Genomic DNA, 144,179 nt, shown 5'->3' with positions numbered 1-144,179 from the left:
CAGAAAGAGGCAAAAGACTCAGTTGAGGATATGTGACATAAGTTTGTTCTGGACCTAGGCAGAACTGTTATGTGATTTTCTTCACCTTTGTTCATCAGTGAATGTAGGAGAGAAGGGGATGGATAGTGAAAATGGTGTGAGGCTGGGAATAATGGGAGATATGATAAGGGGGCTATGTATTCAAGAAAAAGATGCCAGGCCATATTATGGGTAAAAAGAGAGGGGTGAAGGAATCTCCCTCTCAGTTTAGTTTTTAGCAAATACTCTTTGGGTGAGCACTGTATGTTCTTAGTTATCTGAACACAATGAGAAAGAATACACAGGGAAGAGAAAGTAGGGCTGGCCATAGTCTGCCAGTTTTAAAAATGAAGACTGTCTGACTATGTTGCCAATTAAATGAAGCTATTCCTGCCCAGGTGATGTGGGAACACAGAGAAGCAGGGTGTTTTCATGTTAAGTTATCAGAACACGTACAAAGCAAATTCCCATTACACAAACCATTCACAAATATGTTAACTAGCACAGGGCCAAGCACAGATTCCTCTGCTACTACAGTAGAGAACTTCTTCCATGTTGACATTGAGCTGTTAAGAATTACTCTGATTCTGGTCAGAGACAGTCCCACTCTCTCAGCGTTGGAAGCCTGGGTCCAGTGGCATGAAAAGTCGTTACACCTGGAGACTTCCTCAGCTGCATTGGATGGCCGTGTTGTCTTTTGTGCTCCAACACGCCCTGAGCACTCCACAGTGCTTTGCTGCGTCACCATCTCAGCCATGCATCGACTTTTCCACTTAAATCTCCTTCACGCACAAGTATCTTTGTGCACACTCATCTATCATAGATGAAAGTGCACAAAGACAATCGTCATCCTCCTTTACCGAGAGACTATTATACTATATACTACTATTCTGGTCAGTTTGGAATCCATCAAATTGTGGTCTATGATGATGATGGAATATTATTGTGCTATAAGGAATGATGAATAGGATGATTTCAAAAAGAACTGGAAAGACCTACATGAACTGATGCAGAATGAAATAGCAGAATTGGGAGAACATTGTTCAATCACTGAAATATTGTGGGATGATCAAATGTAATAGACTTTGCTACTAACAGCAATGCAATTATCCAGGACAATTCTAAGGGACTTATGGAAAAGAATGTTATCCACATCTAGAGAAATAAGTGTTGGAATAGAAATGCAGAAGAAAACATATCATTTATCACTTGTTTATTTGGGTATATGATTTGGGGTTTTGGTTTTAAAAGATTACTCTATTACAAAAGTGAATAATATGGAAACAGGTTTAGAGTGTTAATACCTGTATAACCCAATGGAATTACTTGTCAACTCTAGAAGCAAGGAGAAAAGAGGGAGGGAGACAACATGAATCATGTAACCATGGAAAACTTATGTGTAAATCTGTTACTGGAATAAAAGAAAGAAAATTTTTTTAAAAAGTTCTTGAATAAGGAATAAGGTTCTTTTAAACTTTGTGCATTATGGACCCCTTTCATAGTCTGGTGAAACCATGAACTCCTTGGAATAATGTATTTAAATTCACAAATTAAAATAATATTGAAATAGCTATTAATATATTTAAGATACCCACCCCACCATAAACCCCATGTCAAGAATCCTGGTTCTAGAATTTTTTCCAGGATTCAAAATCAAGCTTATTTGTTTATAATTTAAAGATTCTTTTTTGAAAACCACGATAACCATTTACCTTTTCAGTTCTATTTCTCGTTTCTTAAATATTTTCAAAGATCACTAATAGTGATATAGCACTCACATCTACCACCTTTTTTTGAGGCTGAGTTGAATTCATTGGATATATTTAAGTGTTCTCTTACCATCTCCAATAATTCCTTATTTATATTTACTTATACTAACTTATACTTAAGGTAAGATCCTTTGGTCTAGGGAGATTTTGCCCAGCTCTAGCTGAGGACAAAATAACTTTGATCCAAAAGAAGAAAAAGAGATTTGAACCACTAATATCATCTTTATCTTCATGTAGTTAATATAGCACATTAATTTCTAGTCCAGTTTAAAAAATATTACAATTCTCTGGTACAAATATATTCTTGAAATTGATAGTAACAAAATTTTACTTACTCTGCTTTTCGTATGTTTCAAATTTATCTTTCATTCAATTAATCAGCAAGCATTTGTCAAGTGCCTACTCTGTGCTAAATAGAGCAGTGGATAGAACACCAAACTTGGAGTTCAAATCTGACTTGAGACACTTCCTAGCTATGTGACTCTGGACAAGTCACGTTACCCTGTTCGCTTGAGTTTCTTCAACTGTAAAATTAGTTGGAGAGGAAATGGCACACCATTCTAGTCTCTTTGGGAAGAAAACCCCAAATGGGGTCACAAAGAGTTGGACACAACTGAAACAACTGAACCATGACAACAACAAATGGGCCACATTTTATGCAAGGCTCTGAGGATACAAATAAAATGAATGAACCAATCCCATTCACTAACAATTTACATTCTAATAGCTCTGTTCTACAGACTCTATTTGATTTAGCTCCAGATTTCCTTTTATTAGTTTTTTTAATCTGTACTGCAAGAAGATAACTTCTAGATGAGAAACAATACACCATCTCTGGGCAAACTCCCTCCCCCACTGAATCTGGAGACAGAAGATTTTGGATTCAGAATTCTGCTGTTTAACGGGTCGACTAACATTGGGCACATTCTTTACCTTCCTTGAGCTTTGGTTTTGGGATCTTAAAAATGGGGTTAATAATACATGTATTATTTATATTATATAGTTGTGTTTAGCCCTTTGTCATTGACCCGCTGGAAGACTTTGAACAAAAAGTTTTGTCATTTGGCTTATCTGGGTCTGTCTCAATTTAATCTGTAAAATAAAGAATTTGTTCCGTTTGATTTCTGAAGTCTCTTCTGAGAAGCAAGCAATTTTAAATACTTTGTAAACTTAAAGCACTATATGATAAAAAACATGTTTAACACTGAAATAAACCCATATATTACATATATGAAAAGACACTTTATTTTTTAGACACCCTTACTTTACATTTTAGAATCAATACTGTATATTGGTTCCAAGGCAGAAGAGTAATAAAAGCTAGGTAGTGGGACTTAAGTGGCTCACCCAGCTAGAAAGTATGTGAGGTCAAATTTGAACTCAGGACCTATTGTCTCTAGGCCTGGTTTTCATTTCATTGAGCTACTTTGCTGCTCTGGACACTTTTAACTGCAATAGTTTCACCAATTTAATATATAATTTAAATAATAATTAAATACTCCTAGCAAGTAGGCATACAAAAGATGAAGGCATCTTCTCCCATATTGGAAAGTGGGAAGAGCCTGTAAAAGAAATTGAACTCCATGCTTTTTGTTTACAACTTGCAGAATTATTCTTAGCTAACACATTTCTGAGTCTAAGAACACAACTGCTACAGGCTAATCATTTTTCAAAAAGAAAGTACATAAATTATTTGGTACAAGTATGACTTCAGGGATGGTTTCAGGGTAGGGAAAGAGGGACGGTCATAACTGCATACACAATATTGCATGAAAACAACAGTAAAAATATTTTGATTTCAGAATATAAAGAAGGAGATTTTAATAAAAGTAGTAAACATTCCAGTGTCTCCAGTGAATAACAAATAAAAAAGGCCTAAAGAGCAAGCATTTGAGGGTTATTGGAAAGATGTAATTGGAAAGACCCAAACACCCTGGTTTCTAGGATATGAATTTGTTTACTTCAAGATTTAATTGCCAGCTGAGGCCCTGTTCTAGCTGCTCCTTTTAAAATTCTGATAACTAAATTTAGTTTAAAATGACATCAGAAACAGCATGGGCTCCCTGTCTTCCCTTTTCTAGGACAAGAAATCTTATCCAAGTTCTACTGACTCAAAATATGCCACATTAGTAATTCATCAGATTTAAAAATTTAGCATTGTCAGAATTCTCAAAAGAGATTCTTATGTGAAGAAATCTCATTTTTTATTTAGAGACTTTGTCTTTTATTAGGAAAAATGAGTTTCCTTGTGAAGCTCAAATTATTTGGATTAATTTCAAACAAATGTTTTCTAGGAGCTGAATTCTTAAATTGGAAGCAGAGTATAACCCTGCAAAATGATGCTTCAACAAATTTTATTCTGGTCAAGAAAATATAAATCACAACTGAGCCCAGCTAGCATTTGGTCCAGGACCAAATTTAAAGAGCAAAATCCTCATGTGCTATACAAATATTATAGTGCAAATATAGTTTAATTTTATTCTCACAATAGCCTTGAGAAGTGGTACATATTATTATCACCATTTAATAAGAGAAAAAGGAGGCAAACAGGGATTAAGTGCTGTTGCCCAGGGATACACAGTTGTAAGTGTCTGAGGCTAGATTTGAACCTAGGAAGGACCTCCTGTCTCCAGGCCTGGATGACATCCTTTACATCACTTCTCGTACACAACTCTTGGTTTGTCATGTGCTCTACCTTGCTCATGTACAATGTATACCTCTTTATTTCCTGTTGTATGTGACTCTTGGCTTTTAATTCTGCTTTAATTCTTTGGAGACTGATATTTCATGCTCTATCATGGGAAGCATATTTCTTAAAGATGAATTTGTGTTTTGGATGAATATGTATTTTTCATGTATATTTACATATGCTTGAAACAAGCCTATTTAAATACACATGAAAATATGAATAAAAGTCTACTAAAACAATATATGGAAGTAAATGCTATGTCAAATGAATGGCAAAAGAATTAGTGATATAGGAGTTCAGATTAAGGAACATATTAACTCTAGGTGGGGTAGTCAGAGATGGCTTCATAAAGGAGGAGAGATTTGACTTGGAGCTTGATAGAAATCTGTGTAAATGTTTAACATCCAGTCCCCCCTGCCCCCCCCAAAAAAAAGTATGCATGCCATTCTTTTAAGTTTAATCTGTAATGTAAATTTTTTGCCATTACTTTCTTAAGTTTAGACAATCAACTGTGAGGATTGGATTTAGCTATCTCCTCATTATAACAATGAAGATACTTAGCTCTTCTCTTATTATGAAGATTAAATTGTAATCCCCTGATTGTAACAATGAAGGTACTTAGCTCTTCCTTTATTGGGAAGATTGAATTGTAATCCACAATCTATTTTTAGATTTTAATCCCCAAAAAGTGATAACTCAGTATTTTAAGTAGATCTACCCATTTTAACTACAAAAAGGTGTTAAGTAACTACAAAAGGTGAACTAACCCAAAAAGTTGTTAAGTAACCCAAAAAGATATAATCTAACCAAAGAAGGTGTGAACTAAAGAATGAGCAGTCCTGACTTCCGGTCAAGATGGCGGCTTAGAGAAAGCTAAAGTTCAGTTCTCCAGAAACCCTTCCCTACCTAACTCAAACTATATGCTCCTAAGGCACCGAAATTCAAAACAAACAACAGCATAGACCAAATATTTTATTTGATCATTTCCAAGCATTATTCATTAAAGACAAAGATCATTTTCTTTTCCTCATCCCCTCACCCCCATAGCCGACGCGTGATTCCACTGGGTATCACATGTGTTCTTGATTCGAACCCATTGTCATGTTGTTAGTATTTGCATTAGAGTGTTCTTTTAGAGTCTCTCCTCTGTCATGTCCCCTCAACCACTGTAGTCAGGCCGTTGCTTTTCCTCGGTGTTTCTACTCCCACAGTTTGTCCTCTGCTTATGAATAGTGTTTTTTCTCTTAGATCCCTGAAGATTGTTCAGGGACATTACACCGCTACTAATGGAGAAGTCCATTACGTTCGATTATACCACAGTGTATTAGTCTCTGTGTACAATGTTCTCCTGGTTCTGCTCCTCTCGCTCTGCATCACTTCCTGGAGGTTGTTCCAGTCTCCATGGAACTCCTCCACTTTATTATTCCTTTTTGCACAATAGTATTCCATCACCAACATATACCACAATTTGTTCAGCCATTCCCCAATTGATGGGCATCCCCTCGTTTTCCAATTTTTGGCCACCACAAAGAGCGCAGCTATGAATATTCTTGTACATGTCTTTTTCTCCATTATCTCTTTGGGGTACAGACCCAGCAGTGCTATGGCTGGATCAAAGGGTAGACATTCTTTTATCGCCCTTAGGGCATAGTTCCAAATTGCCCTCCAGAATGGTTGGATCAGTTCACAACTCCACCAGCAATGAATTAATGTCCCGACTTTGCCACATCCCCTCCAGCATTCATTACTTTCCTTTGCTATCATGTTAGCCAATCTGCTTGGTGTGAGTTGATACCTCAGAGATGTTTAGATTTGCATCTCTCTGATTATAAGAGATTTAGAACACTTCTTCATGTGCTTATTAATAGTTTTGATTTCTTTAACTGAAAACTGCCTATCCATGTCCCATGCCCATTTATCAATTGGAGAATGGCTTGGTTTTTTGTACAATAGATTTAGCTCTTTATAAATTTGAGTAATTAAACCTTTGTCAGAGGTTTTTATGAAGATTTTTCCCCAATTTGTTGTTTCCCTTCTGATTTTAGTTACATTGGTTTTGTTTATACAAAAGCTTTTTAATTTGATGTAGTCGAAATTATTTATTTTACATTTTGTGACTCTTTCTATGTCTTGCTTGGTTTTAAAGTCTTTCCCCTCCGAACTATTCTGTGTTTACCCAATTTACTTATGGTTTTCTTCTTTATGTTTAAGTCATTTACCCATTTTGAATTTATCTTGGTATAGGGTGTGAGGTGTTGATCTATTCCTAATCTCTCCCACACTGTCTTATAATATTCCCAGCAGTTTTTATCGAATAGTGGATTTTTGTCCCAAAAGCTGGGATCTTTGGGTTTATCGTATACTGTCTTGCTGAGGTCACTTGCCCCAAGTCTATTCCACTGATCCTCCTTTCTGTCTCTTAGCCAGTACCAAATTGTTTTGATGACTGCTGCTTTGTAATATAGTTTAAGGTCAGGGACTGCAAGGCCCCCATCATATCTGTTTTTTTCGTTATTTCCCTGGATATCCTTGATCTTTTGTTGTTCCAAATGAATTTTGTTATGGTTTTTTCTAAATCAGTGAAGAAGTATTTTGGTAGTTCAATGGGTATGGCACTAAATAGATAAATAAGTTTGGGTAGGATGGTCATTTTTATTATATTGGCTCGTCCTATCCATGAGCAGTTAATGTTTTTCCAATTGCTCAAGTCTAGTTTTAGTTGTGTGGAGAGTGTTTTGTAGTTGTGTTCATATAGTTCCTGTGGTTGTCTCGGGAGATAGATTCCTAGGTATTTTATTTTGTCTAAGGTGATTTTGAATGGGATTTCTCTTTCTAGTTTTTGCTGCTGAGCTGTGTTGGAGATATATAGAAATGCTGATGACTTATGTGGGTTTATTTTGTATCCTGCAACTTTGCTAAAGTTGTTGATTATTTCAATTAGCTTTTTGGTTGAATCTCTAGGATTCTTTAAGTAGACCATCATGTCATCTGCAAAGAGTGATAACTTGGTCTCCCCCTTGCCTATTCTGATGCCTTCAATTTCTTTTTCTTCTCTAATTGCTACTGCTAGTGTTTCTAGTACAATGTCAAATAGTAGAGGTGATAATGGGCATCCTTGTTTCACTCCTGATCTTATTGGGAATGCATCTAGTTTATCCCCATTGCAGATGATATTAGCTGATGGTTTTAGATATATACTGTTTATTATTTTTAGGAACGACCCTTCTATTCCTATGCTTTTTAGTGTTTTTAATAGGAATGGGTATTGTATTTTATCAAAAGCTTTTTCTGCATCTATTGAGATAATCATGTGGTTCTTGTTGGTTTGCTTGTCTGCTTGTTGATGTGGTCAATTATGTGGATGGTTTTCCTAATATTGAACCAGCCCTGCATCCCTGGTATAAATCCTACTTGATCATGGTGGATGACCCTTCTGATCACTTGCTGGAGTCTTTTTGCTAGTATCCTATTTAAGATTTTTACATCTATATTCATTAGGAAGATTGGTCTATACTTTTCTTTCTCTGTTTTTGACCTGCCTGGTTTTGGAATCAGTACCATGTTTGTGTCATAAAAGGAGTTTGGTAGACCTCCTTCTTTGCTTATTATGTCAAAAAGTTTGTATAGTATTGGGGTTAACTGTTCTCTGAATGTTTCATAGAATTCACTGGTGAATCCATCGGGCCCTGGGGATTTTTTCTTAGGAAGTTCTTCGATGGCTTGTTGGATTTCATTTTCTGATATGGGATTATTTAAAAATTCTATTTCTTCTTCTGTTAGTCTAGGCCATTTGTATTTTTGCATATATTCATCCATATCACCTAAATTGGTGAATTTATTGCCATATAATTGGGCAAAGTAATTTTTAATGATTGCCTTAATTTCCTCTTCATTGGAGGTGATGTCCCCGTTTTCATCTTTGATGCTGTTAATTTGCTTTTCTTCTTTCCTTTTTTAATTAAATTGACCAGTACTTTGTCGATTTTGTTTGTTTTTTCAAAGTACCAGCTTCTTGTCTTATTTATTAAATCAATAGTTCTATCACTTTCGATTTTATTAATTTCTCCCTTAATTTTTAGGATTTCTAGTTTGGTTTTCTGCTGGAGGTTTTTAATTTGATCGCTTTTGAGTTTTTTTATTTGCATTTCCAATTGATTGATCTCTGCTCTCCCTAGTTTGTTAATATATGCACTCAGGGATATGAATTTACCTCTGATTACCGCTTTGGCTGCATCCCAAAAGGTTTGAAAGGATTTCTTGCCATTGTCATTTTCCTCGGTGAAATTATTAATTGTTTCTATGATTTCTTCTCTAACTAAACGATTTTGGAGTATCATATTGTTTAATTTCCAATTAGTTTTTGATTTGGTTTTCCATGTACCATTACTGATCATTATTTTTATTGCCTTGTGATCTGAAAAGGCTGCATTTATTATTTCTGCTTTTCTGCATTTGTGTGCCATGTTTCTGTGACCTAATGTATGGTCAATTTTTGTGAATGTGCCATGTGGTGCTGAGAAGAAGGTGTATTCCTTTTTATCCCTATTTATTTTTCTCCATATGTTTATTATTTCTAATTTTTCTAAGATTTCATTCACTTCTTTTACCTCTTTCTTATTTATTTTTTGATTTGATTTATCTAAATTTGATAATGGTTGGTTTAAGTCTCCCACTAATATGGTTTTACTGTCTATTTCTTCCTTCAATTCTCCTAGTTTCTCCATTAAAAATTTGGGTGCTATATTATTTGGTGCATACATGTTGATTAGTGATATTTCCTCATTATCTAAAGTCCCTTTTAACAAAATAATCAGGTCTATTTTTGCTTTGGCTTTATCAGATATCATGATTGCCACTCCTGCCTTCTTTCTGTCAGTTGAGGCCCAGAAGGTTTACTCCATCCTTTAATTCTGACCTTGTGGGTGTCAACCCACCTCATGTGTGTTTCTTGAAGACAACATATGGTAGGGTTTTGGATTCTAATCCATTCTGCTATTCGTCTACGTTTTATGGGTGAGTTCATCCCATTCACGTTCAAAGTTATGACTGTCACTTGTGGACTCCCTGGCATTTTGATATCCTTCCCTAATTCTAACCTTTCTTCTTCAGCTCTACCTTTTAGTCCAGTGATTTACTTTAAATCAGTCCCCCTTGTCCCCTCCCTTGATATGTTTCCCTTTCTGGTCCCTCCCTTTTTATTTCCTCCCCCTCCCCACATTCAATTTTATTCTTGAATATCAGATGAAAATAAATTTTATCCTATAGATAATGAGAACTACTGAAAGATTTTGAGTAGGTGAATGGCATGATGAAAGCAGTGTTTTACAAATTCAACAAAAACATATATAAAGTGTCTACTTTGTTCAAGTCATTGTTGAAGGACTAGGGGTTCAAAAGTGAAAAACACCATAGTCCCTTTCTTCAGGGAGTTTATTATCTACCAGAGGAAGTTGATATGCACATAAACAAATATCATTCATCATAGAATTGATAGGGGCAAAGGAAAGATCCAGATCGTAAGTATGCCATAAGAAAAATAAAAGAGGATGATATAGAGGATTATTGAAGCTTAATGAGCTTATATGGGCCATCTCGGGTAGCATGTACCCTGAGGTCCTCTGGAAACTTCTGTGGATTCTAAGGACAAAATAACTCACTCATTGTTGAAGAACTTTCTGGTTGCAGCCAATTTAAAGGCTCAAACCTGAATAGATTTTTTGATGCTTTAGAATGATTTGGTAACTTTTTTTTTTTTAACTCTTACATTCTGTCTTAGAATCAATACCATATATTGGTTCTAAGACAGAAAAACAGTAAGGGCTGGGCAATGGGGCTTAAATGACTTGCCCAGGGTCACACAGCTAGGAAGTATCTGAGGTCAGATTTGTACCTGTGACCTCTTTTCTCCAGGCCTGGATCTCTATCCACTGAGTCACCTAGATGCCCCCAACTTGGTACCTCTTTAAGTGTTTCCTTCTTCATTTCCCATTGTGCTGCTCTTGAACAGTATTGAGAGGGCCAGGTGCTGGGTCTGATAAAAGAAGCCATTTCTGTCTGGCACTCCAGATAAGACAAACTTTCCAAGTAATAACATATGGTTCCAGTGAGGGCTGAGGAAGGTTGTCTCTTTTCTACTCCAACATATTTGTGTGGGATGCTGAAACCTACCAGGTGGACAGTGGACTCAACTAGCTTGACTTGTACTACATCTGCCACCCCATCTGCTTAACAACATGCCTCACACTGGGATACTTCTTAGTTTCTGCTTCTTGTTCAGTTTTCCTTTCTCCTTTTGCGTGTTGTTTCCCATTTTAGGTTGTAAACTCTAAATCTAAAATCTAGACTTTAGATTGAGAGCAGGGACTGTCTTTATTAATTATGTCCCTACCCCTTAGCACAGTCTGCACTTCATGGACACTTAAATGTTTATACAATTAAATTGGATTAGAAGATTCTTTGGTGATGTTGAACAAGTCACTTAGCTTATATCAGACTCTGTTTCCTTAACTATAAAATGATGCTAATGATAGTAGTCACAGGGTTGTCTAGAGAATCAAATCAGATAACACACATAAAGTGCTTTTCAAACTTTAAAGTGCTATCTAAATGCTAGCTATTAATGTTTTATATCCTTCCCTTTAGGAAGTGACCCTGTGAGCAGTGAAAGGTCTCAGAAGGCCTATGAGTGCTTGAGACAAGAAAAATGTCTACTGGAACAAATGAAGCTACTGAAGCACAAGCAGCATTAGATTTGCAGCAAGGAAAGAATCTCCACTGAAGAGACACCTCTGGAGTGTGGGTCACTGGAATGGTTGACTTGATGATGCTCAGTACAGAGGTGAAAAGTGATATAGCTATTTAGTAGCTTTACAAAAATTGTTTCTTCTCTCGTTGAAACCTAACTTTATTAGTAGTAATAAGCTTTTTGGTTGTCGTTATTGTTAGTTGTGTCCAATTTTTCATTGCCCAATTTGGGAATTTCTTGACAATGATACTGGAGTGGTTTAGCATTTCTTTCTCTAGCTCCCTTTACAGATGAGGAAACAGAGGCAAACAGGGTTAAATGACTTGCCCAGGATCATTCAGCTATTGAGTGTCTGAGGCCAGATTTGAAATCAGGTTTTCTTGACTTCATGTCTTTTCACAGTTAACCCAGGAACAAGTTCCTGAATCCTATTCTAATCATTTTATGTGTTGTCTTTGGTTTAAAGATAAATTATCTGTTCCATATCTAATTCATATAGTGTATTGGATATTATTATTTTTTACTTCCCTTTGTTCTAGAAAATCTCTTGTACTTTTAAGTCATAACTTTAAAAAAGTTAAAAATTTAAAATAAAATTTTAAAATAAAAATTAAAAAATTTTAAAAGAATATTTATTGATATCCTCTTTTTTTACATCATCACAGTTATCTTAAGTATCCTTCCTCCACCCTTGTCCAGAGAACAATCCCATATAGCAAAACTAGCAACTTTCCCTGGGTAGCCTTGGGGAGGGGGGTAATGAGATATTAAATGTGAGAATGAGAAACCCAAACCCCCAAAAGAGAGGTAAAATTTCTGTGAGCATCGAATTCAGCATAGGTAACTATACAGGTCAGGAAGTAGCAAGCTCCTGTATGCAAAAGACATAGGGATTAACTTTTTCTCATTGGGCAAATCCAATTGAGGGAACTCCTGGCCCTTGACTCCCAGATGCTCTGCCCTAGTTAAGACTCACTCCTTGAAGAGATCATTTTTAGCTGAGGAAATCCATGAAAAAGATTAATTTTGCAAGAGTACACTGGCTGGATTGGACCTTAGAAACCAGTTAAGGAAACCAGTTAAGAGGCTATTAAAGTTGTACAAATGTGAGTTGACAGAGGGCTGGATTTGAGTGATGGTGGTTGGAATTAAAATGAAAGAATAAATATAAGCGATATTTCTCTAAAGAAGAATCGACAGGACTTTTTGACAGTTTCGTTTATGTACGTCTATAGTGGCGGTAGGGGGAGATATCAGTAAGGAAGAGAGAAGAATTAGGATCCTATCCTGTCCTACAGTATTGACCCTGCCTATCTTGGTCATTTTCAAGTCCTAATTAAAAATCGATAGGGTAGAAAAGGGGCACAGTGGATAGTGTTGGGACTGGAGTCAGAGAGACTCATCTTCATGAGTTCAAATCTAGTCTTAGACACTTACTAGCTGGGTGACTGGGGGAAAGTCACTTAACCCTGTTTATTTTAGTTTCTTCATTTATAAAATGAGCTAGAGAAGGAAATGACAAAATACTCCAGTATCTTTACCAAGAAAATCCCAAATGGTGTCACAAAGAACTGAATAAAACTGAAACAAATGAAAAAAGAACATGAGACCACTGTCTCTTTAACACTAGATAGAAGGCTCATAGATACAGTACTCAGAGGTTGGGACCTGAACAAACTAATGACACTAAAGGGAAAATTAACATAGTATAGCAATTTCTCTGAGGTAATATAATAATAATATCTAATGATTTAAGGTTTGTTTTAAGGGGTATATAGTTTATTCAAAGAAGACCAGTACCTCTGGAATAAGGGCTTGCTAAACCTTTTTTAAAAATCCTTTCCTTATGTCTTAGAATCATTAGTATCAATTTTAAGGCAGAAGAGTGGTAAGGGTGGGGCAACTGAGTTGCACAGCTAGTAAATGCCTGAGTCAGGATTCAAACCCAGGTCTTTTTGACTCTAGGTCCAGCACTCTATCCACAACCCAGCTTATCTTCCTAGGCTATTTTAAGTATAAACATAAAAGATAGTTTTGAAGCATTATTTTAGTTATTGTGTGAGCCATGATTTCAAAGTTCATTTTTCAACTCTGCTACTCTTTTATACTGGGACTTAGGCAGAGGTCATGAAATCTCCCAAATACTACTTTTATGCATAAAAATAGGATATAAAAATCAGATAATACTTGCCTGTTCCATGAGGAAGTTGTGGAAAATGTTTGAAGATATTTTTTAAAATTAATTTATTTAGTCAATTTAGAACATTATTCCTCGGTTACAGGAATCACATTACTTCTCTCCCTCCTCTTCCCCCACCCTTCCCATAGCTGACGCGCAATTTCATTGGGTATTACATGTGTCCTTAATTAGAACCTATTTCCATGTTGTTTGTGTTTGCATTAGGACGTTCATTTAGAGTCTAAATCCCCAGCCATATCCCCTCCACCCATGTATTCAAGCAGTTGTTTTTCTTCTGTGTTTCTACTTCCACAGTTTTTTCTCAGAATGTGGATTGTGTTCTTTCTCGTAGATCCCTCCAAGTTGTTCAGGATCACTGCATTGCCACTAATGGAGAAGTCCATTACTTTTGATTGTACCACGATGTATCAGTCTCTGTGTACAATGTTCTCCTGGTTCTGCTCCTTTCGCTCTGCATCACTTCCTGGAGGTCGTTCCAGTTCCCATGGAATCCCTCCAGTTCATTGTTTCTTTGAGCACAATAGTATTCCATCACCATTAGACACCACAATTTATTCAGCCATTTCCCAATTGAAGGGCATCCCCTCATTTTCCCTTTTTTTTTTGCCACCACAAAGAGTACAGCTATGAATATTCTTGTACAAGTCTTTTTCCTTATTATCTCTTTGGGGTACAAACCCAGCAGTGCTATGGCTGGATCAAAGGACAGACATTCTTTTATCACCCTTTGGGCATAGTTCCAAATTGCCCTCCAGAATGGTTGGATCAATTCACATCTCCACCAGCAATGCATTACTGTCCCGACTTTGCCATATCCTCTAGGGTGATTTTAAATGGAATTTCTCTCTCTAATTTTTGCTGCTGAGATGTGTTGGAAATATATAAAAATGCCGATGACTTAGGTGGATTTATTTTGTATCCTGCAACTTTGCTAGTTTTGCCAGTTTCTTTGTTTCCAAATGGAAGTGATAATACCTGTAGTGCATACTTTGAAAAGCTATGGACAGATAGGAAGGAAGAGGCCACATTGTGAAGAACTTCAAATGCCAGGAGATTTTATATGCTGGAGGTATTAAGGAATCATTAATTTGTGTGAGTGTGTGTGTGCCTGTATGTGTATGTGTGTGTGTGTGTGTCTGTGTTGTGTGTGTAGGATTGGTGGGAGTGGCATGATCAGACATGCACTTTAAAATAAACACTTTGACAGCTATTTGGAGAATGGATTGAAGTAGGAAGACCCTGGAGGCAGGGAGACCAATTGGAACTGGTATAATAAACAAACAAATAAATAAAGGGTTAGTGGGGTCAAACTCAAATAGGAATCGGGTCACTAAACCACACATAAGGATCCTTGTGGAACACATATTAACCTAAAAAAAACCACATATCAATTCATTTATATTTGGCTGTATTTTGTTGTTGTTTTAAAATATTCCCAATAAAATATTTTTCATTTTAATCTAGCTCTGGCAACATTCCAGAATAGTTTCCTAATATTATAGCTCATGAATATTACATTCCTAATATTATTCTTAATATTACAGCTCATCTGCTGTACTTAAAAGGTGATATAAATTAGTTGGATAGAATTTATTAGCTTTTAGAAATTAATTTTTTACTAAGATGGCATAATATGAACAGTTGATATAAATCCCCTTTATCCAAAGTCATTTTTTCAAAATACTTTAAAAGTTCAAGGGAAGTGAGCTCAAATTTAGGTCTTATTTGGCTCCTAAAAGTCCATTTGCTAGAAATAATTTATTTCCATTTCTAAGTCCTTCATGAAATTCCCCTTGGGCATGGAGTAGCTTTTTGTTGAGCTCTTTGAAGAATCTTTCTTTTCCTTCTTAAACTTTATCTTCTATCTTAGAATTGATATAAAGAACTGATACAGTTCTGCAGAAGAGAAGTAATGGCTAGGCAATTGGGATTAAGTGACTTTCCCAGCTAGGAAGTATCTGAGACTACATTTGAATACAGGACCTTCCATCTCCAAGCCTGGCTATCTATCCATGGAACCATCTAGCTCTCTTCTTTGTTGATTCTTAATGCTGTCTTTCCTCGGTGTGTTTAGTTTGTCCTTGGGTCCTGGTAAGGACATTGCAGCTAGCTGCTGTCATCATAGGGTCATCATAGGGTCTTTGTTAGGATGGCAAGGAAAGGTCTAAATCTTTTGACTTCCAAAGTCTTTACAAAGTCTTCCTTTGATCCAGGCTGGAATGGGAAACATATGGACATGTTTCAAATTGTTTTTCTAATTAATACTTATAGTATACTACTTTGAGATTTGTTATCGATGCTGAGTATCTCATTGCATAGAGCACTGGGCCGTCAGAAAGACATGAGTTCAAATCTGGCCTCAGACACTTACTAGCTGTGTAACCCTGGGAAAATCACTTAACGTATGCTTGACTTAATTCAGTGGAGAAAGAAATGGCAAACCATTGGAGTATCTTCACCAAAAAAACTTCATGGATGGTATTGGCCTGGTTAATAAGAGAAAGAAGATTTAGACATGACTAAACATCAGCAATCTTCTCATTATTTCTCTTGAGATTCTTAACCTTTTGTTCTGTATGTTTGATTTTGTTATTTTTTTCTTGCTCTAAAAGTAAACCTTTTAATAGTTTGATTTTTATGGCAGCGAATAAGTAATTTCGGTGTTGTTCAGTTGTTTCAGTCATGTCTGACTCTTTGTGACCCTATTTGGGGTTTTCTTGACAAAGAAACTATAGTGATTTGCCACTTCCTTGTCTCAGACATGAGTCTGAAGCTATATTTGAACTCAGGAAGAAGACAATTTAGGCAGTATTATAATTTCATTTTCTTATGTTTGTATTGCCCAAACATAAGTAATATAATATTTTTGCAATTCTTTTAAGTCTGTCTCATTCATGTAATGAGGGGACACTATATTTCTGAATTCTAAGCGAGGTGTCTTGGTCTGTGCTTTCCTCCCGAGAGATAGAAGATAGTGCTGTAGTAAATCAAGGTGCCATTCCTTAATGATGACCACTATATTGAATGAATGAGATTCAACTTCCTACCACATGAAAGGAGATTTCAATTTAAAGAAATTTCCTTACCAAATCCTATCAATCATTCAATCAATAAATATTTATGAAGTGCTACTTATGTACCTGTTAAAGTGTTAGGAGAAAATCCCTGCCTTCAAAGATGTTGTGTTCTAATCACTGCTACCAAGTGGTTTTCAGTGAAGGGGATATTTTGTTTTAGGGGAAAAAATGAGCAGATAGAGATTCAGGATGAAAGCATTATCCTGAAATTTATTTATAAGACATAGAGCTCCTGTAAATAAAGATTTGAATAAGCATCTCAGATGCTGAATGAATATATGAATAAAAAAGCATTTATTAAGTGTTTGTTAATTTCAAAGTAGATACATTTCTTCTGTGGAAAAAGCAACTTTCTGACTAAATACTAATATATCTTTAAGTGTTAGATAGAGATAATTCTCAACTACTTGCCTCAAAAGACCCAATTGAGGCTATCTTGGTTCATACAGCACATGTGAGCGTAAATGAGGTGAAATACTGATCTGTCAATGTGGATGGATCTTTGCTGCCACCTGCACTTGGGCCTTAGGTTTATGCTATGCTTCCATGACAACAGCATGAAACATCCCCCAATGAGGGCAGCTGTGTAACCAAATCTGATAGTCAAATTCAAGATAGAGGTGCTTACAGCCGGAGATGAGTCATTTATAACCTTTAAGTGCCACTGGGCTATAGATAGCTTAGAAGACCTATGATATAGGGATGGGTAATCACAATCTTCATCTCATCTTTGATTCAAGAACTTTATTTAGGATAGTCCTGTCAACAATAAAGAAAGGTCAACTAGACCAAATTTGATGAGTGGACAGAGTTGACCATTCCAGCTTTGGGTGCTCTTGTTTTTTCTGTCTGATTTACATAAGATGTGGAAGTAATTGTCATCTTCTAAAGTACATACATAAATACAAGGTCATTCCTATTGCAATCAATAGAAAATTTAACTCTTAAGTAAAATTGAACTATTTCCTATGCCTTATGTAATGCTAATTCCAATGTAACAATTCATAACAATTATATATATATATATTAACTTATATCTAAATAAAATCTGATTTATTCTGTCCCTATGTTACCTCTCTAATTACAACATTCCCTTTTCTACCCTAAACTACTCTGTCTCTGTCTGTTAATGGTTAGTATGTTAATTCTTTCCTTTCTATCTATATTAGTAGATTAGATCATTATTATGCTACAGATGTACATATCTGTTATATGTACACATTTACATATGTCACATTTTATTTATATATACATATATACATACATACATATATATACAGATATATATATATATATATGCATCCTCTGATAGTAGAGATCTATTTACATATATACAATTTATGGGCTGTCCTTATTTACGGCATAGCCCCTAATGTCAGTGTGAAATTTGTTCATGTGCTAGATATGTTGTGGTGGATGTATACTTATTCCTCTTCAGGAAAGCCACTTCTCATGTTGCCTGAAGATCTACAATTCATTCTTCCTGTGTAGATTCTAATGTGAATGTAGATGCAATAAATTTGGGGGACTCTGGACCTGGGCCACTGATTCTTCCTCCAGTAACTTTTCCTCTCTTGATGCTAGGTAGCTGGAATTTCATATTATGACCTTTATGTTCTGGTAAGAATGACTCACCATCAGCTGGGCTATGTGGGACCATAATTATTCCCAATTTTCTATAAGCAATGGAGAGGCTCTCAAAAGCAGGACCATATGCCAGGAACGGTATGCATATGATTCCTCCTTACCCTTGAACTTTTAGTCCCAGATGGCTACCTTCTCAGTCACTTCTGCACCATTTAGTATAATTTATTCATTCTGTTCTCTTTTTACTTTTCATTTCCTTCTTACAAAGAAGGTCTCCATATCAATTTGCTCTTTCTGACATTTGTGGCAAAAGCTGGGTGGACAGATTTCCCAGATGTGCCTGTTGCATCCATATTGCTTTGTTCTCAACTATCAGCCCTTCAGTTTCCTCATCTGTAAAATGGTATAATGCCATTTAAAAACACTCAAATTAAAATTTTTTTGTTACTCAGACTTTAGTAAAAGCAGCACTGTGTTGAGAATATTGCAGATAACTATAAAGCAACACAGTCGATCTTATAGCTGAAGATGGTGCATACGGCAGTGGTTATTAGTCATAATGAACTCAGGGGAGATGATGTCCTGGGAAAAGCTGGCAAAGAACAGCTAGAACAGAACTGAGTAAATTTCCTCTATTAATCACTGTACAAAAAGAACAGTCAGCTCTTCTACCTTCTTAATCAAAACAATACACCCACATTATGAAGCAGTTAGAGACCTAAAATATACACTCATCACTTCAGGTTGTTGACAGTCATACCTTCCAGAATCAATATATTACAAATGAATGTGTCAACCTCCCACCCCCTTTGGTACCTTCTACCTTAGAATCAATACTATGTATTGGTTCTAAGGCAGAAGAGTGGTAAGAGCTAGGTAATGGGGGTTAAGTGACTCACCCAGGGTCACACAGCTAGGAAGTATCCGAGGTCAAATTTGTGAATCTTAAAATTTCTCAGACTCTACTTTGGAACATTATCTTAATGTTATGGTTAAGGTTATCCCCCATTTAAAAGGGAACTTTAAAATTACTCCACCCATACTTAGGTATACCTGAGGGGAAGATAAAGTTGTAAAACTCCTTACTGAACAATGAAAAGTATTTAACCCATACTTATATTAGATCTAATACAAAAGGGTGCTAAGTACCTATGAAGGTCAAATTAATCACTAAAAGGGCAAGCTTAGCAAAAAGATGTGAAATACTCAGAAGTTTTAGCCTACCCAAAGAAGGTGATAACAAGATATGAATTAAGAAGATGATAACACTATTGTGCTAAAAGGAATAATAAAGTGGAGGAATTCCATGGAGACTGGAACAACCTCCAGGAAGCGATGCAGAGTGAGAGGAGCAGAACCAGGAGAACATTGTACACAGAGACTGACACATTGTGGTACAGGAGAATGTAATGGTCTTCTCCAGTAATGGCTTTACAATGTCCCTGAACAACTGGCAGCGATCTATGAGAAAAAAAACAAAACAAAACTATCCTCAAGCAGAGGACAAACTGAGGGAGTAAAAACACCGAGGAAAAGCAACTGCCTGACTACAGAGGTTGAAGGGACATGATTGAGGAGAGACGCTAAATGAGCACCCTAATGCAAATACCAACAACAAGGAAATGGGTTCAGAGCAAGGACACATGTGATACCCAGTGGAATCGCATGTTGGCTAGGGAAGGGGTGGGGGAGAGGTTTGAGGGAGAGGAAAAGAAAATGATCTGTTTCCAATGAACAATGTATGAAAATGACTAAATAAAATAATGTTAACAAAAAAGAAGGTGATAACAAAATGTGAATTAAGAATGATCAGTCCTTTGGAAAACGTCTACTGTGATTGGTAGAAGTGAAAATTTAGGGGAGGTGACATAGGAGAAAATTCTCTTTAAAAGGAACTGTCTGAACCAGTTCAAAGGAGTTTGGATCAATTGAGCTCAGGAACTGAACTGGAGGGTCTCTCTGAACACTAGAATTTTGCCTGAGACAAAATCTTGTGGTGAGTGATTAAGGACTGACTAGTCTCTCTTAAAGCTTTCCTACTATTTCCTCTGCCTCTCTCTCTCTCTCTCTCTTTCTTTAATTCCTTCATTCGTATTAATTAAAATCTCCATAAAACCCAGCTGACTTGGGTATTTCATATTTGGGAATTTTCCCCATGGTGATCACTTATTTTTTATTTAAATCAAGACACTAAAAGTTATCTTTTTTTTTGCAATTCAAAGTCTTGAACCCATAATTTTGCGGTCACAGTTTATGGCAACCACTCTTTTGTCTGTAACAAATTTGAACCTAGGACTTCCCATTTCTAGCCTTGGCTCTCAATCCCTGAGTTACTCCAATGTGCCTCCAAGCACATTTTCTTAATTTTTTTTAATTTTATTTTTCCCAATTACATGTAAAAACAATTTTATTATTTTTTCCTTTTTTATTTAGAAAAAAATTTTCATGGTTACATGATTCATGAACACTCTCCTGCATTTCTTCCCCCCCTCCCAAAGATGACAAGCAGTTACACTGGGCTATACATGTATCATTGTTTTCAAAACCCATTTCCATGTTATTCATATTTGCAGTAGAGTGATCCTTGAACACCAAAACCCCAATCATATCCCTATTGAACTACATGATATATTTTTCTTCTGCATTTCTGTTTCCACAGTTCTTCCTCTAGATGTAGACAGCGTAAAACCAATTTTAAACATTTTAAAAATTATTCTTGCATTTCAAATTCCCTTCCTTTCTCACTTCCTTTGAGAAGGTAAATACTTTGATATAGATTATACATGTGCATTTATGCAAAACATATTTCCATATTAGCCATGTTGAAAAAGAGAACACAGAACCCAAAAGGAGAAGGAAAAAAACAAGAAAAATAAAGTTTAAAAAGTATGCTTCAATCTGCATTCAGATTCTATCAGTTCTTTCTCTAGAGGTAGATAGCATTTTTCATCATAAGTGCTTTGGAATTGTTCAAATACATTTTGTTTATGGATGGAACAACATAAAAATCTTAATAAAGATACAGGATCCTATATAGGACCTTACATTAAGACTTCAGAGCCTTCAGTTTACCTCCTCTTTCTGACACTTTGGTTAAAGATCTATTTTTTTTAGAAGCACTTATGCAACATTGCATAAATTCTCTGGAAATTATAACTTTATAAATAATTATATGAATATATTAAAAATTATACATAATTATTCATAAAATTATGTGCGGTATATAAAGTTTATGATTATATAAATATAATGTTTTAAAATTATAAAATTATTTTATCAGTATTGAATAGCAAAAAGTGGGCCAGAGAAAAAGAGAGAAAAGCAGGAGCCAGTTCAGACCTTGGCTCTCTTGAGTCCCGATTCCAGGAAAAAGGGATATTTCCTAACCTCTCTTGTCAGTTTATGTTCTTTGTGATGTCTCTTTCCAGGGCTTTTCTGATTCAGGAACTCAAATTTCAATCAGGACAAGAGGCAGGTCCAAAATCAGCCTTGTGGCAATCTAGAATGGCTGAGCAGCACATGCATACTTACCCCCACATGGCTCCAGCTTGGCAGCTAGAGCCAGCTGATCTCAGTATATAAGAGAGTTCTTGTTTATGGACAAAGAGCAGGTCTCCACCTTGCCAGTCCTTACCAAAGAAGAAAGATGTAGACAAAACAAAGGAGATGCCCACCCACTGCCTTAGTCTGGAGAGGGGTGGGGGGATAAGAGAAACCATTTCATAACTTCAATTTAAAATCAAACTGTCTGAGCTTTAAAATCCAAAGAATGTTGGAGGGGTGGGGATAAAAAGAGGTATGAATTAATATGCACTTTCCACAGCTTGGAAGATAAATCTGAGGTAAATGAGATAAATCTCATGGTTATTGTGATGATCAAATGAGATAGTATATATAAAGACCTTTGTAAACCTTAAAGAGTGATAGCAATATTACTTATTGTATAATTATTATATAATATCATATTTTTATTATTATTTTAATTGTGGCAAGCCCAATAAGGAAAATATGTTTTTGGACACATTTTGAAGATGTTATGGATTCAATTGCAATTAAAATTCATGTTAGGATAATGAAGATATGATTAAAGTTTCAGTATATTGTCCCATTTCATTGTAAATGTCTATTATTTATAAATTACTTATTATATAATGAACTAGTATTCATAGTTTAGTTATTTATTATTCCTACATAGGGGTGTATGAGGTGCTCAGGGAGGAGTAATATATTTGGTATGGAGGGCTTGTCGTGCCCTTCTAGGGCAGCTCTCCAGCCTCGGACCCCCACCTGACACCCAGCTCTCACTTGTGGCTCCCAGTAGCTGCTAGCATGCGGCAGCGGCTACACCCCGGGCAAGGGCTTCGACAGGCCGGCTAAACCTTGTGAGGGTAGCCATCGGGTCATTGTCATTGACCCCTGGTAAACTAGGGCTTTGCTCACCCAGCATGTGAAGACTGCTTCAGCGGAACAGACAGAAGAAACCAATAAGAAGGTTCAACGGCTGAGAGGGCGACGCAGCAAAGCACTGTGGAGTGCTCAGGGCGTGTTGGAACACAAAAGACAACACGGCCATCCAATGCAGCTGAGGAAGTCTCCAGGTGTAACGACTTTTCGTGCCACTGGACCCAGGCTTCCAACACCGAGAGAATGGGACTGTCTCTGTGCAACGACTTTTCCACTTAAATCTTCATGCACAGGTGTCTTTGTGTACAAAAACGCACAAAGACAATCCTCATCCTCGGTTACCAAGAGACTACTACTATTCCTACATATTTCGGCCCTACTTTAAGAGAAATGGTAAATATATAGAGTACCATGAAATCATAGTATACGAAGTGTAAGCTCAGGCTGGTCTTGGCATGCCCAATAAACCCAACATAGGGATGACCAGGGAGGCCTTTGGAGCATGTCCAGATGATTTAACATGAAGGTCTGTATTCTTATAATGTAGACAGAGGGAGTCTCCCTTGACTGGCTTCCTGATGACCTGGTACAGAAGATCACAGTTTACTTACAGCATGGTTACCATGAACTGAACCTCTGAAAAGGCAATGACTTCTGCTCCCTCTTTTCCCTCAGTTCCAAGAAATGGATGTGGGATGTTTTGTTACTGTTCTGTTTTATTTGTCCTCAGTTTTTAGGTGCCAGAAGTGATCTCCACTGGATACAGGGAATTTAAGCCATGAACCTTGGAGCAAGGACTGCAGGTGCAATGGAGATGCCAGGGTGCCTGGGGCTCAAGGTGAATTGTATGCATTTTGGACTTGGAACTGGGATTGGACTCAATGGGAACCAAGCCAAATTATGAACCTAATCCTGTCCTTCCTTGGAGATTAAGGTAGTACAAGGAACAAAGGTGGGGGGTTATCTCTCCCAAAGATTGGAGTTTGAGTACTTATTATTATATACCTCTTGAAGAAAATTGTTCTATGTAAAAATTAATCTGATTGATAGGGGTTTGTAGAAAGTGGATTCTCCATACAACTGAGGAAACAACAGAGTTCTTTTCAGAGAGTCTAGACACTCCCACAGCCTCTTAAGAGTCCCAGAGTATCCTGGGAGTATGTGTGTAAAAATCTAACTTACCTGGTCTCTAAGGTATTTGGGGCTAGAATAACTGGCATTACACACAGGATAATAGATTTAGAAGTGGAAGGAATTTTTAGGGGAATTTTAGGAGAATCTGTTACAACACTCTGCATTCTCATCTTTAATTTGAGGAATCTGAGATCAAGCGAGGATAGGTGACTGAACACAATCAATTTTGCTACCCTAGAGCTGCCCTTTCTCCTACCAATATACTCTCCTAATTGAGAATAAAGAAAACCAGAACCCTCTTACAAACATGCACATATAGTCAAGCAAAAACAAATTTCTGCATTTTCCATATCTAAAAGAGGAAGATATTATATTTATGTATACTGTAATAAAGGATAAAAAGGTTTGCAATTTGCAATTGTGCAAAAACTGAAAAATTGCAAATCTAGAAAGGATTGACAGTGGCATGTGACCAAGGGTTACAAATTGCAAACCTTTTCATCCTTTATCACAATACACACACTATACAGACATATAAATATATCTCTGTGTATCTGTATATAGGTGTGTATATATGTATAGGTGTATAGATGTTTCATTCTGAAGTCTAGATCCATCACCTCTCCATTAGGAAGTGGGTAGCATATTTCATCTGTAGTTTGATGGAATTGTGGTTGGACACTGTACTATTTAGAGTTTCTATACTAGTGTTACTGTATAAAGTGTTATCATTCTGTAACTGCATCAGTTCATACAAATTTTTAAGGGTTTCTCTGAAACCATCTTCTTCATTTCTTATTGCACAATGGTAATCCATCACATTTATGCACCATAACTTATTCAACCATCCCCCAACCTTACCACATTCCAATTCTTTGTCACCTCATAAAGAACTATAAATATTTTGCCCATCCTTACAGTTTGTTTTGCTTAGCACTAATGCTTCTTGTAATCTACGCTCTCTCTAATTTCTCTTTTACTATTCTCTCTTTTTCCTCCTATTTCCTTAAGTGAAATTTATTTTTGAACCTAACTTGTATGTGTGTGTGTGTATGCATGTGTGTGTGTTCTCTTCTTTTACCTGGTTAAATGAGAGTGAGATTCATGTATCAGTTGCTCTCTCCATTCCTTCTTCCTTTTTGTTTAGACTTCTATTTGTACGCTTTAATTATGTGAGATAATTTCCCTAATCTTCCATTTTTCCTATCATCCCAGCATATGCCCCTTTCTCTCCTTTTCCATCCTTCTTTTAAGATTATTAAGCTATATTAAAACCACTTCTTTCTAATTAGACACCCTTTATCATTCCTGATGACAAAAAGATCAGTAGGGGCACATGTATCATCTTCTGATATTTGAATGTAAGCAGTTTATCCTTGCTTAGTCTTTCATTATTCCATCCACGTTTTCCTTTTTCATGTTTCTCTTTACCTCTGTTTTTGAACTTTGAAGTATCTATGCATCTCTCATATTTTCATAAAAAATGCTTGGAAATCAAGGGCATCTAGGTAAGCCAGGTCCATAGACAGGAGATCTAGATTCAATTGTGGCCTCATACACTTCCTAACTGTGTTACCCTGGGCAAATCACTTCACATTCACTGCCTAGCCAGTACTTCTGCCTTAGAACCAATACTTGAATCTAAGCCTATCCTTTGCCTTCTGTGATAATGTGATGACTTTTAACTTGTGTGTGATTCTGACTCTGGCACCTTAGTACTTATTAATTATTTTTTTATTTTTCTGCTCCTTGTAGTAATTTTTCTTTGATCTCAAAGTTCTGCATTTTGGCTACAATGTTCCTGGGAGTTTTTATTTTGGGGTTTCTAGCAGGTGATAAGCAAATGATTCTTTTTATTTTCACATTGTCTTATAGCTCTAAGAGATCTGGGCAGTTCTCTTTTTAAGATTTATTGAAATATGATGTCTAGGAGTGTAGTTTATGGTTTCAGATCCAGGTCTGGAGATGGGAGGTCTTGGGCTCAAATTTAGCTGTGTGACCCTGGGCAATGACCTAGCTCTCACTGTTCTTTTTTGTTTCTTAATCTACCAGACTACTTTCTGACTTTGGGCTTTATGTTAAGATTAAGCTCTATGTACTTCTGGAGGGAAGGGTTTTTTTGGGATATTAATTGTTGCATTATTTCAGGATCTCAGGAATAACTCAGACTGGGGACTTTCAAGTTTTCAGTTCTCCCAAAGTGGTATGATACAGAGCAAACTTGAGTTTTGGTCTGAACAACAGTAAATTGGCACTGAACTCAGCAACAGTCAGCCAGCCAGAAAGCTCTGCAGACCTTTCTTCAGATATTTCTGCATATCTTTGAATGTTTTTGATAGTTCAAAGGCTGGAACTGAGACCCTGCTCAGCTCTTGAGGTCAAAGCCACACTGTTGCTGCTTGTTTCTGAACTTCTTCCTTGCTGGATATACATGAGAAGGCCTGTGACCACATACTACCTCTGACTACAGACAGGTCTTGTCTTTAGATAGCCCTGAATCTTGTCCTTCAGATGGAACCAGGTAGTGGGCAACAAAGCTGCCAGTTGCCACCTTTTTACTCATCCTGCACATCCAATCTTTTTGTCTATAGTCCTCTCCTCTGCCTATCTCCCTATGTTGAGCCGTGCCAGACAAATGATTTATTGTGATTTTTTTCTTGGATTTATCAATCAAAGTTTCATCTGGTTTATCTTTTACATCTGTTTGGAAGAGGGTTCTTATTTTTGGAGGTACTTCTTCCTACTACTTGACTATCTTGGCTCCACCCTAAAAGTCTTACTGAGAGAGAGAGAGAGAGAGAGAGTTATATTTTGATGCTATTTATCACTGGGGATGCTTATTATTTAATTATTTCAGTTGTCTCTGACTATTTGTGACCTCATTTAGGGTTTTTTTTTTTTTGGCAGAGATACTAGACTAGTTTGCCATTTTCTTCTCTAGATCACTTTATAGATAAGGAAACTGAGGCAAACAGGGTTAAGTGCTTGCTTAGGGAAACACAACCAATAAGGGCCTGAGGCTAGATTTGTACTTAAATAGATGAGTCCTCTGGATTCCAGACCCAGGTCTCTATCCATTGCACCACATAGCTGCCCCATCATTGGTGATAGAGATTCTTTTATATGGTTTCTCATTCACTTAAGAATTTGCCAAACACTGATAAGGATACTATTATTATCCTATTATTACTTAATCCTATTTTAAGGCGAGGAAAGGAATTCAGAGAAGTTAAATGATTTTCCCAGGGTCAGATCATTGAGAAGTAGAATAGGCATTGATTAGAATCCAGCTGTCTCCTGCTTCCAAGTTTAGGTCTCTTTGCACCACAACATTTTTTCTCTGAAAATGAACTGTCCAAAGCTAAAATATGTTTCTAATTATTCTATATATTTTTTCTAAGTTAGGATAAGAATAAAGAGAGAAACAAAAACTAAAGGTCAATGAAAAAAGTTAGACTATGTTTATATTTTATTCATTTTTGGTCTGGATCTATGATTTCATTGTTCATTAAATACTTAAAAAAAGAAACAATTCATGAGAATTCATGAGAATGAAAGCAAAAATACACATGGAGAAAACTGAACATGAAAGCCTCTGTAGCTCCGAGGAAGAAGCAATCTGTATCCTGTAAACCTGGGTCATTATGAGTGAACTGATTTTCTCTCTATCATCCCAGTAACTGTTTCATATTGCTGACTTAAAAAGCAATGTCAGTTCTCAATAGCTGTTTCCCTTGAAGCTGTTCTATAAGCTATATGTATAGGCTTTCATTTTTTATAAGGAAGTGTAACTTGTGTAAAATTATACTTCCACATAAAAAATGAGTCTTAGATTTTCTTAGTGCTGATACTATCTGAAAAACAAAACAAAACAAAACAACAACCACAGTCCCAACTTAGAAATTATTTCCCATTGTACCACTCTGATCATTCATTGTCATAGAACATCAACTTGTCTTTCCCTCTTGAACCACTCATTCAAGAGTTTCTAATCATTTACCAAAAGATAAAAAAGTAACAACTCATAATGCAGAAAAGATTTCCCCCAAACAATAAAACAATATAGGACTCAGTCTCCAGAAGTACTTGAAAACATGAAACTTATCTATTTTAGATGCATAAAATCAGAGAGGTGGAAGACATTTTTACCTTAAGGGTAGGAATTAATCTGTAATTATAGCCACTCTTTTTGTTTCTCCCAGGATTTGCCAATCTTCTGTGCAAATATAGTGTGCACATAATGGTTTTTGTTGTTTGTCCTTCATATTCAAAGATCAATGGTATCATAAGAGATTTCTTGACTTGTGCATGAATTGGATTTATGTGAAGTAGAGTCCTACAAAGTCTTCAGCCTCACTCTCTTGCAGTCATTGAAGTCCAGTGGCATGACAAAAATCAGGATGACTGATGATGGCCCAGGATGCATTGGATGACCATGGCATTTTCAATATCTGAACCAATTCTAAGGATTCTACAGCACCTGCTTAAGTCACCTTCATGGCTCATGGAGAAAATTGTTCTCATCTGCCTATTCCACCAAGGGAAATCTTTTCATGGTTGGGGTAGGCATCCCCTTAACTTTTCAGACAGATTTGAGACCTGTTGTTCACCCTTATCTTGGTTTAGCCCATCTGCCAAGTTGATCTTACTGAAAGGTGGCTACTGTATATGCTTAGAGCACCCAGAATTAATAGGGAAGTTCAGAAGAGGAAAGGATTTTGGGGTAAATGATACTGAGTTCAGTATGGGATATATTGAGTTTTATAGGGCATCCAATTCAAATTTTTCCTAAAGGTAAAGTAAGATGAAGACTGAGACATTGAATTATCTATGATTAATCTTTGGGTCTAATCCTTCAATCATTTCATAATCAAATTGTACTATCTTCTAGGTCACATTTCTTTACTTTTAACAAAATAATAGCATGAAAGATTATCAAATGCTTTGCTACAATCCAGGTAAACTATATCTACATTATTTTCTTGACCTACTTGTTTAGTAACACTTTAGAAAGGAAAATAAGGTTAATCTGGCATGACAGGTTCCTACTGAAGCCATGTGGGCTGTGTGTGATCATTGCTTCCTTTTGCTATTCTCTTTAATAATACATTTTAATGTTTGGACAGAAATCATAGCTAAGCTCATTGAGCACACTTAACTCTCCTCCCCTCCCTCTCCCTCTCTACCTCCCTCTTTCTCTTTCTCTCTTCCTCTCCCTCCTCCTTCCTTTCTGTCCTCTGTCTCTCTTCCTTTCTTTTTGTCTTCCATCTCTCTCTCTCTCTCTCTCTCTCTCTCTCTCTCTCTCTCTCTCTCTCTCTCTCTCTCTCTCTCTCTCTCTCTCTCTCCAACCCCACCTAACCCCCCTTTTCAACTAGGATATTTACCTTTCTCTGATCCTGCATTTCCTTCCTGTTCTTTTGGTACTCTAGAATGTATAATAGTTCATCTGGATTTGGTAAATTTAAGACATTAAGGGAAGCTAAGCATTCTAATGCTAACTCTTTACTTATCTTGGACATGTAGTGTCTGAATTTTAACCAATAAAAAAATAAGAGGACATTTCCCCGAGAATAACATTGTCTATTAACAGATGCATGCATCTGCTAACAAAGAATGGACATTTTGCCTGCCTTTTCTGCTAAAAGACCTCAGTATTGTCTTTCCCTTAAATAAGAAGCATCATCCTCTTTCTGATTGGCCTTACAGTTCAACCTTTGGACCTTCCCCTGACTGTCTCCATTGGTGGATATTTCAAAGAGATGGACTTAGAGACCCCAACTCCTCTATTGTTACTTCATCACAAGGGAGGCAGGTCTTTGTCCAAACAAGGAAGAGGCTGGTACAATTTCTTCCTGTAATATACCAGGCATCAAAGTATGGTTGAAGTATTATACTTGATCAAATCAGTTAATGATCAATGTATAGGCAGTTCTAAGGGCAAGAGAATTACTGGGCCTAAGCCACAAAGGCTTAGCCCTCACCTTGTCAAACCTCATTCCTCTGAAAAGTGCATGTCAGGTGAATCCTCACCTACTCTGATCTTGTCATTGTCTGTGCAACCAATGTTAAGACCTACGTGATATGTTATGCATTCATTGACCACCTCTCAATCCACAATAAAGGCTGGGGTTCAGGGCACTGGTCTTCCTCTTGATTTCCTGCAACCTTGGAGCTCTTTCTTCTATCTCTCTTTATCTTTCCTACAGCCACTCTTGGCCACATGCTTTCTATCTTGGAATTCTTACTTCCACATATTCTGTTATTTCTCATATTTTCCTTTAATTATTTTTCTAAGCAAAATATTATCAGGGGCCATCGCCGCTCCCCATTTCAATTAACTTGTCTGTGTCTCTTGATTTATCACCCATTTTCTCCGACTCCTTTCTCCTTCTCAAGCCCAAACCCACTAAGGAAATACTTTATGTAGTCCGACTGTTGTACTTCCCTTCCAGGGGACTGAGTTAACTTACTTTTCAAAATGGGACAAAGTTCACTATGGCTTTAATCCTTTTAAGATCTTTACAAAAGACTAAGAATCCCTTCTCAGTTTAATACTCTAGGAGGAAGAGGGGTGTGACAGGTGACTCCTAGCTTGGGAGCAGGCTATCTCACCCTGGCCTGGGAGGCCAAGGGGAAAATGATGTCACATAGAAACTATTAATAATACAATTCAATATTAACTTTCCTCAGATATCTTTCCTTTCCTTTATTATCCTTGTCAGTGAAAAGAGAAATAAAATAAGAACATAGTCTTACTAGGTCCTATGTCTGTATTTTACTTAATTTCCATTGTGATCCTTAGAAAACAGTGGAATGCTGATACTTCATCATTTAGCCCTATTCCAATTGCTTAAGTATAAATGGAACCACAGTACCTCTATCTTCTCTCTAGATTTTTTGCTGTTATTTAAATCTATTTCCTCCTGTGTTTCCCTGATTGAATAAATTCCTTTGTGAACTTAAAATATTTACTAACTCTCATTTTTCCTCCCCTTTGCATGCCCTTATCTTCAGTGATAAAAGCTGATGTTGAAGGAAACACATTCTCTTGCTATTCCTGTTTTAAGTCAGAGGCACACTAAGAAAGATTGTTGACAGGAATCAGGTCACAACTTAATGGACATTTCTCCAAATACCATCTAAAAGCATTGAAAGCAACTTTGCTCTTATGTTGGTATTGCTTTCTTGGGATGACAGAGTAAGTTTTAGATGGGGTGCTCAATCAAGAAAAAATCAGAAACAGTTATCTTCTTTTTAAATAATATAACTGAGACCTCTGGTAAGGAGGGCTCCTCTCTTCTCATCTACAAGGAATGCAGTATCTGCTTAGGCAGAATTAGTTAACTTATGCACAGCATTGAGATAAGTTTCAATGACCTTTGGACTTTTTCCCTATGAACTCAAGAAAATAGGAATAAGTTGATACATATTCAGAAATCTGATCACAAAGGGACCAGATGAAAGCCACTGTCAGCATTCCACAGTTTAGGGTTAGCTCTTTCTTAGGTGGAAACTGAAAGATCATTTATTGGTACAGTTGTGAAGGAAGGGGTTCAGGCACAGGTTGAACTAGATGTCTTCTGAGACCCCAACACCAAAATTCTATTAGTTGTTGTTGCCATTGTCATAGTCATCGTCACCATAGTGCTGACATTTATATAAAAGCTTTAAGATTTGCAGAGTTCTTTGCAAACATTATCTATTTTGATCCTTATAACAAATATGTGAGGGAAGTGTTATTATTATCATTATTATTTTTAAGCCCTTACCTTCTATCTTAGAATCAATAATAGATATTGGTCCCAAGACAGAAAAGTGGTAAGGCCTAGGCAATAGGGCAATAGTTAAATAACTTGCCCAGGGTCACACATCTAGGATGACTGAGGTCAGATTTGAATTCAAGATCTCCTGTCTCTAGGCTATCAATACACTGGGCCACCTAGCTGAGGTAGGTGTTATTATTCCCCTTTTATGGATGAGGACACTGAGGCTCAGAGTATTTAAGACTTGCCTACAGTGCCACAGCTAGCAGGTATTATAAGGTAGAATTTAAATCCATTTCCCTTTCAATGTTCTTTCCAATATAGCATACTGCCTTTCATTAATTGATTCATTTTTTCTCATTGATGAAGATTTCATTGCTTTATTCAAACAACAGATGGCATATGAAATTATGACTTGGGCAACAATACAGCTGCTCAAGGATTATATTTCAGTGTTTGTGTGGGTTATGTTCAAAATACAGTTTGTAAAAGCTTAATATAAATTCTTGGAACTCTGATAATACCTCTGTGGCTATTAAAAGAAGCGAGAGCTTTGGAGTTTACAGTGAGGTTGCCTAGCAACAATAAATGAGGCAAGTCTCCTGAACACAGAGCACATATTTTTCTGTTAGGCTGATTGTCACAATAAAAACATTTTCACTCGTAAAAAAAGCCCGCAAAGTTAAATATAAAGAAACCTATCTCGTAATGAGGCAATCCAGCATCATTTGCTTATTTCCTGTCTTTTAGGAAAATTAATAATGATCAGAACTCTGTACTGCATGACGATATGTTTGTGGAACAATTGAGAATGCCTCATCCTGTTGTTAATGTTTCTTCTATGGTTATAAAAGAACTTGGCTGAAGCTGGGTGGTATTTTTGACATATAAAAGCAGGCACAAGTGTTCCTACGAGCAAAGAAATGAAAAGAGGTTAGGGAAATTGGAAGAAGAATTATTCATAGTTTAGGTAATTTCAAGTGTGGAAACTTCTTCCATTGGTTTAGTAATTTTGCACTCTATCTGTCTCTCTTCCTTTTCCTACTCCATACTTGAAAGGTGTTCTCTCCATACCACCATGGCATGGAATTCTTACTTTCTTTCTAAATTGTTCAAATTCCACTTCTTATGTGAATTTGGAAAAATTATTTCATCCTAAGGAGGCCTGACTTCAAAGGAACACTGGTCAGAATTTTATCTATCTCTCTGGCCCATCGACCTAATTCCAGAGTAGTTCTGAGGAAATATCTAAAGTAAAGTTTAAGTATGGCTCATATCCAAGGTATTTCCCCAAAATGTGTAATGATATCTCTTCTGGAAAAGCATTCAATGTACAGTTAAATTTTTGTTTTATTTTTTCAATTAGCAAAAATCTCTATTTTTCTCCCCCCCCCCCCCACATCCTCCACCTAGAGAAGGGATACATGTATTATCTCTGAATATTGGATCATATTTTGGGGTATTTTTGTTTAGTTAATTATCATTGTTTATTTATGTTAACCATTTATGTTTTTTTTACTTCTATGTTTGAACTTCAGAATTTCTACATAACTCTTGTATTTTCATCAGGAATGCTTGGAAGTCCATTTTTTCATCAAAGATTCATTTTTACCCCTGCAGCATTATACTCAGTTTTGTAAAGAAAGTTTTTTTTTTTGAATGTAGCCTATATCTTATTGCCTTCTGGGATATTATATTCCAAATTTTCTGCTCCTTTATAGTGGTAGCTGCTAAACTGTATTTTTTCCTTCCTGGGTATGGTTCCTTGGTACCTGAATTCTTTCTGCCTGATTATAATATTTTTTCTTTGCTCTGTAAGCTCTGGATTTTGGCTGTGAAACTCCTGGGAATCTTCATTTTGGGGTTTCTTTCAGGTGGTGATCAATAGATTATTTCTTTTTCTGCTTCATGTACATATTATAAGTTGTATATGTTTTATATATGTATTTATAATATAAAGCTAAACCTTCCACATCACAGTGGGGAGGGGCACAGTATCCCTAAGATCTGAAAAATCCAATTAAATTTTTTGGACCCCCTCTTTGTACCAGAGAAATCTGATTTTTTTTTTCTTTTTCTTTTATGAGATATTTACATTACCTTATAAAAATTAGATTAAATATTTGGTCATAGGCCAAATGTAGGTCAATGGTAATATTTCTAGTCTTTGTGTGTTGTCTGCTGTCTTTCCCATTCTTTTTGCAAACTTTAACTTTTTACTTTTATTAATTAAAAAAAGAAATAGATATTTATTGTATTAAAAGATAAATGATGTTGATATTACATAAGACTATATATATATATATATATATATATATATATATATATATATATATATAATTCATTTCTGAGTTTCCAAGCTTTTTCTGTATCATGTGTTGGCCTTTGCATGCTTTCTGTGACTTCTGAAAAACTCCCAAATTCCCATTTAATTTCTTATGCCAACCTGTGGATATATGAAAACCGTGATGGGAAAAGTTGAGATATGGAAGGGATATCTGTTCATATATGTGTGTGTGTGTGTGTGTGTTTGTTTATCCATACATGTATGTATATAACTATAAACACACACACACATATATACATATACCCAAAAATATAAGGGAGAGATGGACGGCATTAATAATATTTCAGGAAATAAAGAAAGACTTCCTATAGAAGGTGTTTCTTGGGCTGCACCTTGAAGGAAGTGAGAGATTCTATAATGTGGAGATGAAGAGAGAATGTATTATAGTCATGGAGGGATGCTAAGGGCTAGGCAGTTGGGGTTAAGTGACTTTTCCAGAGTCACAGCTAGGAAGTATCTGAGGCCATATTTGAACCCAAGTCCTCCCAACCCCAGACCTGACTTTCTATCCACTGAACCACTTAGCTGCTTCCTGCCTCAATATATTTTTCAGGATATCTTCTATGCCTGGAACATATTCTCTTCACATGTCCATCTTTTCAAATACTCCTCTTCTGTCAAGGGCCAATTCAAATGCCACCACTTCCATGAAGCCTTCTTCAATGTCACCCACTGGAAGTGATTATCTCTCTTTTGTTCAAAAACTTCTAGTCTTCTTGTTATCAGTCTTCTCTAAAATGTCATCTTCCGTTAGTACATAGTAATGCTCCTTTCTTTGCATTATTGCACACCAGTCGTAGATAACAGTCTTTAGTCATTAGAAAGTGGTCACATTCTCTTACCACTAGAATTAGAGAGTGAGGAACAATCCTTATAATTCTCTTTTAGTCACAGAATGCATTGTCAAATTTCATATCCTTGGACTTAAACTGGGATCCTTATTATCTTCCTCACCTAATCTCCCCCTCTCTTGTACAACCAGTTTAATCCCTTCATCACTGTTATTGGTATAAGGAACAGCACAAGCAAGATCTGGAGGCAATGAAGCATTAAATATATATGGGCAATGGACAGAGAGTAGTCTAGGCTGGTTAGAATTAACAATATGTGGAGAGGAGCTTAAATGAAGCTAAAAAAAGTAAGTTAGCAGCAGATGGTGAAGAGCCTTCATTTCCAGGTTCAGTGCTTAACAAATGCTTTTTTCATTCATGCATTTATTCATTCACTCATTCATTCATTGGAGACTGAACTTAGAAGTCAATGGGAAATCAATGAATGCACTTAAAGGAAATCTATGCATTTTATTCAATTCAACTTAAATAATTATTTCCACTATGCACATAAGACTGTCTTAAGTGAAAATTTACATGGTTGAAATCCCCAAGGAATTTATAGGAATACATAAGGAAACCCCCAAGGAATATATAAAGCAGGTATGTCATTCACAAGTAAATATGATACCATATAGAAAGAGATAAGAGCTAAATATGGTTCTCTAAGGAGATTGGAGGAGAGAAAGTCCCTTACAATTGGAGAAGTCAAGAATGGCCTCATTGAAGTGATGGCATGCTTGTTGACTCTGGAAGGAAGAGGAGGAATGTGTTTCAGGCATAGGGATATCTTGCATAAACACACAGAGGCAGGAGTGTGAAGGATATATGAGAAAGAGCAACTAGTACAGTTTTCCTGAAACATGAAGTATATAAAGGGTGTAGTGTAAAATAAGGTAAAAAAAAGTAGGTCAGTATCAGAGTGTGGATTATTTTATTCAATGGAAAATGGGAAGTAACCAAAGATTTTTGAGAATGGAAGTGGCACAGAACTATCCATTTAAGAATATCATTCAAAAATGTATTTGAGAGAAGAGAGACATGTTGGGAGGTTATTAGAGTAGTGTAAATGATGGGCTCCTAACCTAAAATGGGGACTGAGTGGGGGGATACAGGGAAAGATGCAGGATATAAAGTAGAAATAAAATTGACAGTATTGGGCATGTGCTTGAATGTAGGGAAGGTGAAAGGACTGAGAGAAAGAGTAGAGTTAAAGATGGACCTCCAATTTTTAGCCTGGGTTCTTAGGAGTTTAGTAATTCATATTGGGAGGAGAGGCCAATTTCATTGGGAAGATAAATTTAATTTGATCATATTGGGACCTCTAGCAAGCTGGTTGAGAAATTCAGGACTGAAGCTAAAAGGAGAGAAGGGAACTGGACATTTAGTCTGAGGAACATTTGCAGGGTAGTGATAACTGAAGCTAAAGGGATGAGTGATTTATTGTTTAAGTTGGGAACAAAGTGAGAGGGGGGAAAAGGGTTAAGGATCAAGCATTGGAGCATAGTTAGGAAGTTAAAGTATGAAGAAGAACTAGTAAGAGATTGAGAAGGATGAATTTTAGCAATGGAAGAACCAAGAGATAGCAGGGTCATGTGAATCACAGGAGTAAAGAATGTTAAGAAGGGGGAATACCCAAAGTATCAAATGCTACAGAAAGGTCAACAGTGATGAAGACTGAGAAAAGATCATTGAAATTAATAATTAAGAGCTCAGTGATGACCTTGCATTGGAGACATTTTAGTAGACTACAGAAATTAGACCAGAAAAGGGTCATAGGGATAAGTGAATGTTGAGAAAGCAAAAGTATTAATTCCTGTTTTTTTTTAAAACTCTTCTGTCTTAGTAACAATTCTAAGACAAAAGAACAGCAAAGACTAGGCGATCTTGGTTAAATGACTTGCCCAGGTCACACAGGTAGGAAATGTCAGAGTCTAATTCTGAATCCAGGCCTGACACTCTATTTATCATGCTATCTTACCTCCCCATATACATTCTTTTTTTCTATAAGCTTAAGAGCAAAAAGGAGAAGCATAGTGTAATAGCTTAAGGGTTTCCTGAGGTAAAGAAACTTTTTTTTGTTAATTTTTTTTTAATGATAGAGAAGACCTAAATATGTTTGAAAGCACTAGGGAAAGTCAGTAAAGAGGAAGAAACTAAAAATGAGGAGAAAAGGCATGTCCAAGGAAGTAAGATCTTGAAGGAGGCAGGAGGGGATGAGAAGAAAGATACAACTGAAGGGGGTTCACTTTCACAATAAGGAGAGCCACTTCCTCTTCTGAGACTAGAGGGGAGGAAAAAAAAAGGATAGGTGAGGACAAAGGTTTGGAGGAAGTAACAGATGAGGGAACCTATTACTTCAACATCCTTGATTTGACACAAAACAAATTATCTCTTGAGATGGGGGCAGACAAGGCATAGAGTTGAGGAATTTGAGAAGTAAGGGAGTATGTTAAGGAGTCAATCAGACGTGAATAAAAATGACTGGTGCAGTCCTGAGGATCCAGTAAAGAGTATGTAACATGAATTGGCAGCTGCCTAAGGCAGCAAAATTTAGTGACTTGCAGGTGGGAGCAGAGAAAGGTCATTCATGGTTAGAGATTAATGTGGCAAGCTCAATGGAAGGACAAAGGGAAAGAACACTTAAAAACAAGAAAGTTCCTTATGGAAATGACTGACTACAAAGAAGGTCATGACTAAAAACAAAGAAGTGAAGGTAGAACTGAGATGAAGACTAGAAGAAGACCCAGGTTATCAGAGCAGGTTCAACAGAGTGAGTCAGAGGAGAAGCAGGACAAGAGATTGTGCCCAGGGCTGGATTGAAGATAATTGTAAGGGATTGGAATGGAGAGGAAGATTGTAAAGCTCAAGTCTTAGGAAGGGGAGTTTGTATGCTATCAAAAGCTAGGATGATGATTAATAATAATGAATAAATAACCTTTATGTAACATTTTAACGTGTGTAATGCACTTCTATTATGTCATTTGTTCTTCACAATAACCCTGTGAGGTACATGCCATTATTATGTCCATTTTAAAAATGAGGTAAAAAAAAATCAGAGGTTAAGTGACTTAGTCAGAGTCACACAACTAGAAAGTGTCTGAGGTAGGATTTGAAGAAGGATTCTCCACAAATTCTTAAGTAGAGTAGGTAGATAGATTTCATGGTGTCTATGGACTTGAATGGGAGGAAAATCACATCTTTCTTTTCACTGACTTCTAACTGAAATTTCACAATTCTTTCCATTGTGCATGTAGACAGCAACTCTTTTTTCTGAGAATGGGTCCATAGACTTTGGCAGACTTCCAATGACAAAATAAAGTTAAGAAGCCCTCACCTAGTAGTTGGGCACCATTATAATTGCATTCCCAATATTATAAGACTCCTGAGAGCATCAAATGAACTGATAGACATAAAATAAATTTTTAGTCTTGAAACTAGTCTTGAAACTACAATATGTAGAACAGTCAGCTATATATATATATATTTTTAATATATATTTTTTTTACTTTGCTCTGCTATATACATATGACTGAGTGGAATAGCAGGTATGGAGGACAGGGCAGAGATAAAGGAAAGAGTAGCAACTGGATCAATGAAGAAGCAGAGTTAAGGCTGGTATGGATTCAATATTCTCTAAATCCCAGTGCAAGTGTCAAATTCATATCAAAGAGTGAGAGGGTAGTGCAGGGGGAAAAGGGAGACAGGGAGGAAAGCACATAGAAAACAGATGGTGCCTTGGTTATTTGCAATGTTGCATGCTAACCCCACCCAAACATTCCCATTCCAGATGTATAATGATAGCAATAATACCGAGGGTTTCTATAGTGCCTTTCCCTCAGAGGGGACTCAACATATTTTCAAGTATATTATCTCATCTATCTTCAAAGACATTATTAATATCATTAATAAAATAGTTTTGTAGAGATATTAGCTGTTTGCAGAGAGATAAGAGCAACTTCTCTATCTAGTATAGAAGGGGTAGTTGTGATTCTTTATGCTTTATGGGATTGAAATGTTAAATGAATCATAGAGATAAAGGAGCTTACCTTGGGGCACATAGGCAGTGATGGGACATCTGGTCATGAGAAAATTTAGTAAAACATAATTTGAAATAAATTTGTTCAATGCTAAAATATAACTAATGTGGTCAATTTCAACACAATAGGTTTTTTAAAAAAGTGCTTATTTCAAGCTTTGGAATAATTCAGCCCAATAAAATCTATTGGAGTTAAATGAAGTTCTTAAAAATTATGGATACTTATTTGCAATGCTGTCATTTCCTGATAATCACCCCTTTCAGCAAAGCTCCCTTTTATCAGAAAAGTTTAAAACAAAACAAAGCAAAACAAATGAACACACTGGCCACTTCTGAAAAGTATATGTCTCATTTGGTGCCTGTAGTTATCACTGGTCACTCCATTGGATGAAGTTCTCAAGTCTTTCCAGTACTGTTTTCCTTTCGTTGATTTTGATCCTCACGTAAATTGTTCTCCTGGTTCTGTTCACTTATCTTTGCATATGAGTCTTAGCATATTTCTTTGAATTCTTTGAATTTATCATTCTTATTCCATGGTATTCCAATACATTCCCAATTCCACAGTTTGGTCAGCCATTCCCTAATCAAAAAGCATCAATTTCCCTTAAAAAATTTTAAAATTCTTATTGTCATGCAAAATACACTTCTATATTAGTCATTGTTGTAAAAGCAAACTCGTACACAATCCAAATCCCAAAATAACACCATAAATACACTGATGTGAAAGATAACTCCAATAGTTCTTTCTCTGGTGGTGGATAGCATTCCCCAACATAAGTCCATCAGGATTGTCCCAGATAATTGAATTGTTGAGAGTAGTCAAGTTTTCATAGATAATCATCAACCAATATTGCTGTTATTGTATGCAATGTTCTCCCAGTTCTGCTTATTTCACTCTGCATCAGTTTCTGCAGATCTTTCCAGCTTTTTCTGAAATGATCTTGCTTATCATTTCTTATAAGAATATTGATTAATAATAATATAGTATTCTATCAACAACATGTATCACAATTTGTTCAGCCATTCCCCAATTGATGTACATACCTTCAATTTCCAATTCTTTGCCACCATAAAAAGAGCAACTATAAATATTTTTGTACAAAAAATCCTTTCCCTTTTTAATTATCTCTTTGGGATACAGATCCAGTACTGGTATTATTAGATCAAAGGTTTTATAGCCCTTTGGGCTTAATTCCAAATTGCCCTCCAGAATGGTTGGATTAATACATTAGTGTCCCAGCTTCACAACAAAGCATTAGTGTCCCAATTTTGCCACATCCCCTCCAACATTTATCACTTTCCTTTACTTACCATATTTGTTCATCTGATAGGTGTGAGGTGGTACCTTAGAGTTGTTTTAATTTGTATTTCTCTAATCAAAAGTGATTTAGAACATTTTTTCATAGGATTATTGATGGCTGTGATTTCTTCATCTGAAAATTGCTTGTTCATATCCTTCTACCATTTGTCAATTGGGGAATGGCTTGTATTCTTATAAATTTGACTTAGTTCTCCATAAGTTTGAGACAAATTTCCTTTTTTATGAAATAACATTATTTTTACTGATATCTATTTTTACGTAACCTTCTTTTCCAAATATGCCCCACCCTTTTTTCTATCAGTGAACAAATATTTTTAAAGGAACAAAAGGTAAAAAAAAATTTGACAAAACCAACCAATACATAGTAACCCAAAGGGATAATATACCTTAATATATCTTCTGAATTTTAAGGAATTATATGTTTAACTCTAGGATCTCTATTGAGGAAGTACCTGAGAGAGTCAATGGAGGAAGAAAAGAAATAATTCTGTCTCTGAATTATAGTGCAGACTGCTTGGGCAGAAAGAGGAAATACATGAGGAATTTGGGAAATGTCACAAACAGGCATATTAGAGTAGTGATGGGTAACTTTGAATTACTCAGACATTTGCTAGACCTCTCTTTCTGCCAATGGTAGAAAACCTAATAATTTCTTGCTTGCCTGGAACCAACAAGGAAAAAGTCTATTCTGAACCTGATTTTCAACAGCAAAGAATAGCTGGTTGCTGGGTTTGAAATGATAGGAATCTTTGGGGGAAGTGAATACTTCCTCCTATCCTTCATGATAGAGAAGAGGAAATGTAGGCACAGTTTGACATATATCTTAGATTTGGGGAAAAGTTTTTATAAGAGTCCAGAGGGAAGAAAGGTAGAATGTTATGGAATGCATAGATAGAATTCTAAAATTCTATAGGGAAAAATCAGCCCAGGAGGGATGCGAGATGCTCAGGAATTAAATTCTCAAGGCAGAAAGGGAAGCAATTCCATTGAACAGGGGAAAATAGGATATGTCTAAAGAGATCATTATGGATACACAGACAATTTACCAAACAAATTACTTTTTTGTAATCACTTATTTTTTATTATATATAACATAATATGTAACAATAACATGATAGTAAGATTTGTTATAAAAATATAATAAATTATAATAAATATACTTGTCCAAGAGAAACAAATTCTCACATTAGTTATGTCCAAAAATTTATGCCTTATTCTTTTTTTTCCTCTTCCTTCCCACCCCTACCCAAGAAGGCAGGTAATATTATATAGGGTACATATATATTTTCGTATAACAGACTTTTCCTGTTCATCATGTTATAAAACAGGACACCTATTGCTTACACAAGAGAAAAATTCATGGAGGAAATAAAGTGAAGATTGGTATGTTTCAATCTGCATTCAGACTTTTTTCCTTCTATGAAGGTGAATATCCTTTTTTGTCATGTGTCCCTTGGAGTTGTCCTGGATCCTTGACTTTGTTGATGATAGTTAAGTCATTCACAGTTGGTCATCATACATTATTGTTGTTATTGTGTACAGTGTTCTCCTGGTTCTGCTCACTTCCATTTGCATTAATCATAAGTCTTTCCAGAAGTTTTTGTGATCATCTTGTTTGCCATTTATTCAGCTATTCTTCAATTAATGGACATCCATTCATTTTCCACTTGTTTGCCACCAGAAAAAGAGCTGCTATAAATATTTTAGAACATGTTGTTTCTTTTTCTTTTTCCTTGATCACCTTAGGAAATAAACTTCATAGTGGTATTATTGAGCCAAAAGGTATACACAGTTTTATAACCCTTTACATTTTTAAAAGGAATATTCATAAGATGGAAGCAAGGCCAAGTAACAGAGAATGAAATGACTATGGCATAGTCTATAGTAAAAATAGTATTGGGAGTCCTAAAACTAAAAATGAACTGAGACTGATAAGAACTAAGGGGGAAATTATTTTTTAAAAATTAAATTGAGAAAAAAAGAAAGGATAGGTGCCTTTGGTTGACATAGCTACAGGAGTATACTAGAGTAAAAACTGTTAGAATTTTCAGTGTGAGCATTTATACCTTTGAAATTGGCAATTACTTGAAATCAGGGCTTGCTTTACTATTTTGTTGATTATCTAGACTTAAGAAAGTGATAGTGAAAATATTGATGATGCAGATTAAACTTAAAAGTATGTTTTGAGGGGAGAAACTAGATGGCTCAGTGTATAGAGATCCAACCCTAGAGATGTGAGGCCCTGAGTTCAAATATGGCCTCAGACATTTCCTAGCTATGTGAACCTGGACAAATTAACTCCAATTGCTCAGTCCTTATAGCTCTTTTGCTTTGTATTGTATTTTTACATTGTATTGATTTTAAGATGGAAGGTAAGAGTTAAAAAAAAAGTATATTGTGAGTATATCCCCCACTCATCCCCACCTGCCCAAGCTGGTTGTTAAACATTTAACATCATACCCCTGAATAGAAGGGATGATAGTAACTGACAACAGAGAGAAAGCAGAGCTTATTTTGCTTGTGTAATTTCTGTCAAAGAGAATGACCTTTGCATTAGAAATAGAACAAAAAATGACTTGAGTATCAAGTGGTTGACTGGAGAGATTATGGAAAATGGCAGAACTGCCACAATTGTGGAAAAGGGTAAATATTTTCCCTATTTTCAAAAAGAGGGAGAAAGAAGAATATGAAAACTATGGACCAGTGATTTGGAAAGTTCTACAACAAATCATTAAGGAAATGGTTGATGAATATCTAGAAAGGGCAGCAGATTACAAAGAGTCATTGTGTCTTCATCAAGAAAACATCATTTCAGAATAACCTCATTTCATTTTGTGACAAGATTGGTCAATTAGTAGAGTGGAAGAATATTATGGACATAGTTAACCTGGATTTTTGAAAACTCGTAATAAATTATCCTATAGTATTCTTTTGGAGAAGATGGAGAGATGTTAAGTAAAGGAAAATACAACTGGATGATTTCAGAACTCCTTGGAAGTTTGGACTCAAAAAGTAGTTGTTAAAAAGCTGACAAGATCAGTCAGTCATAAGCATTTATTAAGTCCCTGAGAAGGTTGAGCTACTGTGCTAAGTGATGAGATATAAAGAAAGGTGAAAAACAGTTACCACCTTCAAAGAGGATATTGTAATGGGGAAGACTGTGTTTAGAAATAGGTACATACAAGATATATTGAGAATAAATAGGGAATAATTTGAGAGATGAAGATACTGGCAACTGGATGGGAGAAAATAATTTGACCAACAGCTGGACTCTGAAGATAGGCTAGTGGTCTTCAAGTACTCAAAAGCCTGACATATTGAGAAGGAATTAGACTTATTTGGTTTGCCTTTAGAGAACAGAACCACAAGTAGTCAGTAGGTAGATTGCAAAGGGGCAAGTTTAGACTTGAATTCAGGGGGAAAACCCCTTTCCCAATAATTAAGAGCTATTCAAAAAGAGAATGAACTGCCTTAAAAAAGGTAGTAGGTGGGTTTCCCCATCTTGGTTATCTTTAAGCAGAGGATAGATGGTCTACTTCTGACTATGTTAGAATGGAGAATTCCTTTCTTCAATGGGTTGAACTAAAAGGTTGCTGACATAGTTTTAAATGCTCAGAGTCTGTGATTTATGTCTCATAGTGCAGACAAAATCCCATACCCACAATTGTTCATTTCTGCAAAGAAGGAAGCAAGAGAGTACCTATTCTCTTCCATTTCTTTCCTATTAAAAATGGTTACTATACATTGAGAGTCCTCTAATGGCAGTGACTCATTTGGTCATCCAAAAAATCATTTATTAAATGCCTTCTAGGTACAAATCAAGTGAGATAATATTTGTTGAAAGTGCTTACTACAGTTCCTGGCACATAGAAGACCCAGTATAAATGTTTATCCCTTTCAACTATAGGAAATGTGCCAAAAAAAAAAAGAGACAAAAATCTCCCTTCTCCAAAGAAGCTCATTTAAAGGGGGTGGGGAACATTATTTGGCATGCTGTGAACCACTTCTCTCTCTGGAGTTAGGGAGTATGTGTGAGTTTATGTCATATACAAAATCTACATGGGGGCAGAGGAGACTCCAGCAATTCGAGGGATCAGTGCTGGCTGTGTATAGAAGGAAGTGCTTGAACGGAGTTTGAAAACAACCAGATGTACACTGCAATACACATTTTGTAAACGCAGGTCAGCAACCTATATAGCTACACATTCCTGTACCTAAGAAAGCATTCTCAGAGCTGAAAAAGGCACAGTTCATTTATAAACAAAAGAAAATGTCGAGTGATATTTGACAGCTCTGAAGCAACAGACCTAGAAGGGGTATGTAAGATTGTATAATGTTAATGTTATGACACAGTAGCAAGCTTTCCATCCCTTAAGTGGTGATATATAATTCAGAAGGACTTTACCAAATATTAATTGCCTGCTGTGTGCAGACCCCTATGAGAGGTGCTGGGGGAAAGATCTTCAGTTTAGGTAAGACACAGTCCTTGCCCTCACTGAACTGACAGTCAAATTGGGGGATATGGCACATATGCAAATAATTTAACTATGACATAAAGAATAAGCATTGATTAAGCACCTACTATGTAATGGGGGAAGGGTTAAAAACCAAAACAGAGCATACAAGTATGGTGCTCTCCAATAATGGGCTTCCAACAGTTAACTGTAACAGAAACACTGAAGAGACCAAAGGACAATATATTTATATCCATTGATTTTTCTCTGTTATAATCCATAATGCAAAATGTTTTTCTTGCATAGTATTCAAAGGCCATTTTCTTTTTCTAAATTTAGTATATGAATCTAAGTAGCAACCTTCTATTTGATTGATTCTTAGATATATGAAGGAAAAAAAGAAATAAGAACATGCATTATCAAGGAGGGAAGGAGACAAGCATTTATTAAATACCTAATATGTGCCAGACACTGGGCTAAGCATTTTACAGCTATCTCATTTGACCCTCTCAACAACTCTGTGAAGTAAAAATTATTGTCTCCGTTTTACAACCAAGGAAACAGAGATAGACAGATTTAGTGACTTCACCAAATGGATATGTCACCTAGCTGAATTTGAACTCCTCTCCCAGACTCCAGTCCTAATGCTTCATCCACTGTACTGCCCAGATGCTTCAGTGTCAACTATTGTAAAAATTAAAATTAATGTGCAATAATAAAATTGTTATATTTTAAGGGATTTATTAATGATCATTAGAAATCAAGGAATAAAGAGGATACAAAATAAAGACCACATGCCCATGGCTGATTAGCCACTTCAAAATCCCCACTCACCACTGTCACCATGCTTGCTACTTGCCCCCCCCACCCCAAGAAAAAAGCAGGACCACCCACCCAATATTTATCCCCTGTCTACAGGAAGTACATAATGACAGGAAGTCAGTGGGATCCTGGGAAATGTAGTTCTTCTTTTAGAGTAACATGACTAGAAAGACATAATACCGGATGGCACTTTCCTTTTTATGATGGGTCCTTCGGACTAGGTGAGGCTACCTCAGATTCAAGGTAGTAATTATTCAAAATCATAAACCATATAGCTCATGAATTCCATCAATATGCCTGCATTTATTAGTCAGTTATTGGACCCAATTACTTCAAAGCAAAGGCACTTAATGAAATTAGAATAATAATAAAAGTAGCAATGAAACTTTTCTCATATAAACTGAAATGCATACACAAATATATGCATCATGAGTGGGAAGAGTGGGTAGATGTAGGGGACACAGGGAGAAGCATACGCAGCGGATGTATATATATATATATGTAAAAGCTCTCACAATATGTTGGCAAGGTGACTGCCGAGAACATACATGTGGAGCAGAAACTTCTGCTGATCATGTAGGGCCCCTGACATTTTCTGGGTATGCCATCCTACTGTTGTGATCATGCTCATTTGCTCTGCTGTATCTATGCTGTTCATATGGTTTCTGCTGGCTTCTTTCAGTCATGGCCACACTATTTATGTAGTTGAGGAACTCTCTTTCCTTCCACCTTTTGGGTTTAGTCTGAGTATTATTTTTTCCTTATAAAAAGGGTAGACTCTGTCATGGCCTTTCATTTTAAAGCCCCAAGACTTTCTCTGTCTCTTTTAGAAAAGAGATAGACCCAGGCAGTATCAGCAAAAGTTCTCTCTGGGTGTGTATGGGGTGGAAGAGGGCAGGCAGGAGAGTAAGCAAGCTATCTTTCCCCTTTTCTTAGGGAAGAGTTTTTGTGGTTCATTCATGAGTCTTGGATGGAAGGCTCTTCAACTTCAGGAAGATCTTTGTCCCAGGAGCCAAGTTCAGAAGAATACAAAACAAGATCATTCCTAGCTCAACACCTAGTGCCTCACCAAAGCTCAAATTTATTTTTTGAACTGAATTTCTTGGCCATTGGACTTGCATCCTTATAGGTGATCTCAACTCACTCTAGCTTCAGGTAGAAATTCCACAAATCTTTTTAACTAACAACTCCACCAGTCCTGGGGGACTGGGATCTCCTAGTTTCTCAATTATAGTATCTCATAGAGATCAATGGGAGTAAAAGGAATAGGAAAGGTACTGAGAGAAAGTTAAGACCAAGAGGCAGGCAACATCTTTGACTCTCCCTATGGGCTTTCAGTTCAGTTATTTTTCAGTCATGTCTGACTTCATAATCCCATTTGGGGTTTTCTTGGAAAAGATACTGGAATGCTTTATCATTTCTTCTTCAGCTTATTTAAAAAATTAGGAAACTGAAGCAACTGAGGGTTAAGTGGTTTTTCAAAGATCAGTCAGCAAGTGTCTGTGGCCAGATTAGAATTAAGGAAAATGAGTCTTCCTGGCTCCAGGTTTGGCATTGTATTCACTGAGCCACCTAATTGCCTGTCCCTATGTGCTTAGCCACATTCATACACACACACATATGCATACACACACATACACACATATGTGGCAATAAAGTTTTTCAGGCTTTAGGCCTATCCTTACAGTAAAAAAAAACAAAACAAAAATCCTTTATTTTTCCTTATAATTCATCCCACTTATGTTTGCTGTCTGCTTTTTCCTTAAGAAGGCTTCCTCAGGACTTCTTTCCTGATAATAAATGAAATCATCATTCTTTCTCCTTGTCTAAAGTAAAAAACGTAATTCACATTGGGAGACAAGTTATTCTCAAAAAATACCATTGCTCTTTTATCCTTTTCAAGGATAAACATCTAATTCTGAATCATGACCCATCATATTAATTTAATTTAATTTTGATTACTGTCAATTCAAGGGTTCTTTCCTTTAGCCTATGTTTGTTTGTTTGTTTTTTTCCATTTAGGAGCTCCAGTGATCATCGAATTGAAATTCATCAATATTTTTGCCCACCAAAGCTGAAGGTCTGAATTGGCTCTGGGGTGGGGAGTGAGCAAGGGGGAAATATTTAATACTAAGTCATATTTTTATTCTACTTTTCTTTTTTCAACTGCCAGACCCTATTAATGCTTTAGGAAGCGTTAAGACAGGTGACTAATAACCATATGATTTGTTTTCCTGAACTAAAGACAAGCATGATGACTAAAAAAACAAAACAAAACACAATAACATAAAGCAACATAAAACTAAGACTTTGGAATTAAAGATAACTGCCTTTCTTTTCTTCCTTCCTTCCTTCCTTCCTTCCTTCCTTCCTTCCTTCCTTCCTTCCTTCCTTCCTTCCTTCCTTCCTTCCTTCCTTCCTTCCTTCCTTCTTTTCTTTTCTTTCTTTCTTCCTTTTTCTTTCTTTTCTTTTCTTTCTTCCTTCCTTCCTTTCTTTCTTTCTTTCCTTCTTTCTTTCTTCTTCCTTCCTTCCTTCCTTCCTTCCTTCCTTCCTTCCTTCCTTCCTTCCTTCCTTCCTTCCTTCCTTCCTTCCTTCCTTCCTTCCTTTCTTTCTTTCTTTCTTTCTTTCTTTCTTTCTTTCTTTCTTTCTTTCTTCTTTCTTTCTTTCTTTCTTTCTTTCTTTCTTTCTTTCTTTCTTTCTTTCTTTCTTTCTTTCTTTCTTTCTTTCTTTCTTTCTTTCTTTCTTTCTTTCTTTCTTTCTTTCTTTCTTTCTTTTCTTCCTTTCTTCCTTTTTCTTCCTTTCTTTCTTCCTTTCCTTCCTTTCCTTCCTCTGACTTCTGGCTTAGTATCAATTCTAAGACAGAGCTGCAGGTTCTTCTAGGTTCTACTAGGCAAATAAGGTTAAACAACTTTTTTGGGGTCACACAGATAGGTCATGTCTGAGGCCAGATTTAAACCTAGATTCTCTTTACTCTGGGCATGGCCTCTATCCATTGTGCTACCTAGCTTTTTCAAAATTAATTTTTCTTTCTTAAATCTGCCAGCTAGTCTAACTGATTCTTATTTTTTTGATTTCTTCACTTGAACCTAACAATGTTTTAAAGGCATCCATTTATATACATTGTTTAGGTATCATATATTGAGTAGGTTTTCCCCTTTCATCTAAATTTTACTTTCTTTTTTAATTAAATTTTAAAATTTAAATTATTTTCCTTGATTTTTGTAATAACCTGTTTATAGTTCTTGGAAGACAGTTCTTGGAAGTTCTTGGACGACAGTGTGTTTGAGCCAGAAGTGTCATAAAAATAAAATAAAGTGTTCTTTTAAAATAGTGACATTTGTTAGTTTAGTACACAGATTAACATTACAAGATTTAAAGTTGGATATTTATATTGTAAATTAAATACAATTTTATTCAACAAATATTTATTAAATGTCTACTATGCTATGTTAGGTCTTGGGATTGAAAGACAAAGAGGAAATGGTTCATATCCTCAAGGAGCATGCACTCCACCTTGGACAACAGCATGAATTCATGTTTATTACTGTATATTTACAAAAGAAATATAGAATAACTTATAGATGCTATGATCTGTAAAATAAGGGAATTGGACTAAATAATTACTGATATTTCTCCCAGAGGCAGCTAGGTGGTGCAGAGGACAGAGTGTTGAACCTAGAGCTGGGAAGCCTGGATTTCAAATCCAGCCTTAGATCCTAATTAGCTGTATGACCCAAGTGGAGTCACTTAACCTTTTTCTGTCTCTATTTTCTCAACTGTATAATCAGGATAATAACAACATTTAACCTCATAGAATTTTTATGAAGATCAAATGAAATAATCATTATAAAGTGCTTAGCACAGTGTTTGGAACACAGTAGGTGCTTAATAAAAACTTCTTTCCTCTCCTTTCTTCCAGTCCTACGTTTATGAAATGATGAGACTTTGAATTGTTGGTACTTTAACTTGAAGTGACTCTAGTGGTTAAAAATTTGTTCAGAAGGGCAGCCTGATAGGGGAGCATTTGGAGAAGAGCAGGGCATTTTGGCACCTCTCCATTCCTCCTGAGTATATTACTCTGTGTAAGGCCAGCCCTGGGTGCAGGTTGTTGTTTCTGGAGCATTTGCTCCAATATATGACAATGAGCACTCGTGAGTTTGTGTGTGTGTGTGTGTGTGTGTGAGTGTGTGTGTGTGTGTGTGTGTGTGTGTGTGTGTGTGTGTGTGTGTGTGTGCTCCAGGAGTGGAGCAGGGTGGTGGAGAGAGGGAGGGGAAGAGGCACAGGGTGAGGGATAGAAGTTTAGGCATCTGGTATCTCATCCTGGCACTAAGTACGTGTTTGGAGAGGTACAGAGTGTTGATGTCACTTCTATAGTTGGCTTCTCTGGGTTCTCATGAGAGAATCCAAACACATCTAAGAAAACATTAAAGTCTTCAAATCCTTTGCCCTGATGCTGTTCTTAAGTGCAGAGGAATATCTTTCATCACAGGAATGTGTTTTAAAAGAGTACTTTATAAAAATGAATCCTTCTAGATCAAATCTCATTTTCAATTGGCACTTGAGTCAAATAGAGTAATGAGGCAAAAACTAGAATGAATCATACAAATCAGATAAGTTCCCAAATAGAGGGAGCTAAAATATTACTTTTTAATTTAACTGACAAACTTCTGTTTGTCAGTTTGTCAGTTTGTTTGTCAGTTTGTCAGCTAAAAGTTTCCCCATCCCCTTCCAAAAAAGATGTTAGGTCAAGGAAGACTTGAATAAGTATGTTTTGGGAATAACCATTTGGACACTTGCTAGAATGCAGAATACATGGATTCCATAAGATGAGTTTAGATCCAATCTCAGATATTTGCTAGCTATTTTTGGGTGAGTCACTTAACCTGTCTGCCTCAGTTATGCCATTGGTAGAAAGGAGATAACAAGATAACAAGAACACCTACCTCTCATGATTGCTCTGAGGATCAAATGAAATGTTCATAAAGTGCTTTGTAAACCTTAAAGCACTACATAAACATAACTATGGTTTCAAAAAATCAATTAAACCAGCTCTCCACTAAAGTCCTCCTCTGACATCTCGTATCATTCTGAATTCCAAAAGTCTTTGCCAGTAAGGTGCAAGCTTGTGCATTTTCCCAAGCCGGAAAAGTTTTTAGTGGGAATGCATCAATGGACTATGGGTCTGTGCTTGAGGACTAGCCTGGCTAAATTTGGTCAGGGCCATCATGTGCTTGGCCAAAGAGGGATGAAGCTTAAGAACATAGTCACTTACAAAGATCATTTACTCAAGCTATTGAAAGACCATGATTTGCAATTAGCAGAGGGAGTGTTCTAAAACTACAGTAAGATTTTTGGGTTGTCCTGTAAAAAACTACAACAAAATGAGACAAAAAATATTTCCTGAAACAAACAATTTCATTCCATTCAAATGCTCATGTGTAATTGTTCTTCCTCCCTCCCTCCCTCCCTGTCTGTCTGTCTGTCTGTCTCTCTTTTTTCCTTTATTTCTTAAAAACTGTGTTCCAAGGCAGAAGAGTGATAAGGGCTAGGCAATGGGGGTCAAGTGACTTGCCCAGGGTTACACAGCTGGGAAGTGTCTGAGGCCAGATTTGAACCTAGAACCTCCCATCTCTAGGCCTGGTTCTCAATCCACTAAGCTACCCAGTTGCCCCCTGTAACTCCTTCTTTAAAGGAAGCAACTACTTAATTCTTCTGTAGAGTGAGTCATCCTACCCTAATTTTTCTGTTTTATAGAGCAAGAAATTTGTTTGCAAAATTTTCTAAGAGTATCCTAACACTATTTTTTCCCCAAAACCCTTACCTTCCATCTTAGAATCAATACTAGGTATTGGTTCCAAGGCAGAAGAGTGGTAAGGGCTAGGCAATAGGGGTCAAGTGACTTGCCTAGGGTCACATAGCTAGGAAATGTCCGAGGCCAGATTTGAATGCAGGACCTCCTGTCTCTAGGTCTGGCTATCCTAACACTTTTGCTCTTATTATAACACAATGGTATAACCTGTTATTGTTCAGTCATTTTGGAGGTGATATCTAACTCTTCACGACTCATTCAGGGTTTTCTTGGCAAAAATTCTGGAGTGATTTGCCATTTCCTTCTCCAGGTCATTTTACAGATGAGGAAACACCTAGAAAAGTCAATGACTTGTCCAAGATCTCAAAGGCAGCCTAGAGTTTTAACTCTGATTCTTTGTCTCCATAGCCAATATTCATCCCACTCTTCCAGGAATACTTAACTCTGGAAGGATCTGTAGATTGATTTTAATGAGTGAGAAAACTGGGATGGTAAATTAAAAAAAAAATGTCATTAACCTCTAAATGAAATTGAGCATTTCCTTAAATTATGAATGTAGATAACCAACATTATTCTGAGAAGGGCTAGTATTGATTCCAGCATATTGCCAAAGGAGTTTGTGAAACAAAAAAGGTTGCAATGGGGCAGGTAGCACAGAGGATAGAGCGCCAGAATTGGAGTCAGGGGGACTTGAGTTTAAATCTGGCCTCAGACACTTCCTAACTGTGCGACCTTGGACGAGTCACTTAACCTCGTTTGCATAGCCATTACCCTTCTGTCTTAGAGTTGTTACTCAGCAGAAAGTAAGGGTTAAAAAAAAAAAAGACCTCTCAGATACTATGCTGCATTTGGAATATTTCATCTCTTTTATCAGTAACATTTTCCAAGACCTCTGGGGACCCTTTCTATTTTCTTCAGTGCTTTGGGATCCCATTAATATTGGGCACGTACTCCAACCTGCCGAAAGAGCCAGGTCTGGAAACTTTCTATTTCTCACACTTGGAAATGCCCCCTTCAGACGGCCTGAAAAGATACAGCATCAGCTGTGAGAAAGAGGAGGCCGGGGAATTTAACAGCCAAAGGTGTTTTCTTAGACACCTACTAGCTGACATTGGAGCCCCGATTTTGGCGTGGCCAAGCCTTTCAGAGGGAATGGAGTTACGGGTTGTGTCAAACTCTATATTTAGGAAGAACAACTGTAAGCAATGACAGGAATTCTCTTTTAACACTTTAGTTCCAAACGGAGTTCTACTCCAGCCCGGAGTGGCTCTCAGTGCTGGCTGGGACACAAAGCTTTTGAGTTATTTCAGCCACACGAAGAGAACCAGAAAGAGGATCACCGCTTACTGAACATACTCTCTCCTTCCCAACCTCCTGGAAGCATTGCGCTCGCTCACCTGACTGCGCGGATTTTTTTTTTCTCTTAGGCACTAAATAAATAAATAAACCAGGTAAGCTAAAGGAGTTTGCTGTGGAAACTGGGTTTTCTTCTGGGGGAATTCCTTCATAAGTGACTTTGAAGTAGTTACTCCTTTCACAGTTTTGTCTGCTTGTTGGAAGGAAGTAGAGGTAGCTATTGTATGTAAATTGACTGTAAGCTTTTTTTTTTTTTAATTTAAGTTTGTTTGGCTCTAAAGAGATGCTGAGCTGAAAGCTCTTCTCTGACCCGGTAAAACAAACAGCGCCCCCCAAAAGTATCGGAATAAGATGAGTGCCCTGCAAACCTGCTGTTAATTTGAGACGCATTAAAGTTGGCAGGCTGCTGCAAACAGATTTCCGTCTCATTCCTAGGAGGCTATGATGCTTAATCGGGAGTGTGGTGATTTGAGAAAAGTGGACAGTAGTGTTGCTTTTGTTCGACTACAATGCCAAGTAGCGGCCATGGGGTTGTTACACATTTTCAAGTTCAGAAGGGTTTTGAATGTTTTGCCTCCTCTGCTGAATGCCAGGCTCTGTCCTGTCCCAATCTGCCACATACAAATCGGGGCTCTAAAAGCATCTGTTTGTGACCCGGTTGTTGGAACACTGGGCATCTATATGCAGTAGAGGTCAGAGGGGTAGCCTTTACTGCCTGTTCTCCTGTTTTTTCCTTTTTCTGTTGGCATCAAATTATGAAACATGGAGAGAGGACAAGAGTATCTTTTCTCCCTCCCTCCTTCCTTCCCTCAGCGTATTTAAGGCAAATTGGAGTCAGTTAGTCCAGACAGCTGCACATCTTTCTACACCCTGCTTGGAATTATATTTAGCTGCCAGGCAGAAGATAATTCCCTGAGGGTTTTAGATTTGCCTCTATATTTGACCTTTTAATAAAAATCTCTCCCAACATTGGCTCATTTCCTTTAATATAATTAGCAAGAATTCACCTGAATGATACAATTTTACTAGGAAGGAAAAAAGTTTGATTTAAAGGTGGACTGTTAAATACCTCCCACTTGAAACACAGGGCTCACACTATTTTCAGTTTATATGACTAAGCATAAAATCCATAAAAGGTTAATACTAATGTGGGGAGTAGCCAACAGACAAACTTTATCTTTTTTTCATCCTAAATTGGGAAAGGTATCCAATTCCATAAGTTGTTTTTGAAAGTCATAATCAATAGATACCCTTTTGGTTTTACAGTTCCCAGATCTTGGCAGTGTTCCTAAGTGTTCCTAAGTGCGAGGTGGGGGGGGGGGGGTGGTACAGCAGATTATGCCTCAAAGAAAAGGGACCCAACTTGAGCTAGAGAACATCATAAGAGCCTGGGACATGGCAAGAGCAAATCTGTCTATGGTGTAGCTTTGGAAAATGCGATGGAAAGATGAAGCAGCATTCAGTACAATAATGGAAGTGAACTGAGGGACAGGGAAGCAGCCAGGAAATATTGTCTATTTTTACTCCTTGGTCTGCTTTTGCCCTGATTTTTCTGAAAGTAAATGAGGACAGCAGGAACAGCCACCTAAGAGATTTCCACAAATGTGTCATTCGTATACCTTTTCTCTTAGGAGCTAGAGTTGGGATCTGACCAACTTCCTGTAGACATTCAGTACGTCTCAAGGTATGTGTCATAGAGAGATCTGTATGTTGATCTGAACTGTGTATTAGGTGTGACCCTTCCCACCATAGGCATCGTCATGCTCTAGAGATACACAGAAATAGAAGTTAAACATTGGCAGAGAGGAGAAATTTAGGAGATGCTTATATAAACCAAAATGAGGTGTTAGTTTAGACCATAAAATGAAAAAAAATTGTAAAAAACAATTCCATGGTTTTCTAGAAGCTGAAACTTTTCACTTTTGAAAGGAGTTGTTATAGGGTCAAGTGAAACCATACTGTTTGCTAAAATTGAAAGCAGGCTTAGGGATCATCTCATGCAAGTAAATGCCTTCATTTCAGAGATGAGGAAATTGGGGACCAGGGAATTGCAGTAACTCCTGCAAGGCAGAACTGTAAATTAAATCCAGCTGATCTGATCCCAGTATAGGGGTCTTTCTTTTCTTGCATGCTTACTCTCATCTAGACATAAATGTATTGCCTAACCATGTACAGATCTATTGTCTACTCTTTCTATCTCCGTTTCTCTCTCTCTGTCTCTTTGTCTCTTTCTGGTTCTGTCTCTCCCCCTCACTCCTCATATGGTGCAGGTCTGTGATTGAATCTCTGTGAAGAACTTCCTAGATGGAAATACCTGCTATTGATGCAGACAAATGACTCGTCCATAACCACTCTGGGTTACAGAGCAGTAAAATGGCTTGTTTATGTCCATATGGCTAGCTTACCAGAGTCAGAACTTGAGCTTAGTTCTTTTTTATTTCATATTCAGGCCATGTAATCTGAGACCATCACTAGTTTGTGCAGCTAAGTGGTGGAGTAGATAGAGTTCTGAGACTGGAATCAGGAAAACTCATCTTCCTGAGTTTAAATCTGGCCTCAGACATTTACTAGCCAGGTGACCTTGGGTAAATCTTTAGCTCTATTTGCCTCAGCTTCTTCATCTGTAAAATACTCTAATGTCTTTGCCAAATGGAATCATAGAGAGTTGGTCATAATTGAAAATGACTGAACAAAGGCATATCACCAACTTGGCCATGGGTGACCAAACTTTTAGACACAATCATTTTTACAAAGGTTATCTGTTACACCATGCTGCCTCAGAACTTTATTCAATTATTAGTAATTCAACTATTAGTAATATAATAATAATAATAAACCTGGGGTTTACATAGTGCTTTAAGGTTTACAAAGCCCTTTACAAATATTGTCTCTTTTGAGCCTCACCACAACCCTGGAAGGTAGCTATTATTTCTATTTTACAGATTGAGGTAGGTAGTCGTTAATTAACTTTCACAGAATCACATAGCTGTTAAGTATCTAAGGTGGGATTGTAACTAGTGTTCTGGTTCTTTATTCATTGGGCCACTTAGTTGCCTTTAATATTTAGTTTCATGTTCTAATTTATCCTAAGATAATATATAGTTCTTTCAAAGATGTTTTTGGAGTATGGTCTTTTTAAAAAAAATGTTTAATTTCTAATTTCCACCAGAAAGACAGTACCTTATTCTGAATACATTTATTTAGGTTCCATTAGGGGATTGTGGATCTGTAGGACTTTAAATAGCTTTTGAATATAAAGTATTAAAACATTACAGCACTATACTTTTCTTTTGAGAATTCCATTGCGTGTCCTAGATTCAATAATCAGCAGCATCAAAGATGTAGATTCCCTTTAGTTCCTAGTATCCTCCTACCAACCCCCCAATTTTATATCTGTATTTTGCATCTGTCTATCAGTCTCTCTGACTGTCTATCTAAATTTATTTCTCTGTGTATGTTTCCCTGATGTAAAGGAATTCCTTGGAAGCAGGGGCAATTTTGTTTTGTATGTTCAGCACCATGCTGAACATGGTAAACACACTTAAGGAGTATTTGATTTAAATTCAAATGAAAAATTCAAGAGTAGTCGTAATCAGCCAAGCTACATACAACGTAGCAAACGCTCTCAAATCTTTTTTTAATCATTATTTTAAAAATTAAGAATGGACCAATAGGAAAAAAAGGCATAAAGGCAATGTACTCCTAAAGAAGCTTGTATCTATTCCATGCCAAGTTATCCAGTGGAAAAGGGAAAAAGCTCAATTAATCACCTGTTTTGTAGTTTTTAGGGGAAAACGATTAACAACATTTTCTCTTTTGATTGTTTTGTTTCATGTAGACACATGACAATATAAACCTGTTTCACAGATCCCTTTGTGCTTAATCTTACCTCCTACAGTGTTCACAGGTGTCATATCAATCTCGATAAGCTTATTTTATTACTAGCTACAGATAAGATAGAAAAAAATCACTTAGTGTTTGCATTTATAAATACTTTTAATGTTATTAATATAGTGTGAGCTTTCACAGTGAGATACTAAAACTGAACTTACTAGGGTTCCCTCACTGAAATTTATCCCAGGGCACTGATATTTTGACATGGGGAAAACTTGAACACACGAACTCCCTTTGAGGCAGCATAGCAACTATACATAGTTACTAATTGTTTAGCACCTAGTTAGCAAAAATAATTACTTTAAATTGGAATCTACTAGATCACATTATTAATAACACTTACCAGTCACCATTTACATTATTTTCCCCTTCAACTCAATTGAATTTGTCTAACTCCTTTAAAATAGATTATTGATATTTTTGGTTATTAGGTTTTTCCCTTGTATTGCTCCCTCCCCATCCCCACCAGTCTTGTAACAAAGTTTTTTTTTTTTTTTAAAGAAAATGAGAATAGAAAAAATACAATTAAAATGATCAATAAATTTAAAAAATTCATCCACAAACTTTAGAGGCAATGTTCTTCCCTACTGCTTTAACCCTACTCCCGTCTCTGTAAAGGACCAAGGTAAGCTGTTTTCTAGCTCTTATTCTTTACAACGTTGCAACATTTATTTTTAACTGTTTTACAGTTCCTTCCATTGTTGCAGTCAATATGTATATTGTTTTCCTGAATCTGCTTACTCCACTTTGGATCAGTATATGTGTCTTTCATACTTTTCTGTATTCTTCATGTTTATTTTTTTCTTTTGGCAGGGTAGTTTTCCATTACATTTACATGCAACAATTTGTTGAATCATTTACCTAATCAGTGGGCATTTTCTTCGTTTCTAGTTCTTTTCCATAATAAAATATGCTATTGTAAATATTTTGGCATATATGAGGCTGTTCTTTCTGTCAATGAGCTTGGATATGGACCTTTTATTTGCATAATTCCAAATTACTTTTCAGAATGGTCATATTAAATCATAACTCCCCCAACAGTACATTAGTATATTGTCTTTCTACAATCCCTCCACCATTTATTTTTTGGCAATCATATTAATTACTCCTTGTACTATTTTTATCCCATGATCTTCATCAAAGTTGATTTGAGGACCCTTACAAAGAGTTCAGAATTATGAATTAGTTTTTACCGGAATGATCTATTGTTTCAAAAAATTCTATCTTTAAAAAGTTTAATTTTAGGTAATTCCAAATATTGTTTTGATGTTGTGCAGAAAAAGGAAATCAATGAATAGAATACTAACCTTTTAACTGCTTCTGTTGACAACAAAAAGAAAAAACAATTACTATAGGCTAGTAGATTCCAATGAACTATTTGGGTCAGGAGACGAGTTTTTCCTTCTGTCCCTTAGATTGAGAAAAACAAAGGACAAACTTCTCATTGATACAATACAATAGAAAAAGATTTCTTGACCATGAGGCCCTCAAACTCAGATTTCCTAAATTGGGATAATGACTTGCATCTCTTTATTAATTTTTTAAAATTAATTTTTAAAAGATTTACTGATGACCTTTATTTGTTATGCTACAATCCCCTCCAATGATCCTTCCCTTTTACATTCTTCTCCTGTAATTAAGAAAAATAGCTAAGCAGATACAACTTAGATAGAAACCACATATTTTTATATGTGACATGAATGAATTTTTTTTTAAACCCTTACCTTCCATCTTGGAGTCAATACTGTGTATTGGTTCCAAGGCAGAAGAGTGGTAAGGGCTAGGCACTGGGGGTTAAGTGACTTGCTCAGGGGTCACACAGCTGGGAAGTGTCTGAGGCCAGATTTGAACCTAGGACCATTCCATCTCTATGCCTGGCTCTCAACCCACTGAGCTACCCAGCTGCCCCCATGAATAATTTTTTTTTTAGTCATTCCTCTTATCTCCACTGAGAGAAGAGTGTGTTTCATTTTCTGTCCTCTGGGACCAAGACTAATCATTGCATGCAGTCCAAGTTCAGAGTCCTCTTAGTGTTGTTTTCATTTATAGCAGTGTAGTCTTCGTATAAACATTGTCTTCCTAATTCTGCTTTCTTCTTTCTGTATTAGTTCATACAAATCCTTCTAAATTTCTTTGAATTCCTCATACCAGCCATTTCTCAAAGTTCAATACTATTTCATTACATGTAGATGTCAGCGTTTGTTCAGTCAGTTCCCAATATATTGGTAGTGTAGCATCCACTTTGACAAAAAGTACTGGTGTGACTATTTTGGTAAATATGACTTTTTTTTCTCTGTCCTTGACTTCTTTGGGGCATATGCCCAGTAGTGGGATTACAGACTCAACGATTATTAACTATTTAGTGATTTCTCACATGATTACAAATTGTTTTTCAGAACAGTTGGACCAAATTAGAATAGTTTATATTTATACTCACTGCTTGGGTTCAGGGGAGGGGGAAGAGGAGGTAAGACACTCACAAAGGGCTCAAACTCTGAACTCCAGCAGACTCAGATTCAGTTTGGTTTATCTCCACTGCAGAAACTCAAGGAAAAGCTCTTAAATAGAACTTCATAGTCAAGATTTTCCCTTAAGGGGATTAACAGGGTCTCTTCTAAAGAGGTATTCACTCACTTTATAAAGTAAAGAACAGGTATTGAACAACCATTTTTTTCCACCACAAAAGAAATACTTAAAACACAACATCATAAACATCATTAACAACCACTTAAACTATAACTTATTGCCTTTATCATACTCTCATGAAGAAGGAAAGGCTCCCAGGAGACTTGTGGGACTGCTTGCAGATTTAGTCTGCACTATTTGAAAAAAAAAAACCAATCCAAAATCTAGTTCTTTTGGCTAGCAGAGCATGGCTCATCCCCCTTGCAGTGGTCATCTTTTCCTCCAAGAAAGTTATATATATTCAGGTTTCTCTTCCCACTGGACAACTGGCATCTAGTTCAAGCCTCTGGATCTCTTATAATCATGAGGCTTCACTGAGGTAGGAAATAGCTCTCAGGATTGTTGTGGGGTGACTTTTCCATAGGGAAAGAAACATTAAGCAGGAGAAGCAGCCAAGAATGTGAGATCCAGTCTTGGGCTAATTTAGGCAAGAACATGTTCTCACTGGTCAATGAATGGCCACCATTGCTTCTGCTGAAGAGGGGGAGGAAAGAAAAATCCCCTTCCCACATCCTCCCTTCTGGAAGTCAAAAGGAAAGTTTTCAGAGCCTCAAGGAACAGACCTGAAGCTGAACAAGAGAGAAAGAGGCAGAGCTTGTCCTCTCCTCTTAAAACCTCTGGAGTGGGTGGATTTTCCTAGATCAGTCAAGAACTGGTTTTGGTCCTTTGTGTCAAGAGTACTAGGAGATTAACTAGGAATCTTTGGCCATAAGGATCCTTTATCAAAGGACCAGGACACATGACATTCACCAAAGGGACCAGGGTTCAGGCTTACTCATATATATGCTCCAAGAGATAGCTCCCAATAGACATAAAATAAATTCAGAAAACATTTGTAAACCCCCTACTATTAGCAAGGCTACAAAGATTTCGAGGGATCTAGGGATTTAAAATGAAAATCCAAATCTCATCTCTGTTTTGTATTGTCTATACAACTTTGAACAAGTCACTTCTACCTGGGTTTGAGATTCCTCATCCATTAAATGGAGAGACTGGATGAGATGGCCTCTGATATCCCTTCCAGTCCTAGAGCTATATAGTCACCTTATGATCCTATGATGTCAAAAAGAATTTGTTAACAACATACTATGAGTAAGACCCTGTACTAACCCTGAGATTACAAAGATTAGAAGAGAGCCTTTAACCTCAAAGTGCTTACAATTTAAGGAAGGAGAAATAAACATGGACATAAACCAGTTGAACATAAATTAGAAGGTGACCAATGGGACAAGGAATATTAGAAAGAGCACAGGCTGTGAAATAAGAAAATCTATGTATAAAAATAATCTCTGCCCTTTACAAACTGTGTGACCTTGAGCATCTCTAAGGGTCTACAAATGAGATAGTTGAACTAGATGATTTGAAGGGCTCTTTCCAGGCCTCTCTGTGTAGGAAAAGTTCACCAAAGATGAGAAAAGAATCAGAGGAGGGACTTGGGGTGTTGGGGAAGATTTCCTGCAGAAAGTAGCACTTGAGCTGGGATTTAAAGGAGGATTTCAACAAATGGAGATATTGAGATTAATTCACTTGGTTTCAAAGCAATTCTTTGAGGGAGATGGGACCAGCATTATTAACTTCATTTTATAGATCAGGAAACAGAGTCCAAAAGGAAGATGACTTTCTCAAAAAAAACCACAATTTTTTAAAATTTATTTTAGAAAAAAGCATATATTCAACTGTCATGGCAAGGAAACTAGTTATAAAACATTTGCCTCCAAACCCTAGAGTATGCTTTCTCACAAATACATGCACAATCTCTGGGGGGAAAGTTAACATAGACAAAGTACAGTGAGATTAAGGCACCACATAGTGAGAATGCATGTAGCATAAGCAATTTACAGCTCTTGATGAGTTGAGTCTTGATGTCCTCCTCTTCTCCAGAGGAATCTCATGAATTTTACAAGACGGGGTATCAATGATGCTCGATTGTCCATCTGGGCTGATTTTTGTTTTTAAATGTTATTTTATTTTAATAACAAATTTCCACATAACTTTTCCAAGGTTACATGATTCATGTTGTCTTTCTCCCTTCTTCTCTCCCCCCCTCAGGGTTGATAAGCAGTTCAATCTGGATTATATATGTATTATCATGTAAACCACATTTCTATATTATTCATTTTAAAATAAATAATCTTGTAAAATCAAAATCCCAATCATCTATTCAAATAAATAAGTGATAAATCATATGTCTTCATTTGCATTCCAACAGTTCTTTCTCTGGAGGTGAATAGCATTCTTTTTCATAAGTTCCTCATTAATCATCCTGGATCATTGTATTGCTGTTAGTAGCAGAGTCTATTACATTTTATCATCACACAATATTTCAGTTACTGTGTACAGTGTTCTTCTGGTTCTGCCTATTTCACTGTGCATCAATTCACATAGGTCTTTCCAGTTCTTTCTGAAATCAAACAGTTCATCATTCCTGATAGCACAATAGTATTCTACCACCATCATATGCCACAGTTTGTTCAGTCATTCCTCAATTGAGGAACATCCCTCTAGTTTCTAATTCGTTGCTGGGCTGACTTCTTACAGGGCATAGCATTTCTGTTGTATGGGCAGCTCAGTTCTTATAGGGGAGGCTGGACGGCCAATCTCTGTTCCAAGTAGGTCACTTGGCTGCTGAGCTTGTTTCTCAAGCCTTGGCTATTGCTTCTCTGAAACTGGTGGGTTCCTCTGATATTAGGTTCTTCTCAGAGGATGTGCTGGATAGGTCAATCAACTGGATCCCATAAGTTCGCTCTATGATGGATTATTGCAATCTTCATCTCTTCTAGGCTCTAGGTTGATTAGGGGTTTCAGTGCTCTTTTTAGCTTGGGTATCAGAAGCCTCTTTCCAAAACCTTCTAAGCAGAAGATAGGAAAGGAAAGGGGTAACCGCTCCTGTTTGATATTTCTTCTTGATTCAGAGGTACTGTGAAATGAGGGATTGTGCCTTTACCTATTTTTAAATTATTTTTTTCCAATTAGCAAGCATTTATTATTATTTTTTCCTCTTTCCCTGCCCAACCCCTCTCCAAATAAAATAATTATAAGACATAAGTAGACTCTGAACCTATCTCACTGCAAACTCAGTGCTCTTTCCTGACACCCTGTGGACTAGAATGAAAAAAAAAAGTCCTGAAGAAAGGAAGAACTCAGAAATCTGAACAAATAATGTAACAACATTCAATTAAATTGAGATGCTACATGGTAGCAAGGTAGAAAGGTCTGAGTTTAGCAATTTGGCATTGGGCAATTACTAACTGTATGACTATAAACAAGTCACAATTTTTAAATCTCTATTTTATAATTTTTAAAATGGAGATGATCATACTTGCACTACCTACATCATAGGATTGCAAGGGTAATGCTTTATGACCTTGAATGATATACAAATATGAGATTAATAACATGTTCTTTAAGATTATGATTTCTTGTTAGGAGAGAAACAATGCTTGTCAAAGTCCCAAATGAATTAACCAACATTTGTGAGGTTCTCAGTTTCTTTATCTGTAAAATTAAGGGTTTAGACTGGATGATCTCTAGGATATCTTTTGGTACTAAAGCCCACGAGTTCCTGTGTATAATGAATGAGGTAATGTATTAAATACTTTGTTAAATGCAAAGAAATAAATAAGATATAGGCTTTAGTCCTCAAGGAGCTGTCAATCCAATAGAAGAAAGACACTCACAAAATGCAGAAAATACATAATACATTTCTTTTCTTTTTTTTTTAAACCCTAACCTTCCATCTTAGAATGTATTGGTTTTAAGGCCAAAGAGTGATAAGAGCTAGGTAATGGGAACTAAAGTGACTTGCCCCAGGGCACACAGCTAGGAGGTATCTGAGGCTAGACTTGAAACCAAGGATCTCCCATCTCTAAGAATGATTTTCTATATACTCAGCTTCCTAGCTGCCCCCACATAAACATTTTCTTAAGTGGGCAAGACACTTAGTCTCCCTGATCTCAGATTCTTCATCTATAAAATCAGGGGGTCAGACTAGATGGCTTTTGAGATCCCTTCCAATTCTAGATCTATAATGCCTTTTATGATCTTATGATCCAGAATAAGCATTTATTGAGCTCCTATTATGTGCAAGGTATTGTGTTATACACGGGGGATACAAAGATAAGATGGCAAAACCCTCAAAGAACTCATAATCTAATGGGTAGGTGGGCAAGCATATAAGTCAAAATTGATAATCCAGGGCCACAAAAGAGCATCAGAGATGCTTTAGACAGAAAGTACTAAAGAAGTTGAGAGAAGTGTTTCCTTAAGCCACCTCCCTCATCTACAAAGTCTAGCTTTAAGTGGAAAGCATGCCACAGTGATGGATAATAATGGAGACTCAATGTCCACAATGGTTTTTCTTTAATCTCCTCATATGGGTGGGATGGGAGAAGGAGATGATAGCACCTTCTGAGTTTCTGATTGCCTCTCATTAACATTAGGTGCAAGGGATATCATCATTTCTTCCTATGAATGATTTATCAGGAAAGCTCAGGTGTTCCCTCTCTCTTAGGTATTTGAAAGGAGAATAGCTAAGTAACGTTGAAAACTGAGACTGAAAGGATATATGGCTAGTGAAACGGATGACTGTTCCAGTTGAATCATGAGTTAAATTCTAATTTATCAAGGGGGAGAATCTGAATGCTTCAGGCTCTAACATTTTCTTACTTGTTTTTCAGGAATAAGACTTCCTGAATATGTCGAAACAGCCAGCATCCAACGTCAGGGCCATTCAGGTAAGCAAGAATATTTCTAGTTTTTGTAATAGCTATGGATCTGTAGCTTGTTTGCTTGATAAAGCATTTTTCTTTTTGGTTAGTTTTGTTCATTGCAGTGGGCCTAGTTGATCATTAACTCCAAAAAGAGAAGTTCTCTTGGGGTTATATGCAAGAGTAAAGAATAAGAAGCTATTTTTATTTAACTCTTCTAAATAAGAAAACAAAAACATGGATTTATGAACAAGAATTTAAATTTCTTCTTCCTCTAAATGATTATAAAAATAAAAGTCTATCAGATGAAAGTGAATGATACATCCAATTTCATGTTTCTATGTGGTCAAGCTTATTGGTTGATCCGGGCTACAAGTACTATTTTCTCAAAGGAAAGTGTTCTTGGGAATTTTGTGTTCTATAATATTTGCCTGTCTCATTGATTTAAGCTTTCCTTTCTTTTCATTTCCTCTGATTTAGTCTTCATTTGGCCATACTGTTCTAGCTTGCCCTTAGTAGGAGGGCATATATATTTTGAAATAAAGTAAAAGAAAAGTTTTAAATTTTGCTTGAACACCTAATCAATTTGATTTTCTAATTCTCTTAAAGACCCTGAGGGACTCTGACTTTCCATTCCTTCTATTAGGCTCATTATCAGACAACATCCTGACTCCATCTTGGGTCCTTATTGATATCTGCTGACAAAAATGATGGTAATCCCCTTCACTGTAGGGGACATTTTCAGTTTTATTTTATTTTGTGGACTGCCTTGAATACAGTAATGCTTTAAAGAGTTCCATTTTAATTTTAGCTCTGACACTTAATCATGTCAGAAGTAGAGTGGGAAGCCATTGAGGCTGCTTCTGAGTCATATAGGTAAAAGGAGATTGCCAGGGAGCCATTGAGCTGTGGAGAAATCCTATCACAGGGCATGATGGGAATTGGGGAGGGTCACAACACTTTATCAGTCATGCCTAATGCATATTCTTGAATTAATGGAGCTCTTAATTAATGGAGCAAAATGTACAATATACATTGGATACACAATGGTAAACAAAGACCTAGGATGGATCTAATTGATTAGTAAGAGTGTCACTTTGCATGGCCTTTTGGGGGCAATTAGATGAATAGGGCATATCCCAATTTCCTGCATATTCAGCCTAAATGACTATGTATTTGGTCTGATTAGTTTGAATATTTTCTCTTCTTCATTCAGTGATTGACATTTATTTCATGTACCTTCATGTGGTGGATAGAATATTAGACTTGGAATCAATAAGACTTGAATTTCAATCCTTTCTCTTCTATGGCCATGGAAAAATGAGGATGGGGAGAAGAATTAGATTAGGTGGGATGATGTGCTATACTAATGCTATACATCCTAACAACCAAGAGGATTTGGGTTTAATTCTAGCCCCTCATACTTACTAGTTGTGTGACCATGAAACAATTCTATGACCTTTCAGAAGTCTTAATCTCCTTTCTTCTCATATATAAAATAATACAATCTACTTCACAAGGGCTTTGTGATGCTCAACAGATTATGTATATAAAGTATGTTTGAAATTCAAAGATGTCTCTATACAACTATCACTATCTAATGACATCCCATCACTCATACTATTTCATAGCACAGACAATTATGCTAAAATTAATTTTCCTGTTTCCTATTACATGCCATAAAGACATGGACAATTTATGAGGATATCTATTTTTCTTCTTTGACCTGATCTACTCCCTTATTTTTCCTTTGGGTGAGTAGGACTTCTTCCACTAAACTTTGTGCTCTCTAAATGGATTGATTTAATAATCCAAAGCATTTGTTCCAATTCTAACTGAAGTCCTAGGAACTACATGTCAAGGATCCAGCTGAAATAACTTGCTCCATACTCTTCATTTTTTCTCTTTTCTGTCAGCATCTCATTTGTCTTATCTGAATCAAATCACTTTGTCTAATCCATGCTGAACCATGTGTTCAGGTGATAGAGGAATAGGATTTCTGTGTCTCTTGTGGGTAGATGAAACGGAGCCAGAAGCCATCACAGTAATGTCCAACATGGTCTCACTTTCTTTCCAACTGGTTTCATCCAGTCAGTCAAACTGTATGGTGCTCATGAGCTTGATGATTCTCTGCCCTCCTCTAGAAGAGGTGAGTCATGGTATGCTACTTATCCATCCCATCAGCTTCCATCAAGGGGAAAACATTAAGCCTCATAACAAAGTTCCTTATAGTCTGTATGAATAAAATACCAGTAAATTCACTAGAACAGATCAGAAGATTCAATTGTAGGACATTTATTCTGTTGAATTCCGGGTTGAGCTGGTGCTATTTCCTAGGACATGATGTCCTAGTATTAGCTCTTCCAATATTGACATAAAAGAAGAGGAAATCAAGAAGATATCAGGGTGTACTGGATCTGATATCCGCAATTAAAGAATTTGACATGACAGATTGTGATGGAAGCTAGAACTGCTGTGACATCTAATCCTATCAACAATCTGCATGGTAACAGCTCCCTAATGAGACTAAATGACATACATATCATTGGCACCATCTACCATGCTTTTTGCTCTTCAGAAAGCAGTCCTCATTTTGGGAACCATGATAGTCATATACCTTTTTTAAGCTCAGCCTTTAAAAAAAATCTTCACCCAAGCTGAATTGAGAGTGACTTCTCTCTTCTGGTTGAAGTGACAATCAAAGTTTTCTTTGTCTGTTCCTAAATTGAGCTTAAGAGATTCTTGAGAGTAACTCTAAGGCTCTATTCAATTTGAATTTTCCATTTATGGAACATTCCTCACTCTGGGTTGAAAGGGCATGGATTAAAAAATGGCTCTGGATAGTTTACAGGAAGACAGAAAGAACTAGATGCCAATGCACAGATATACACAACTATGTTATTTGGGGGATTGTTGTTTTTTTTTTTTTGTGTGTGCTAAACAATGTGATAGGTCTGGAGAGCTTCCATATATGTTACACATTTTATCTTTAGATTCTCTGGGAAGAAAGGCAACTAGATTTTGTCTCACAGGAGGAGAAAAAAAGAAATATAGAGGGATTAGTTCTAAATCACATGAAGAACCATAGCATTGCAAAAAGAAATACCAGGTCCTTTGAATTTCATTTTAATACTTCATTGACTAAATCATTATGTTGAGATAAAACAAAGTTTATCTCCCTTTGAAGCAATGAAAAAATGAAGGTGAAAAAAGTCCTTAGTCATCAACTTGTGGTATCATGAATTTAAGAAAGATTTTTCATTGGTAACTTTACAGGGTGATATTAGCCAGTACCCTGGGTAAAATGGTGATGAAAACAAACTTTTCTCTCTCTCCTTATCTTAATCTCTCTCTCTCTCTCTCTCTCTCTCTCTCTCTCTCTCTCTCTCTCTCTCTCTCTCTCTCTCTCTCTCTCTCTCTCTCTCTCCCCCCCCCCTTTGTTTTCTCTCTATATATCTTAATGTTCTCATGGGCTCATTGGGTAAAAAAGCAAATTATTCACACTAAGATTTTAGCCACTTAATGACCTCCCAGGAGTAGTTCTATTTAAATACATTACAAATTGTCACAGAGAGGACAATCTTTGATAGAAAATAACACTTTGTGCCCTTACCTGTAAATTGAGGGTTTTGAAAGGAAGATATTGAATATTCCTGTGTCTTTGTCTGTGGTTTTCTGAATTTCTGTTAGTCAACTTCAGGCAATGTTGAGGAAAATCACTGAAGGAGAGAGAGATTAAAACAAAAAACACCTTCACTCAGACCATTTACTTACATATGAATATGTGGAATAAAAATAATATTTTAGGTCTTCAAAGTGCTTCACACATTATCTCATTTGTTCTGCATAATAACCCTGTGATGCAGGTGCTAACATTATTCCCGCTTTACAGATGAGAAAACTGAAATTTATGAGTTTGAGTGACTTATCCAGAACTTTGCAGCTAGTAAATGTTTAAGGCCAGATCTAAACTTAGTTCTTCCTGACTCCAAATCTGACATTTTTTTTCTTGTACCACTTACCTGTGTGGTAAAACCCTGTCTGTCTAACAGTAGTAGAACTGTATATTTTTTGTAGCAAACTTCTAGCAAAGTAGGAAGTAATTTTAAAAGAATGGGTATTAATAGGTATCTGAAGATCTGAGTTCTAATTTAGACTTTGACTTAGTTAGTACCCATGTGCTCTTGAATACATAGCCTTTCCTTCTTGATTCTGTTTCCTTATTCCCTGTAAAATAGAATAGCATTGTCCTTGTGTACCTCACAGCACAGGTGTTATGGGATGAATATTTTAATAACTAAAAGTACCTACCTTATAGAGACCTTATGAGACTCCAATGAGATCATGTATGGAGACTTTAAAATACGATTTAAATTTTAGCTATTATTATTAATGAAAATTATTTAAATAAGGTTGCATAATTTAGATGAATATAAACATAAATTAGAAACCATTTGATTAGTTGATATCCTTTATTTTGTAATTCCTTGATATGAGCATCATTTAAACTTTGATGTGGTTTTTCTCTAAATTTCAATGTGGTTAATAACGTTAATAACGTTTCATCTCCCAGTTTAAATGGACAGAGATATGACTACACTAAGAAAGTTGCTATGTGACACTTTCAGAGTCTCAGCTGTGTTGACTTCCCTGCTTCAACTAAGGGTCTCTACCACTTGGCCCCTCATTTGTTATGTGAGACAAAACATCACATACTGGCTAAAAGAACATTGTCTCCTTGATGGTAATATATATAAACTCTTCAGAAATGAAATTTGCCCTCTAACAAATGTTACTATTATGCTAATGACTGGGCTGCATGTTCTTGAAACCTACTTTGCCCTGGATGATAAGACTAAGGTTGAGTCATTTAGGGTATTACTGAACAGAACAGACTGTTTAGAACAGAGAGGGAAGAAAATCTTTTGGGATCAAACATGTTGGATATGGAACAGTAGGTGAGGGGGAGTTTAAAAAATTATATTGAGGGGGAAATTTTATTGCTTTGAATTCTTTCCAAGTTTCAGGAATCCCCTAAAGTCAAACCAATTAGGTACTCTAGTAATAGGTATTCTTTGCTTGTCTCTTAATTTATTTTTTGCAGTGGGGAGAGGTAGTATGTCTTTTTTTCTTCCCTTCCCTACTTTCTTTCTCTTTTCATACCTTTTCCTTCATTCTTCCCCTTTCTTCATTTTTTTGTTCCTTCCTTCCTTCCTTCCTTCCTTCCTTCCTTCCTTCCTTCCTTCCTTCCTTCCTTCCTTCCTTCCAAAGCTTTAGTGTATATTCCTAAATATATATGTATATATTTATTTTCAATTTACAAAGATTTATTAAGGATGTATCTCATTTTTAAGCAACCTACCAAGAAAATACATCTTTCCAGAAGTTCATTAAAGGAAGCTCCCATTATCTTAGCAACAAATTACAAGACATCATTGATCATGAATAAAATGAATAAATTGGAAAGAGACCACCATTTCCCAAAATGCAGCAAAGTAACATTACCCCCACTCCAAAAGTTGTTCTACTACAGCCAGTTAGCAAAGACTATGGAGAAGGAATACTAATCTTTGTAGGGATTTCTGGGAGGGGTTTAATGACTTTTATAAACTAAAAAAGATATCAATGGAAAATAATCTAAAAACAAGTGCACATTGGGCAAAACCTTGAAGGTGGTAAGTGTTGGCCAGATCCTGAAGGTGGAGGAGAGGAAAAGTAAGAGTGGGGAGGGAAGGGAGTGAGAGTGAGAGAAAGGTGGGTTTTGGTAAGCAACAGCAGATAAGAACCCCACAATGTTCAATAACAACTTTCCAAATCCAACAGAGTTGTGAAAAAAACCCATATTCTGTCAAATGCAATGGTGACAGACTGTGTAGACAGTTAATGTTTCTGGGTTCCTTAGTATCTAAAAGATGTGGCCAAATAGGAGGCCATGCAGAGAGCAATACAAATAATTAAGAGAGTGGAGGAATTGGCTTACAAGGAATTCGTTTTTACTCCTGTCCATCTGTTGAGATCGATTGTAGGATCAATTTCACATCAGATAGGTCGCCTATCTGGGAACTCAACCCAGTTCTGGCAGAGGACTAGCTTAGAGATCTACTTGATCTTTTCCACCTCCAGCTTCTAGGATGTAACAAGCAATGTCTAGCTTGGAAAAGTAATGAGCAATGCCAGGTGAGGCAGGAGAGAGCTCTTTCAAAATATCTAGCAGATGTGGCTACAGAAGAGGAAAAGGAAAAAGTGGAACATAATCAGAATGTTTTCAATTGCATTAAGAAAAGAGGAATATTAGAGTCTGGTTTTCTTTGTGACTGCAGTTATAATAAAGTCTGTAAGCTATAGAGGAGCTCTCTGCTCAATTTCATAACTATTTCTATTCATTGACCTCAGTTGATTGTGTATTATTGGGTGTTTTGTTTTGCATTTGGAAATCAGTGGCTCATTATTCTGTATGCCCCATTGAAAGAGATAAAATGCTTTGTGTTCAATTTACATTGGAAAAAATGAAGTTACCAAAAGACCTTTATTTGCTTGTAGTTACTGAGCAAGTTAATGGCTATATACTCACATGTATAGGGTAGGTAGGTGGTACAGTGGAATTAGAGCCAAGCAGACCTGAATTCAAAGACAGTTTCAGATACCAACTGTGTGACTCTGGACAAGTAAATTAATCCTGTTTGCCTCAGTTTCCTTATCTGGCAAATGAGTTGGAGAAGGAAATGGCAAAGCACTTCAGTAACTTTGCAAAGAAAACCCTGCATAGAGTCATGAAGAGTTGGATATGACTGAACACCAAAAACAAAATCCTTAGCATAGAGATGATAACTAAATGTATAGTAGCTGATGGGATTTACAACTGAGAGGATGAGGGGAATGTAGGGAATTTAGGATGGAGTCTTCGGGGATCCCTGCATCTGGGGAGTGTGAGATGAATGATAAATTAGCCAAGGAGACTGAGAAGCAAGAGTCAGACAAGGAGGAGAACCAAAAGAGAGCAAGAGCATGAAAACTTGGCGTGTAGAGAATATCCATCTGAAGCAGAAAAAAGGGAACAAGCATTTATGAAGCAGTTATGGATGCATTGTGCAAAGTGCTTTACAAATATCATCTCAGCTTATTCTCACAACAACCCTGAGAGGTAGGTGATACTATTAGTTTCCATTTTTATAGTTTAAAAAATGAAGGCAAATCGGGGTCAAGTAACCAGCCTAAGGTCACCTCTGAGGCTGTCTTGGAATTCAGGTCTTCCTGTCTCCAGATCTGATGTTTTATATACCATGTCACTTAGATAGGTTGAAAAGGATGAGGGCCAAAAAAAGCACATACAATTTGGTAAGTTAGAGATCAATTTACAACTTTTGGGAGCAGTTTCAGCTAAATCATGAGCCTCAGAGCCAGACTGTGAGGGGCTGAAAAATGAGTAAGAAGAGAAGAAATGGAGGAAGGGGTCTTCTCAGTGGAGAGAAGGACCCCTTCCAGGATTGCCCTGCATCTAAGAAGTAAAGAAAATAATTCCCTGACTCGTCAGAAGGTCTAGACCTTGCCAGCCTTCCAGGATAATTACTATGAGTTTCATAAACAGCACAGGTTATGAGGGGAATGAGAAGAATTTTTTCAGATGTCTTTACCTTTTCAGGGAGGTGGGGAGTGGGGTAAAGCGATGGAAGGGCTAGGGGGATGCCATGGAAAAACTTGAATGTTTTATATTTATGTTGTTCCATATCCCTGAGTCATTTTCACAGTGTATTTTCTGTGGTGGATTTTCTTTTTAACTGTCCTATACCTGATACACTGACCTTTGTGGGAAGACATGCCTTAAACCAAATTTTTACAGTTTTGCAGAGACAGCTGTTCTTTTTTTCCTCCAGGAATTTAGCTGAGAAAGTTAGCAGGGATAAAGGATAATAGCTTGAGGGGATAGTAGGGCCTAGTTATCTGAAAACTTATGGTTTGTAACTTCTTTACTGTCTAACATGTTATCTAAATAGCTGAATTCTGAACATTATAATTTAGTGCCTGTTATCACTCAGAATTCTCTAGATAGTATTTCTGTTAAAATATCTTGTGTGAAAATATTAAATAGTTAAAATAAAAATATAAAAACAAAAGCATTAAAATATTTTGTGTTAAAAAAGAACAAAATAGACTTTTGAACATTTGTTGTCCAAGCTGTTGGACATTTTGGAGAATTTGTTTTTCTTGGATAAGCATATTTATCATATTTTTTGCATACTGATAAGTCATATGTATTATATTATTATCACGTTACATATTATGTTCTATGACATATATAAAAATAAAAACAAATGATAACTGAAAAAAGGAGAGGTCAATTTGCAATAAAATATTCTGGGGTAGTTTCTTTAGGTATTAAGCTCCCTGCAAAAGAAGCTATTCATATAATCATCTCAACTTTTTTTCAGAATAGTCTTTACTTATTTTCTGCCTTTGGCAAGTGGAGTTTTATGCATTTCTTTTGAAGACCCTTCTCAAAATATAGATCTATATAATAAAGTTTGGATCTGGAAGGGGTCTTCAAAGTCATCTAATATATAATTCCCTAGTTTTACCAATAAGAAAACTGAGCCAGAGGTGAGGTAATGTGCCCATAGTAAGTTATTGGCTGAGATGGAACTCTTGTACAGATCTTCTGAGTTCATATTTCCACTATCTCAAACTGCCCCTCACATGAGATGAGATAGAAGTGTGAGCAGTCAATTTACATGCAGGGATACTTATCTTACCCCCATCCCTGCCCCATCAGTCTCAGGGCATGAGAATTTAGTCACATGAAATCCTACGGAAATGCGTCTATACGGTTTCATTGAATATGTTGTGCTGGTGACCACTTTCATTTATCTGTTCCTTAGAGACTGCAGGAAGTTCTGGGATCACATGGACTCTGACTTAACCTGGGGCCCTAACACCAAAAAGGGGTTGTTTCTTTTTGGTTGTGTCCCTAACCTGGATTAAAACAGAGAAATCTCTAAAATAAAGAATGGGTGTGGATCATATCCACAGGAAATTAGTCAATAAACATTTATTAAGCATCTGCTTTTATGAATTATTTATTAAGTCCCAGGCTGCTGTATGTGCTGGGGACACAAAAGTGAAAAAAAAAATAAAAGAGATGGTCCTTGCCATCAAGGAGCTTATAGTCTATTGGAGAAAGAGAACGCATAAAAGAAAGCTGAAAAGTGGGAGGCTCTCCTAAAATTTGGATAATAGGGTTCCTTCCCACAAAGGTAATCAGTATATCAGGTATAGGACAGTTAAAAAAAAATCCACCCCAGAAAATACAAGGTGAAAATGACCCAGGGATAAGAACGTAAGAAACATAAAACACTCAAAATTTTCTGAGGAAACACTCTCATTCCTCCACCTGCTTACCTCCCACCGTCTGTCACACACTTTTTATGTGACAGCTGAACAGATTCTTCTCATTCCCCTCATACCCTTGCTGTTTATGAAACTCATAGTAATTATCATGGAAGGCTGGCAAGGTCTAGATCTCCTAACCAGCCAGGGCATTATTTTCTTTAGTTCTTCAGATGCAGGGCAATCCTGGTAGTGGTCCTTTTTTCCACTGAAAAGTGTTCTGTTATAGAAAATTTTCTTCCTCTGGTAAATTGACACCTGAATACTAACTTAGGAACTCTCATCCCTACAAGATCACTGTCAAGGCTGGAATAAATTTCATTTCTCTTATTTGCTATTTGCTGACCTAGACTCTGAAAAGGAAATGGATGACAGGAAAAGCATCTAGGAATTGAATGTTCAAGAAACTCCAATCTTGGCTTCATCTGCCCAAGCACATATCTCCTATTGACTGTGTTTCTGCTGTTCATCACCATTATTTTCCCTGTTTGTTGTAGCAAAGGAGGAAGAGAGATCCTCTCCCTATTGCACTGCTGGAAGTCCAAGAGTTAGAAATTTAGAAAAGAAAGGAAAAATAAAGGAAAGTAAAGGAAAAATAAAATAAAGGAAAAAAAGAGGGACACATGGAGTAATTTCCTCTAGCTCATATAGATTGAGGTTCAGAGAGGTTTCTTTAGTAAGTCTAAGTCCCAGACTCAGTTGTCCTTGATGTAGCCTTTATCCCTAGGGACCAAACAGAGGAGTTCACTGTTTCTTCCGAACAACACTGTTGAGCCTGTCAATATTCTATCATCTCAACAAGTGTATTGGGGTACTCATGAAATAGATTAGGGGTTTTCCTGATCACTATGCCATACTCCAAGTGTTCAACAAATATACTTCATTAGACTTTATTAATTATGAAAAAATTCAAATTTGTTAGCTTCCCATATCTCTTTGGAAACCTTGCATATATCAGAAATTAATGAATATGTTGCAAAAGGGATGACCTCACCTCAGTTTAACCTCTGAACCATATAATGTTTTTCCAGTTTAGTTCCAATTGGGAACTTCTCTACCCACTTGAATCCAATCTAGGTGGTACAATAAATAGAATGCTGTGTCTGGAGTCCAAAAAACCCGAGTTCAAATCCAGACTCAGAAACGTATTAGCTATGGGACCCTGGGCAAGTCACTTAACCAGTGTCTGCCTGAGTTTCCTCAACTGTAAATTGGGGATAATATTAACACCAAATCTCATGGTTGTTTTAGGATCAAATGAAATATTTGTAAAAGACTTAACACAGTGGCTCATACATAGCAGGTACCTAATAAATTTTTGTCTCCTTCTATCCTTCCAAATATGATTGGTATATGATAAACACATCTGAAGTTCTTGAGGACGGCCCAGAGCCCTAGATTTCTCAGTATCTTCCCTCTTGACTTGAGGATTTCTGTGTTCTATTTACAAATATTTAATTTCATAGGCCCTCCTCTTACAAAGGAGCTGTATTCTGTGGAAACAGTTGAGTATTCTTTCCAACCACGGATGTAAGAACAATCCAGGATTGCTAAAATTCAAAAGAAATAAAAAATAAAAATCAGTTTTCAAAAGCATAAATGTGAGAATTTGCAAGTGCTATAGAATCCCAGATTTTTAAGGTAAAAGAGACCTTAGAAATAATTTTGTCAAACCTCACCTCCCATTCTGATTCCCATTTTATTGGAGAGGAATACAATATCCAGCAATTTCTTCTTTTAGTTACTCTTACCTGTGTTTACAAAATTAGAGCTTTCGATGTCAAGTATTTCCTACCACTATTTATAGTGTTCACAACAATGAATTTTGTATTCATAAGGAAATCAGCTGCTTTCAAGAAGCTTACAAATATAAATATCTAACAATTTCAAATAATTGCTACAAAACCTACAAGCCATTCTTGTCTGTTCAGTGAGGAAAATCTCCAACTAGGTAAGACTTTACAAGCAGAATATGACTAAAATATACTTGAATGTAATAAAATTGCAATTCTTTCAGAAGTTTACAAAAATGCATAGTTTTGCATATAATTGCCTTTTCTGAAAACATTACATTTAATTTTTGGCCATATGTGTCCTAATTCTGTTCATATGAAAAATTCAACTTTTACTTTTTCTTCCTGATGTATTCATATTCACATTTAATTTTATCCTATTGAAGAATATGCCATAGAATTAGATCACAGATTTTTTTTTTTAAAACCCTTACCTTCCGTCTTGGAGCCAATATTGGCTCCAAGGCAGAAGAGTGGTAAGGGCTAGGCAATGGGAGTCAAGTGACTTGCCCAGGGTCACACAGCTGGGAAGTGTCTGAGGCCAGATTTGAACTTAGGACCTCCAGTCTCAATCCACTGAGCTACCCAGCTGCCCCCTAGATCACAGAATTTTAAATTTAAATGGAGCTTTATTGATGACTAATTCTAACTGATGAGTAAAATGGAGCCTAGGGGGTAAAATTGTTTCCTTAATGATCTATATCAAACCCAGGACAAAATCCCAGGTCTCCTAGCTCTAGTATGTTTTTCTACTTCCTTATGCTTCTATGTTAGTGGTCTCTTTCATATGGTCACTCTCTCAATCCATTTACATCTTATCATTTTTTTTTGTAATTCCTGCCCATATTCTTTCAGAAATATTCTGTAGGGAGGGCATTTCCAACAAGCTAGTGGCATTCCTCTAGGTATTTTGATATTTCACAGGTCCCATTGAAATACTTATCTTGCTTATGTATTATTCCTTTATTTCCTGTAAGGATTGACCCATCTTCTTTTCTAATCACCCATGCCTTTGATGATGTTTTTTATGGTCCTTTCTTTCTTTTTTAAATTTAGAATGTTTTTCCATGGTTACATGATTCATGATTCCCCCTCCCCTCCTTTTTCCTTCCTCCTTCCTGGAGCTGATAGGCAATTCCACTGGGTTATATATGTTTCATTATTCAAAACCTATTTCCTCTGGTCCTTTCTTGCATACAAATCGTCATTAGTGATGTTCTATCCACCTACTTATACCTGCCATATATCTTTCCATCACCCTGTAGGTTACTTACAATTTTGATTATTCTGAGATCATATTATTCCACGATTCACATCTATACAGAGTCAGTAAGAGAATATTCCTGTTAATTAAAGCAACATTAGCCAAAATAAGAAGTCTGGAATTATTGAAAATGGCGTACAATTTCCCCAGTACGGTTTACTCCACTCCACTTATCCAATGCTGATTGCATCTCATTTTCTATCCTGAATGTCTATAACCAAGATTTATGTGTGCTGTCAAGGGACTGCCCATCCAACTATATGTCATAACTTGGATAGTTTACAGCAAGGTAACACAGTAGATCTTGGGCTAGAGTCAGGAATATCTGAATTTTTATCTGGTCTCAGACACTTATTAGCTGTGATCCTGGGCAAATCACTTAACTTCTGTCTGCCTCAGTTTCCTTATACACAAAATGAGGATAATACCAGAAATTTCTGAGAGATGATGTCAGAATAAAATGAGAATATTTATAAAGTGCTTTGCAAATCATATAATGCTATGTTAACCCTAGTTATTATATGCATTCTTCATTCTCTTAGTTTATCTGACTTATCTGTTTTTGAGTAGCTGTGGGTCTCATTGAGTTTTGTAATGTTCCTGGACTTGATGCAAGCAATCTGTATTAATACTGACAGTAATATCTGGAGAATATTGTCTTCCAAAGGGAATTCTATTTTGACTCAATCTAGGATATTCTCCAAGACCCTGGGAATCAGTTTTTGTTTTATGCCTTGATTGATCCTCTATGGAGGGGCTAAAAGAGGACAATAGACAGAAATGAGAAAGGTTCAGTGAGCAGAGATGGGTTAAAATTTATACCATTGGACAGTGTACTTTGTATTGTCAGAAACAGACATCAGTTGAAGAACTGAAATATTGACTTATCAGGTCATTCATAGTTTGAGAAAGAGGTAAAACTCTCAAAAATTTGTTTCCAAAGGTATCACTAGCTGATTCTGTATAGATGTGAATCATAGACTAATATGATCTCAGAATAATCAAAATTCTTATAAGTTACATTCTGGATCTTATAATGACTTCCCTTCATTGATCTTTCAAATATATAATCTTTAATTTCTCATCTAATGAATTTTGCACCATTAAAACCCAAAAACTCTTTTTCTTTCTCCCTAATGTAGTTAAATACTTTTTTTTGGGGGGGGGAGGGAAGGGTATATATACTCCATTAAATTAAACTATGTATTCTAATATAGTCATCCAATATCTACCATAAATGTTAGGAAATTGTCTTTACTATCTCTGTTCAGGAAATTATCTTTATCATACTATTGAAGTGAAACCATAAGTCAACCAAAACAGTGACCACATATTATAAGGTTTTGTTTTCTGATACATATTATGAATATAAAATTACCTTTATACTTTAAAAGTTTTTTTAAGTGCTGTGCTTCCTCCACTGTCCTCCCCTATCTTATTTTAAGGCTAAGAGGGTCAGACTTGATAAGCTGCAAGTTCTCTCTTAGCTCTAAATCCCATGATATATAAAGACCTTTTTACTTAACTTTCCAAATATTTCAATTTACTTGAGAGGGAGGAAATGGCATAGTGCTTAGACTGTTGTATCTGGAGTCACAGAATCATAGATTTGAAGCTGAAAGAGTCCTTGGAGGCCATGAAGTCCAAAGGTCTCACTTTACAGATGGGAAACTGAGGCACCAAGAGGTTTGAAGAACTGAGTTTAAATATTTTTTCTGACTGTGTTGAATAGCAAATAAATTATAACCTCCCTGAACCTCAGTTTCTCATCTCTAAAATGGGGATAATAGTATTTACTTAAAAGAACTGGTATGAGGCTCAAGTGAAATGATATATGTAAAAGAATTCAAATGAAAAAATTTCAAATCTTTTCCTTCAAATCCAAATGATTGGTTCTCAAGTGGAGGACCACTTGGTCTTATAATCTGCCCTGCCACTAGGTCCTTAAGGTTCTTTGGGACTCTACCTTCTACCATCCCTTTTTCCATTATAATTTCTAGACCCTGACATACTGTCCTATGATCTTTTGATGCACTCTCAGGATCTCTGAGCTTTGCCTTCTGCCCTCTACAGATTCTTTAGACTTTTTGGGCCTTTCCATCCATCCTGCAACTGATTCCCTTATCTCTGTCATCTTTCTAATTAGATTGAGAACATCTGGAGAACATGGTCTGCCTCACTTTTTTCTTCTTTATATTTCAAGTGCTTAGGCCAGTGCTTGGCATATTGCCAGCCTTTTATAAATGCTTTATCACTCATTCATTCATTCATTCATTCATTCATTCATTCATTCATTCATTCATTCATGAATAGCTCTATAAAACTCAGTGTTTTAACATTTTTCCTAAGGATTTTAAAATTTTAGAGTGCTTAAGTTTAATGTTACAATTCTGCATGCTTTTGGTTAGAATAATTACGACATTAAATTATCTGAAGAGCATATGGGAGCCTTGAGTCTCCAGTCTGCTGCCCTTCTCAGTCACTACCACAAATGACTACATAATGGGGAGTAAAGACTCATTCATATGCTGGAAATGTCTGTGAACTTTTATCGAATGAGGACATGGAGAGAGAACGTCTAGCCTAGCTAAATCTCCCTTCCATTGTGGTTCAAAATCTCGAGTGAATGTGGAAGGATGGAAAAGATTTGAATAAGGCTCAAGAGGATGCTTGCCCCTCCGCACTTAGGGAATATATATTCCCATCATGGACAGAAGGGAGCAGAACAGGAAAGCTATGTAAACCAGGAGACGAACAGCCATTATTGTCTTCAGCTCATACTATCTAATCCTGAAGTAGAGAACCACTGGGTGATAATGAGGTTGGCTATAAATAGCTTTGGATTGACACGCTGGGGATTCTGTTACAACAAACACATGAAGGTGCCATCTTTCCTCTGAAAATTCAATGTGTGTGTGCATTCTCCTTCTCCCCCTTCTCTCTCTCTCGAGAGGTTAGCTGTAGCAATATGCCTTCCCAGGAACTCACTATTTTCCTGCAGCCAATTTCTCATTGTTTTTCTCTTACAGGCGAACATCAACATCCCAATGGGAGCCTTTCGGCCAGGAGCAGGACAACCTCCCAAAAGAAAAGAATTTACCCCTGAAACAGATGAGGTAAGGAAAGGCGAAGAAATCCACGGGCTGAGATGCTTTTGTTGGCTCCATCTCTTCCCACTAGAGGGGAGCAGAGGCCAGGAGCTTGGCTCTTTCTGGGTCTGGGAGAGAATGAATGTCTGAGAGAGCCATGGAGTCTGGACCCAGCGTCTCCATCTATCTCCTCAGTATATTCAGTGGATCCCCTTCCCCCCATCCAGATTAATTAGTTTGGAGTCCATTTTCCTGGGCAATTGTATTTCAATGCTTAGTCCAAAGCTTTGTATGGCAAAAGAGTTCCCTAAACATTTACTGGTTCATTTGTGGAGTATTCAAAGAGAAATGTGTGGGGGAATGAGGAGAGAGAGCCTGGAAGGGCATTTACAAATTATTATATCCAATCCATTTGCTGTTTTTGCTGCAGCTTAGAGATTGGTATCTGGATGAGTGTGATGAATTTAGGGCAGTGTTTGAGGTGCACTGGAGATAAGTGGGTGGGCATGATGTAAAGCAAACAAAATTGTGTAGAAGCATTAAATAAATGCAAGAAGAATGTATTGAGTCAAAAATGTCCTTTCAAAACAATCACAATAACAACACTTTTGCAATGAGCTGTCCCAGAAAATCTTCTCTGTGGCTCTCCCCCCCTTCTCTTCTTTACCAAGAAATTGTTCAGCTAAAATGGAGGTCAGATCATAAAAGCTAATAATGAAGCCAAGATGAAGGTTTCTTGTTTCCTTTTAAATGTTTATTTCTTCCCCTCTGAGTAACTTCTCTGATAAAATTGAGATTGTTTGTCTTTAAAGAAATAATATTTTAAAAGTTTTAGGAGTATTTGCTACAATAAGGCAAAGGAAATGGAATGAAATAGGACTCAGAGGGCAAAGCAGATAGGCATTAAAACAAGTTTTAAAGGTTGTTTTAACTCCTGGACCAAGTGGTTTTGATGTTGAACCCCAAAGAACACCAAATACCAAATCTGTGGTTTCTAATAAAACTTTATTCCTTTGTGTTCAATCTTTTCCCCATAAACATTCTTGAAGTGGTTTTAAGTTTTTAAGTCAAAGAGAAATATGCAATTTATAGAGGAGACAGTTGGAGGATTTTATTCCCAGGGCTGGAGGCCTACTCCCTTTCTATCTCCTCTATTTCCAGGTCCAGAGTTCCCAAGGCAAATTAGACATTTTGAACTAGGGTAGATAGATAGAAAGACAAATAGATAGATAAATGAATGGATAGCTGGATGGATGGGTGGATGGATAGCTGGATGGATGGATGGATAGATAGATGGATGGATGGATGGATAGATGGATGGATGGATGGATGGATGGATGGATGGATAGATGGATGGATGGGTGGATGGATAGATGGATGGATGGATGGATGGATAGATGGATGGATGGATGGATGGATGGGTGGATGGATGGATGGATGGATGGATAGATGGATGGATAGTTAGGTAGGTTATTTATTAAATACTTAGAATTTGTTATGTAGTGCTAGGGATATAAAAACAAGGTGGTCTACATTCTCAAAGAGCCAATATGGGGGAAGGCAAAACCTAAAGGAGACCTGGAAAGAGTGAAGGGGAGGAGTGTCCCCATGTCAGGACAAACATAGACTATCTCAGTCTAATCTACTTTTGTGACTATATCTGCCTTTTAGACTGCTGTGACTGTCATTATTATGGTGCTTCTGGCCTCAGGTCATAAGAACAGGCTACTGAAGCCTCCTCATTACTCACATGTGTGATCACCCTAGTTGCCTAGTGTAGTGTGAAGCTTGAAGTCTCCCACTAGCTGACCAGAGAATCAAGACAACAAAGTTTTCAGGGGCAAGTGGAATAGATTTGCCCCTTTCAGGAATTCCTTTGCCCTGGTAGAAGAGAGGAAGATTAGTTTCCAATGGCAAATTCCATTTGCATTTAATCCCTCCATAGAAAAATTATTTTTGCCATTGTGTGTGAAATGAACTAGGGCAACTTTTTCCCTGGAGTAGGCTGGTAACTCATCTAATCTGACTTTGAAGATGAGAGGCTGATTCATAAAAAGGTAGTGACTTGTAAGGATAAGAAGAAACTAGCCTGAGGTGAAGATTAGAATGAAAAGAATGAATATTGGAGCATCACTTTAAAAGATAGCTCAGTTGGGTATGGCAGACTCGGGTTTCCTAGTATTTTTTCACTCACCCTCTTGGCTAAAGATTCTGATAATAACAAGAAGGGAATACTTTGACCTCAGCTGAAAGTGTTCCCTGTTCAAATCCTACCCATGATACTACCTGTGTCACCTTAGAAAAATCATTTGTCCATCTACAGTCATATCATCTTTATTTGTAACATTATAGGGTTGTATTAGGTCAAGGTTCTTAACCTTGGGTAAAAGAGTTTGTTTAAAATATTTTCATTATAATTGGTTTTCTTTCTAATCCTATGTATTTCATTTTATGCATTAAAAAACCCATTAACTCCTGTCAGTATTAATTCTAAGACAGAAGAGCAAGAAGGACTAGGCAAACAGGGGTAAGTGACAGCCAGGAAGCATCTAAGACCAGATTTGACCTCAAATCCTTCTGATTCTACATTTTATACATTTAAAAACATTATTCTGAGAACGGATACATGGACCATATCAGTTTATCAAGGGTATCAATGACACACAAAACAGTTGAGAACCTTGGACTAATTAGATGGTTCTGTCTAACATTATGATAATTTTATATAGTCTGTTACTGAATTATTTCGCCTTTATGATGCTAAGTAGTTTTTAAAAATTAATTTTGTCAAGGGATGGGTTTTATCACTAAATTTATTGAAATGATTACAAATCAGATTTTGTTTTTGTTTACCAGTTTTCCCCAGAAATTCTGTCACTTGGTTCTTGTTGAAACAATTAATATCTTCCCCCTAACAACTGATTTATTAGATGTTTGGGGAAGTTTCTTTTTTTTTTAAAAACCCTTACCTTCTGTCTTGGAGTCAATATTGACTCCAAGGTGACTCCAAGGCAGAAGAGTGGTAGGCAATGGGGATCAAGTGACTTGCCCAGGGTCATACAGCTGGGTTTCTGAGGTCAGATTTGAACCTAGGACCTCCTGTCTCTAGGCCTGGCTCTCAATCCACTGAGCTACCCAGCTGCCCCCTTGGGAAAGTATTTTGCTATTAATGACTAGGATTTTACCCTCATTTTATCTTTCTTGGAATGGTTTTGGCACATCCTGAAAGGGAAAAGTTCATTTCCCAGTCTCAAAAATAAACAAACAAACAAACAAATGGCTATGTGGACCTGTGTAGTTGCTTTATATATCTGGGCTTCAGTTTCTTCATGTGCAAAATAGAGGAGGTAACTTTGAGTGAGAGACAGCTATTATTATTATTATTTTTTTTTTGGAAAGAACATTGGACTTGGAGTCAGGAGACCTAGATTTGAATTCTGCTCAAAACCTTATCCCCTATTTATGTTGATGGGCAAGTTACCTAATAGTTCTATGTCTCAGTTTCCTCATCTATAAAATAGGATTAATGATAATTGTCCTATCTGCTTCACAGAGTTGTGATGAAGGATTAATGATAATTGTCCTATCTGCTTCACAGAGTTGTGATGAAGGATTAATGATAATTGTCCTATCTGCTTCACAGAGTTGTGATGAATGTGCTTTATAAGCTTTAACACATGATCTAAACGTGTTAGGTTTGTTCTAGAATGAGCCCAAGTGCTCTTCACATAGGCACTATGAATTTATTGAATTGCATTGGATTTTAAGGACCTTACCAGTTCTGAAAGTGTGCGATTATGCAAATGATTTTTGATGAAAGACTATATTATGTCATGCTATGGACAGGGCTATCCCCAAAGTTCTAAAGAGCATAAAGTACTCTTTCTGCCACAGTGCTCCTTTTTGGCTAAAATTCCAATGATTCCAGCAACTTTGAGGAGGGAGTGCAATGTCCCCCCTGAGGCTGCATTCCATTCTCTTTGGTTATTGGCAACTCCCATGGCTAGACCAGCTGCTACAGCTGCAATAAGGTGGGATAGGGTGGAAGGGAGAGATGGTTCTAGTGTCCCAAGTTCCAAAGTGGTTTTGGAGCACATTTCCCTTTAGAAGTAACATATATATATATATATATATATATATATATATATATATATATATATATATATATATATATAAATGGCTATGTCTTGGTGGAATCATGGCTTTGGCCTTTGAATGGGAACCTAATTTCCATTTATAACTTGGTATTTATGGTAAAAATGTACAATAAATATCTCCAAATGGCTATAAACTGTCTATCTGTCAGAGGTGCCGGTACAGTTGAGTGTTCAAACCTATAATTCTTGTATTAAGCTGATCATTTCAGTATAAAAAGAGTGCAGGGTATTGTCTCTCATCACTGGGTGCTTTATAGTGTTGATGGAAGAAATCATTTGCACTATCTACTGTAAAACTTGAGCTACTCAGGAGCTGAGTGAATAGGCTTGTTGCTACTTACAACCTTAACCTTTTAGACCTAATATTTCTGTTTTGACTTTTTTTCCAACTTTATTTTCTGTTTAACTGCAGAAAACTTCTGTTGTAGGACACAAATTTAATTGTTGTATTATAACAGTATTACATGTCAACAATGTGGTTACGACCTTTATATAAAAACCAAATATGTATCCGATTTATAGTGTTTTAATTTAATCTTTGTACACCTTCCATTTTTAAGTGCTTAAATGAGTACTATATTGCAAGAAAAATGTAGTCATATAAGTAACCAGCCATTAAAATTTTACTTCTACAAAAATAAAAATTAGGGCATTTGTAATCTACTCAGCAGGGCTTCTATCTGGAAAAGGAAGGTACTTTTGCACTGAATGCAAAAGGGATGGTTTTTACAATGGAATTTTCTCAAGTCTCCACAAATATTTTAGGCACTATCCAAGGAGCAGAGGGAGACCCTCCAGGGTCTTCACCAGCCCTGCTTTGGTTGCTTAATTACTGCTCTGCTTGGGATCCTTCAATTGGTTCTCCATCTGATTTGTATAGATTTGGTTTGACATTGTTTTCAAATGAGCTATGAAAAAAAGCTCTTGGATATTCACAAACTGTCCATCAATCTTCCAGTCAGTCAAAAAGCACAGACGTGGTAGAGTGCATGGTCTTCTCCATTAGACTGTGGTCTTCTTGAGGGCAGGGACTTTCTTGCTTCTCTATGACACTCTCAGCACGGTGCCTGTACATAAGGCTGGAAATGAATGCTGGCTCGCTGGCTTACGGTGTACCAGATGCTACTTTGAATCCTGTGATATAAAGAAAGGCAAAATACAGTGCTTGTCTTCAAGGAACTCACATCCTAATGTGGGGAGACAATATGTAAACAAGATATGTATTCAAGACAGATAAATAAAAATTCAAGATAAGTAAGAGGTCAGAGAGGTGACTCAGTGGATAGAGATGGGAAATATAGGTTCAAATCTGGTCTCAGACACTTCTTAGTGTGACCCTGGGCAAGTTACTTAACCCCCATTGTCTAGACCTTACTACTCTTTTTCCTTTAAAGATAGAAGGTAAGATTAAAAAAAAAAGATAGAAAATGAAGGTAATTCTGGAGGAAAGGCACAATCAGGGTTGCTTCTTCATAGAGAGGCTGAAAAGTCACACAGTGGAATTAGAAAGGTATAAACAAGCCTTCCTCACTCTTAAAACCTCTCTTCCCAATATCACTCCCTTCCATTCCCTAATTGTTCCATCAATTATCATTATGAATGAAGACTCCTTGGCTTTATTAAATTAAAATTCCTTTCCCTGGATGCGCTCAATGCACTGAGTCTGAGTTAAAAAATTGTATCAACCAAATAAAATACTCCAGGGAGTAACAACGCAATACAGGAAGATTAGCTGTAGAGACAACCAGTAATTCACAGGGGACAAAATTCAAGAAAGGAGCCAACAATAAAACCCACAACCTATATCTATAAGTATGCGCTCAATGTATGGGTAACAGGTAAGATGAATTAGAGATCTCTAATATAAAGAGACAAGTTTGTTCTTAAAGGTCTCACTAAAACTTGAGTGAGATGGGACAAACAGTATTCTGGAGCCAGCTCTGACCATGCTGAAAGAATTGATTGGATCTCTGTTCACCCTGTTGCTTGGTCCCGTTATTTACTGACTTATTCCCATAATAGCATAGAACATAAGTACAAAACATTTCCCCCCAACATCTGGGGCTATATCAACTCTGTCCTTAGAGAGAATGTGCTTAAACTTGGCATAGTTTCTACATAACTTGGGACAGGGTCCCAAGAGCCATTCTTTGAGGCACTGATAATGACTATCTGTCTCTCTAAACACAGAATGGAATCCATCCACAGATCTCCTGGTGGCTTAGTCTCCTGACCTTGAGAAACTTCCAAGGAAATAGCCATTTGGAATCTTCTTCATTTAAAAGCAAGAAAGATTAGATATAACAAAGACAGAAGCAATATAGCAAAGTTATGCATTCTCAATTTCATGCTTGCTGCTTGTGAGAGAAAGCCTGAAGCCCTTCCTCACTCAAAGCCTCTCAACAGTTCATCTTCTTTCTCCAGTGTTAGGAAGTCTAGAAAAGCCCCCAGCAAGAGAATTGCCCTGACTGCTGAGGGCCTTTTAAAGTACCCTTTAAATTTATATTGTCCATATAGCCAATCTAAAAGGCTTTCATCATTTCTAGGAGACCAAAACCACAAAATATCTGCATGTTTCAAAATCCATGTGGGGATTGCATCAGGGAAACATATTTGTAAAGATTGGACTCAGTGGCCAGTTCCATATTACAACTTTATGACACTTTCATTCTTCAAAAGGTAGAAGAAACAACAAGGGGGGGCTTCTGTTCTAAATTTGATTTTGACTAATAAAGAGGAAACGGTTGTAAAAATAAAAGTGATGGAAACATTGGAGAAAAGTGCCTGTTTTATGTAAGAATTTGTACTGAGCTTGAGGAAAGCTGGAAATAATCTGATAGCCACCACAGATTTTGGGAGAGCAGATTTCAAAAACTAAAAAGAGGATCTTTCTCTCTCTCCCTCTTATATATATATACATATTATGTATGTATATATATATGTACATATGTATTAGTATGTATATATTCTCATATATATATATATATATATGTATATATATACTCTTGCCATTTGTCTTAGAATTAATATTGTGTATTAGTTCTAAGGGAAAAGAGTGGTAAAGACTAGGCAATTAAGGTTAAGTGACTTGCCTAGGGTTACACAACTAGGAAATGTCTGAGGTCATATTTGAATCCAGGACCTCCCATCTCTAGGCCTGGTTCTCAATCCACTGAACCACCTACCTGCCCCTGAGGTTATATTTCATAATTGAAGCCAACTCAAGAAGAATGGAAGCTCTCAAGAATGGATTAGTTTTTACAGAAAACATTTTTATTCTGAACTTCATGGACAACAACATTGTGCCAGGAATCTCTATTATGTATTATTTGCTTTTCTTTTTAAGGATATAATAAATCCAACATGTAACTTTCAAAGATGTCCTGCTTGTCTGTGTTTCCTTTTAGCTCGCTCTCTGGTATCTTTTACACATTTAAAAATGCTTCAATAGCCCTCTGGTATTCCTTTTCTTTCCTTTCCTTTTCTTATGGCAAAGACTAGGAAATGGGGTTCAAGTGACTTGCCCAGGGTCACACAACTGGGAAGTTTCTGAGGCCAGATTTGAACCTAGGACCTCCTGTTTCTAGGTTTGGCTCTCAATCCACTGGGCCACCCAGCTGCCCCCTCCCTTTTTCTTTTTGACAGTTCTATAGTTGGTTCTCTTCTCTTTCCAGCCTTTCAATGGAAAAAAACCCAAAAATGTTCTGTAACAAATATGAATAATTATGCACAACAACACACATTGTCTGTGTCCACAAAAAAAAAAAATATATATATATATATATATATCCCAATCTTCAGCCTGAATCCATACTTTGCTTGCCAAGAAAGAGGTAACATGTTTCATTGCTGGTTCTCTGGAATCATCATGGGTTATTTCATTAACCAGAGTTTAAGGAATCTTTATCTTAAGGGTACAAAGAGAAATAATTCCATTGAGGGAGAAAAGGAGAGACTGATAGGACTGAATACCAAGGAACTCATTGATCATTTTGGAAATCAAAGTCAAACACTGGGGGTAGAAACAAGGGCAGGAAATAGAAAATGAATATAAAAGAATGTCATGGTCCAGCAAGGAGAAAAAGAGCTTCCCACTGTATTTTAATTTAAAATCCAGGAATTGTTGATTTTTTGTTTGAGATTGTATTTTACATAAAATTCAAGATTTTGATTTTTGTTCAAGAAAAGATCTTCAAGGAAGAGGCTTGAAAATCCTATATCCAGAGAATGAATTGTTGCAGAAAGATGCCAGAAAATCCAGACTACATCAAGAAGATGAAGAATGAACTTTGGATATGGTTGATTGAACTGAACTTTGATTGAACATTTATTGTAAATGTACACATTTATGCCAAAAGGGACTGCCCCTAATTTGGCTTTCTGTCAACGCGCCTAGCAAAACATTGGTTTTGCTTTCTTTTCTTTTCTCTTTTCTTTTCTTTTCTTTTCTTTTCTTTTCTTTTCTTTTCTTTTCTTTTCTTTTCTTTTCTTTTCTTTTCTTTTCTTTCTTTTCTTTTCTTTTCTTTTCCTTTCTTTTCTTTTCTCTTCTCTTCTTTTCATTTCTTTTCTTTTCTATTTCCTCCCTCATTGTTCTAATTTCTATTAGAAAATTGAATATTGTATATATCTATAATTAGAAGTGCATTTAGAACTACAAAATGATTATGTTAAATGATGAATGGGGAGACTAGTCTCCCAATGATCACCAGGGGTGATTGTGAATCTTGAAATTTCTCAGACTTGTGAATGTTAAAAAATTTCCCAATGGGGGATTTTTTTATTGGGACAATTCCCTATTGGGACTATTCCCCATTTTAAACAGTGAAGCTACTTAGATCTAAAATGTGAGAACTCTACTTAGATAAAAAATGGGAAGACCTCTACTCCACCCGTACTTAAGACTGCTTTAGGGGAGAAAACTCCTTGCTGAACAATGAAAAATGCTTAAACCCATACTTAAGCCATGCCTATTTTTAGAATTAATACAAAGGGGTGCTAAGTACCTATAAAGGTCAGGCAACTTGTGAACTTACAAGGAGCAAGGAGGAAAAAACTCACTCAGAGATTCTAGCCTACTCAGGTATGGATTACTAAAAGGATTAGTCTACTCAGGTGTGAATTCAGAATGGGCTGTCCTTTGGAAAACGTCTACTGTGATTGGTCGATGGAAGAACTTAGGGGGAGGTGACATAGGAGAAAACCCCCTATATAAGAAAAGGACAGGCTGTTAGAAAGAGATCTCTGAAGCTCTCAAAAGACAGTCTCTAAGGAGGTTGTTGAGAGAAGGACAATCTCTAAGGAGGTCTCTCAAAGGAGGCTGACTCTGGCTGGAACTCCCTCTGGGGAGACTCTGTCCCCCTGAATCCTCACTTGAACAGATCTTATGGTGAGTGATTAAGGACTGACTGATCTTTTCTTTTAGGGGCTTAGGCCTGGGTTGTCCAGGCCTGGGCCGGCCTATTCTTTTCTCATTTATTTCCTTTTTTTCTCTCTCTCTTTCTTTGATTCCTTATTGTATTATTAATTAAATTCTCTATAAAACCCAGTTGACTTGGGTATATTTATAATTGGGAATATTTCCCTGGCGACCACCTTAAATATTGATTTAAAACAAGACACTGTAGTGAAAACATATTTCCTGCGGTCACAATTTACTCACCCACTCTTATATCTACTACAATTTAAGTCTTCCACTATTTTAATCACTACAGTTTATGACTTCAACCATTTTAACTCTTACAGTTTATGGCTTCCACTCTTTTAAATGTTACACCACCCCCTACCTCCTATACTGGAGAACGGAATAGGATCAAAGAGATAAACTACTGTTTAGGTGGATAGGATGATAACAGATGGCAGAAAGACTAGAGAGCTACTTAATATTGTTTTGCTTGTTTTATTTCTTAAGGAGAATAATTATTAGATAAGAAAAGACAGAATAAAATAGCTAATAGACTATTTGAGTCCAAGATAAATAAGCACATAAGAGAATACCTAGCTTTTCTCAGTTAATTCAAACCATTAGGCTCAGATTATCTATATCCCAGAGTACTAAACCAGCAAATGTGATAGCTAAGATGCTATCAGTAATCTTTGAAAGATCCTGGAGAATGAGAGAGGTAACATTTTGGAGAGAGAAAATGGCCCAGCTTTCAAGAAAAGGAAGGCAGTGGGGTTTACAAACTATAGGTTAATCAACCAGTCAATAAACATTTTTTAAGAACCCAGTATAGGCCAGGCATTGTGTTGTGCTGTGTCAATGAGCCTGAACTAATTGAAGCTAACTTCAATTCCCGCAAATATTATAGGATGTGTTATTAAAGGGGAAGTTTATGAACAGGGGGAAATAGTCCTTGAGAAATTTAAGAACAGGTTATATTAGACCAGCTTAAATGTGTGTGTGTGTGTGTTTAAGGGTTATTATGCTGATAGATCAGGGGGATACTGTAGATATTATTTACTTTGACTTTTAGCAAAGCATTCAATAGATAAAGGTGGATGTAGAACTGATTAAATGGTACCCAAAGAATCACCACTAATAGGTTCACATTGATGGAGATATCTTTTTGAGTGTATAAGGTATTTTCCCTTGACTTTATACTCTTCAACCTTTTTTGTTTTTCAGTATCATGGATGTGGTTTCACATAGCATGCATATGAAATATGCAGATGACATTAAGCTGGAAGGTATAGAAAGACCTAGGGATCTAAGTGGAATCCTTCCAACAAGTTCAGAAAAGTAAAGCCAGGATTTGAGAGGACTCCAAGGCCATGACACAAGACAAGACAAATGACTAAAGGAACTGTAGAGTGTTAGCTAGGAGAAGAAAAAACTTTGACTACTTGAAAAGTTGTCATGTAGAAGAGAGGTTATACTTGTTCTACTTGGCCCTAAAAGGAAGAACTAAGAGCAATAGATGGAAGTTGAAGAGTGTTATAAGGAAGAGAAAATTTGAGCACATGAAGTGTGCAGAGGGCAGAAGCATGGGTTAGCAGAGTGAAGAATTCTGAAATTCTACTGGAGAGAGACAATTGACCTTGGGCTGGTTCATTCTCTCTCTCTTTCTCTCTCTCTCTCTCTCTCTCTCTCTCTCTCTCTCTCTCTCTCTCTCTCTCTCTCTCTCTCTCTCTCTCTCTCTCTCTCTCCCTTTCTCTCTCAAATAAAGGCTTGTTTAATTATTAACAAGGGAAAGGTAAGAAGGGATTTGGATAACTTAAGCTAATGCTATCTATCTAAGCCCCACAAGATGTAAATGTCACCAGGAGTCTTCTTGGTTTAAACTATACTGAACTCATCTTCTATCTAGAGACGAGACTCTAATATAAATATCCTACACTAACCCAAACCAACCCCCTCCCTCTTTTGGTGGTAATGGAGATAGTTAGGCAGTTAGGCAGGACAGGGCCCAAAAAAAGGTTTTGGATCCAAAGGACCCAAACCAAATTCTCACAGACAGCTGGCTCAGATGTACAGGATCACACAAGAAGCTCAGTAGATGTTTTATTCAGGCAACAGGGAAGCAGGTAGGATGGAGAAGTCCAGGTATAACACAGCCAGCAAAGGAAAAGCCAATCCCCCTCCAGGTAAAAACAGAGAGACAATGAACCAGCCCAAGGCCAACTGTCTCTCTCCACTAGAATTTCAGAATTTTGCCCTTTGCACACTTCATGTGCTCAAATCCTCTCCTTCTTATAACAAGAGACTGCTGTAAAGAAAACAACATAAAGAAAAGTTTCCTAATTATTAGAATTATCCCAAAGTGTAGCTGAGGGTCTTGGGAGGCAATGGCTTCCCACCTCACTAAAGGGCTTCATTTGAAGCCTGGATGACTACTTCATGATTATCTTTGCAAGGAATATTATAGATGAGATTCTTTGGCAGCAATGCTTGGATGAGATTGCCTCTGAGGTCCTTATAATGTTGAACTTCTATATTACCCAGTCAATGAAAAGTGACCATTTGCTGATTTCCTTCCCAAATTCAAAACAAAATTCTTAAGATAAATCAAAGAAGAAATTAACACATAACTTTTTTTTTTTAAGATGAAGTCTTGTTAAGTGAGTGAGGTTTCCACATTTGCAGCACACTATTTGGATATCTAATTTTTAAAACAACATTATTTTCCTTCTTATGTGTCTTTATCATTTGAAAACAAAACTCTTTATCTTATCAAAGAAGAATAAATGCTCTAAGGTATAAAGTTTACAAATATATCAGGCAGGGATGTTACAAAGATACAGAATGTGATTTTACCCAAGAGCTTAACAAGTAGAATTGGAAGCATTTTTCTTCTTTTTTTTTCCATTTCCTTTCTAAATTTTACCTCTTTTGAAACTGTTAAACCATTTTCAAGGGAGGAAGCATCATTTATGTCACTACTATACATATTAAAAAAACCATTTTTACAGCCTGATAGACATTTCTTTCAAAGGAAGTCCCAAAAGAATTTTCTAGAATGCCAGTTTCAGCAAATGGTCTTTAAGCTTCTTCTCCATTCTTGTTTCTAAATGTTTATACAAGAGGAGGAAGTATAGCCCTGTGGTTCTTAGTTTAATATACTTATGAAAAAGCAATTATTTCTAGATGTGTGCTGTAGGTATAAATGGTATTTGTGCTGTTTTGCTATTGTGTAAGGGTAATGAATTTACTAACTTGAGTAGCACCTTGAGAATCAAAGGCAACAAGTAAAAGAAAATGTCATTAGCCCTTAAGTATGTTTTATTTTTTTCACTTAGCCTGTGAATTAGCTCCATTAAAGGAAACCAATTCACTCTACTTTTTATTCAAATTACATTAGAGTTGCTTCACCTCCCTGGGGTGGTAAATAGTAGGATATAGATTATACCACTGCTGTTTTGCAATACGTATTTCCATATTCCTCATGGTATGAGAGAAGACATATATCACACATGCAAGAAAAAACTCATGACAGAAATAAAGTAAAAAATGCAATGTTTTGTCAGTCAGCCTCTTAACAGTTTCCTCTTTGGCTGTAGATAACATTTTCTATCATGAATCCCTTCTTAAAACCTTGCATTGCTAATAATCATTTAGTCTTTCAATAGTTGGTCATCATACAATATATCTGTTACTGTATATAGTGTTCTTCTGGTTCTGCTCACTTCACTTTGCATCAGTTCATATAAGTCTTTCCAGTTTTTTAAAACTCATTTTGTTCATCATTTCTTATGGTGCATTAGTATTCCAAAACTATCATATACCCACAAATTTTTCATTCTTTCCCCAATTAATGAATATCCCCTCAGTTTCCAATTTTTTGCCACTACAAAAAGAACTGTTATAAATATTTCAGTAGGTCTTTTCCCTCTATCTTTAATCTCTTGGACTACACAGTAATGGAATCACTAGGTCAAAGGGAATCCACAGTCTTATGGTCCTTTGGTCATAGTTTCAGGTTCACTGTGGCAATTTTTAATGATTTCATTTATGTGAATTCTAGACATTTTCAAAGAGAATCTCTTATCCATTTCACATTCAACATTTGATGTCAAAGGATCTCCAAACAAATGATTATGTAATAAATCAAAGTTCATTCAGGGAGTGGAAAAGGAGAAAACCCATGCCCAAGATTCAGATGTCCAAATGAGATTTATTAAAGAATATTCTGTATAGCTAGCAGAGACCACAGTCTGGAGATAAGGAGGCTGCAAATCTCTGGGTTTATGTCCAGACTGAGGTGGTAACTGTGACAGTTCCAACAGAAGAGATGAGATGGGACTGCTCTTTTAAACTTATGAAAAATTTATTTCTAGTATATTGAATTATTTCTATTTCTAGGTTTTGAATTGAGGCTCTCATTTGTCCTTCAAACTTCTTTTCTCATTTCTTAGTTCCTGGCAAGGGGTGTTTCTTACATCTCCCACCCTAGAATATCTCCAGTTGTATGATGATTGAACAGTGAGATTATGGGTTCTGTCTTGCCCAGTAAATAAAAACCCTGTTAGGCCAGGTGTGTCCAAGTACAGAAGAAGAAAGTCCTTGAGTCTCCTTTGGAGTGAATGGAGAACGTCCCTCTTTATTAATTAATTAATTAACTAATTTTTAAAATTTTATTTAGTCAATTTAGAATATTTTTCCTTGGTTACAAGTCATGTTCTTTCCCTCCCCTCCCCCAAATCCTCCCATAACTGACATGCAATTCCACTGGGTTTTACATATGTCCTTGATCAAAACCTATTTAGAGTCTACATCCCCAGTAATATCTCCAACAGTTTTTCCTCTGAATGTGGATAGTGTTCTTTCTCATGAATCCCTCTGAATTGTTCTGGATCATTGCATTGCTACTACTAGAGAAATCTATTACATTCGATTGTACCACAGTGTTTCAGTCTCTGTGTACAGTGCTCCCCTGGTTCTGCTCCTTTCACTCTGCATCAGTTCCTGGAGGTCATTCCAGGTCACATGGAATTCCTCCAGTTCATTATTCCTTTGAGCACAATAGTATTCTATCACCAACAGATACCACAATTTCTTCAGCCATTCCCCAATTGAAAAGCATCCCCCATTTTCCAATTTTTTTTTTTGCCACCACAAAGAGCGCAGCTATGAATATTCTTGTACAGGTTTTTTTCCTTATTATCTCTTTGGGGTACAAACCCAGCAGTGCTATGGCTGGATCAAAGGGCAGACAGTTTTTTTTATCGCCCTTTGGACACAGTTCCAAATTACCCTCCAGAATGGCTGGATCAATTCATAGCTCCACCAGCAATGCATTAATGTCCCGACTTTGCCACATCCCCTCCAGCATTCATTACTTTCCTTAGCTATCATATTAGCCAATCTACTGCATGTGAGGTTGTACCTGAGAGCTGTTTTGATTTGCATTTCTCTGATTATAGGAGATTTAGAACACTTTTTCATGTGCTTATAAATAGTTTTGATTTCTTTATCTGAAAATTGCCTATTCATGTCCCTTGTCCATTTATCAATTGGGGAATGGTTTGATTTTTTGTATAATTGATTTAGCTCTTTATAAATTTGAGTAATTAGACCTTTGTCAGAGGTTTTTGTTATGAAGATTTCCCCCAATTTGTTGCTTCCCTTTTAATTTTGATTGCATTGGTTTTGTTTGTACAAAACCTTTTTAATTTAATGTAATCAAAATTATTTATTTTACATTTTATAATTTTTTCTCCCTTGCTTGTTCTTAAACTCTTTCTCCAGAGATCTGACAAGTATACTATTCTGCGTTCACCTAATTTACTTATAGTTTCCTTCTTTATATTCAAGTCATTCACTCATTCTGAGTTTATCTTGGTATAGAGTGTGAGATGTTGATCTAAACACAATCTCCCCCATACTGTTTTCCAATTTTCCCAGCAGTTTTTATCAAATTATGAATTTTTATCCCCAAAGTTGGGATCTTTGGGTTTATCATAGACTGTCTTGCTGAGGTCATTTACCCCAAGTCTATTCCACTGATCCTCCTTTCTGTCTCTTAGACAATACCATATTGTTTTGATGACCTCTGCTTTATAGTATAGTTTGAGATCTGGTACTGCTAGGCCCCCATCTTTCACATTTTTACCCATTATTTCCCTGGATATCCTTTATATTTTGTTCTTCCAAATGAACTTTGTTATGGTTTTTTCTAATTCAGTAAAAAAAAAATTGGTAGTTCAATGGATATGGCACTAAATAAGTAAATAAATAAGTTTGAGTAGGATTGTAATTTTTATTATGTTAGCTCATCCTACCCACAAGCAGTTAATGTTTTTCCAATTGTTAAAATCTAGTTTTAATTGTATGGAAAGTATTTTGTAGTTGTGTTCATATAGTTCCTATGTTTGTCTCGGCAGATAGATTCCCAAGTATTTTATATTGTCTAGGGTGATTTTAAATGGAATTTTTCTTTCTAATTCTTGCTGCTGAGATGTGTTGGAGATATATAGAAGTGCAACTAACTTATGTAAACTTGTTTTGTATCCTGCAACTTTGCTAAAGTTGTTGATTGTTTCCACTAGCTTTTTAGTTGATTCTCTAGAATTCTTTAAGTAGACCATCATATCATCTGCAAAGAGTGGTAGCTTGGTCTCCTCATTGCCTATTTTAATACCTTCAATTTCTTTTTCTTCTCTAATTGCTACTGCTAGAGTTTCTAGTACAATGTTAAATAATAGAGGTGATAATGGGCATCCTTGTTTCACTCCTGATTTTATTGGGAATGCATTCAATTTATCCTCATTGCAGATGATGTTTGCTGATGGTTTTAGATATATACTGTTTATTATTTTTAGGAAAGGCCTTTCTAATCCTATACTTTCTAGTGTTTTCAATAGGAATGAGTGTTGAATTTTGTCAAAGGCTTTCTCTTCATCTATTGAGATAAATCAGGTGAATTTTGTTGGTTTGTTTGTTGATATGGCCAATTATGTGGATGGTTTCCCTAATATTGAACCATCCTTGAATTCTTGGTATAAGTCCCTCCTGGTGATAATGAATAACCCTTGTGATCACTTGCTGGAGTCTTTTTACTAGTAATCTATTTAAGACTTTTGCATCTATGTTAATTAAGGAGATTGGTCTATAGTTTTCTTTCTCTGTTTTTGACCTGCCTGGTTTTGGAATCAGTACCATATTTGTGTCATAAAAGGAATTTGGTGGAACTCGTTCTTTGCTTATTATGTAAAATAGTTTGTATAGTGTTGGGATTAATTGATCTTTGAATGTTTGATAGAATTCACTTGTGAATCCATTAGTCCCTGGGGATTTTTTCTTAGGGAGTTCTTTGATGACTTGTTCAATTTCTTTTTCTGATATGGGGTTATTTAAGAATTCTATTTCTTCTTCTGTTAATCTAGGCAATTTATGTTTTTGTAAGTATTCATCAATATCACCTAGATTGCCATTTTTGTTGCCATATAACTTGGCAAAATAGTTTTAATGATTGCTTTAATTTCCTCTTCATTAGAGGTGAGGCCTCCCTTTTCATGCATGATACGGTTAATTTGATTTTCTTCTTTCCTTTTATAAATTAGATTGACGAGTACTTTGTCAATTTTGTTTGTTTTTTCAAAATCCAGCTTCTAGTCTTATTTATTAATTTAATAGTTCCTTCACTTTTGATTTTATTACTTTCTCCCTTAACTTTTAGAATCTCTAATTTAGTTTTCATCTGATGATTTTTAATTTGTTCACTTTCAGGTTTTTTGATTTACATGTCCAATTCATTGACCTCTGCCCTCCCTAATTTGTTAATATCTGAACTCAAGGATATAAATTTCCCCCTGAGTACTGCTTTGGCTGCATCCCATAAATTTTGAAAGGATGTCTCATCATTGTCATTTTCTTCAATGAAATTATTAATTGTTTCTATGATTTGTTCTTTAACTGATTTTGGAGAATCATATTATTTAATTTCCAATTAATTTTTGAATTGGCTCTCCATATGCCCTTACTAATTATTATTTTTATTACATTATGATCTGAAAAGGTTGCATTTATTATTTCTGCTTTTCTGCATTTGTTTGCTATGTTTTTATGCCCTAGTACATGGTCAATCTTTGTGAATTTACCTTGTGTTGCTGAAAAGGTCTATTCCTTTTTGTCCCTATTTTCCCCCTACATATATCTATTAATTCTAATTTTTCTAAGATTTCATTAACATCTCTTACCTCTTTCTTATTTATTTTTTGATTTGATTTATCTAGATTTGATAGTGGTAAGTTCAGGTCTCCCACTAGTATAGTTTTACTATCTATTTACTCCTTCAATTCCACTAGTTTCTCCTTTAGAAATTTGGATGCTGTGCCATTTGGTACTTACATGTTGATTACTGATATTTCCTCATCATCTATACTGCCTTTTATCAGGATGTAATTCCCTTTCCTATCTCTTTTAATTAGATCTATTTTTACTTTGGCTTTGTCAGATATCATGATTGCAACTTCTTTCTCTCAATTGAGGACCAATAGATTTTGTTTTAACCTTTAATTCTAACCCCATGAGTTAGAATTAAAGGTTAGAACAAAGGTTAGAACCTGCGTCATTTGTGTTTCTTGTAGACAACATATGGTAGGTTTTTTGTTTCTAATCCACTCTGCCATTTGTTTTTGTCTTATGGGCGAATTCATCCCATTCATGTTCAATGTTATGATTGCCCCTTGTGTATTCCTCAACATTTTGATATCTTCTCCTAGTTCTGTCCTTTCTTCTTTTGCTATATCCTTTTAAACCAATGGTTTGCTTTTAATCAGTCCCCCTAATCCCCACCCTTAATATGTTTCCCTTTCTGCTCCCTCTCTTTTTGTTCCCTTTTTATTTTTTTAGGGTCTGTCAAGTTCTCCCCCCCTCTCTTTTCCTCCCTTTTTGTACTCCCCTCCCCACTCCTCCCTTAGTTTTCCCTTTTCACTTTCCCTGTAGGGTAAGATAGAATTTGATTCCCAAATGGATCTAGATGTTCTTCCTTCTCAGAATTTATTTTACTGAGAGTAAGTTCCTCTCCTTCTTATAATATTATTCTTCCCCTCCCCTTCCCATGTGTCTCTTTGTATGATATAGATTATCCTGTTTATCTTATTTCTTCAAGTTTCTCTTGGTGCCATCTTCTATTCTCCCTTCCCTTTTTCTTTTTTTGCATATCATCTTATACCACTTATTACTCCATTCTCTTCCTGTGGATGATTCTTCTAATTATTTTAATAGTGAATATAATTTTTGAGAGTTTCAAATAACATTTTCCCATATATTGATAGAAACAATTTGATCTTATTGAAGCCTTTAGAGAAGAAAGTTTAAATAAAAAAATTTCCTCCCTTTTCCCTCTCTTTTTTATTTACCTTTTCATGTTTCTCTTGATTTTTATGTTTGGATATCAAACTTTACACTTAGTTCTGGTCTTTTCTTTACAAATACTTGGAAATCTTCTCTTTTGTTGAATTCCCATACTGTCTCCTGGAAGTTTATAGTCAGTTTTGTTGGGTAAGTGATCCTTGGTTGAAGAACCCATTCTCTTGCTTTTCTGAATATCATATTCCAAGCCTTGCGGTCCTTTAGTGTGGAAGCTGCCAGATCTTGTGTAATCCTGATTGGTGCTCCTTGATATCTGAATTGTCTCCTTTTTGGCTTCTTGTAAAATTTTTCCTTAGCTTAGAAGCTCTTGAATTTGGCAGTTACATTCCTGGGGGTTGTCTTTTGAGAATTTAGTGTAGAGGATATTCTTTGAACTCTTTCAATGTCTTTTTTTCCCCTTGTTCAAGAATATCAGGGCAGTTTTCTTGGATAATTTCTTTTAGTATGATGTCAAGATTTCTGTTTATTTCTGTTTTTTTTCAGGTAGACAAATGATTCTCAAATTGTCTTTTAGTGATCTGTTTTCCTGATCTGTCATCTTGTCAGTGAGATGTTTTAGGTTTTCTTGTATTTTGTCAGCCTTTTGACTTTGTTTTATTAATTCTTGCTGTTTTGCAAGATCATTGGCTTCCAATTGACCAATTCCAGTCTTTAAGGACTGGTTTTCCACCATATATATATATTTTTTAATTTTACTTTTCGGTTTGGTCTATCCTGCTTTTCATGGCTTACAGCTATTTCTCCAATTGGACATTCTTGTTCTTTAAACTGTTATTTTCTTTTTGAAGTAATTCACACTTTTCTTGCCAGAAGGCTTCCATTTTTTGATAAGCTCTGATTTAAAGTCTTCAAGAGTTTGTGGCCAATTTCCATTTTTCTGGAAGGTTTTGGTGCATTTATTTGTATGTTCTCTTCTGCTATTTCCTCTGTAGTCTGGATTTTTCCTTCATAAAAATTATCCAGGGCCAACACCTTCTTCTTGTTTTTCTTGGTGTTTGGAAGTTGTTGTTTCTTGGCACTGTTTACCATCACTATGGTGGTTTTCCCTCCCTTTTTAGTCAGAAATCTGAGTGAGGAGAGCAGGCTTTCTACATATGGAGCTAGGATTTTGCCTGAGGCAACCTTTTGAGTCTCTACAGTTCTATTGTTTGCTGCCCTTCTCTGTGCTATCTCCCTGCAGGTGCCCAAGGTCTGCACTCTTCAGCCTGCTGGAATTTCAGGTCTAGCTGCTCTTAGGGGTAGGTTTTTGGTGGTCTTAGACAGCTGCCAAGGACCTAGAAGTGCCCTTCACTTTCTCTAGATGTGTCTCACTCACTCACTGATTCTAGAGGCTGCTGGCTCTGGCTCTGGCTCTGTAGGTGGGGTGTTGGAGGGTAGATTAACTCATGTTTTGGTATAAGCTTTTTCACCCCCTTATAGTGTGTAGATACCCAAATCCCATATACCTTCAATGCTGTGCCCTACTGTAGAGTCCCTTTGTTCATATGAATTTGGTTGGGTTTTTTTTTTGGCCTTTTGAGGTAGTGGTAAGGAGAGGAAGAGTCCTACATCTAGACTGCCACCATGTTTACCTGGAAGAAATTGAGAATGCCCCTCTTTGGAGGGCCAGGGCATGTGATTTTCCATTATCAAATAAAGAACCAGGAAGGAATTGGGAGAATGATGAATTACCTTCTCATTGGCTATTCACCAATTAGAGATGTCTTGGGATGTGTAGGGGAAGGCTCAATAATAAGCTTCCAAAATTGCATTTAATGATCCACAAGATGTGATTTCTTGGTCTTTGATCACTAAGAAAGATCACTGACCAATTAATTTATTAATTATTATTAGCCTGATCAATAAATTGATTTTCTTACCTGGAACCCAATCTCTTGGAATTTTTAATTGTCCCACATGACTTTCTTGCTTTCCCCTTTTGTATAGGAAAAGTCTCATTTCCAGCATGTGTTAGGTTTGCTTTCTCACTTTTTGATGGCTCCATGATGATGATTGGTAGAGAAACAGGGAATTAGCTGTTATCCTTGCTTTCATATCTCTGTTTTGGTATCTTAAATTATTACAATTAGTAGATATGACAATGAAAGGACAAAGACATGGTGGGAAAAGCATTTGACATATTCAATATCTAACGTGAGATCTGTTTGCTCTTTGTGGTCTTGGTTAGACTTCTGAGAAACTGGGCAGGTGGTAATAGGCTGATACAAAGAACAGAGGAGCAAAAGTTTATTGTTGGCCTGAATGTTCCTTTTCTTTTTTTTTTTAAAGCCCCTACCTTCCATCTTAGAAACAATACTGTATGTTGCCCTGTCACTTTTAATTACAACATTGAAAGAATTTATTAGAACTAGGTGTTTTTGTGGGCAAATTCATTTGTGAGGGGGAACACAGAGAATCATCAGATCATCTGTTTAGCATGACAAGAAAGGAAGTGACCTGTCCTGCAATGAATCCAGTGCATGACCAAACAGGGTTTGAGGGAGAGGGGATTGAGGACCTAGAGAGTAGTGGGAGGAGGTGGGGCTGTCATACTGTGGAGTGGTATGCGTTGGAAAAGAACCATAAGACAAAGCATAAGGACAGTGATGACTGTGAAGATGAAATTCACTAGACCCCAGGAATGTTGGCACCTTGGGATAGAGTCCCAGTTTTCCTATATAATGTACAGATCTGTAATTCACGATGACTTTTTCCTTCTTTACACTTGTTTATTAAGTACTTCATAGGAAGCCCTCAATGACTTCATATTCACTAGGGCCATCATTTAGACTTTCTGCTTAAACATTTTAAGAAAAGTATCATGAAGAGAGAAATTAATAAAAGTGTGGAACAATTAGAGATCATATATGAACATATATGAACATAGGTTACATTTAATTTAAATAAATACAAAAGGAATTTTCAAATTCATCTCATTCTATACTGAGGTTATTATTGCAGAGGCAATGTAACTTTTGAGTCCTTTGCATTACAAAACCAAAGCAAAACAAATAAGAAAAGTAGCAGTAACAATTGACTTTCCCTGAAGTGAGGGTCTCAAGATGCTGCAAGAGCATTTTAGATTTAGCCACTGATGATTCATTTGCTTACAAAGATTTTTGGGTGCTTTCTCTGTCTCTCTGTTTTAGTTGGAGGGTTATCAAAACTGATATCAAGGGACAGACAGACTGAGGCAGAGAAATAGAAGGAAAGAGAGGGAGTGATGGAAGGACACAGGGGCAGAGAGAGATGGAGAGAGATAAAAGGAGAGAGGGAGGGAAGGAGGAAGAGGAGGGAGGGAGAGATATGGAGAGACACTGAAGGGGAGGGAGGGAGGGAGACAGGGGGGACTTTTTTAATTTAAAAGTTAACAGAAGGGATACTTTCTTCTTCTTTTTTTTTTTAACCCTTACCTTCCATCTTGGAGTCAATACCATGTATTGGCTCCAAGGCAGAAGAGTGGTAAAGGCTAGGCAATGGGGGTCAAGTGACTTGCCCAGGGTCACACAGCTGGGAAGTGTCTGAGGCCAGATTTGAACCTAGGACCTCCCATCTCTAGGCCTGGCTCTCAATCCACTGAGCTACACAGCTCTGCCCCCAATACTTTCTACTATAGTACATACAAACAAAGCAAGGCAGTTTTCAAAATAATGGGTGGGTCTTATATATTTAAAAAGTTGATATGAAATTGAAATTCATAGTTTCCAATACAACCCTCTTTTTGTGATATGCAGTGTAAAGAAATGATGATTTCTTGGTGTTTATGTTCAAAATAATTTTTTAAAAAGAGCAATGGATTTGGATCCTGACCATATGAGCCATAGTTCACATTTTACTAATTACTGCATGACCTTGAATGATTCCTTTTATCTCTGGAGATTGTTTCCACATCTGTGCAAGAGAATTCTTCCAATTCTTCCAATAAGAGAATTGGACTGGGTGATCTATATATTAGTCTGTGGTCCTTGGTAACGTGGCAGTAAACACAGTAAGAATCTTGGCTTCCTCTTAAATCCAATGATTTTTCCTCCTTTTCTATTCAGAGCCTTCCTCCTACTACAGAAGAGAAGAAGGTACCTCCAGGAGCAAAGAAACTGCCAGGACCTGCAGTTAACCTATCAGAGATCCAGAATGTAAAAAGTGAACTGAAATATGTCCCCAAAACTGAGCAGTAGTCAAAAAGAGAAAGGTGGGTATTTTCTCAATTTCCAAAAATTTTATAAAATATTAAAAAAAACACCAACCCTAAGCAGATAATACCTAGAATTCAGGACTTTTTTGGGGGGTTGGGGTGGGGGTGGGAGTTGGGGAAGGACAAGTAACTTCTGTCAGCTATTGGCATGATGGATCCCAGTTACCCTTTTTTTAAAACTCATTTCATATAGAGCAAAGATATTCAGGTGTACAAATATAAATATTAAGTTAGAGATTGGCTACATTTTCCTTTCATCTAAAAAAAAAACATGTTTTATTGAAGCCTTTTATCTTTACATAGTCATTTCCAAACCCATCCCTTTAGACTGAATCTTCTCTTATGACAAAGAAAAACAACCAAAATCACCTTCTACAGAAATCTTGTCTGGCAATATATGTAATATTCTGTCCTAGTAACTCTACTGTCAAGGATATCCATGATCACTGCTACTATTCAACACTGGTGTTAGAAATTCTAACTACAGAAATAAGACAAGGAAATGGATGGAAAAAATTTCTCCGCTATAAGAGAGGAGATGTGTTTTATTTCTTTTCATAGAGACCTTCACTGGTTTTTCCATTACTTAGGATTCAACTTCCTATTATTAATCTTTTCATTTATGTTGTTGAGGTTATTTTTTTTTCTCTTGGAGCTGTCTTCCTTCGTTACACAGATTAAAAAGGTAATAAAAAAGCAGTCTAGCAAAGCCATCCCATTTACCAGGTCTGACAGTATATGCAAAAATTTGTACCCATACCTCTTAAAATCTTCAATAAATGTAGAGAAGTAAATTTTCTCAACTTTTTGGATCCGTGTTTATTCATTATAATTACATAGCATTCAATTTTGTTTTAATGTGCTTTCTATTTACATTGCTTTGGTTATGTATATTGTCTTTCTGGTTCTGCTTATATTTTCTTTCTATTATTTCATATAAATGTTCCTGTCTTTCATATCAAGTGAAAATATTTTATTATATTCATAAGCTGTAATATTTTAGGATATTTTCATTATATTAAGCATATTTTCAGTATGATTTTTCATATTTTCTTACACAATGGGGGCCTATTTTTAAATTTTTTTGCTCCCACAAATAAGTACAACTATGAATATAACTTGCTCTAGTCACTTTTCTTGTGTAATTTCAACTGAAATACAGGAGAGTCAGACCATTTCAAAGCTCCATCAACAGTCATGTCCTATGTTCCCACAGGCTCTCCAACACTGACTGTTCCCATTTATTTTTCATCTGTGCTAGTGGTGCATGGTATAAGATGAAATGTTAGAGTTGCTTTAATTTACATTTTTTTATTAATGATTTTGAATGTGTTTTCCTGGATTCAGTTATAGTTTGAAATTCTATGTTTGTTTGGCTACCTTTTTCAAAAACATGACATAATGGTGAGTTTTGAAAGCTTTCACTCTTCTGGTCATGATGATCCAATTTTGGAAAGAGACAGACAGAAAGAGAGAGAGAGAGAGAGCGAGAAGAGAGAGAGAGAGAGAGAGAGAGAGAGAGAGAGAGAGCGAGAAAGAGAGAGAGAGAGAGAGAGAGAGAGAGAGAGAGCGAGAGCGAGAGAGAGAGAGAGAGAGAGAGAGAGAGCGAGAGAGAGAGAGAGCGAGAGAGAGAGAGAGAGCGAGAGAGAGAGAGAGAGAGAGAGAGAGAGAGAGAGAGAGAGAGAGAGAATAAGAGAATGCATAGGAAAAATCTTAAAAAGATTCTGACTTTTCCCCCTTTTATATTGGGAATCCAGGGAATAACAATCTCTTGCTTCAGTTTTTCTACCTGGAATCTAGGAAGTTGCATAATAACTGGAATGAGATGATTGGGGCTTTGTTTAAACTTAAAAGTTGAGGACAACACTTTGACCCCTTTAGCAATGTAGACATAATTGAATTTAGCAACTATTTAGCAAGAATAACTAGACAAAATAGGAATTTATTACATAGAAGGTATGCTTTCTATCCTTGCAGATTCCCCACTTCAGATGAGCTTCTCTCTACCCTTGGTCCCTCCTATTCCCAGTTTCCAGCAGCAGTATCTCCTGGTGTCCCGAGATCTCTGCTTTTCTATTAGAAGACAGGGTCTTCCCTAGACATTGAATTGCAGGAAATTTCCCTTATCTCAGACTGAGGGAGCATTCCATACTGCTGGCCTTATGTACTTTTTATAAATCTTGTCCTAGAAGCAAAGATTTTGAATTAAGGCTATGTTGTAGCCTATGATGTAGCCTATCTCATAATTTGGAAGCAAAAACAGAGTGAGGAGCTGTAGCATGGCAGGGAAACAGAATGATAGATATTTACACTCAGGCCAATCCTCCAAAACCGCTATCCCTTGGCTGACTTAGCCAGAGCCATAGGATTCTAGAATTAGAGCCCAGTACCAGTTTATGGAGTCAGGATCCCCTCAGAGAACTTAGAACATGAACAGATGAAACACCAAGATCACAGACTGTGATTCTCTTTTCATTTTGGTTTCATTCTACACAACAGTAATCTCCTGCCTGGGGCTCCATCCAGTACTCCATCTGTGGATCAACCTCCCATGGACTTGAATGGGAATTCAGCCAGCAGGAGGAGTATTAGGCTCAAATCATTCTTCTTTTCCTCTGGACATGTGGGTTAAATTCTCCGTTTGTCTAAAATTTGCTACAAAACCATTTCTGACCCTGATGGCACGACTCCCTCGACTCCCTAAGTAGACTAAACTAATGAGAATCAGCCAGTTCACAATGAGAAAAAGCCGTACTGGGGAGCTTGTTCATCCAGTTAGAAAGAATCCATCCTCATACATGCATATGTCCATATCTATCTGTCTATCTATCTATCTATCTATCTATCTATCTATCTATCTATCTATCTATCTATCTATCTATCTGTCTGTCTGTCTGTCTGTCTGTCTGTCTGTCTGTCTGTCTGTCTGTCTGTCTGTCTACAAAAAGCAAGAAAGGAAGAATAGATTACAAATAGCCACTGTGTCTTCACCAAGATAGAGTATATCTGTTTAACTTTATTTCCTTTCTTTGACAGTTACTAAGCTCATAGATAAGATGAATTTTATAGATATAGTTTACCTAGATTTTTGCAACACATTTGATCAAGTTTTTCATGTTTTTGTTGTTTGGAAACAAGATAGAGAGAGATATGAGCTAGATAATGATCTAATTAGATAGATTTAGTAATAGTTGAATAGCCATATCTAAAATGGATTCATTAATTGTTTAATGTGACTTTGGAGGGAGGTATATAGTGCCAACAGGGATTTGTGCTATTTAACATTTGTATGAGTTATTTAGAGAAAGACAAAAGATGGCTTTCTTATTAAATCTGCACTTGGCATAGAACACTACACCAAATCTAACAATATGAAATTTAATGGAGATAGGACAGAAGGAAACAAGTATTTGTGAATTACCTACTATATACCAGGCATCTGTTAAGCTTTCAGCTGTGTTGCTAGTAGATTTCCCTTATTGAAGGTCTTCAAACAAAAGTTGGAAGATGGTCCACTTCTGTGGTGTATTGAAGTGGGGATTATTAGCCATGAATTGAGCCCAATAACCATGTCTCTTTCAAATCTGAAATTTAATGATTCTTTGAATTGTATTGGCAGAGAGGAAAAAGGATATTCAAGGAGTGTATATATGTGTCTATGAGTGAATATGGGACATATTTAATTTTTCTTCTGAATACTTTCTGTTTTTGGTCCATTTTCTTGCATTTTTTTCCTTTTTAAAATTCTTTGTAAAGTACAGAAAGAATCAGGAATACATGTGGCAAATTCAATTGATGATTGGGTGCCCAGTCTAAATGCAGGATGGAGGATTATATGGGAATACTGTGAGAGAAAGATATAAAATTAGGTTATGAAACTCAACGAGTTTCTAATTTCTTAACAGAATTCATAAAGCTCTACTTTCACAACTAAATTCCCAGGCAGCACACACTGAACTTGACTGTGGATTTCGTGGCTTCTATAGAACCAGAAAATGGAGGAAATGTTTCGTTGCTCCATCTGGACGCAACTTTTTTTTTTTCTCATAGTAACATCATTATGCACCAACATAGAAGGCCTTGACAATCAATCAAATATCAAGAATTTATTAAGTACTAATTGTGTTAGAGGCTAGGAATATAAAGACAAAGATTTGGGAGATTTTGGATTGTGCTTCTTAGAGAGGAAAAAAGAAAGCATGAAAAACTTTGGGAAATTTGTTCTGCAAGGATTCAGCTGTCTTTATTTTAACAGATTGTTTTCTTTCTGGATAAGATATATTTACAGACTAATAATTTAGAGGAATGTCATCTTTGAAGAAGACATGAGATATCCATTACTTCAAATCTTTAAGTATTGTACATCATTATCATTGCTGTCAAATTCAAGAGATGATTTTAATAGGGTTGACAGAAGGGCAGAGAGATGCATAAAATAAAGTGCTTGTAAAATGATCTGGTTTTACAAGGAATTTTAATACAGTCATTACTCTTCATCTTTAAAATTTTGTTATTTATTAATTTTTAACATTATTTTCTTTTTAAATTTTGAGTTACAAGTCCTCCTCCACTTCCCCCACACACTGAGAAGGCAAGCAAAATTATATCAATTAATTATACATGTGGAATCATGCAAAAGATATTTCCATATTAGCCATATCACAAAAAATGAGAAAATTATACTTCAGTTTCTATTTTGAATTCATCTGTTTTGCTAACTGTGCACAATGATTTACTGATTCTCACTTCAGTTTGCATCAGTTCATATAGGTCTTGCCATTTTTTTCTCAAATCACTACTTTCATCATTTTTTTACAACATAATAGTACTATATCACAACTATATGACATAACATTTTCAGCCATTCTCCAATGGATTCCAATTCCCTTCGATTTCCAATTCTTTGACACAAAAAAGAGATCCTATAAATGTTTTTGAACATATAGGCCCCTTTATTTTTCTTTAACCTTCTTGGGGTGCAAGTCTAGAAGAAGTATTTCTGAGTCAAAGAGTATACACAGTTTTATAGCCCTTTGGGCAAAGTTACAAATTATTTTCTAGAATGTTCAGATCAGTTTACAACCCCACCAAGAGTTTGATTATTAGTGCATCTCTTTTTCTTCATCCCTTCTAGCATTTGATATTTATGATATATGTGAGGTGGTACTTCAGAACCATTTTAATGTGCATTTCTCTAATCAATACTGATTTAAAACATTTTCATATATTCATATATAGCTTTGATGTCTTTTTCTGAAAAATGTCTGTTAATATCCTTTCACCATTTATCAATTAGAGAATGTTTCTTGTTTTTATAAATTTGACTCAGTTCCTTATATATTTAAAAAAATGAATCTTTTATCAGAGAAATTTGCTTTTAAAATGTTAAATTTTATTTATAATATATTTATTTTATATATATATAAATATAATTTATAAATAAAATGTTAAAATTTAAAAAAGACATTACTTTATCTGTCTAAGCTTTTTAGCAAAATGTAATTTCTCTGATTATCTCTTTTAAGTGTATTTTTACTTTTGCTTTTTCTGAAATCATAATTTACTACCCTCATCTTTTTTATTTCAGCTGAAGCATAGCAGATTTTTCTCCAACCCTTTATTTAAATCCTGTATATTTTTCTGCTTCAAGCATCTCATGTAAATAACACATTGTTGAATTCTGGTTTCTAATCTATTCTGCTATCTACTTCCATTTTATGGGTGAGCTCATCACTTTTACACTCACAGTTATAATTACAATTTATTTCCCTCTTTTATTTGCTTCTGTTTATCCTTATTTTGCTCTTTTTATCCTGTCTCTTATCAAAAATCTGTTTTGTTGAGGGCAGCTGGGTGGTTCAGTGGATTGAGAGTCAGACCTAGAGATGGGAGGTCCTAGGTTCAAATCTGACCTCAGAAACTTCCTAGCTGTGTGACCTTGGGCAAGTCACTTAACCCCCATTGCCTAGTCCTTAAAAATCTGTTTTGTTTCTGACCACTACCATCCTTAAGCAGCTCTCTTTTTTATTATACCCTTCTTTTCCCTTATCTGTTTCCCTATAAATAGATTTCTACACCTAACTGAGTATATGCATGTATAGTCTTCCTTCTTTGATAATGAGGTTCAAGCATTACTTGTTACCACCATCCCTATTTCCATTTAACCCTTCATTGTAACAGCTCTTCCTTATGGACTTCTTTTATGTGAGATAATTTCTCTCATTATAATTCTATCTTACCCTTCTTATAGGGCATCGCCCATTCTCATTTCTTCATTTTTTCTGAGATCATTCCAACATAATTGACTCATACACAAACCTGCTGACCATTTGACTTCATCTAAAGTGCTCTAATAATGATGTTCTTTGCAACTATAGTTATCATCTTTTCATATAGAAATGTCAATGGTTTAACTCATTTGAGTCTCTTATGATTTTATTTTCATGTTTGCATTCTTATGCTTCTCTTGAGTCTTGTGTTTGAATGTCAAATTTCCTATTCAACTCTAGTCTGTTTTATCAGGAATGCTTGAAATCTTCTATTTCATTAAATATCAATTTCATCTCTAAATCATTATACTTAATTTTGCTGGGTAGGTTATTGTTGGTTGTAATCTTAGCTCTGCTTTCCAGAATATCATATTACAAGCCCTCCATTCCTTTAATGTGGAAGCTGCTAGATCTTGAAAACATAGCCACAATATTTAAATTGTTCCTTCTTGTAGACTGTAATATTTTCTCTTTGACCTGGGAGCTCTGAAATTTGGCTATAACTTTCTGGGACTTTTCATTTGGTGATGTCTTGCAGGAGATAATTTGTGGATTCTCTCATTTTCCATTTTACCCTTGGGATCTCAAATAATGGGGGGATTTTCTTTGATAATTTCTTGAAATAAGATGTCTAGGCTCTTTTTTGATCATGATTTTCAGGTAGTCTGATAATTCTTAAATTATATCTCCTCAATATATTTTCCAGATTAGTTGTTTTTCCAATGAGGTATTTCACATTTTCTTCTTATTTTTTCATGCCTTTGACTTCGTTTTACTCTTTCTTGATGTCTTATGTAGTTGGCTTCCACTTGACAAATTTTAATTTTTAAAAAATTATTTTCTCCAGTAAGCTTTTGTATATCTTTTTCCATTTGCCCTATTCCGCTTTTTAAGAAATTCTTTTATTCATTTATTTTGTGCCTCTTTTCCCAAGTTTTTAATTTTCTTTTCATAATTTTCTTGCATCAATTTTATTTCTTTTCTTAATTCTTCTTCTACCACTCTGATATCTTTCATGAACTCTTAGAATTTTGGGGGCTTGGGTCCAATTAGCATTTTTCTTTGAAACATTGTGTGTAGCTGTTTTCACATTGCTCTCTTCTGTTGAACATATGTTTTGGTTTTCCCTGTCACGGTAGTAGATTTTTATGGCCAAATTCTTTTGTTGTTGTTGTTTGCACATTTTTCCAGCCTATTTTTTTTCACTTTGAACTTTATGTTAAATTTGGGCTTTACTAAATTTGGGGTGGGAAGATACTATCCTAAGCTGTAGGCTTTTTTATGCTGCCATTTTCAGAGCTGGTTCTGAAGATATGCAAGTTTTTGGTGTTTCCAAGATAGTGTGATCTGGGGATAGGTGTAATTCCTGCTATTTTGCTCCATATTCTGGTCTTTACCCAGGAAGGTCCTCTGCTACAAGTACTAGTACCCCTTTTGTCCCTGGATCTGTGACCATGTCTTCTGTTATCTTGCAGCCATAAGTTCTAGTACTCTTCTCTGTCTTGGAAGTGTGACTAGAGACCCTATTCCCTTGTGACCCATCACAAGCACTTCTCTTTGCTTTAGAACGATGACTTATGCCAAAGAGTAGCAGCTGCATTTGGTGCCAACAGAGGGTTCCCTTTTTGACCAGTTCAAACCCTTTACTGTTTCTGGACTGAGAGCTCATGAAGTTGCTGCTGCTGTCACTCTCAGGCTTCCTCTAAGACTTACCACTGATGCCTCTTCTACACTTTATACCAGCTCCCACCCCTGTGTCACAGACCTCTCCTATCAACCTCACAAGTTGTCTTAGGCTATAAAGATGTTTCATCGTGACCTCTTATTGGCTCTGTCATTCCCTAATTTGATTTGAGGAGTTGTTTCAAAGTTGTTTCAAGCATATTGTTGGGAAAGTTCAGCTAGGTTGTTGCTTGTACTCTGCTATCTTGGCTCCACCTCCCTAATGCATCTGTTACAAATGCCATTGGAAGCAACACACTTAGACAAATATCTTTCTGTTTAAAATGAATTTGCAAAATTTTTAAGTTTAGGCAATGTTCCATTTCCATATAAAATTTCAGCAATTTGGCTGTTATTAGATGATTCACTTCTTTTATGACAGAGCATTTCCTATGCACAGGTCTCTCTGAATGTGTGTGCTTATTTGCTCAGTTTTCTGTACAACTATAAAAAATCCCAGGCTGTTCTTTAATGCTATCCAGAGAGAAAAATTTTATAGTTCAAGAACTTTCTGTATCTGTTTTTATATTTCCTCTTGAATAGACTCCTCTTTTTTTTCATTAAGCCCTGAAGAGGTCCCTAGGTCACTTCACTATTAAGCACTTTGAGAATACTTTTTTTAAGGAAAAGAAAATTTAACCCATTGTATAAATCAAACTCATACAACAGAAGTAATAATAATAAACAGCTAGAATATATGTGGTATCTACTATGTGTTAGACACTGTGCTAAGTGCTTTACAATAATTATCTCTTTAGAATCTCATAACAAACCTGGGAAATTGGTGTTATTTTTATCCCCCTTTTTACAAATGAGGGAATTGAGGCAAACAGACAAACATACTCACCCAAGATCACACAGATTTTAAGTATCTGAGGCCAGATTTGAATTTAGGTCTTCTTTATTACAGGCCAGTGCTCTATCCATTGTGCCAACTAGCTTCTCATATGTAATCATAGAGATAACTTTGTAGTCCAAGAGACACTTCCCCCTTGCCACCCTTATGCATTAACTCCTTATCAGCTATCTCAATTTCTTTGTATTTTGTCGATAAGATTATTATCCTTTTACTAGCCAACCAGAGAATATAGTTCATGATAAAAAATTTGTAATATTAATAAAACAATAATGAAATATCAACAGAATATCCCAGATTCACACTAATATTTCTTGAACTAATTCTCCAGGTCCTCATTTTAACTTTATGTGAATTTCTATGCTTCAAATGTATTTTTGTCAACAAAATATTGTTAGATTCTCCTTTCTAATATATTCTGCTACCTATTCTCTTTCATGAGGGAATTAATCCCATTCATGTTTAGTTGTGATTGTTAGTTGTGAATTTATTTCCACTGTATCTTTATAGTTTTTTCACCCTTTGCCATCTTTATTTTTTTTAATTTTTAAATTAATTTTTAAAATTTTATTTAATTTGTTAATTTAGCACATTTTCCCAGGATTACAAATATCATATTCTTTCCCTCCTCTTTCCCCAAATTCCACTGGGTTTTACATGTGTCTTTGGTCAAGACCTATTTCTATATTATTGATGTTTGCACTAGGGTGATCATTTAGGGTTTATAAGGCCAATCATATCCCCATTAACCCATGTGATCAAGCAGTTGTTTTTCTTCTGTGTTTCTACTCCCTCAGATCTTCCTCTGAATGTGGACTCTCTCATTAGTCCCTTGGAATTGTCCTGGATCATTTCATTATGCTAGTAGACAAGTCCATTACATTCAATTGTACCACAGTGTATCAGTCTCTGTGTACAATGTTCTCCTGATTCTGCTCCTCTTGCTCTGCATCACTTCCTGGAGTTGTTTCCAGTTCCCATGGAATTCTTCCAGTTCATTATTTCTTTGAGCACAATAGTATTCCTTCACCAACAGATACCACAATTTGTTCAGCCATTCCCCAATTGAAGGGCAATCCCCCATTTTCCAATTTTTATGCTACCACAAAGAGCATAGCTATGAATATTTTTGTACATGTCTTCTTCCTTATTATCTCTTTGGGGTACAAACAGGGGAGTGTTATGCCTGGATCAAAGGGCTGAAAGACTTTAATGTCCTTTGGGCATAGTTCCAAAATGCCCTCCAGAATGGTTGGATCAATTCACAACTCCATCAGCAATGAATTAATGTCCCCACTTTGCCACATCCCCTCCAGCATTCATTACTTTCCTTTGCTGTCATATTAGTCAATCTGCTAGGTGTGAGGTGGTACCTCAGAATTGTTTTGATTTGCATTTCTCTGATTACAAGAGACTGAGAACATTTTTTCACATGTTTATTGATAGTTTTGATTTCTTTATCTGAAAATTGCCTATTCATTGCCATCTTTATTTTGTTTGTGACTTTTTCCTTTATAATTCTTCCTAATTGTTTATCTTTTCAGTTTCTCATGGGCTCTAGTAGATATGGACAATTTTTGCTTGTGGTTTCTTATGACATTTTGATTTTTTAAAAATTATTATATTCAGGGAGTTTGGTGAACATTTCTTTATATTTTTTCTAGGTCACTTGTCTTGAATAGCAGAAACTTCATTTTCTTCTATATTTTCAAACTTGATTTTGTTCTAAAATTTTTTATTTTCTAATGAGGTCATTAATTTCTATTTGGTCTAGTCTATCTTCAGACAATCTATTACTTGTATAAGATTTTTTACATTTGTTATTTAAAAAACAATTATCTATTTACTTTAAAGATTCATCAAAAAATTTGAGTTCTGAATTTCTTTCCTTCCTCCCATCCTTCACCCACCCATTGTGGAGGCAAAGAAATATCATATCAATTATACATGTGAAATCCTGTGAAACATATTTCCAAGTTAGCCATGTTTTAAAAAGGAACTCTAAGAGAAATAAAGTGAAAAAAATCATGCTTCAATCTGTTCTTTCTTTAGGAATGGATAACATTTTTCATCATAAGTCCTTCAGAATTGTTTTGGATCATTGAATTGATCAGAAGTTCATCATGACCTAATATTGCTGTTACCTATGTACACTATTCTTCTGGTTCTACTCACTTCACTTTGCATCAGTGCATATAAGTCTTCCCAGGTTTTTCTGAAAACATCCATATCACTTTTTCAGCACAATAGTATTCCACCACAATCATATAACACAACTTGTTTAATCATTCCCTAACTGGTGGGGATCTCCTCTGTTTCAAAATCTTTGCCACCAGCAAAAAGAGCATTTATAAATATTTTTGCACATACAAATCCTTTTCTTTTTCCTTCGATCTCTTTGGGATACAGAACAAGTAGTGATATTGCTGAGTCAAAGAATATGCATAGTTTTATAGCTCTTTGGCATTGTACCAAAGTACTCTCCAGAAGCATCCTGTATCATCTTTCCTTTCTAAGTTACTTACTGCTTTCCAATTCTTTCCTCCAAAAGCCATTGCAGTATTTATTTACACTTACAATGTTTAATTTTTGTTTTGTTTTGTTGTTTAACTTTTTTCTAGGTAGTAGTATTCCTGTAGTATTTGTGAGCCCAGTAATTTTTTTTCCTCAGTGAAGACTCCACAAAAAATAGTTTTGTGGAGTCATTTACTCCTAGTGTGATTGTCTCTTGATCTATAATATCTCTTGACAATGTTTGATGTCTTTTTTTTTTTAATTCTTGCCTCCAACTTTAGTCTCCTGATTTGTATCCCCCCCCCCCCTGCCATTGGTAGACTCAGCTCCCTCCTCTACTCTTGGATGAGGTACTCAGACCCTTTTTGGTCTTGACCTCAATTTTTGGGGCTGCTGACACTGATTTTCACTCTTCTGGAAGAGTCTGTTTTCAAGAATTACCAAGGTCTATTGTCCTTGGTTAGAGATTTGTTGTTAGCTATCTTCAGCCTGGGCATTTCTGTGTGAACTTTTATTATTCTTTTCCCTTCCCCTTTTCTTTTATGCTTCCCACTATTAATCTAAATTTGTGGTTAGGTTTTCCTTGTTGCTTCTTCCTGAGGCATTTGACTTGTTTTACTTTGTTTTGTTCTGTCCTAGTCTTGTTGAAAGAGCTTACTGTTGTTTCTCCTTGAATTTCTTCATTATTATTCCATCTGATGTCTTTTTAGATTGTTGTGGTATACATGTTAGAAAATGGCTAGGTTCTTCTACAACCTTTCACACCTCCATCTTAACTGGCAGTTTCTTGGCTGTATTTTTTTTTACTTTTAATACTTGACTGGAGCCTTTTCCCATCTGCAAAATGAGACCAAAAGATTGCCTAATACAGGCATAGGACCATATGGGAAATTATGCAAAAAGAGGTTTTCAGGGATGGTGTCAGTTTTGTAACTTGTAACAAAAATTTTAAATGCTTATTTTTCCTTAAATGTGGAGTAGGGCAAATGGCAATGGAAAAAAAACAACACAGTGATAACTTTACCCCATTATGTAAAGGCTCTTCATTGTGAAGCTTTACTGCTCAATCAACAACTGGCTAACAGAAATACTCTGAAGTTGATATGGGGAGCAAGTGTTGTTTTAAAACCCACCATAAGTTACATCTTAGAATGATGGAAGCAAAGGGAAACAGAGATATTCTGGTCCTACCTTCTCTTTTTATACAGTAGAAAACTGTGGCCCAGAGGAAGCAATGAGCTGCTTAAGGGTGCTATTCTATTTCCTAATCCTGTTGTCTTCCCAGTTCATTATTTCAATGGTATTTTGGCACTTTTTTGAATTATGGTGAGATTTACTATTCATTTGTGTTTCACAGGTCAAATGGTGGAGATCTGTGACACCAAAGGTAAAAGCCTAAGAGTCTACATAATTAGGAAGTTTTTTCTTCCCTCTCAGTTAGCATTCGAACATCTGTATAAATTGTAGTGAATTAATTTGACAGGTGATATGACATATCTTTCCTCTGACTTGCAATCAAGATAATTCATTTTGTGTCATCCTTTTCTTATCTCATAAGCTTTCCCTCCCCTCAATTAATAGTGGGGCTAACTATTTCACTTACACAGATCTAAACTCAGAAGCCATATCCTGGAAATTTCCACTTTAACTGTACTTGGCAATTTTTTGAAACCAACTTTAAAATATGTTGTGTCTTGATCTGATTCTAGGAACTGCGTCTTCTCTTTTTGAATAGAATATCTTCATGCTGGAATATGCTGTCGTCTCATTGAGGATACTTTTTCTCTGGCTTTAGAATGTTCTCTTTTATTCCTGCCACTTACTGGGTCAGGGTTTCAATGGATTCATCAGGACTAATTGCTTTAAGATTTCATGCATTTTTTTCTTTCTGGAAGAAGCTTTGTTCTAGAAACTACTGAAGCTAGTACAGAAATTAAAAAAGAAGAAAGAAAATAAGGAAAAATCCTTCAGACTCAATAAGAAAAGGTTTCAAGTTAGTCATGGGAAGGGGCAAGAATTCATTTGCTGTATTTCCCTTTTGACCAATAAACCAGAGCAAATAGTATTGTATTAGAAGTCATATTTGTAAGATCTCATGTTTGATTTACTAGCAAGAAACCTGGAATGGCAGTAGAGCATTTTGCAAGTAGGCATGAAAGTACAGAACAAAAGGGCCTATCAGCAATTCTGATGGAACACAAAGATGAGTAAGCCTTATCATATATACTGAACCTTTTTAGGTACCGATTTTGAATGTGATGCTATGGAAATAAATATCCAAGAGGAAGATTGTTATGTAAAAATATGAAAGCACAGAAGAATTTTATATAATTTTTTATGTGCCCTCCTCAAAAGTCCAAAGTCCTTTTCAAAGTCCAATTACAATTGATAGTCATGTCCACATTCATTCCAATGGGCTTGGGTATTTAGAGGATTGCCTCACCTGAGATCATTCCCCATGGTTTCAATTGCACCTGATGGGTTTATGTTGGGTTAGAGTTTTGATTTATTGAAAGCTTTCCTTCCCTTTTAAGATGTTTGATATGATTCTATGAGAAAATGATCCAGTTGGTTTTGATTATGGGAATGTTATTAGTTTTTTTAATTGAAACATTTTATTTAATTAATTTAGAATATTTTCCCGTGTTTCCATGATTCATGTTCTTTCCCTCCCCTTCTCTCATCCCCCTCCCATAGTCAACCAGCAATTCCAATGGTTTTTACATGTGTCATTGATCAAGACCTATTTCCATATTATTAATATTTGCATTAGGGTGATCGTTTACAGTCAACATCCCCAGTCTTATCCCCATTTACCCATGTGATCAAGCAGTTGTTTTTCTTCTGTGTTTCTGCTCCCACAGTTCTTCCTCTGGATGTGGATAGTGTTCTTTCTTGTAGATCCCTCCAGGTTGTTCAGGATCACTGCACTGCTGTTATAGAGAAGTCTATTACATTTGATTGTACCACAGTGAATCAGTCTCTGTGTATAATGTTCTGTTGGTTCTGCTCCCTTCACTCTGCATCACTTCCTGGAGGTTGTTCCAATTCACATGAAATTCCCCCAGTTCATTATTCCTTTGGACACAATAGTATTGGGAATGTTATTAGTATAGTCATATTATTCAACATTTATAGGAAGAGTAGTGATATAGTCATATTATTTAATGCTTGTTAGCAACCTTAGAAGATCTTATTGAAAAAGGAATTAGGCACACTTAAATGAAATGCTTTTATCAATCTGCAAATTATAAACATTCCTTGAGTACCCTACCAAGAATTATTCTTGCCTTTTTTTTTAACCAAGCCTCGAATATAATGACTTCCTCCCCCATAACAGCTTTTTGGTAAGTTATTTTTACCTTAAAAGTGCCAAAATGCAGTGAACAGTCCAATAAATATTAAAAAATTTAAAATTTCAGTGGGACCCAGAATCCATGAGTAATACATTCCAATATGTATCATGGATTCTGAAAATATGGAGAGGCAAATATCTGCTATCCCCATTTATGTGTGCCCATTCTCTGTTTTTGCCCTTGTACTTGGCTCTCTGTAGTCTTCTCCCTCAAAAGTAACCCTCCCCGAAAAGTGAAAATGAAAAAGTGACAGTGGGAAAGACCCCACTGTAGGCAGACCACTGCTTCAGGATGCCCTCCAGCACAGAGAAAGGAGACTTTTACCCTACTCCTCTCAGCTGCTGACCTCAGTCCTGGAGACCAGGTGTCTTTATACTATGTGCTAGTCCCCTCCCTCAAGCCCTTTTCCTGCTTTCTTCTTCCCCCTGGAATGATCACAACTAGCTGAAACTTCAGGTAAGGGAGGTCTACTGTCCAAATTCTAATCCTAATTTCAGATGTGTTCTCTCTATCTAGAGTAGCCTGGGTTTTGTAGGGATTTGCTCTTTTTTTTATATAACTCACCTTATATAGGAGGCCTTTTCTAGTCTCCCCAGCTAATGATTTTTCCTTTTAGATTACCTTCAGACTTCTCTCTCCTCCTTCTTTCTTCTCTCTCATCTCTCTCTTTCCCTTTCTCTTCTTCTATCTCTTCCACTCCCTACCTCTGACTTTGTCTTTCTTTCCTCCTCCTCCTCCTCCTCCTCCCTCCCCCTCCATCTCTCCCTCTGTCTTAATCTGCTTTTTTACTTTCCACTTCTCTCTTTTTATCTTTCTCTCTTTCTTTCCGGCCTCTGTCGCTCTATCTCTGTCTGGGTGTCTCTCTCTCCCCTCCTTCTCCTCTCACCCTTCTCTCCTGTTTTAATCTGTCTTTCTTACTTCCCACTTTTCTCTCTTTCCTCTCTTTTTATCTTTCTCTCTCTCTCTTTCTTTTCTGTCTCTATCTCTATCTCTGTCTGTCTCTCTTCCTCCTCCTTCTTCCTACTCCTTTCTTTCCCTCTGTTTCTTCCTGCTGTTTACATTTTACCCAGAAGACTGTTAGAGGGGCTATTTTCACCTTTCTCTGTATCTCCAGTGATAACAACATAAGGGTTTTAATAAATGATTTAGTGACTGACTAAATGTATATATGTATAAGAAAAATGCAGAGAAATAATGATCAGCAGGAGACAGACAGAGATGGAGGCACAGACAACAGACCACAAATAGCTTTCAGCCCACACATGCTCCTCATTTTTGTACAAACAAAAACATATTGAACCCAACACTGTATAAAACCTGGATTCACCAGACAGGTGAAGAATAGTCAAGGTCTTTGTTTCATCCCCCTGCCCCCTGCCCGATCCTCTTCTGCTTGGATCTGGTCTCTCCCTCTCTTTCACACTGAACACAGCCCACTCAAAGAGCCGAGTGGCTGAATCACACAGCATGTAATCAGGCAGGAAGCTGTTGCATCGTGACAGCACTGTTTGTCTTACCTTCCTCCACATTCTGTGGTCCGTGGGCAAGAGGAAGATTCATGAGGAGAAAATCTGGAGTCTGTAACTTAAAGTTCTCTACCTAAAAACCCAGTGATGAGCTGAACCCTTTCTTCAACACCACTGGCCAGGATGCCACGCACATTAGGTCACTTGTGAAACCATTATGCAAATAAGGTCAATGTTGCTGGATTGATCCTGAATGGGCCAATTAGCTCATCCAGAAGGAAAAAAAAACATTTATTGTGCGGCCAAAGACTGTTGTCCTGGATCCATGTGTTGCTGGTCCTAGAGAGTCCTGGATTTGAGAGTTTTGATGGCATGGACCAATTTATCATTACAACTGGAAAGAAAAAATTGGAATATGTCTCACTGACAAATGACCAGGGGCATTGATGTATAGAAAAGATAGCAGAATAGGCAGTATAGCTTTCTCTTTCAAAAGTCTTTTCTTGCAAAACAGCAGGCACTACTTACTTTAATGCTGAACAGGAAGTAAACTTAATTGACTGCTCCCACTTTTAGATGTGATGGAGATGGTGACTACCCTTTAAGTCCAGAAGGGCAAATTAATTCAAGAAATAATAAATTTATTAAATTTAAAATAGACCAACAAAATCTTCATTAATTCATACTTGATTAATTTGGTATTTGTGATGATTTAGGGAAGGATGAGAATGATTTTACCTGAACTGAACAAACATATTCTTGGAGGTGCAAATTAATAGTGTAAACAACAAAGAAAAGAACAGGACAGAACAGAGTAGAGCAGAAACAGAATGTTAGAAGTAGAGAGGGACCTTCCATCTCAATTGCCCTGACCCCTTCATTTTATACAAAAGGAAACTGAAACCAGAAGCAAAATTGACCTATCTAAAGTTGCCTGGTGAAATACTTTAAGCAAATTGTTTTCCAGATCTCTCCAAATGTTTTAGACATGTCCATTTAGTATATATAAATTTATATATAAGTTGGCTTCTAGCCAAAGCTTGAAGAATGAGGGAGCAGAATACTGCTGTATATGGGAGGGAGTCAAAACTCCCATTTGACGGTGAGAATACTGAGTGCTAATTCTTCATACCACATTAAGGGACTTACTGAGTTATTTCCAGTGACATTTTTTTTGTGAGAGACATTAGGATAGAGAAGCTGCAAACATGCTAATTACTCTTCATTCTTATTTATCCATTAAGGTTCCCTGAAGATACCAACTAAGGAACACAAGGTTGGCTTGAATTTGTTTTTAAATTCAAATTCACAAAGCATTAAGACCTGATCCATGCAAGGGATCCTGTTACACTGAAGATGTAAAGATTAAAAAAGCAACCATTAAAAATCATAAACCATTAAAAAAGTTAGCCATCAAGGAGCTTACATTATACTGGGGATTGGTGGGGAGGTGGGATGCTAGCCAAATACAGATAAGTAAAAATGAGGTAATTTTAGGAGGAAAAGCTTACTTTTAACTGTAGAAAATACTTAAGGAGGAAATAGTACTTGAGCTGAGTCTTGAAGGAAGCTAAGGTTTTTATAGTAAGAGGCAAAGGTGAGCTGCTAGAAGCTTTGGGCACGATGGACAGCTCTCTTCAGAGACACAGAGACAGAGGATGGTGTGTAGAATTCAGTGCATGAAGGGAAGAAATGTTAAATACCTTAAAGGCTGGTGGGAGACAAATTATGAAGGACTCTAAATGTTAGGAGTTTGGATTTGGTCCTGGGGCAGTAGGGGACCACCAAAGATTTTTGAGCAAGGGAGTGACATAATCAGACCTGAGATGTTTTAGTTTGGTAGCCATATTGAGGATGGATTAGAGAAGCCAGGCTGGAAATAGGGAGATTCTTTAGGAAGCTACAGAACTCAGGTAATAGGTGATGAAGGCTGAAACTAGGGTGGTACCTGTGTGAGTGAAGGTAAAGGGACAGATGCAAGAAATGGTGTGGTGGTAGACTCATCGAGACTGACAACTGATTGATTATGAAGTAAAGGGAAGAACTGAAGTTGATCTTGTCTTTTATTATTGCCATTTATTAATTTTCCAGACCTATCTGATTCTTCTTGTATCCAATTGGGGTTTTCTTGGCAAAGATTTTGCCATTTCTTTATCCATCTCATTTTATAGATAAGGAAACTGAGGTAGAATAAAATGACTTGCTTAGTATCACATAGATAGGAAGTGTCTGAGACCAGATTTAAACTCAGGAAGAGGAACCTTCTTCACTAGAGACCCATCACTATATTCACCATATAACTAGCTGCCTATTAATGTAATTTATTCTTATTTAATTTTAATTAAAATTATTTAATTTTAACACAATAAAACACTTCATTTTCTTTAAACTTATTTCAATTCTTCAGTGGATCTGTGACCTATGACAAGCTCTCTTTCCACTGCTACAATTCACAACCCTTATATGTTCAAACAGCCCGCGTATCTCTCCTGTTCATGCCTTTCCATAAATATCCCACAGAGTATCTACCTAAATCTCTCCAGGTCTTCTGATTCAATAGTCCATGGATACATGTCCATCTCTCACATTGTTTCCTTCTTACTCCTGTCACTGCTAACTGTCCAGCTCACTGCTTTTCTTTATCATACAAGCCCTTGAAATTTTGCATGCCATTTCTTTTTTTTTTATTGAAAAATTTTATTTAATTAATTTAGAATATTTTTCCATGGTTACATGATTCAAATTCTTTCCCTCCCCCCTTTGCTCCCCCACCCCATAGCCTATGCACAATTCCACTGGGTTTTACTTGTTGAATGCCATTTCTTTTTTTTTTTTAACTTTACCATCTGTTTTGGAGTCAATACTGTGTATCGGTAAGAGTGGTAAGGGCTAGGCAATGGGGGTTAAGTGACTTGCCCAGGGTCACACAGCTGGGAAGTGTCTGATGTCAGATTTGAACCTAGGACCGCCTGTCTCTAGGGCTGACTCTCAATCCCCTGAGCCACCTAGCTGCCCCTGCATGCCATTTCTGACAAATAAATTATTATTTCTTTTAATGTTGCAGTCAACATATCTACCATGAGTCCTCTCCTTGGGTCTTGTGAGAGATTTTTGTGAGAATGTGGTATTGTGTAGTTTACAACTCAATAACATCACTGGAGGACCATTGATGACTTTTAAAAAGAATAATAAAACAACATTGTTGTTGCAACAGTGAGTAGCCTAGTGTCTTTAAAGGCCATACATAACACTTTGTACTTCTCACATTCTGGCTCAGCTCATTGCCCATCTGAAACCCAAGGCAAATAAATTGTTTGACTCCATGGCTGGTCTGTCCAAATACACATTATAATCCAGGCAATCTGAATTATTCACTCACTCTTTTCCTGATGAGGATGACTAGTCCAGGCTCTTTTGAGTGCCTATGGATCATGTCTGAAGGTTTTATATTGTTCTGGGACTCAATACACTCAGAACACATTCTCTGCAAATGAGAGCACTGGCAGGGCATTGAAAGATAATTCTTCTTTTTTGATTTTGTAGAGATATGTCATGACAAAAATCCTCTAAGATACGGGGAAACACCTTTAAAATATGCTTTATGAACAACAAATATAAGTGCAGAGAAGCATGGAAAGATTTGAATAAACTGATGTAAACTAGATAAGCAGAGCCAAGAATGTAACTTGTGTAATGACTACACAATGTAAATGGAAAGGAGAGGAACTATAAAGTACTTAAAAATCCTGTCTTGACTCTTTTGGAATAGTCTTTGTTCTCCTTTGCCACTCTTAGGCTCTACCTTTACCATCATGACTCAGTAACCTCTCCTGGAATTCTCTTGCTTCTCATTTCTGCCTCCTGGCTTCCTTTGAGTCTTAGCTAATATTTAACCTTTATAAGAAACTTTTCTTTTTCTTTTTTGCAGTGATAATAGTATTAATTTACTTATTTTTATTTTCTATATTGTTCATTTTTGTAAGAGAATAATCATAGAAAACCAAAACCCAAATAAATTAAAGTGAGAAATAGTATGCTTTGATCTGCATCTGACTCCAACACTTCTTTCTCTAGAGATGGATAGCATTCTATGTCCTAAGTCCTTCAGAATTATCCTGGATCATTGTATTGCTGAGAGTAGCTAAGCCCATCATAGTTCATCATTCTATATCTATATCTACATCCATCTACATCCATCATCTATAATATTGCTGTTACTGTGTACAGCAAAGAAGGCTTTCTTGCCTTTCCTCTGCTGAGCCAATTTTCTCCAATTTATCTTGTATAAATCTTGTTTATATATAGTTATTTGCATTTGCTCATTAGATGTGTGGTTTTTGAGACCAGAGACTGTTTTTTACCTTTCTTTGTACTGTCAGAGCTTAAGCACATAGTAGGTGCCTAATGAATGCTAGTTTAATGGCCTTGAAAATAACTTGCAAAATTTTGGAAGCTGCTTGAAAGGATTCCTCCTCCTCCTCTTTCTCCTCTTCCAACCTTATCTCCTCTTCTTTCTCTTCCTTTTCCTTGGTGTTAATGGAGGCTGACATGTGTGGAAAATTGCATATTATGTTAGATTTCTTTTCTTGTATATATTGATTGGTTTTGCTGGTTTTTTCTCTTTTTCTCCTTTTTCTCATCAATAGAAAGTCTTTGTTATAGAGAATTGCTTTTTGGGAGGGAGGAAAAGGGAGGCAGGGAGAAATTTAGATGATGTAAAAATGAGGAATTTCAATGGAAATTTCTCTTAAGAAAATATATATGTATATGTATGCATGATGGTATAGCTATGTATATGAGGATATAAATAGCTTGTACTTTACAGGATCATTGTGAAGATCAAATGAAATAATATATGTAAAGTGCTTAAAAACCGTAAGCCCTTGTTATCATCTTCTCATGCTTGACTAGCCCTTGAGAGAATTCATATCACTTGCACCTATCTATTATTATCTCTCTTTGCATTTTTATCTGAATTTCTTTGCTCAGTTTCTCTGTTTTTGCTCTATTCCATTGGCAGTGAGAACAATAACAATGAAATAATCCATTTTGTTTTAGCTAGTATGATTTTTTTAGTGTTTTTTTCTTCAGATTTGCCCCAATTACAGTCCATATTAAATTAAATGTGCTGAAAGACTCCACATGGATCTGGACTATTGTTGATGCAGGTTCCCTGATATAACATTTTGCCAGAGGTTGCCAGTAATCTGTCCAGTGTTGTAGCCAGGTACTGGAGCAGCAGCTCCACACATTTATCCAGAGAATATGAGAAATCTCATTGAACATAGAAAGGCCTATTAATTTTCAGTGTCTGAAATGATTCTCTTATAGCCCTTTCAAACATGTAAGAAGGAGTTTCCAGGCTCTTGGCCTTCCTTTAGCCTAGGGGTGCTGAATAAAGTGAAGGCAATTTTTTCTCCAGAAGGAGGCAGTCGAGCTCTATGTGGCTTTTAGAAAAATTAGTGGCTTCCAGTCTTAAATCACTTAACATTAGAGAAAATAAAAGTACAAACACTTTGTTTCAAAGTCTTTGGGGTTTGTTTTGAAAATTTCAAGTTACTTCTCTCTCTTTCTTTTTTCCTTTTATTTTTGACCAGCAGTTCAACTTGAATTTTTATATTCTTCTCCAACTCTCATATAAGAAAAAAAATTAAGTTCCTTTATTGCCTCAACTTATAAATTGAAATAGAACAAAACAGTCCATCCAGGGCTCTATTGGTCTTTCTTTGTTCTGACTGCCAGAGTTTCCTATTCCTTTCAATAATACTTTTGTTTCAGACTATGTTCTGTTATAATTCTGTTCAATATCATTACAGGATGACATGTCTCTGAGTATTTTAATAATTATATTAAATATATGTCTATACACTTGTAAAACCCAGTTGAATTGCACATTGGTTACAGGAGGGTGGATGAAGGAGGGGAGGGAAAGAACATGCATCATGTAACTATGGAAAATATTCTAAATTAATTAAATAAATTGATCATAAATATATGTATGTACAGATATTAAAAATATATAAAATAATATATACATATATCAAAATAATTTCTATGAAGAACTCAGAAGTTCCTCTCCCCTTTTAAAAATTAAAAACCTGACCTTCTTTCTAGAATCAGTACAGCGTATTGGTTCCCAGGAGAAGAGCAGTAAGGGTTAGGCAATGGCATTTAAATGACTTGTCCAGGATCACACAGCAAGGAAGTGTGTGAAATCAGATTTGAACTTAAGATCTCCCATCTCTAAGTCTGGTTCTCAATATACTGAGCCACCTAACTGCTTCCTTGTACCCTGGATTTAAAATTTTTACTCTGTCATAACACCAGTCTCACTCAAGCCCTCTTTCCAAGTATTGTTACTTTGGAAAGTGTCTTTTCTATCCCATTTCTGCAGAATCTGATATTTCAATTCAATAAGCACTTATTAAGCACTGACTATATGCCAGCCTCTGTTCATTAAAAGATTGGAAGGTTCAAAGAACAAAAGAGACAACTGAAATCTTGTCATATGCGCACTGATGAAAGGATGTTGCTGTGGTTTTCATATCATAAGCTAAATTGTCAACCTTGGGAAATATAATAGCAATACCTTCCACATTTTGTAATTTTAAATCCATTATTCATTTGATACTCCAAAAATTCTTGTGAAGTAGATGAAACAGAAATTTTTATTGTTATTTGATGAGTATGGAAGCTAAGATTCTGAGAGATCAAGTGGCTTTCCCAAAGCAATGAGATAGTTGATTTTTTTCTTATGTATGTGAATGTGGAATATATCATTAGTATTTTTCAAAATGGAAGCTACTTGGAAAATTAATTATTACCTGAGTCTAATTTAATTAAATTCATATACATGATACTAGGTAAAATTCCTCTTAAGCTGAAAATTAGGGCCCTACAATCTAAAACTGGTTCCCAGGAAGAGGACTGATTATTAGCAGGTATGGTGCTTTGATGGAAAAGGTAAACAATGCCCATAATGAAAAAAGAATTTGATTTATTAGTGGATAAAAAAGAAAGCCCATTTCTTTGAATATGAGTATGCAAAATTAGTTAACCTGGTTCTAACTGACCTTATTTATTTATTGATTAAGAAGACATTCTGGGGTCACATGGTTAAACAAGATGGAGGACTAGACATTTTTTCTGATCTTCATGACCTCTTATATCTCTCCAAAATAGAAATTGTGCATCAAAGAAAGAGCAGTTTCAATGGTTTACAAAACTCAAAATAAGCTAAAAATTTTATAAATTAATATCTACTCTGAGGTCCCTAAGCACTCCCTACCATACCACAGACCAGAGGTCCACTGGCCTCTAACAAAATGCAGACTCACATCTTAATCTCCTTCCTTCTTTCTAGTGTCACAAAGATCTGAAAACTAAGCTGCAGAAATTTACTGAGGCCTTGATACCAGTGCTGGGGCAGATTTCTACAGGAAAGCAGAGGAAAAGATAGAAACAGGGTCAGGACACCTGTCTGAGCTTGAATCTCATTCTCCTTCCAGAGGCCCAGAGATCCAAACTCCAAATGACATAAATCATCTCAGTCTTCTAACACACTTTAAGATCTAGTCCTCAGGGAAATCATCATAGAGGGGAGGGAGTCATAAAGTGAGCAAAAAGGGAACATATAGGGAAAAAAGACTGAAATTACCAAAAATCTCGGAAGGAAGAAAATTCAGACTTTGAGCATAAGCAAATAAATCAACAAAGAAAACATTAACAGCAGATAGAAATATGGCCTCCAGATCTAGTAAAATAAAGGAAAATGACTCAGCACTTGAAGAGACAGGGGACTCTGGGGAGTTTAGGGAGAATATGGAATTGCAATGCACTGTTTCTAAGTGGTTTTAAAAAAGAAATGAGAACCATTAGAGCATAATTTATGGCATACACAGCAGAAATAATTGGTAGAATAGGAAAACTTCAATCTGTGATGATAATTCTCACCATAGAAACAAGAGAGGACAATTGGTAGTGCAAATTCACAGAAAAAAAGAAAAAGAGAAGAAAAAACAATAACATCATCAAAAAACATGTTCTCTATTCAAGTAAGCATATTGATCTTGAAAATAGGTTGTTTAGATATAGCTTATGGATCATATCAGAAAAACATGATATCACAAAACCATTATGTAAGAACTTCCCAGGTCTTTTGAACATAGAAAGTGAAATATCAATTGAAAGAATGTATAGATTGCCTCCAGAAAAAACAAACAGGCATCCCCATTCAGTTACCCTGTCTCCCCCCCGCCAAAAAAAAACCTAAAGGAAGCAAACTCTAAGACACATAGTGGTTAAATTGAATAATTCCATTCAAAAGCAACAAATTCTGCAAGCAACCAGGAAAAGACCTTCAAAGAAAGGGAAATTCAAATAACAGAAGACTATTTAGGGCTCATGGGAAAATTTAGAGGGGAATACAATAATGTATCTCAAGTAACAATGGATCTCAAAATGCATCCTAATGTGATTTACCCAGAAAATTTGAACTAAATCACAAATCAGGAGAGCTCTCCTTTGATTTGTCAGATAATATTTAAAGGGTCATGGGGACACTCATTGCTTGAGCCAATATAAGAGATCCATAAAGTAATATTGAGCCTCGAATAAGGCAGGAGGGTAGATATAATGGACCATGTTGGTCTGTTACTTCTTGTTAGTTTCCAGAATAACATTATTTGTATGTCTTTCTGTCTAGGCATCCCTATTCTTCTTAGCAAGTACATCAAGCACATGTTTCTAGTTTTTGATATCTTTCTACCTATAAACAGTTAGGGAGTGTTTGCTATCCATTTTATCCCCTTTATATCTTCCAAATATTATTATAGATCAATTCAATTCAAATGCTATTCATAAAGTACTGATTTTTGTGCCAGGAATTGTGTTAGTTATAGGGATACAAAATGAAAATCAACACATTCCTAGTAATATAGATATAGATATGGATAGGTAGGTAGATGGATGGATAGATGGAAAGATAGACAGATACATAGATGATAAAGATAGATAGATTAGATAGACAGACAGATGCATGGACAGACAGACAGACAGACAGACAGATAGATAGATAGATAGATAGATAGATAGATAGATAGATAGGTAGGTAGAATAAATCTGACTTAAATGATCCAATTAGTTTCCTACTTTTGTGCCTGGTAATTTTAATCCCAACCCATTTACCCCATTTTCAAAAACCAAAAAGGACCTAGTACTAAGGCATAACAGTAGCGACTCAATGTAGACTCCAAATTTCTGTTAAGCACAGCACTTAAAGCAGATGTTTTTAGTATTCTCCAAATTCTAAGGTCATGAAATAAAACTCCAATTGCCCTGTCTCAGTTATATTTCTATTCCTGTTTATTTTCTATTATTTTACATTTGTATCTGTGTCCTAAAAAATGGACAAAGCATTTGTTAGGCACTTCCTGGGTGCAAAACACAGTGCTCAGTGTTGGGAATACAAATAAAAAAAATAAGTCAATCTTTGTTCTCAAGGGGCTCACATTCTAATGGAGCAGATGACTCATACAGTGGGTCTCAGTGGCAAGTCAGATGGAAAAGTTACACTGTCCAAAGGAGATGGAAATGTTTCTTTTAATATTGTTCCCATGGACAATATTTCCCTTAAGTGCCTATTCATGGTCATTGATCAGCTGGTGACAACAGATGTGGGCCCCTTCTTTGTGGTGATTTCTCCCCTTGATAATGGCTAGGGGAGATGGAGGTACAGGCTCTTTAGTTTCAGAGATGTTATTTCCAAGGCTTTTTGGATTTAGGGTCCTGAGCTGTCTCCACCAGGGTCTGAGGGGAGATGTTGTTTGAGGTAATAGTGAGTTTGGTTTGACTTATCTGGCACATGATGCTATCCCTTTCCCTTGAGTAGCCTGGCTGTTTCATCTAGGCTGATTTGCCTGCTATCCCCTTTCTAAATGGTAAGCTTCGCATGAAGAGCTCAATAAATGGTTATTGACTGAATAAATTAGGAACAAATAAAAATAATTCTTGTATAAACACTTGTGTTTTCAGACAAGTTGTGTCAGAACTTAATCAATAGGAGTATTGGATACAGAGCTGTGTGTGTGTGCTCAATTGATTCTGAGATAAAAAGTAAGGTTTGATTTTTTAAAAAACTGAGTGCTCAATATTCGATGAGAAATCAGAGGAATCACTTCCACAATCTCAGTCCCAATATTTCCAAGATAGCTCTTTGCCTAGGTTCAGGCAGATATACAAACAAAATATTGGGTTCTGTGAACTTTATTCTAGCATAATTGCTCTGAATTTCAACACAGTGGGACTGGAGCTAAAGAGAGAAGCTCTTTATTTTATATTTTCTCTCAGTTCAAATTGAAGAGGAGTCAGAATTTTGAAATGGCAAGGTGTCTGATTGATTGATTGGAAGAGAATTTCCCAGAAGAAATAGGCCTTACTTGTGCTTTCAAATATGATGACATCAGGGACAAGGCAGATTGGCCCTCCAGGGAGAGAGTTCAATTCTATTGTAACTAGGGTAACCCTAAATTCAGACGATTGCAGGATGCTGGGTTATCAAAGGTCACAAGGGTTAGATAATTCTCAATGTAAGTGGAAGTTCTTAAGTCATTCAGGGCCTCAGAGCTGTCATGTAGGGGCTATACTGTGCTCTGGAGTCAGAGGACCTCTGTTTGCAATCTCACCTTTGAAACGTACAGCTTGCCACTTTGGGCAAGACACTTAATTTCCTTGGGCCTCAGATTCCTCTTTTGGAAAACAAAGGAGTTGGACTAAAGAGGTTCTTAAGGTCCCTTCCAGCCTTAGATCTATATCTGTGAGCCTCAATTTGCTGAAATTTTCTCAGTCTGTGAAAAAGAGGAATCGGGGCTCAATGGCTTTTAAAATCCCTTTCTGCACAAAATTCAACATTTCCCTAAATATTATAATATATATATATATATATATTACATGACACAACACAATGTAACATAATATAACATAATCCCATTTAATAATGTAAAGCCACACTAAGATTCCTTATTGTATATACTCTTAAAAAAAACCCCCAAACCTTACTTTTCATCTCAGAATCAATACTATGTATTGGTTCCAAGGTAGAAGAGGGACAAGGTCTAGGCAATGGAGGTGAAGTGACTTGCCCAGCGTCACACAGCTAGGAAGTGTCTGAGATCACATTTGAACCCAGGACCTCCTATCTCTAGCCCTTCTTCTCTTTCCTCTGAGTCATCCATCTGTACCCTTTTGCATATACTCTTTGCTTTATTCTATTACTGTAAATGACTACAGCCAAGACAGATTGTTATCCTAATAAATGGTCCACAGACTTAACTCTGCACACACTGAGATAGCCTGGTAAGAAAAGCATGAAGAGAAGCCTCCTGCTTAGCATCTTCCCACATCTTAACTGGTTCTACCCTAGAAATGTTTTTTCTTTAACACTGTATTTTAACACATTTTATTATATGAGAAAAATGCCCAAGGGATAGACTGTGAAAAGCAACCAAGGATTCCTGGTCTCGATGAAGGCTTGGCTGCAGACAGTGCCCCAGTGGTGGACCAGATGCCACGGGGGAGCCATGATCTGGGATAGGATGTGGGACTGGGAAAGAACTGAATGATCTGGACTGAATCGCCCCACATTTGAGTGGATGAAATGATCCAGATCCTTCATTTCACTCATGAAAAAATAGATCTAGACCAACTTCTGACCAGGATGCTTCTATATTAATATTCCTCTAAGAAAATAAGGCATTAGGGATATAACTAGGCTTCAAAAACATCTGGAAAATGGGCTCCTTTCAAACACCACCAGGCAAGTACTGTGGAGTGGCTCAGTGGATATATCAAGAAGACCTATCTGGCCTCAGACACTTACTAGCTGTGTGATCCTAGTCTAATCACTTAACCCTGTTTGCCTCAGTTTTCTCATCTGTATCCAGTTACCTTGCCAAGAAAAGGCCATATGGGGTCATGAAGAGTCAGACATGATGGAAGCAACTGAACTACTACTACATATACAGAGGCAGCTAGGGGACACAGTCACTTAACCTTTATTAGCCTCAGTGTTCTCACTTGTCAAATAGGGATGATAATAGCACCAAGCAACACTGGGTCTTAGTGAGGATCAAATGGGATTATATAGGTAAGGTACTCAGCAAACCTTAAAGCCTATATATAGGCTAGCTGGCATAATCTTGTTCTGTTGTGGCTAAGGCCAGGAGAGATAAAACTGATTTTATCCAGATGAATCTGGTCCATTTCTGTTCTGGACTTCTCTACACCACTGATGTTCGTGGCTCTCTTGATCTGTTAGAAAAATCTGAAGGCACTGATGAAAGCAAAATTGAGCAAGACCAAATCCCTCCTGTGAACTTCAGGATTCAGGAACCTGAAATAAAATAGAACCACCCAGACTGGAGTCACTCACTGAAAGAGTAATTTGCTGAAGCCAAATAGGCTTAGGAATTACAAAACAAACAAGCTAAAAAAAATGATTGCGCTCACTCCTTTCTGTTCAGAGCCATGTTTGAAGCAGGATTCATCTGAGGAAAGGAGCCTGGGGAGAGACCTCTTGTGTATCTTAGATCATTTTTCAATGAATTGAAGAACAATAAGGCTTTTTTGCTCTGATCAGTACAATTAATCAGAAAGCACAGCTTCCTCCAGGTCTAGTTTTCTCTGTAGAAAGAGAGTAGACCACTTCTTCCTCTGTCTAAAGATTGGAACATTTTAAAAAATGAATCCAATTAACCAAATGTGGATTATGGACTTCAATGTTCAAGTCATGTTTATTAAGTGTTAATATACTATACTATACTATAATTCCATTCAATAATGTAAAGCTACACTAAGACTTTTTAGGACTTTCTGTATATATATATATAATATATTAAATATATATAATATATATACATATATATATTTAAACCTTTACCTTCCATCTTAGAACCAATACTGTGTATTGGTTCCAAGGCAGAAGAACTGTAAGGGCTAGGCAATGGGAGTTGAATTGACTTACCCAAAGTTACAAAGCTAGGAAGTATCTGAGGCTAGATTTGAATCCAGGATCTCCTGTTTCTAGGTCTGGCTTTTAATCCACTGAACCACCTAGCTTCCCTCCTCTATATAGATCTACTTTTAGTGAGTGTAATTTAAGAAAGATTAAATTATTTAAAATAGTCAGAACCTTGGGTGTCATTAAAAATTATTTTGTTTTGAAATTTTTTCCATGGTTACATGATTCATGTTCTCTTCCTCCTCTCTACTGTCCCCCCTCCCAGAGCTGACAAGCAATTCCACTGGGATACATGTATGATCACTCAAAACCTATTTCTATATTACTCATTGTCATAATAGAGTAGTCTTTTAAAACCAAAACTCCAAATTATATACCCATTTAAACAAGTCATAAATCATATATTTCTTCTGGATTTCTATTCCCACAGTTCTTTCTCTAGATGTGGAGAGTATTATTTCTTATGTCTGGGCAAGTAATTAAAAAAAAACTTCCTTGGCTTTCAGTTTCCTTGTCTTTGAAATGAAGAGTATAGACTGCACGAACAGATCTGCTTTAGTTCTAAATCTACTAAGATTCTTCCCTTGAAAATCCCATTTTTCATAAACACCAACACATTAAGAGACCAGAAAATAGATTTTATATTTCCACTTGAAAAACACAATTCCCTGGAGGTCCCAGAGCATCAGAGAATGTTGGTTAAGGATTCAATATGAATTTGTCCAGATTTCCTGGAAGTCCAAGCTCACCTTTTATTCACTGCTAGTTTATAAGGACTTCTCTTTGAGAAGCTGTGTCAGGATAGGAGCACACTAGATTTAGAATCAGATGATCCAGGTGAAAATATAATCCCATTTTACAAAGGTAAAGATTTTAGGAATAAGCCAACAAGAAAGGAGCTTGAAGTCTCCATCTCATTCTTATCCCAAACTTGCTATACTAGAGACTTCAGAAAACTTCCTTTTTAGGTTAGAGCTTTCTCTGTCTCTGTCTCTGTCTGTCTGTCTGTCTGCCTTCCCCCACCCTCCCCTTGCCAGATTGAAAGTGAAAAACTCTGGACATGGAGTCAGGAAACTTGCATTTGTGATCCTGAGGTGAATCACTTTAGCCTTTTGAACCTCAGTTTCCTCAGCTATAAAATGGGGAATAATCATACTTTTTTCTTTTGTTGATGGAGGTAGAACAGCTAGGCTTATCTCATCTCTCCCTGACACATCCAAACCAGATCCCCGGGGTGCTTTAATGGACCGGTGAGTAGGAGAACAGATTTTCTCCTTGATACCTGAGTTATTCCCCTAATATAACAATGGTATATTGGGTATAAGGATCAAAGCCCTCATTTCTTCCACTGTGTTTGATTCTGTTGAAAGTAAAACTGTGTTGATGTACAAACGTTGGATTGTTTGCCCTGAGGAGGAGGGGATATAGATAGATAGAGAAATTGCCAGAACTAGCAAATAATTTATATTTAATTCCAGTCTTACATATATGAATGGGGTATTTGTGTGGGGAGACAGACTTGTGCAGCTCAATGTGATCAGGTGAGAAGAGTGGTCAAGAGGGACTACCTATATTTTTGAATAGTTATAAAGGACTTGCCTTTAGAACCATGAAGTTTTATATAAATATGAATTATTATTATTATTACTATTATCACTGTCATGGAGATCAGTAACCTGAGAACAAACCACAGAATAAGTGATTTGAGCTTTGATTTATTTTTTAATCAGTCTTTTAAAAAATTTCCTTTGAAACTAACATTTCTTTTGAGTCTGGGACATATTATGGGCTTTTGGGGCTTATACCAAGAGGCAAGTGTGCTGGGAAGATTCTAAGTATTAATAATTAATATAATCAGGAGCATGGGCAGTAATCTTGATCATCTTTTTCTCAATACCACACATACACACATGCACAATATGCTTAGGCTTCTTAGTAGTCTCTACTATAGAAATTTCAAACAAGTGAGTAAAGGCATAAAGAAATGAAATATGATTATTAATTAGAAAATCTTGAATGAAGAGAATTGAAGGAGAAACACATACAAAAGCAAAAATTTGTATTTTAGTCCTTTGGAGGAATGAGGTAGAATATTTCTGGTGACTACTAATTAACCAATTAACCAAAGAATAAGAAAGTTAACATTTTCCAGTGGTTGAGAGAATCATTATATGAAGGTTACAACCTTATATAAATAACTTCTAGTAGTAGGAAGAAGCAAATTTGAGAAAAAAATCTCAGTCTTCATTTCTTTTGACCTTTCTGCTTATAATGTTGATCACTTTTTCCTCCTTGCTTTTTGGCTTCTAAGACATTGTCTCACCATGCTCTTTTCTTACCACCTGATTGTTTCTTTTTAGTTTGCTGGATTGCAGTCCATCTTCCACCCCAAACACATGCCCCTTCAATGCTTTGTACTCAATCTCCCTTAGTCTATATTATCTCTTGAACTCAACTATTTCCAATGTTCCATAAAGCTCCAAGCAGATGATTTTCAGATTTAATTTTTTGGTCCATATTTTTCTCTTAAACTCTAGTCTTGCTTCTCAAACTGCCTCCTGAACATCAATACTTACATGCCCTAGTCACATAGGCATAGATGCTCCCCCTATTCCATTCTTTACACCTTTACTCGTTTGAGACTTCTGTAATTAGCATCCTTACTACATTGAGCCCTACAGGACCATGGTGAGACTCAGGAAGTCCAATATGGATCCCATCTTCTTCCTCCCATAAAACTTCTCTTCTAAATTTTCCTAGTTTTGGAGTTACCACCATCTCCTCAAACAGTCTTGCCTTCCTCTACCTCATACTATATCTGATTAATTATTAAGTCCCATTGATTCTATCTCCCTGGCTTCTCTAGTATCTTCCTCCTTTCTCATTTACATAATTACCATTCTAATTAGAACCTTCATCACTTCATACTTGGACAATGGTAATGGCCTTCTTGCTTTCCAGACCTCCCTTCTTTTGTATATCCTCTACATATCTGTCCAAATGAACTATGTGCCAAACAGCTAATGACCATAAATCATATGGTCCCATGTATAATACCCCAGATTATCACAGCTAAATGTAAAGTAAGGATGGGAAGGAGGCATGCTTTTTTTTTTTTAAACCCTTACCTTCTGTCTTGGAGTCAGTAGTGTGTGTTGGCTCCAAGGCAGAAGAGTGGTAAGGGCTAGGCAATGGGGGTCAAGTGACTTGCCCAGGGTCACATAGCTGGGAAGTGTCTGAGGCCAGATTTGAACCTAGGACCTCCCATCTCTAGGACTGGCTCTCAATCCACTGAGCTGCCCAGCTGCCCCAAGGCATGATTTTTAATGAGATCCAGTTTATTAGGGATCTAATTGTGGGTGTATATAAGTACACAAATAGACAGATATATCTATACAAATATGTACATATCCATATTTAAAAGTGTCTAAAAAGAACTCTGAAACAAGTTATTTTAGGACATCATAAATCTCTTTGATTTGCTAGTTGGTGATTGATATGGCTTAGTTCTGAAGAGGCTACTCTAAAACCTTTAGGACAAAATACAAACTCTTCAGCCTAGCATTTAATGTCCTATACAATTTGGCCCCTACCTACCTTTCCAGTTTCACTTCAGGATACTCCTTTTCACATACTTTGTGTTCCCATTAAACTCAACCACTAGCTACTCCCTGAATTTGACATTCTATCTTATCTCTGTACATTTGTAAAAGCCACCTTCCATGATGACTAAAAGGACTAGATGAGTCAATTGATGGAAATATTTGTTCAGCTCTTCAAGTTATTATTAAATTTTTGTTCCTATATTTAAAAAATATACTCCCTCTTCTCCTTTTTCAGAATCCACCATCTCCTTGTAAGACTCAGTTTTGCTAACAACTCTTCTGAGGGTGTTCTCTAATCTTCTCAATTGTTATTTCTTCTCTGTCCATTAATTTCCTTTGATTTGGTTATTTCTGTATACATTATGACCCCATAGTAGAATGTTGGCCCCCTCAAGGAAAGATATGATTTTACTTTTTGTCTTTGTAGTCACAAATACAATGCCTTGTGTTTTGTGAGAAGAAACATAAATATTTGGAAAGAAATAAACATTTGAACACTTCACTGTTGATTTGAATTTGTATAGTCAATATGTATGGTATATTTGTGGATGCTGTATCAGTTTTTTAACCCGTACTTCTATCTTACTATCATTTTTTTAAACCCTCACCTTCTCTCTTAGAATCAATACTGGGTATTGGCTCCAAGGCAGAAGAGTGGTAAAGGGCTAGGCAATGGTGGTTAAGTGACTTGCCCAGGGTCACATAGCTGGGAAGTGTCTGAGGCTAGATTTGAACCTAGGACCTCCTGTCTCTGGGCCTGGCTCTCAATCCACTGAGCCATCCAGCTACCCCCTAGATCACAGAATTTTAAATTTAAATGGAGCTTTATTTGTTATTTATATTCTTTAAAGTCCATTATACTGGGGCACTCCTGGCAAGTCCTGGCCCCAGCCCACTACACTGCTAGCACTCATAGCAACGTCTTGTAGGTGTAGGCAGAGAAAGATTGGAGGCATGTACTGTACCTTGATGCTTGTGTAGGATATCCTTCATTTCCAGGGTAGTTGTAGGGAGAGGTTCACAGATATATCTCTCAAGAAGGGTTCCTTGCAACCTCATATCACATATATCAGTGTGAGGCAGGCAGTGATGGAAGCTATAAGATTCCATGTAGAATGGCCACTTCGAATTCAAGGGACAACTCAGGATTCTCTTACTGAGAGTATTGTGGAGAGGTCACTTAATAGGACATTAAGGATCATCTGGTACTTTCCCCCACATCACCTCACAGCCTTTGACTTTTTTTGTTTTATTTTGTTTTGTGCCTCTAACATTCATATAATGCTTTAACGTTTGCAAAAAACTGTGCATACAACAGCTCACTTGACCCTCACAACAACTCTGTGAGATGAGTATCATAAGTTTTAATGAGCTCATTTTACAGATGAACTTGAGACTGGAAGAAAGTAAGTAACATCTCTATAGTCACATGCTAAAAATTGGCAGAGCAGGAGTTGAACTCACGTCTTCCTGACTCCAAGACTAACACTTTATTGACTATATCATAATGGTTTGTTCTGCTGCACCTGTATTTAGGATGATAGACTAATATGGAGTTGGAAGGAACTTTAGAGGTATTTTAATGCACTGCCTACCCCCAGGATAAAGAATTCTGCCTCATGCAACATATTTATCTTCCCTAATGAATTAGGAAAATAATAGTTAAATCCATAACTCTTTCAGACATATGAGAATATGTTTTATCATTAGGACTTCATTATCAAACTGGGAAGGGCATAAGTCTGTAGAGGTTGCTCCTGATCTAAGAAGTGAGTCTTTATTTTTAGTCATGAAATAGGAGGCATGCTCTTCTGTAAGAAATGCAAAGATATGAGACAATGGTTAGTGCTTGGGAATACAGAATTGGAATTTAACATTGGAACTAAAGTGGCCAGAAGTCAGTAGAATGAAGTTCCTTAAAAACTACAATCTTGTCCCTTGATTGTGGAATGATTGAACAAATTGTGGTATATGATGGTGATGGAATACTATTGTTCTGTAAGGAATGATGATCTGGAGGATTTCTATATGAACTCGAAGAACCTCCATGAACTGATGCAGAGTGAAATGAGCAGAGCCAAGAGAACATTGTACATAGAAAGTGAAACATTGTGGAATGCTCCATGTAATGGACTTTGCTACTAGTAGCAATGCAATGATCCACATCCAGAGAAAAAACTGTGGGAGTAGAAACAGAGGAAAAAACTTATGACTCATTGCTCATTTATATAGATACATGATTTGGGGTTTTAGTTTTAAAAGATTGCTCTATTGCAAAAAATGAATAATATGGAAATAGATATCAAGTGATAACATTTGTATAACCAGTGGAACTGATTATCGGCTCTGGCGGGAGAGAGGGAAGAGAGGCGGGAAAGAAAATAAATCATGGAAAATATTTTTTAAAAATATAAAAAAAAACCCAACAAACTACAGTCCAGAGTAGTAGATAGAGCACTGGGTTTAGTCAGAAGATCCAGGGTGGTGTCTCAGCTCTGCAACTTATCTCCTATGTAACTTGAGCAAGTCACGGACACTTCTCATCCTTTGTTTCTTCATCTGTAATGATTGAACTGGATCAGGGGTTCTTAACCTTTTTTGTGACATTGGTAGTCTGTGGAAGCCTATGAACCTCCTTCCCACAATAATAATTTTAAATAAATGGAAAGAAATGCTAAATATCAATTAGAGAAAATAAAGATGTAAATAAACATAAAACATAATATAAGGGGAAATAAAGAATTTCCCACCATATTCATGGTCCCCCTGAAATCTATTTTGGGACCTCTTAGAAGACTATGAAACTTAAGTTAAGAACCTTTGGACTAGAGGACCTCTAAGGTCCCTTCCAGTGCTAACTCCTATGACACTGTGTTCTTTATATAGGATAGTTATTAATAGCAGACCCATTTCCTTGGGTTTATTTGTAAAGAGTCCAGAGCAGATAAATGTGAGCACCTCCTCAAATTATCCTAGAGCATTTTGTCTGGACCTCTCCTTTATCCCCACTGCATCCTAACTTGTACTTGACCTAAATGCTTTTGACCATCTTAAATCAGCTATTAGATTGGTTACTTCCTTAAGGGCAGGAACTGCTCTTCTACTCTGTCTCCCCAGACTCCAGCACAGTTCACTACACACACTGGATCAGGAGTTCTGAACCTTTTGTATGGGCATGAATGTGTGTGTTTGTGAATGTGTGTGAGATGGACCCCTTCGATAGTCTAATGAAGGGTATAGACCTCTTCTCAGAATAATGTTTCTAAAACACATAGGATCACAAGGGAAACCAATTCTATTAGAATAGCCATTCAAACGTTTAAAAAAAAATTGACAAGCAATTGGCCCCTTGAGTTTCCTAAATTAAACATTTTATATGTTTACATATATGGTATAGTCATTATATTGGAATAGTCATTAAAATTTTTTTAATAGTTGACAAGAAACTGCCCCCTTTAATTCCCTAAATTAAACATTTTATATGTTTACACACACACACACATATAGTATAGCCAATTATATTGGAATAGCCATTAAAATGTTTAAGAAAATAGCTGACAAATCCCAGTTTAAGATCCCTGTAGGTCCTTAGTGGAAGTCTGTTGAATTTCAGCTTGTGGGTGTTTCTGGTCTTCAGAAGCAGCTTTTATTGAAACCTCTGGCACGTTCCTGCCCTTTGCTAATTTCCCAGAGCCTCCCAAATGCTCAGTCTTGGCCAGTTTGCTTCCTTATGTGTTATGTGGGCTGGTTCACAGTTCCGGCGAGCAGCAGCAGGGGGCATATGGCGCTTCCTTTCCATTGGCTCTTTTCAAACTGGCCTGTGTTTCTAGGTTTGTGATTTAACACCATGTATGAAGTGAAGGACAGCAGTGTAGAGCTAGCTGAGTGTCTGGTCAAAGTACCGAATGAAAGAAAGGGCACGGAGGGATCCACATTTCCTAAAATGATGCATGGGGGACGGTGGCAGCAATGAGTAACATATCTATTAATGGATTGTGGCGAGAAATAAACATCACATGCTTTCAGTGTGGACTAACGGGGAGATACTGACACAAGGAGAGGTATTCAATGCATCCTCTCACACTCAGCAAAACATGAATTTTCCAAGTATGGCTTAGACATTTGATCTCTGGGTGTTTGGAGTTTTAGTGTGTGGGTCAAATGTCATTGGCAGAATACCTCAGATTTCCCCATATGCCTGTACATGCCATCCAAAAACAGAATAGTAGGAATGCAAGGATCTGACAGCTGTGGCCCCTGCAGTAAAACTGCCTTCCTAAAGGGCACATTAAGGAGAGAGCTTTCTGCTCCAATGCACTTGCATTCAAACAACGAGAACAACAAGCGTGGCTTACGGGATGGGACAATTTTAGCTTTCACGCTCATTCCAAATTCTTCCTTTTTCTATGTGAGCGTCCAAATCTAGAGCTCTGAGCCTGAGATGATAAGTCTTTCTTTAGCACATGTATTGTCTCTTTCAAGGTTGGCACCGGCAAATGTTGAAAACCCTCCTATCCTCCTCAGAACATGGGGTAAAGGTAGAAGGAATAAGTAAGCTATTGCAGGGATATACCACGATCTTTTGCATACCCACTAGGCATTGGAATTGAGAGCAAAGATCATTGCCTACCATCCTTGAAGCTATAGCTCATCTTAGTGGCATGACTCCGTTGAGTTACAACTAACAATTTTGGCTCCTGGGATACATTTCACAAAATGTTCAGAGAAAGGAGGAAGACCTAGGAAGAGGCAGGAAGGATCTCACTTTAGGTAAAGGAAGTAAGTGTACCTTTTGGGAACTTCTTATCTTATTTAATTATTCTTATTAATTAAGTGCTAAGCTTAGTTGTTTCAGATCACTTTACATTTCGTTCCCCTAGGGACAAAGCCCTAATTGCCTCCCTCTACTTATGGGTATATTCTCAAGTCCTGTCTGAATCCAAGCATAATGAAAGTCCTAACAGTTCTTTGCTGAAAGTGTCCTGATGTTCCCTGCTCCAATCAGACACTTGTCCATAGCACATTAAGGTTTACAACAAAACGCTTGTCCCCTCCTCAACCCAGTGAGGTAGTTGATGCTTTAACATTTTTTTAGATGAAGCAATTAAGACTCAGCGAGGTTAAGGGACTGGCTCATCTACATTCACTCAGCTATTAATTGTGGAAACTGGGATTTAAGTTCTGATCTGGCTCTCCAGTTTTCCTTTCAGTATTCCAGAGGGAATGCAGTGAACATTAGTCTGTTCTAAATGGGAAAAGAGATCTCCAAACGGAGCAATAATAATACTCTAGACAAGAGAGGAATAATGTGTTTCTTTCTTCTTTTGACACAGTCTATTCTTTTGTTCATGTGGCATGTACAGTTCAATCTTCTACAGGCAAAATCCAGCAACTTAGGGATAGGGTATGAATTTTAGAAGGGTCTATACTATAATGGAAAGATTGCTGGGTCCAGAATGAGGAGAGAACAGACTGGATCCCATCTCAGATGCTAATTATTGATCTCTTATTGAGAAAGTAACCATAATGATGCTTGTAGAGTCTACTTCACAGGATTGTTGTGAGACTCAAATAAAAAATTGTGTAAAGCCCTATGAAACCCTTATAAATACTACAGAATACCAATTATTACTTTTTATTATTTGAACTAGAACTATGATTTCAGTGGTATAGTCTACTCCCAGGGAGGAAACTTCTACCAATGCCAATCAGCACTTGCTCTGTAACTTACAGTCTTATAAATGCCTCAGGCATTGAGAGGTTAGGTGACTTGTCCAGGATCACATGGCCTGTATATGTCAGCAATCAGGATTGAAACTCATGTCTTCTAGGCTACAAAAGCAGCTCTCTACCAACTTCAACTGGCTACCTTTCATTACTGTTGCTGTTGTTTGGGTAGTTACCCACTCAGTAAGAGAACATTCTACTTGGAATGATGACCAGAAAAGACTGTTGAGAAAGGAGGAGACAAAGCTACTCCAGCTCTGTTGCAATCTTTTCCTTCCAAATCTTTCTTCCACAACATTACAAGACCCAAATGGATTTGCATTTGTCCATTTACCCTCAAAAGGTTAAGAAATCCTAGTCTTATCTAAGCCTTTCCTTTTATGCATGAGAAAACTGAAGCTAAAAAGGGACAAGTGCCCACTATGAGGGCAAGGGACAAAGCTGGCATATGGCAGAGCCAGAACCTCAAGCCAAGGTTCCCCAACTCCAAATAGAGGGGTATTGCTGCCATATGAAGAAGTAGTACCTGGGCCCCTTTGCTTTTGTTGAGCTTTTCATTCACATATTGAACAAGGAAACCAAGTATGACTTTCTGGGAACTTGTTCATTGCTTGTGCTCTCATAATTGACCAGTATCATAATTTGGAACTTTAGTGGTCTTTCTCACAGGCTTAATTTTTATTCTTATTTAGTCAGTGACAATGAAAAGGTGAGATGATTTTAAAAGATAATATTCCACAAATTTATTTATTTTTTGTCACATTAAAGTTCCAAGGGGTCTCTCTCCCTTCCTCCCCATCCTGCACTATGGAAGACATCATTTGACAAAGAAAATGCAAATGTAAAACCATGTCATGCATATTTATATTAATCAATTCTTTCTCTGGAGGTGGACATTCATGGTTATTCTTCAAACAATATTACTGTTACTATATGGAATACTCTCTTGATTTTGCTCATTTCACTCAGATCTTTCCATGTTTTTTAAAAATTTAATTAACCTGCTCATCATTTCTCACAATGTAGCAACTTTTTTTTGCCATTCTCCAATTTATGGATATCCCCTCAATTTCTAGTTCTTTGTCACCACAAAGAGAGCTGCTATAAATATTTTAGAATCTATCAACTCTTTTCTTTTTTGTTCTGATGACCTTGAGAAACAGATCTAGTAGTAATATTGTTGGGTCAAAGAGGGTATACACAGTTTTATAACTCTTAGGGCAAGATTCCAGATTGCTCTCCAAAATGGTTAATTAGTTCAAAGATGAGACGATATTGAGCATACTATACAGCCTTTCTAGTGCAATTATCCCTGAAGAATGTAGTAAAAACTACTTTTTTGCCAAGTATGACAATTTTCAGACAGTGATATAGATTCCCCAAGCATCCTCTTAAAATGCAAATGTGGGGAAGACACATACAAGGGTGTCTTACTCTACTAGCAGCCATCAAAGTTGCCAGGGAATCCTTTCTGATATTTTTGCTTGAATTCCTAAGAAATAACAGTGGCATAGTGGATAGAAAGCTGGTCTTGCAGCTATGAAAACCTGAGTTCAGTATTCACATATTATGTGACCTTGATCAAACCCCAGCCTCTCAAAACTCAGAGTAACTCTTTATGATTATAATCTAGTTTCTATCCTACTCCTGAATTTAAATGTAGAATAGTCCCTGAGAAATGAGTGAGGATTATCTTCCCTTATTGCCCAAATGAAATTCCATTCCACACATTTGCTTATTATGTGTGAGTAAACAAACTCTGAGTCTGAAATCATACCATTTGCCTGCAATTTATTGTTATCTGGACAAGTGCTGATGTTATAAACCTTCCCCTTCAAGTTCACTTTGATTATTGGCACTGAGGGGATGTTATGTCTTAGGAAAGCTGGAGCTTCAATTTTTCATTGTTTCTACTCTGATTCATTTATCAACTTTCTCCCAAAAATAACTTGTAAAAACTAAAAAGAAATCCTTTGGTTTTTCCTTTTGCAGGGCCTGACTTGAAGATACAAGGAGAAAAAGAATGGATTCCAATGAATGTAGATCACTAAGATATTTTATATATTTGTACAAAGATTATTGGCTTCCTGAATGCAAGAGACTCCAGAAGAAACATTCTATTTGTATATTTATGTCTTCTCTTTCTTGTTGGCTGCCATTTTTAATTTAAAATATGCTTATGGCACCTGAGGAACAAAGTATCCAGGCAAGACTTATTTGGGGGTGAGGGAGGGGTTGTTTTAAAATGAATTATGATCTAATGAACAGAAACACAATGTTATATCACATTCATTTTCATTGGAAGTCATATCAATGTGATATTTTATCAATATTTAAAAGGAATGAAGTGCATATTAGTTCTTCTACCTGTAACTTTTTATGAGCTAAAGTAAATGTCAAATAAATATAGAATGTAAATCAAGTTAATCTGGTATGCTGTCATGTTGACATACTTCTCAAGGTGAAATAATGGGGCAAAAAGTTAGAGAATAGACAATGGACCACATTTTTGCATTAATCAAGCAGGCACCGTTTGGCTCCTTGATGACCAGACAAAAATATTAACATTGCCCTGAGTTGCTGAAAATTCATTTGATAGCTGTATTTGAGGCACTATGTGAAGTGCTAAGGATATAAATAGTGAAAAGAATGAAACAATTTCTTTTATTTTTCACATCAATAAAATGATCACTTTCAATACCAGATTTTAAGTTAACTATAAATGTAAAATAATTCTCCACATATTTTGATAGTTTAAGGTTAATGAAGTGATATCAGTTATGTTTTGGTCTTCAATCCCATAAATTGGAACCAAAGCCATATTAGCTTTTTTTCTATTAAATATTCTCACAAAGAGGCCTCATCATCTTTTTAAACATCTCTTAAACATCTTGTTCTAGTTATATTAATTATTTATTATGCTATCATCAGGGAGTTTCAGTTAGAATTTATAATTATTTGATTATATTAAAGTATTAAATTCTTCCATTGTATTCTTCAATTATTATGCCTGTTCAATTAGGAACTGGATTGTGGTTTAAAGTTATTTTTTAAAAAATCCTTACCTTCTGTATTGGAATCTATACTATACTATGTATTGGTTCCAAGGCAGAAGAGTGGTAAGGGCTAAGCAATGGGGGTTAAGTGACTTGCCCAGGGTCACACAACTGGGAAGTCTCTGAGGCCTGATCTGAACCTAGGACCTCCCATCTCTAGGCCTGGCTCTCCATCCACTGAACTACTCAGCTGCCCCAGGTTTAAAGTTATTTAAAAGGATCTCCCTTTGTGAACATGTGGCTAAGTCACATTCGCAACATGATACTAACCAGTCAT

At 36.4% G+C, this 144,179-nt stretch overlaps 1 protein-coding gene across 2 annotated transcripts; it reads left to right on the top strand.

The window, feature by feature from the left end:
* The first annotated feature begins 52,027 nt into the window (after positions 1-52,027).
* Positions 52,028-143,268, top strand: SMPX (small muscle protein X-linked). 2 transcript variants are annotated; one of them, XM_007493427.3, is made up of 6 exons: positions 52,069-52,459; positions 53,996-54,048; positions 63,620-63,676; positions 79,117-79,203; positions 102,168-102,313; positions 142,839-143,268. In XM_007493427.3, exons 3-5 carry the CDS (start codon positions 63,638-63,640, stop codon positions 102,297-102,299), a joined length of 258 nt encoding a protein of 85 aa, XP_007493489.1. In that variant the 5' UTR covers positions 52,069-52,459; positions 53,996-54,048; positions 63,620-63,637; the 3' UTR covers positions 102,300-102,313; positions 142,839-143,268. The 2 variants fall into 2 exon arrangements, with proteins under 2 accessions (XP_007493488.1, XP_007493489.1); XM_007493426.3 differs by lacking the exon at positions 53,996-54,048 and having other exon boundaries at positions 52,028-52,459.
* The last annotated feature ends 911 nt before the right edge of the window (positions 143,269-144,179 follow it).

Source organism: Monodelphis domestica, chromosome 4 (assembly GCF_027887165.1).
Source record: "Monodelphis domestica isolate mMonDom1 chromosome 4, mMonDom1.pri, whole genome shotgun sequence".
NCBI lineage: Eukaryota > Metazoa > Chordata > Mammalia > Didelphimorphia > Didelphidae > Monodelphis > Monodelphis domestica.
This window is presented reverse-complemented; position numbering and strand designations above follow the sequence as displayed.

What these genes read in the sequence shown, in the direction of transcription:
- SMPX (XM_007493426.3), top strand. Translation starts at nt 63,638, where the DNA reads ATGTCGAAACAGCCAGCATCCAACGTCAGGGCCATTCAG. An exon ending in CCAACGTCAGGGCCATTCAG is followed by an intron (nt 63,677 to 79,116) that starts GTAAGCAAGAAT and finishes TTTCTCTTACAG; the next exon opens with GCGAACATCAACATCCCAAT. An exon ending in TTACCCCTGAAACAGATGAG is followed by an intron (nt 79,204 to 102,167) that starts GTAAGGAAAGGC and finishes TTTTCTATTCAG; the next exon opens with AGCCTTCCTCCTACTACAGA.